The sequence below is a fragment of the Delphinapterus leucas genome, unplaced genomic scaffold (genome assembly GCF_059928025.1).
Source record: "Delphinapterus leucas isolate spDelLeu-1000000601 "Yukka" unplaced genomic scaffold, BTC_Dleu_Yukka2 spDelLeu_asBTCV2_sq25, whole genome shotgun sequence".
NCBI lineage: Eukaryota > Metazoa > Chordata > Mammalia > Artiodactyla > Monodontidae > Delphinapterus > Delphinapterus leucas.
In genome coordinates, this window is record NW_028322234.1 from 4,180,865 (window position 1) to 4,285,643 (window position 104,779).

Here is a 104,779-nt window from a genome sequence, read left to right on the forward strand (position 1 = left end):
GATTCCTTATTTCCATTTTTTTTGCTAGGAATTGGCAATAGGCAGCTCTAGGAACCTTGCAAGAAGACTATTTTTCTCACATTGCTTATTTCACTTTTACTAGTTTTATTTCAGGAACAGTTAGTCTACTCATGTTTTGTAATTATTTTCTCCTTTCCTGAGTTAAGGTCTGTAATGTGAAATTTTGTTACATGTATTATAAGAGAAAAACATTCTATTGTCAACTAGATGTAGAAAATGTGGAATAATAGTAAACTAATCTACCTTCTCTTTCCTTGGCCTTTGTGTATGATAAACAACAAATCAGTTTTACAAGAAGTATTTTCTTTATAAAGCTACTTTAAAAATCACATACATCACTGTTTTGTGAGATATTATTTTTAACCATTTGTTTCCAACATGATTATATCTGATTTATACTAATATATTTATCATAAAGTGGAAAATATCAAATTACAATTGTTAAACAGTACATTTTTTCTTTTTGCAAAATTGTAGTCACTAAAAAAAGTTTTATCCAAAATTGTCTTCAGTCTCCTATTTTTACTAAATATGCAATGCATACTGACTTATAGATAATTTATGTGCTAAGTATTGTTAAAATAAAAAAGAGACCAAACTTGCAAATTCCCTGAAAAGACAAAACCAATTTAGCCATACAAACAAAGCTTAATTACTAGCTTGACCTCACTCATTTCTTGTTTCTGCTTCTGCAAATCATAAGCAAGACTTAAACTTCTTCTCAAGCTTGATAAGAGGTAACAACTAACCAATTCCCTATCACTTAAATTCTAATATTATAACCAATCACTGAAGAATAAGCAGTCACTGTCTTCTCACTAAACTGCTTTATAACAATTGCCTATGAGCCTCTATGTTTTGCTTTGAGTGTGCTTGGTTTGCAAACTATCTTTTTGGTGTGTGCACAACAAACTTTTACTAATTACTACTTCAGTGATTCATTGGTTTTACTTCTGTTATCTCTGAGCTTTTGACAGTATACTTATGAATTATTTTAATTCTCATAGGATCCTCTTGATAAGTCATACAAGGGAGTGTGGCGTTGTTACTCCATAACCAGCTTGTTATTGTTACTTTTAATTTTTAAGGTAAGACCTATTAACAATAATACTAAATCAGGGGTTTGGCATAGAGATATTTAAAAGGTCTACATTGGATAATATTCTTAAACTATATCTCCTTTATAAAGAAACAAAATCTCCTTTATAAAGTAAGAATAAAATAAATTATTGATTAATATGTTAAAATAGTGACTGGTTTCCTTAAATTCTCTTTCTGATCTTTTGTTGTTAGGAATGCAAGAGATTTCTGTGTATGGTTTTTATATCCTGCAACTTTACCAAATTCATTAATGAGCTCTAGTAATTTTCTGGTAGCATCTTCAGGATGTTCTATGGATAGTATTATGTCATCTGCAAAGAGTGACAGTTTTACTACTTCTTTTCCAATTTGGGTCATTTTATTTCTTTTTCTTCTCTGATTGTTGTGGCTAAAACTTCCAAAACTATGTTGAATAATACTGGCAAGAATGGACATCCTTGTCTTGTTCCTGATCTTAGAGGAAATGCTTTCAGCTTTTCACCACAGAGATTGATGTTTGCTCTGGGTTTATCGACTATGGCTTTATTATGCTGTGGTAGGTTCCCTCTATGCCCACTTTCTGGAGAATTTTTATCATAAATGGGTTTTGAATTCTGTCAAAAGCTTTTTCTGTATCTATTGAGATGATCATGTGATTTTTATTCTTCAGATTATTGATGTGATGTATCACACTCGTTGATTTGTGGATAATGAAAAATCATTTCATCCCTGGGCTAAATCCCACCTGATCATAGTGTATGATCCCTTTAATGTGTTGCTGGATTCTGTTTGCTAGTATTTTCTTGAGGATTTTTGTGTCTATGTGCATCAGTGATATTGGCCTGTAATTTTCTTTTTTGTGCTATCTATCTTTGTCTGGTTTTGGTATCAGGGTGATGGTGGCCTCATAGAATGAGCTTGGGAGTCTTCCTTCCTCTGCAACTTTTTGAAAGAGTTCGAGAAGAAAAGGTTTCCTGTAATTGATTTCTAATCTCATAGCATTGTGGTCAGAAAAGATGCTTGATATGATTTCAATTTTCTTAAATTCACCAAAAGAAATTAAGAAAATAATACCATTTACCATTGCATCAAAAAGAATAAAATACCTGGAATAACCCTACCTAAGGAGGCAAAAGGCCTGCACAGAGAAAACTATAAGATACTGAGATACAGATGTAGAGAACAGACTTGTAGACACAGGGGGAGGGAAGGGGAGGGTGGGATGAACTGAGAGAGTAACACTGAAATATATACACTGCCATGTGTAAAAGAGATAGATAGTAGGAAGCTGCTGTATAGCACAGAGAGCTCAGCTCGGTGCTCTGTGATGAACTAGAGGGGTGGGGTGGGGATATATGTATAAATATAGCTGATTCACTTTGTTCTAGAGCAGAAACTAACCCAATATTGTAAAACAATTATACTCCAATAAAAAGAAAAAATATACTGATGGAAAAAATCACAGATGACACAAACAGATGGAGAGATATACCATGTTCTTGGATTGGAAGAATCAATATTGTCCAAATGACTGTACTGCCTAAAGCAATCTACAGATTCAATTCAATCCCTATCAAATTACCAATAGCATTTTTCACAGAATTAGAGCAAAAATTTTTAAAATTTGTACAGAAACACAGAAGACCCCAAATAGATAAAGCAATCTTGAGAAACAAAAACGGAGCTGGAGGAATCAGGCTCCCTGACTTCAAACTATAGCACAAAGCTACAGTCATCAAAACAGTATGGTACTGGCACAAAAAGAGAAATATAGATCAATGGAACAGGATAGCAAGTCCAGAGATATATCCAAGCACGTATGGTCCCCTAATCTACTACAAAGGAGGCAAGAATATGCAATGGAGAAAAGACATCCTCTTTAATAAGTGGTGCTGGGAAAACAGGACAGCTACATGTAAAAGAATGAAATTAGAACACTCCCTAACACCATACACAAAATAAACTCAAAATGGATTAAAGACCTAAATGTAAGGCCGGATACTATAAAACTCTTAGAGGAAAACATAGGCAGAACACTTTATGACATAAATTGCAGCAAGATCTTTTTTGACCCACTTCTTAGAGTAATGAAAATAAAAGCAAAAATAAACAAATGGGACCGAATTAAAAGATTTTGCACGGGGACTTCGCCAGTGGTCCAGTGGTTAAGACTGCACTTCCACTGCAGGAGGCATGAGTTCAAACCATGGTCAGGGAACTAAATTCCTGTATGCTGTGCAGCACAGCCAAAAATCCCAAAACCAAAACAAAAAAACTTTTGCACAGCAATGGAAACCATAAACAAAACGAAAAGACACCAAACTGGAGAAAATATTTGCAAGTGAAGTGACAAAGGACTAATCTCCAAAATATACAAACAAACAAACAGCTCATGCAGCTCAATATATATATATATATATAAAAAAAAACCCAATCAAAAAATGGGTGGAAACTCTAAATAGACATTTCTCCAAAGAAGACAAACAGATGGACAAAAAGCAAATGAAAAGATACTTAACAACACTAATTATTAGAGAAATACAAATCAAAACTACAATGAGGTATCACCTCACACTGGTCAGAATGGCCATCATCAAAATATCTACAAACAATAAATGCTAGGGAGGGTTGCAGAAAAGGAAACCCTCCTCCACTGTTGGTGGGAATGTAAATTGGTACAGCCACTATGGAGGACAGTATGGAGTTTGCTTAAGAAACTAAAAATAGAGATACCATGTGATCCAGCAATCCCACTCCTGGGCATATATCCAGAGAAAACCATAATTCGAAAAGATACATTGCACCCCAATGTTCACTGCAGCCATAAAAGTAGTATGAAATAATATCATTTGCAGTGACATGAATGGGCCTAGAAATTGTCATACTGAGTGAAGACAGAGAAAGACAAATATCATAAGATATCACGTACCTGTGGAATCTAAAAAAATGGTACAAATGAACTTATTTACAAAACAGAGATAGAGTCACAGATGCAGAAAACAAACTTATTGTTACTGGGGTCGGGGGGGATAAATTGGGAGACTGACATATACACACTACTATATATATATATAATAGATAACTAATAAGGACTTACTCTATAGCACAGGGAACTCGTCTTAATACTCTCGAATGACCTGTACAGGAAAAGATTCTAAATAGGAGTGGATATATGTATACGTACAACTGACTCACTCTGCTATACAGCAAAAACTAATACAACATTTTAAATCAACTACACTGCAATAGAAATTTTTTAAAAATCACAAGTATGATAATGGCAAAGTGTTATACTTTTAATAAATGATTAGGAATCATAAAAAATACATTATGGAACACAGTTTGAGGTCAATTTCAGTTAAAATAAACAGGGACAACACACATATTCTACTTGCAGAAAAAGATAGTGAATGGTTACATGAAGTCAAAGCAATGATATTTCCTAATTAATGCAGCTGCAGTTAAGAAATCTCCCAAACCTTCAATTCATTAATTTATTTATTTTTCCAAATAAATTTACTATTTAAAGTTTTACTCCATTTGAGTAAGAAATGGAGGGAGTGGGGGAGAGAGGGAGAGAGACAGAAAGTTCCATTAGCTTTCAAGTCTACCAAATATTGCTTAAAAGAATCATAAAAAGTAGTACTAAAATATCCTATTAATGCATCCCTCTGTTTTCACAACCTTGCAACTTTAGTCTAATCAAATTTTAATGATAAGGTATAAGATATAGCCTGATCTAAGTTCTGCCTTACTTTCCTTGTTTTATTTAGTCCTGGATGAAAATTATTCTCATTTTAAAAATGTTTCTTAGTATTCTGTTTTGAAGATATTTAACCACTTTTCTTCTCATGATGGACTGACAAATAGATTAATGTAGACACTTGGTGCCCAGGGGTCTTGATTTTATATCAATTAAAGGAATTTGGGATAGAGAATCGAAAAGATAGAGGAAACACAAATCAATGGTGAAGATAAAACAGGCTAGTTGGAGGCACAAGGACGTGAGATTTCAGATGTTTCATGTTAAAGTAATAATACTCCTCATATCTTAAGCTGAGTTGTTGTAATTTAAAATGTGTCCTCCCCCCCACAAATGTTGGAGTCCTAATCCCCAGAGCTTCAGAGTGTGACCTTATTTGGAGACAGTTTTTACAGAGGTAATTAAGTTAAAATGTGGTGGATAGGGTAAGCCCTAATCTAATATGAGTGGTATCCTTATGAAAAGGAAAAAAGTTTGGACAGAGAGACAAGTACAGAGAGAAAATAATGTGAAAAGACACAGAGAGACAATGGCTGTCTTTAATGTAAGGAGAGAGGCCCTTAGAAGTTACTAACCCTGTTGACACCTTTATCTTGAACTTCCAGGCTCCAGAACTTTGAGACAATAAACTTCAGTTGTTCAAGCCACCCATACCTGATATTTTGTTACGGCAGCTCTAGCAAACTATTACACAAGTGATCCATCTTTCAGACAGACAAGAAAGAGAATTTCCTTTTGAGCCTACTTTACTTTTTTTCCTTTTTCTAGGGACACAGGGCAAACAAAACACACTTAGCCTCTAAGATCAGCTGATTAGTGACTTACAAGCTCTGTTGTCATTAGAGTCCTTTACAAATTATGTCATAACATCCAACACAGAATTAATTAAACAAAGATAACAGCCAAAGTCATGGTATGAAAAAATTTGAAGCCAAGGAGGATAAGTTTTTATTACCGAATTTCTTCTAATTATTTTTATTGTGAGAACTAAAATGAGTTAATTCATGTAATATGATTAGAATAAGGGGCCAAAACATGGTAAGTGCAATGTAGGCATTTGCTATTATTACCTAATTGGGATCCTGAATTTTCTTACGCTAATGTATTGGTCAGAGCGATTGAACTAAAATTTGAAATTATTGTGGAGATGAAGATGGTAGAGTAGGAAGATGTAAAACTCACCTCCACCTACAAAAACATCAAAAATATATCTACATGTGGGATGATTCTCACTGAAAACTAACTGTAGACTGGCAGAAAGACTCCTGCACAGCCAAGGCTGTAAGAAAGATCCACACAGGATTAGGTAAGGAAGGGAAGAGAACTGATCAGATTTGGACCTGTGCACCTGGGAGGGGACTCAGAAGAGGAGGGAGGTTACACAAGTGGAGATCTCCCATAGAGAGTGATTGGCTCAAGTCACATACTGGGTGCCCCAGGGCTGGGGTCTGACACCTGGAAAACAAGTCCCCTTGGCTGGTTGGAGGACTGGTGGGACTAACAGGAGAGCTGTGGGAAGCCTGGACTCTGCTCATGAGAGTGCACACATGCTTGCTTACTTCTGAAACAGGGTGGAGAGAGTGGATTGAAACTGCACAGGATGCAGGCTGGTTTCCTAAGACCGCCCTGGCGTGCACCCCAGCCTGAGATGAGTGCCCACTCATGCCCCACCTGCTCATGACATAGTTTCACATTGGGGCAAGGGCTGCCACTGCTGCAGGGAAAGCTCAGCTGTGAGGGACAAAGGCAGCTCAGACCAGGAGCTGCATCTGAGCAGGGTAAGGGCAACAATTACTGGTGCTTACTCAGGCAGTGCGTCATAAGTGATCCAGGTCTCTGACTGTGTCTGGGACTGCCCTCAGCCTTCTCAACAATCCATGCTAAGCACCTGCACCAGCCCCACCTACTCCACAGCACAGCTCCACACTAGGGTGAGGGATACAGTGGCCAAGAGGAGAGCTCAGCTGTTAGGGACAAAGGCAGCACAGACCCAGAGAAGAGAGAAAAAAGGGGGTAGAAGATGTATTTGATAAAAATATTGCTGGAAACTTCCCAAACGTGAAGAAGGAAACATATCCAGGTATGGGAAGCACAGAGGATCCCAAACAAGATGAACCCAAACAGATCCTCACCAAGAAATACCATAATTAAAATGGCAAAAGTTAAAGAGAGAATTTTAAAGGCAGCAAGAGAAAAACTGTTATATACAAGGGAGTCCCCCAAAGTTATCAGCTGACTTCTCTGCAGAAACTTCTCAGGCCAGAATGGAGTGGCTTGATATAGTCAAAGAGCTTAAAGGTAAAAACCTGCAACCTAGGATACTACACCCAGCAAGATTATCGTTTAGAATTGAAGGAGAGAGAAAGAAATTCTGAGACAAGCAAAAGCTAAAAGAGTTCATGTATACTAAACCTACCCTAAAAGAAATGTTACAGGGTTTTCTCTGACTGGAAATGAAAAGGCTATAATAAGAAGTAAGTATATATAGGAAATGAAAAATCCCACCAGCAAAGGTAAATATATAGTAAAGGCTGAGGATCAGCCAGTTAAATTGCGCAAAGAATAAAATGCAAAAATTTGTAAAATCATCTACAATAATCAGTAAAGAGATGAAGATGTGACATTAAAAGCACAAAATGTGGAGGATGGGAGTTAAAAATGTAAATCTTTTAGAATGTTTTTGAACTGAAATGATTACCTGATTAAAACATATAGTTATAGATCAACATATATGAATCCCATGGTAACCACAAATCAAAAACCTACAATAGATACACAAAAACTAGAGAGTAAGGAACACAAATATACTACTTAAAATTATCAAACCAAAAGGAAGAAACTAGAAAAAGAATTAAAAAACAGAACTACAAAAAAGAACCAGAAAACAAGTTTTTAAAAAAATGACAATAAATACACACCTATCAATAATCACTTTAAATATCAGTGGGCTAAATTTTTTTCAATGGACAAAAGGTGGTTATTGGAAAAAAAAATAGGACCCATCTATAATGCTGCTTACAAGAGACTTACTTCAGAGCTAAAGATACACACAGACTGAAAGTTGAGGGGATGGAAAAAGGTATTTCATGTAAACGGAAACAACAAAAAGCATGGTAGCAGTGCTCATATCAGACAAAGTAGACTTTAAAACAGAGGCTATAACAAAAGACAGAGAAGGATATTACATAATGATAAAAGGATCAATAAAAGAAGAGGGTATAACACTCGTTATATATGAACCTAATACAGGAACACCTAACTAAAAGCAAATATTAACAGACATAAAGGGAGAAATTGACAATAATATTAGCAGGGGACTTCAGTACACCACATACATCAATGGACAGATCATCCAGATAGAAAATCAATAAGGAAAGAGTGGTCTTAAATGACACGTTAGACCAGTTGGATTTAATACATACCTATAGGAAATTCCATACAAAAACAGCAGAATAAACATTCTTTTCAAGCATGCATGGAATGTTCTCCATGATAGACAACATGTTGGCCAAAAACCAAGTCTTAACAAATTTAAGTGGATAGAAATTATATCAAAGCATCCTTTCTGACCAAAATGATATAAAAATGGAAATCAGTTACAGGAAGAAAAATGGGAAAAGAACATACACATGGAGACTAAAAAGTATGCTACTAAAAAACCAATGGGTCAATGAAGAATTCATTGAGGAAATCAGAAAATACCTTGAGACAAATGAGAATGGAAATACAACTTTCCAAAATTCATGTGATGCAGCAAAAGCAGTTCTAAGATGGAAGTTTATAGTGACACAGGCCTACCTCAAGAAACAAGAAAACACGTCATAAAAACAGGATGAAGTACCATCTAAATGAATCAGAAAAAGAAGAACAAAGTCCAAAGTCAGTAGAGAAAAGGAAATAATAAAGATCAGAAGGGAAATGAATAAAATAGAGACAAAAAAAAAGAAATGATCAGTAAAACAAAGAGCTGATTTTTTTTTAAGATAAAATTGAGAAAAATTTAGCCAGACTCATCAGGAAAAAAGAGGATTCACATAAACAAAATAAGAAATGAAAGAGGAGAAATAACAACCAACATCACAGAGATACAAAATAAAATCATGGGAGAATACTATGAACAGCTATATGCCAACAAATTGGACAAACTAGAAGAAATGGACAAATTTCTAGAAAGATACAATCTTCCAAGACTGTATCAGGAAGAAATAGACAATGTAAACAGACCGATCACTAGTAGTGAAATTGAATTTGTAATAAAAAAACAAAAACAAAACTTCCCAGTAAACAGAAGTCCAGGACTGGACATCTTCACAGGGGACTTCTACCAAATATATAAAGAAAAGCTAATGCCTATCTGTCTCAAACTATTCTAAAAAATTTAAAAAGGATGGAATACTCCCAAATTCATTCTACAAGGTCACCGTCACTCTGATATCAAAACCAAAGAAAGACACTACAAAAAAGAAAATTATAGGCAAATATATCTGATGAATATAAATGCAGAAATTCTCAACACAATATTAGAAAAACAAATTCAATAATATATAAAAAGGATATATATGCCATGATGAAGTGGAGTTTATTCTAGGGTCACAAAGATGGTTCAACACTTGCAAATCAATTAATGTGATATACCACATTAACAAAAGGAAGGAGAATATTCACATGATCATCTCAATAGACAAAGGAAAAGCATGTGAGAAAATTCAACATCCATTCATGATAAAAACTCTCATCATAATTGGTATAGAGGAAACACGTCTGAACATAATAGAGACTATTTACAACAAACTCACGACTAACATATTGAATGGTGAAAAGCTGAAAACTTTTCCCCTAAAATCAGGAACAAGACAAGGATGCCCACTCTTGCCACTTCTATTTAACATACATAGTACTGGTAGTCCTAGCCATAGCAATCAGACAATAAAAAGAAATAAAAGGCATCCAAACTGGAAAGAAAGAAGTAAAATCCTATTTGCAGGTAGCATTATACCAATGTGGAAAACCCTAAAGTCTCTATCCAAAAACTATTAGAACTAATAAAGGAATTCAGTAAAGTTGCAGAATACAAAATTAATATACAGAAATCTGTTGCTTTTTTATACACTAATAATGAACTATCAAAAAGAGAAAGCAGAACAAAATCATGTTTAGAATTGGATCAGAAAGAATAAAATACCTAGGAATAAACTTAACCAAGGAGGAGAAAAACCTAAACTCTGAAAATTATGAAACACTGATGAAGGAAATTGAAGATGATACAAAGAAATGGAAAGATATCCTGTGTTCTTAGATTGGAAGAATTAATAGTTAAATGTGTCCATACTACACAAAGCAATCTACACATTTGATGGAATCCCTGACAAAATAACCATGACACTTTTCACCAAATTAGACCAAATAATCCTAAAATTTATATGGAACTAACCACAAAAGACCTCAAGTTGCCACAGCAATCTTGAGAAAAAAAGTAGATAGCTCAAATTATCATGCTCCCTGATTTCAGACTATACTACAAGTCTACAGTAATCAAAACAGCATGGCACTGGCACAAAAACAGACACACAGATCAATGGAAGAGAACTGAGACCCAGAAATAAACCCACACATCTATGGTCAATTAATCTACAAAAGGAGCCAAGAATATACGGCAGGAAAAGAAAGTCTCTTCAATAAGTAGTGCTGGGAAAACTGGTCAGTTACATGAAAAAGAATGAAATCAGAACATTTTCTCACACCACATACAAAAATAAAACGGATTAAAGACCTACCTAAATATAAGACCAGAAACTATAAAACTCCTAGGAGAGAACAAAGGCAGAACACTCTTTCACATAGATCCAAAAAATATATATTGCAATGATTTATCTCCTAAGGCAAAAGAAACAAGAGCAAAAATAAACAAATGGGGACTAATTAAACTTAAAAGTTTTTGCACAACAAAGGAAGACATTGACAAAATATCTGAATGGAAGAAAATATCTGCATATGATATGACCAATAAGGGATTAATATCTAAAATATATAAACAACTCATACAACTCCATATCAAAAAAACAACCAGAGGGCTCCAATCAAGACGGAAGAATAGAAGGATGTGGAGCTCACCTCTTCCCACAAATACTTCAAAAATACATCTACATGCAGAACAATTCTCACAGAATACCTACTGAATCCTGGCAGCTATCAGACACACAAAAGTGAAAGAAAGATCTCCATGTATCCAGGTGGGATGAAAGAAAATAAAAGGAAGCAGGACAGGACCTGAACCCCTGGAAGGGAGCTGTGAAACAGGAAAGATTCCTGCAACCTGGGAAGCCCCCTCACTGGCAGCAAGATCAGCTGGGACAGAAAGAGAACTTCAGAAGCTCAGAGGAAAGTACAGCAACCAGTTTCGGCAGGCAGAACAGAGAGAGACCTGCACAGATGGTCCGTGCCACCACCCTGCACTCCCTACCCCGATAAGTGCCTCCACTGGTGTGGGTGGGGGCTGGGGGCTGAAACTCGTGTATTAGAGGACAGACCTGGGGACAGGACTGGGATTGGCTGCACAGAGACAGCCTGAAGGGGCTGGAGTTTGGTACAGGCTGTAATCACGGGTGTATGCAGAAGAAGCCTGGGCCTGCCATAGAAGTGAAATACCATTTTTAAGCGGCCTGTGAAGGGAGGGGCAGGGCCTGCCAAAACAGCCTCTTTCTCAGTGAGCTCTCAGCCAGCTTGGTCCCACCTCTACAAGCTCTGGGAGCACACAGGTGCAAGTGCCAGCATGTTGCCCACAGGCAGAGGTGGGCTGAAATCAGAGCTTATCTCCAGGGGCCATTCAACTTAGGAAGCAGGGCTGAAATCTGAGCCCTTTCCCCATGGCTATGCAATCCACAGATTTAAACTGCCACCACCAGCTTTGTAAAATCTGCACCTGCAGGACATCCAAGTGGACAGTGGGTACTCCCACAGCTGGGACAGGTCTGGCCTTAGAATCTGTGGGCTTATAGGGCGTGCATATGTGGAGGCATGGCCAGGGTCTGGGCTGTTTCCATAGCTCCCATGGTGGGTCCAAGTGTGCAACAACTGTGGCCCTGTTACCTGATTTCAGTGGATCTGTGCCTATGGATCTGCACTGATAGTTTTGTGAAAGCAACACCTGAGGGACACCAGGGCCGATTTCTGGCATTCTCACAGTTGAGGCAGGTCTGAGGGAAGTGCCAACAACAGTGTACTTTGTGAGATGGGTGATAGGTGACACCACGGAGCACACTCCCCAGTGGACAGCTCCAGCAGAGGAATACTTAGTGGCTTCTCTCTCAGTGGGAGTGCTCTAATCCTGCCTACCTCAAACCACAGCTCACAAACAGATATGGGGGCTTCTAGTCCAACAACTACGGAGCAGATCCTGCCCCCAACAGGGCTGTGACAACCATAGAGCAAAGAGGAGGCCCCATTCAACATTCAGTGCAAGCTCCAGCTAGACACCACAACAGTCACATCCCCGAATGAGGGGATAACAGCCAGCACACACTGAGAAAAGAGGTCACAGGCATCCATACTAAAAACAGCCCTCACACCAAAAAACATTAAACCCATGCAGGCTACACAGGGATGTTCCCATGCAAAAATAGCCCTCCAAGACCACAGTAGATAGCTGTTTCTCCTAAACTCATAGAGTAAGAGAAATAAAAGTAAAGTGAAGAAGATGAGGAACCACTCCCAATGAAAAGATCAAGAGAATTCCCCTGAAAGAACAAACAAACAGACCTCTTCAGTCTAATAGAAACTGAGTTCAAAAAGGAGATAATGAAAATATTGAAGGAATTAAGAGAAGCTATTGACAGAAATGTGGATTACTATAAAAAGGAACTAGAAACTATAAGGAGGAGCCAAGAAAAATTAGAAAATTCATTTGCAGAGATGAAATCTGAACTAAAGGCAATGAATAGCAGAATGAGTAATGCAGAAGAAGGAATAAGTGATCTGGAAGATAGAATAATGGAAATCAGCCAATCAGAACAGCAGACAGAAAGCCAAATTTAAAAAAAAAATGAAAGCAATATAAGAGACCTATGGGATAATATAAAGCATGCCAGTCTATGCATAATAGGGATTCCAGAAGGAGAAGAAAGGTGAAAGGGGATCAAAAATGTAGTTGAAGAAATTATGGCTGAAAACTTCCCAAACCTAAAGAAGGAAACAGATATCCAGGTACAGGAAACACAGAGGGACCCATACAAGATAAACCCAAACAGACCTACACCAAGACATATTATAATTAAAATGGCAAAAGTTAAAGAGAGGATTCAAAAAACAGCAAGAGAAAAACAAAGAGTTTATTACAAGGAAACCCCCACAAGGCTATCAGCCGATTTCTCTACAGAAATGTTGCATGCCAGAAGGGAGGGGGAAAATATATCCAAAGTCTTGAAAGGGAAAATTCTGCAATCTAAAATACTCTACCCAGGAAGATTAACATTCAGAATAGAAGGAGAGATAAAGAATTTCTCAAACAAAAGCTAAAGGAATACAGCAATACTAAACCTGTCCTTAAAAGAAATATTGAAATGTCTTTTCTAAATAGAAAAGAAGCAAGAACCTATAGGAATGAGAAAATCACAATTGGAAAGTATATCACTTAAATTAAGCTAGTATACAGATTAAAAAAAGAAAAAAATCAAAAAAAAATTTGTGAAAGCAATGGTAACCACAATGAACAGCAAGATGATAAACATGAAGATTTAAAAGAGGACATCAAACTCATAAAATGTTGGGGAGGAGAGTAAGAAAATGTAGGGGTTTTTTTCAAAATGTGTTGGAGCCTATATGACTATCAGTCTAAAGCAAGTAGATATAGCAAGGGGTTAACATTTTTGAAAAACAGTGTAGCCACAAATCAAAAACATGCAATAGGTTCACAGAAACCAAAAAAGAACACAAACATAATACAAAAGGAAGGCATCAAAGTACAAAAGAAAAAACAAAAAGAAACAAAGAAATACAGAATCAACTGGAAAGCAAGGTTTAAAATGGCAATAAATACATATCTATCAATAATCACCTTAGATGTCAATGGACTAAGCACTCCAATCAAAAGACATAGAGTAACAGATTGCATTAAAAAAAATAAGAGCCTACAATAGTCTCCCTACAAGAGATCCACTTTAGGTCAAAGATCACACATAGATTGAAAGTGAGGGGATGGAAAAAGATACTTCATGCAAATGGAAACGATAAATTGCGGGTTGAAATACTCATATGATACAAAATAAACTTCGAAGCAAAGGCCATTAAGAAAGAAAAAGAAGGACACTATATAGTGATAAAAGGATCAGTACAAGAAGAGGATATTACACTTGTCAACATATATATATATATGCACCCAATATAGGAGCACCCAAATACATAAAACAAATACTAGCTGATATAAAGGGAGAAATTGATGGAAATACAATAATAGTAGGAGACTTTAACACCCCACTCACATCAGTGGCAGAACTTCTAGACAGAAAATCAATATGGCAACAGAAATCCTAAATGATGCAATAGAACAATTAGACTTAACTGATATTTTTGGAACATTACATCCAAAAAAAAGCAGAATACACATTGTTTTCAAGTGCACATGGAACATTTTCTAGGACTGACCACATACTAGGGCACAGAAAAAACCTCAGCCAATTTAAGAGTATAGAAATTATTTCAAGCATTTTTTTTTACCACAGTGACATGAAGCTAGAAATCAACCACAGAAAAGTAAATGAGAAAACAAAACAAAACAAAATGATTACATGGGAACTAAACAACATGCTACTAAAAGACCAAAGGGCCGACGATGAAACCAAAGAATAAATTTAACAATACCTTGAGATAAATGACAGTGAATACACAACCATACAAAAATTTACGGAATGCAGCAAACGCAGTTCTTAGATGGATGTTCATAGTGGTACAGGTCTTCCTCAGAAAACAAGCAAAATCTCAAATAAACAACCTAACCTACCTCCTAAAATAATTAGAAAAAGAAGAACAAACAAAACTTAAACTTAGCAGAAAGAAGGAAATAATAAAAATCAGAGGAAATAAAAGATATTTAAAAAACAATAGAAAAAGAAATCAATAAAACCAATAGCTGTTTCTTTGAAAGGGTAAACAAAATTGACCAACTTCTGGGCAGGCTCACCAAGAAGAAAGATAAATAATCCAAATAAACAAAATAAAAAATGAAAAAGGAGAAACAATAACCAATACCACAGAACTACATAAACCATAAGAGAATACTATGAACAATTGTATGCCAACAATTGGAGAGCCTCGAAGAAATGGACAAAATTCTAAACATTTACAGTCCACCAAAACTGAATCAGGAAGAAATAGATTATTTGAACAGACTGATCACTCACATATATACACACATATATGTATATATGTGTCTATAAACACACAGAGTATATATGTAAGTAATTGTATATATACATATGCACATAATATTTTCAGCTATTTTAGGGTGAGTTACACATGTATAATAGTTTGACCCTTTATCGCTAAATATGTCAGTGTGTGTTTCCTAAGAATAGGGTTATCCTCTTACATTTTCACATCATAGTACAGTTATCAACTTTAAAAATTTACATGAATATAATCCTTTAATCTACAGTGCATCTTTCAATTTTGTCAGTTTCTTAATAATGTCTTTATAGAATAACCCCGACCAACTCCTCCAGGAGGCAGTCAACTGGGTCTGTGACTAAGCTCCAGTTAAAACTCTAGAAACCAAAGCTTAGGTGAGCTTTCCTGAATGCAAATTCTTCATGTCTATTAGCACACGTCATTGATGAGAGGAGTTAACACTGTCCATGACTTCACCAGGAAAGGACAGCTGGATGATCCATGTTTGGAGACCTTCTAAAGTCTACCAACTGCATTTTTTCCTTTGTCTGATTTTAATTGGTATTCTTTCATTGTAATAGGCTATAGCCATGAGTATAATAGCTTTCAGTGATATTTGTCCATTTTTCTAGAAAATTATTGAACTTGCGGGTGGTCTTGGGGATCTCTGAACTTGTAATTTGTGTCAAAAGTGAGGGTGATTAGGGAAATGCCCAGACTATTTAGATGGTGTCAGAAGAAAGGGCGGTATTGTGGACAGTTCTCTAGCATCACAGTATTACATTGACCTGCCCCTGCCCCCTGCCCCAGCTATCAGAAGTGCCCTGTGGTACCTCAGACACCTGGAAAAGGTCACCAAACTTAAGTTTGCTTACACTGAAATTGCCTTTACTGGGTGGGTTCTGTAATTTAATCTCAAACAAAAGATTGCTCTCAAAACACAAGCCTATTTCTTTTGTTCTGAGGGTATTTTAATAGTTGTCTCCAAAAGATGTGAGGACATGTACCATATGACCTGCTCTACTAGATAGCCTAATGACAGTTTTGGGAGAAAGCTTTCTGGGTGCAGCTCTTATTACCTCATTGCTGACTTTATGAGTTAGCGGGAGGTAAGGAAGAACAATTCGATAGGATAAGACATGCTGGGTTTAAACCAATTTCTACCCCCCAAAACACCTTTGGAGACTTTTCATGCTATAATATAGCACATACTTGAGAAATAGTTAATATTTTTCCATAGTGAATCTTGCTAGTGAGGGAGGGAAATACTACTAAAAGGAACAGCAGTCTAAAAATTGATTCAAACAAATGTGCCATTAGAAGCATGCAGTTAAAGTAGTGAGTAAAGATGTGATGCTTTATTTCTTACAATTCTTTCTATGAACATCCATACTTTAGGACCCATAAAAAGGATCAATGGATGTTCTTTCTTTTTTATTAAATTTGTAAGTCATTGGAAAATATACAGGCCCACACTTCTTTGCTCATATCCCGTTCATCTGTGAGAGAGGGTGAAAATAATGGCTCAAAATGTTTCCCATCTTTGTCAGAGTCATATATCCTATTGATTGCTTGTTTCCAACAAATGGTGATGAGCCATAAACTCTAAAGCCCTCCATGCCCCATCTCCTTAACATTCTCCTCATAACAACCAGAATCAGGTCCATTCTATCTGCTTTTGTGATTTTAATCATTAGTTTGTAACTTTAATACCATCCATTTTGCTATCAACACGGTATGTAAGGGTTTTTTTGGATGAAGAAAAATGAACATTTTGCATTTTAAAATTGCATTTAATAATTTAGAACCACCATGGGTTTCTGTTCTTAGAAACTGCAACCAGATCTCATATCAGCAGATTTGATTATTGAAAGCACAGAGTAAAAGCTGCATTATAATGTATAAAGATGCTGATGAAGAGCAATGGAGTGCTGTGTGGTACAGCTTTGATTTACAGATCAACTAGGGTGGCCAGTTATTGATCATTACCTGTGAATTATTGATACCCTGAGATCAGTGAAATAGTTTCTTTTCAGCTTGTCTCAATTTACACTTCCTTCAAAGAATGCAGGTTTTGTTTGTAGGACTGTCTTTGTTTGACTTCCCTGAAACCTAATGGTTCACAGTACTTGTTAGAAGAGGATTCTATTGCATCTTGATATTTTAGGGGAATAAAAGTGTCTCCTTGGAAGTAAGGTCTTTCCGTTCAGTGTAGTAGTATTACCCCTTTGTATCAGATTCTTGTAGGGTCCTGGTTCTTTTAATATGAATTTGCCTTAATCATGTAACGACCTTTCCCACTTTTCTTGACCAAGTGACATTAGAGGTATTCTTTTCTTTCCTTCCTTCCTTCCTTCCTTCCTCCCTCCCTCCCTCCCTCCTTTCTTTCTTTCTTTCTTTCTTTCTTTCTTTCTTTCTTTCTTTCTTTCTTTCTTTCCCTTTCTTCCTCCCTCCCTTCCTTCCTCCTTCCCTCCCTCCCTTCCTCCCACCCTTCCTTCCTTTTCCTGTCTCTCTGTCTTTCTTTCTATCTTCTTTCTGATGTGAAAAAGTTGTCAAGTGACAATTAAAACCATCATTATTTCACCCCAAATCAGAACCTTGAAACCACTTTTAAGTATACACTCCCCTTTACTCTTCTTGTGCAATTAGTTATCAAGCTGTATTGATAGTTTTCCTTGATATCTCATCAGTCTTTTCCCCCTTATTCTAATTGTTGCTACCATAATTAAGCACTTGCAATAATCAGCTATTTTCACTATCTGGAGTCCTGGCTCTATATAATACATGATGTTCTCCACTTATAAATTTCAAAGGTTCAGACCCTGACGTTGAATGCAAAATACTACAATCAGATTTTGATCTGATTTTTAGAGGAAATCTATGATTAGAAAAAAGTTAAAGATTTCTTCTGTAAATCATCTTCTGGCACATTGCTTTAAATTTTTAACATTATTCTATACAAGTCTGTATGGATGTTCAGAGTGGACAGCTCATCTGTGCAATAGGATGTTTTATTCTAGATCAAAGAACAATTACCACTCTTAGTATGTGAGATATTTTAATGGTTATATTTAAACAGTTTCTTTTCTTTAAAGTTTTTGTTGTCTATTCAAAATCATCAGTGAACTCAAATGCCAATCAACAGGGGCTTGGTTGAATCAATAATGCTGTATCTGCAAAGTAGAATACTATGTAACTATTAAAAGAGATAAATCTACCTGGCTTAACATAGAAAAATCCCCAAGATGGATTGTCAAATAAGAAAGCAAGCTATAAGGGATTTTAGAGTAGATACACAATTTAGTTGAGAAAATAAGTATGTGTTTACATATGTACATGTGTATGTACAGACAAAGTTTGGAAGGCTATACCCTATTTTATTAGAACAGTTACCTCTTAGAAATAAAAGTAAATAGATTTTTAAAAATGTATACATTTAATTACTGATTGAAATTTTCATTAGGAGCTTGTATCACTTTTATATGCAACATTGAAAGAAAAAATTGACATATACCATGAGCGTTTGTAACTATATAAGCAAGTCTAAAGTTAATATTCAAAGCTCCTCATAATTTAGCCTCTGCTGATATTTCCACCATTACTGTTCACTTTGTTAGGATCAGTTGCAGTTTGCTTCTGGTTTACTAACTCTGTTTTGGCCAAAGCAATCTCCCTTTTCCTGAATATGCCTCATGTGAGTGTATAGTAATGTCTCTGAACACCTCCATTCACAGGGAGGAATCCTGGCCTCCTTTACATGCTAGCATGTGTTCTTCCATCATGTTTTCACATACCTAACACTCCTGCCTACCGATACCAAGAGCAGAATTGTCTGAACGACAGGGATTGTGTACCACTGCCATTGTTTTCTCCAAATCCCTGTGCAACATGTAATTTACATAATTTATTTAGATTGCCCCATATTTTCTTTTTTTTTCACATGTTTATTGGAGTATAAATGCTTTACAATGTTGTGTTAGTTTCTGCTGTACAACAAAGTGAATCAGCTATATGTATACATATATCCCCATATCCCCTCCGTCTTGAGCCTCCCTCCCACCCTCCCTATCCCACCCCTCTAGGTCGTCACAAAGCACCAAGCTGACCTCCTTGTGCTATGCAGCAGCTTCCTACTAGCCATCCATTTTACGTTTGGTAGTGTATATATGTCAGTGCTACTCTTTCACTTCATCCCAGCATCGCCTGCCCCCTCCCCTGTGCCCTCAGATCCATTCTCTACGTCTACATCTTTATTCCTGCCCTGCCACTAGGTTCATCAGTACGGCTTTTTAAAATTCCATATATATGTGTTAGCGTACAGTATTTGTTTTTCTCTTTCTGACTTGCTTCACTCTGCATGACGGATTCTAGGTCCATCCACCTCACTACAAATAACTCAATTTCATTCCTTTTTATGGTGGAGTAATAGTCCATGTATATATATATGCGCCACATCTTCTTTATCCATTCATCTGTTGATGGACACTTAGGTTGCTTCCATATCCTCACTATTGTAAATAGAGCTGCAATGAACATTTTGGTACATGACTCTTTTTGAATTATGGTTTTCTCAGGGTATATGCCCAGTAGTGGGATTGCTGGGTTGTATGGTAGTTCTATTTTTAGTTTTTTAAGGAACCTCCATACTGTTCTCCACAGTGGCTGTATCAATTTACATTCCCACCAACAGTACAAGAGGATTCCCTTTTCTGCACACCCTCTCCAGCATTTATTGTTTGTAGATTTTTTGATGATGGCCATTCTGACCAGTGTCATGTGATACCTCCTTGTGGTTTTGATTTGCATTTCTCTAATGATTAGTGATTTGCATTTCTCTAATGATTAGTGATGTTGAGCATCCTTTCATGTGTTTGTTGTCAATCTGTATATCTTCTTTGGAGAAATGTCTATTTAGGTCTTCTGCCTATTTTTGGATTGGGTTGCTTGTTTTTTTGATATTGAGCTGCATGAGTTGTTTGTATGATTTGGAGATTAATCCTTTGTCAGTTGCTTCATTTGCAAATATTTTCTCCCATTCTGAGGGTTGTCTTTTCGTCTTGTTTATGTTTCCCTTTGCTGTGCAAAAGCTTTGAAGTTTCATTAGGTCCCATTGGTTTATTTTCATTTTTATTTCCATTTCTCTAGGAGGTGGGTCAAAAGGGATCTTGCTGTGATTTATGTCATAGAGTGTTCTGCCTATGTTTTCCTCTAAGAGTTTGATGGTGTCTGGTCTTACACTTAGGTCTTTCATCCATTTTGAGTTTATTTTTGTGTATGGTTTTAGGGAGTGTTCTAATTTCATTCATTTACATGTAGGTTGTTTATTTGAGATGTTTCTTGTTTTTTAAGGTAGGATTGTATTGATAGAAACTTCGCTCTTAGAACTGATTTTGCTGCATCCCATAGGTTTTTGTGTCATCATGTTTTCATTGTCATTTGTTTCAAGGTATTTTTTTATTTCCTCTTTGATTTCTTCAGTGATATCTTGGTTATTTAGTAGTGTATTGTTTAGCGTCCATGTGTCTGTATTTTTTGCACATTTTTCCTGCAATTGATATTTAGTCTCATAGCGTTGTAGTTGGAAAAGATACTTGATACAATTTGAATGTTCTTAAATTTACCAAGGCTCGATTTGTGACCCAAGATATGATCTATCCTGGAGAATGTTCCATGAGCACTTGAGAAGAATGTTTATTCTCTTGTTTTTGAATGGAATGTCCTATAAATATCAATTAAGTCCATCTTGTTTAATGTATCATTTAAAGCTTGTGTTTCGTTATTTATTTTCATTTTGGATGATCTGTCCATTGGTGAAAGTGGAGTGTTAAAGTCCCCTCCTATGATTGTGTTACTGTCGATTTCCCCTTTTATGGCTGTTAGTATTTGCTTTATGTATTGAGGTGCTCCTTTGTTGGGTGCATAAATATTTACAATTGTTATATATTTTACTTGGGTTGATCCCTTGATCATCATGTAGTGTCCTTCTTTGTCTCTTGTCTTTGTTTTAAAGTCTCTTTTGTCTGATATGAGAATTGCTACTCCAGCTTTCTTTTGATTTCCATTTGCATGGAATATCTTTTTCCATTCCCTCACTTTCAGTCAGTATGTGTCCCTAGGTCTGAAGTGGGTCTCTTGTAGACAGCATAAATATGGGTCTTGTTTTTTTAACCATTCAGCCAGTCTGTGTCTTTTTGTTGGAGCATTTAATCCATTTACATTTATGGTAATTATTGATATGTATGTTCCTATTACCATTTTCTTAATTGTTTTGGGTTTATTATTGTAGGTCTTTTCCTTCTCTTGTGTTTCCTGCCTAGAGAAGTTCCTTTATCATTTGTTGTAAAGCTGGTTTGATGGTGCTAAATTCTCTTAGCTTTTGCATGTCTGTAAAGGTTTTAATTTCTCTGTCAAATCTGAATGAGATCCTTGCTGGGTAGAGTCATGTTGGTTGTAGGTTTTTCCCTTTCATCACTTTAAATATGTCCTGCCATTCGCTTCTGGCTTGCAGAGTTTCTGTTGAAAGATCAGCTGTTAACCTTATGGGGATTCCCTTGTGTGATATTTGTTGCTTTTCCATTACTGCTTTTAATATTTTTCTTTGTATTTAATTTTTGATAGTTTGATTAATATGTGTCTTGGTGTGTTTCTCTTTGGGTTTTTCCTGTATGGAACTCTCTGCACTTCCTGGACTTGATTGACTATTTCCTTTCCCTTGTTAGGGAAGTTTTTGACTCTAATCTCTTCAAATATTTTCTCAGACCCTTTCTTTTTCTCTTTTTCTTCTGGGACCACTATAATTCGAATGTTGGTGTGTTTAATGTTGTCCCAGAAGTCTCTGAGACTGTTCTCAGTTCTTTTCATTTTTTTTTTCTTTACTCTGCTCCCTGGCAGTTGTTTTCACCATTTTATCTTCCAGCTCATTCATCCATTCTTCTGCCTCAGTTATTCTGCTATTGATTCCTTCTATAGTATTTTTAATATCAGTTATTACATTGTTCATCACTGTTTGTTTCCTCTTCAGTTCCTTTAGATCCTTGTTAAATGTTTGTGTTTTTCTCCATTCTGTTTCTGAGATTTTGGATCATCTTTACTGTCCTTACTCTGAATTCCTTTTCAGGTAGGTTGCATATTTTGTCTTCATTTATTTGGTCTTGTAGGATTTTACCTTGCTCCTTCATCTGTAACATAATTTTTGTTGTTTCATTTTTTTTTTGATGGGAGGGGCTGTATTCCTGTCTTACTGGTTGTTTGGCCTGAGGCTTCCTTCAATGGAGTTTGCAGGAAGTTAGGTAGAGCCGGACCTTGGTGCCGAGATGAGGACCTCCAGGAGGCCTCACCTCAATTAATATTTCCTGGCATCTGAGGTTCTTTGTTAGTCCAGCAGCTTGGACTTGGTGCTCCCACCACAGGAGCTCGGGCCTGACCTCTGGCCTGGGAACCAAGAACCTGCAAGCTGCATAGCATCATTAAAAAAAAAGAATAAAAAAGAATAAAAGGAGCAGTACAATAACAAAGAATAAATATAAAATTAGAACAATAAAAAATGTATTAGGAAAAATAAAAATATAATTGAAACAACTGCAACTGCAACAAGGGAAAACAAAACCACACCAGAAACAAGAAAAAAAAGTGGTGGGGGGGAACAACCCAAAAGGAGCAGAACAATAACAAAGTATAGAGAATAAAATAAAATTAGAAAAATAAAAGGTTTATTAGAAAAAATTAATTATATTAATGAATTATCAAGAAGAAGGTAAAACAGCACCCCGACCTAAAAGAAGAGAAAAGGAAAAAAAAAAAAAAAGGCCTTGGCTCTTGGGGGTGGAGTTTAGGTGGGGGGGTGGAACTTAGGCAGGGGCAGGGTTTAGGGTTGGGCGGGGCCTAGCCAGGGTGGTGACGTTTGAGTGTGGGGCGGGGCCTAGACTCAGGACCCACACAGCCAGAAAAGGCCTTGGGTGTGGGGACTAGGCTGGGCAACATTCAAGTGTGTGGTGGGGCCTCTGCCTAGGACCTACACAGAATGGGAGAGGCAGCACATCCAAAGGGGTTCTCTGGAGTGTGGATTTCGGGAGTTTGGAGGTAGGGCCATGGGTGAGGGTGTGTGTGCGGGGTTTAGGCCCAGGGTGTTTGGAGGGGGTCTCAGAAGGGGTCTCCGAGTGTAGAGGTGGGGCCCTGGGTGGGGGTGTAGGGGCAGGGCTTGGGCTCTACCTGGTAGGAGGGAGGCTCCCAGGGCAGAGGATTAGGCCTGGGAGCCCAACAGGCTCCCCGGTGCCTAAGTGGGCAGCGAAAGCGCTGGCCGTGTTCCTTTCTGTTCCTCCACGCCCTCCCCCATGGTCTCCCCCAGGGTCTCCACAGTCGCCGCTGGACCCTAACTGTGGGCTGGTCCCACTGAGTGTAGGAACTCCTACCCCCACCCATTTGCCCCTCAGGGGTGCAGGTCCCAGAGGTCTGGCCTTTACTTTTGCTCCCCCTTTCCTCCCTCCCACTCCGTCAGGACCCACGCAGCTGGAGGGGTTTAGGTGGGCAGAGGATCAGGTCCGGGATTTCATCAGGCTTCTGGGGCCCAAGAGAGTAGGGGAAACCTAGCCACCCTCCCTTTTGATCCTCTGCCCTCCCAGTGGTCCCCCAATTTCCCCCTCCAGGTGTGGGATCTCTTCCTCTCCCCCAGCTGCCCCTCAGGGGCGCCAGTCCAGTCCCACCTCCACTTCTCCTCCCCACTCACTCTCCCCATGTCCCATGTCGTACTTGGTTGCTGGGAGTTCCTCCCGTCCCCTTAGGCGTCTGTGGTCCCCTACCGGTGCCTGGTAGGTGCCCTAGTTGTGCCAAGATGCGAATTTCATGCCCTCCTAGTCTGCCATCTTGACTCCCCCATATTTTCTTTAGTGCTTTATAAGGGTAACTGGGTAATTAAGTATGAAAAGTGAAACCACTGATATAAGTCAGTTCTATATTCACTTTAATAACTGTTAGAACAAAATAGCTGTTAAAATATCTTACACACTGAAAGTGGTAATTGTTTTTTGATCTATGATTATGTATCTTTTGGCACAGAGAAGCTGTCCACTCTGGCCATTCATGTAGCCCTGTTTGGAATCACTTTAAAATGCTTATCTTAGATTTCTAAGTGCTTAAGGCCAATGTCCCGTTTAAAAAACATTCTTCCATACAGGTCCAGTGACCCCTTTTCAGCACCTTACTTATCTTTCTATACCTTAGTTCTTCATTTGGTGATAACAGTAGTTCCTACCTGATAGAGTTGTTATGTGATTATATGAGGTAATGATATTTCGAATGTGCTTAAAATAGTTGTTTGGCATGTATTAGTGATGTTTCATTTAATCCTCACTTGGGACTTATCTTGAGAGCTTAGTAAAACACCATTCAAATATAGCACTTAAAACAGTGCCTGGCACACAGTAAGTATTCAGAATAATTTATGGAAATAATTCTTCTTAATTTTTTTCTCCTCGTCTGAATCCTCCCCAGCCACATTTCACAAAAGTATCTTAGCACCTTTTATGCTCTTTTGTCTCAGGGCAGGCTTGTATTTCAGTGCTAACTTGCAGAAATTTCCTGGAAGATATATTCCTCTCCTGGGTTTTGATCTTTAAAGGCTGAGCATCCTGGAAAGATGATACTAAGTGCCTATGTTTAGGATTGGAATTTTGGAGGATGCACATTGATGGTGACAGGATTTTGGAAGGAATGGGAAGCAGTTTGAAGGTGAGATTCTAGAGGCTCCTAGTCTCAGCGTACATCCCCAGGTACATACATGGCGTAAAATCAAATAGCTTTTAGATTATAGACTTGCATAATGAGGATTTCTGCTGTGGCCACAGAAGACTGCAAGATGAAGCTCTTTCTCTAGAATGTCCTAAATTATGGGTGAACCCTGAAGGTGATACAGCCAGCAATGGCAGAGATCAGAATCTCCTAGCAGCCCATTAGGCTTTTGAGGCTGAATATAATTTGATTAAATGAAAATAAAATCATTGATCATTCTTGCATACCCTATAAAATGAGATTCACAGCCCTTAACCAGAGAAATTGGGTCCTTTTATAGGCTAACTTTGTCCCTGTCAAACTGGGATATGCACCTCCTGATGATCCAGAAGGACAGTTGAATATTTAATAATCTGAGCTCCAGGATCCATTACCCATCTAATAGCTGTTCTTTGGAGGAAACGCAAATGACTTTTTCCTAATCTTTATTCAAGGATGAGTCTTAAAAAGCTCTGGAAACATAAACAGCATGAGCTCCATCGAGAATAGTGCAGAGCAAGCACACATTAAATAGTAAACTAGAAGGAATCTGAAAGAGTGAATGGTGGTCATTTTGAAGTAAAAATTCTAAACCCAGTGGTGGATGATAGGACAGATAATGACACATCTAGTCACCACAGACTCCCTAATAAAGCATAAACCTTAGCTTTGTTGCAAGGATGAAAGTAATGGTGCTGCTTAATGGGAGCAGCAGACCAGAGGTGTTTAATCACCTAAAATCACTGATGGTAAAATCACCTCATCGTGCTTATGGAGGCAAGGATCATTTACACACACTTCAAGTCACCCTTGACAAACAGGCTCTTTGTTGATTTCATTAAGTGCCGAAATTTTCTCACCCAGCTCGCCTCAGGATGCACACATTTCATTTCCATGCGTGTTCTGGGAGGACAGTCCATGTCATTTGCCAGCATTTCGGCCAACATATACATAATCAAATGCAGCCACCATGGAACATGGGCTGAGAAACAATCCATCCAGTGTTTAATGAGTAACATTAGCATGCTCTTAAAAGCACTAATAGCAAGTTTCATTACTGTTCATTTTAGTGTGGATGGCAGCTATCCAAAACCTAACCATGTACTAAATTCATTTTAGTAAAAGCAGAAAATAATAAATAAAATAAATGATTGTAATTACAAGTTACTTCTAGAAGTTAGACTTATATTAACATGACATTAACTCAGAAAAGAAACACTTTCTTTTTTTTTTTTTCCAGATTACAATTTTCTTTTAGGAAACCCTTTCTCTCCTACAGTGACTTTCAATCTAATATTGTCTTCAAATTAATTTTCATTATTTTATTATAAAAGTGATGTTATTATACTTTTTGGGATTTTGATCCTGAGGATCAGAAATTGTTCAGAAGGCATTTGGAGTTTTCTATAAATTTGTTTATATTGACTTTTGCAGTATCCACTCCCACTGCTTTCTTGTGTGCCTTCCTATACTTCTTCCCTTTCCAGTCTCTTCAGGATGTTCCCCAGCTCCTTTACAGCTATGGTTCTGGATGTGATTTTAGTTCTGCAAGTCACACATTCTCACGGGGTCATGGATTTGGAATTTTCTTGTGCAGATGGTGGCAGAGGTTCTCAGTTGCTGGAGTCATCAGCTTCAGCGGTGTTTCCTGATTTGAGAATCTGCTTCCTCACCATTGCAGAGGCAGTAGCTGCTGTGGCAGCCTGGTGTGGCCAGAACCTCAGTCTAGGGTCTGTTGCTTCCCTTCTCTCTAATTATAAGCTTTTCTACTTCAGGTATCTAGGAAAGATTCTATGCTCTACAGCTGAACCCTGAGTAAGACTGCCTTGGTGCCTACTTCATAGATTGCAAACATTTTGGTGATTAAATGGGATACTTGCATACAGTTTCCTTAGCCAAATGCCTGGCACAGAGTGGATAATAAATATTAGCTTCTATTTTTCCCCTCATAATGCCTAGGGTGGTTCAATGTGAACCTACCTGATAGAAAAATTAAATCCTCAGTATACTTTTTAGTTACATGGTGACTACATATGACACAGTAGAGAAAGACATAGAGACAGTGTGTTATAATGGTAGGGCCAGAGAGTGGTGAACAGTATTTAGAGTAAAATGATCTAGGTTCAACTCTCAGACCTACTTATTGTTTGGCCTTGAGCAAAGTTTTCTGGGGTTTATTTGTTCCAGCTACAGTGGGAGATGAACTGCGTTTTCTTTAATGTTTCTCAAGTTTTTAAAATTCTGAGACTTATATTCTAGCTTCATTTGCTTCTAATTTTCAGTAATGATTTGAAATAACAAGAATGTTCACTTCTTTAGATGACTCATTGTTTAAGGCGTATGATAGCAAACGATGAAGTTGTTTTTTTTTTTTTTAAGACCTGCCTGATGCTTGCCATCATAAAAGGTGAATTAAGCAATGCAAGGAAGAAAAAAAATAGAGGTGAGGATAGTACATTTAACGCATTTGGGAGGATAAAGAAAAAAGTCCTCTTAGTTTAGTTTGTCTTATCAGTGACAAACTGAAACTGGTTTTTCATAGTAACACCTGGTCATTGTTCTAAAAATATGAAACTTGAGGCCTGTTTGTTGTTGTTGTGTTTTTGTTTTTTTACAGTTAGAAACCTTGATTACAGTGCTACATTTAGAAAATTTAGACAAGGCACTCTGAGGAACTGAAAATTGTAGAAGAAAATAGAATCTCTTAAGGGTGTAGGAAGTAGATACAATCTCTGGCAGAGAAAAGCAGTTTTCACAAAAATATAATAGAGAAAGATAACTGAACTTATTATAAAGGCACCTAACTAAAAGGGAAAAATCAGTAGAGGAAAGGAAGTTATCTCCTAGTCTTAAGCTGTTTAAGGTCTTGGGATGCCAGGAAAGATGCAAAATGCCATTTATTCTTTTTCTTTCTGTCTCAAAACTGCTTTAAAAATCCACGAAAAAGGGCTTCCCTGGTGGCGCAGTGGTTGGGAGTCTGCCTCCCGATGCAGGGGACGCGGGTTCGTGCCCCGGTCCGGGAAGATCCCACATGCCGCGGAGCGGCTGGGCTCGTGAGCTGTGGCCACTGAGCCTGCGCGTCCGGAGCCTGTGCTCTGCAACGGGAGAGGCCACAGCAGTGAGAGGCCCACGTACTACAAAAAAAAAAAAAAATCCACGAAAAAATCAAGCCTGCCTTTTAGCTATTAAAATTGAATTTTTAAAAAAATGACATGGGTTCAGATTTGGATTGACATTATTGACTAGTTACTCTTCTTTTCATACAAATGATAGCAGTATCAGTGTTTGAATCTGGCTCATTTGGTTACGAGGAAGAATTCAGTCAGATTATTGCAGTGGACCAATGGTTGTTATAATTACATATGGACTCTGACTGGACCTGGAAGCTTAGGCGTAGAGAGAAATATTTTGCTCCCTCTCTGAGTCTTTGGTGCTCTGTGTCCATCTGCTGTATTCCCCATTCCAACCTCTGGAACTTATCTGCTGACGCTGGTTTTCTACATCTTCATTGTCCAGCTTGCCTATTTGCGTAGGTTACTTCTCCTAGATTATCTTTGTCCCCTTTCTACAGCACACATTTTTTTCTCTAACTTGTATTTTAATCTCATGTATAACATAGGAAGCCTTGCCTCTGTTGGGGTAAGGAAAGCATTTTCCTCTTTTCTCCTCAGAGCAACTCCTTCATTTGGGAATATGTAACTAATATGATTGAGGGAATTGGGACCTGGGCTGCCAAGAATTTACCACTCGTTCTTATTCTCATTCTCTTGTTCTTTCTGTTTCTCACTAGTTTCACTTCAGAGGGAAAGAAAGAAATCCTTTTTTTTTCTTTTTTGGCCACACCACGCAGCATGGGGAATCTTAGTTCCTCAACCAGGGATTGAACCCGCAGTGGAAGTGCATAGTCTTAACTGCTGGACCACCAGGAAAGTCCTGAAAGAAGTCTTGATTTTAAATTCCAAGCTGTATTCTGGCTTTACCAGAATGACAGCTGTTAAATTTCCCCTTTTGATTTCTATGTATATTGATCTACTGGTTCAAGATCCATAAGGCAGTGATTCTCAACTGGAAGTGATTTTGATAGGGGACATTTGACAATGTCAGAAAACATTTGTGATTGTCAGGACTGAAGAAGGAGATTCTACTGGCTTCTGGTCATTAGAGTTCAAGGATGCTGCCAAACATCATTCAATGCACCAGGTAACAACCCGCGTAAAAATAACAATAATAATACTGCTATATTTAAAATAGATAACCAACAAGGAGCTACTGTATAGCACCAGGAACTCTGCTCAATACTCTGTAATAACTTATATGGGAAAAAAAATTCGATAAAGAGTAGATACATGTATACGTACAACTGAGTCACTTTGCTGTACACCTGAAGCTAACACAGCATTGTTAATCAACTATACTCCAATATAAAGTAAAAATTAAAAAATTTTTTTCTAGCCCCAAATATCAGTAGTGCCAAAGTTGAAAAATTCTGCCATACGAGAAGTAAAGGGTTTGAGATTAATTATTGCCTTTTTATTCAAAAACTATTTTATTACCGTTTCTAACTATCTAATCTCTCAATTACACCCTTCCAGATTCCCAGGGAAAGATATGAATGGTGAAACCTATTTTTGAACTAGGCTCCACAAAGCACAGCCTTCTGCCAGTCCAAGGGTTCAAGTTCCTTAGTCCAACCCGAACAACTATGACTCACAAGGTATCAGCTATGATTATAAAATAAAACATGGACATGTTAGCTCTTGTCTCTAAAAAAGGTAGATAATTTTTTTAGAAGGAGATGTGATTAGGTAGGAATCATAAAACATGTTCAGACCAAAAAAATAAAATATAATTTCCTTAATACTTAATAACTTTTAATTGATGACAAAAATCAAGTGAGTCTTCTATCATGTACATTTTAAGCCAATATGATTCAGTAATATTGTTTTGGATATTCAGTTACTATATTTGTGAGAACACTTAATTTTTATTATCTCTGAGAAAAAGGAAAAAACTAATTACATATTGGATTAATTTGTGAGTTTCCTATCCTTAGGTACCCTGGGGGTCTATAATTCTTACTTCCAGAAACTCTTTGTAAGCCTTTTTTCCAGAAAAGAGTTTCAGACCAGGAATGCAGAGGCAAAACAGAACACATTGCAGATGCTAATATTCACTAGAAGAGGAGCAAGGGAGCTGTTTTCGAAGGAGTGTTGTGCACAGATTCTGTTATGACTTTAATGGAAACAGTGCATGTCATTCCCACACAGCTTGCTGAGTACTTGCCCCTGAGAATATAGTGATTAGAATGAATGATGTGCTGGGATTAAAACACTTTACTGTTTAGTTCTATTTGTTGGGAAACATTTACTGTTTCTAGCCCTGGTTTCCCTTATGATATGATTAGGCAGAGAGGAGTCACTTTCCTGAGGAAACTGAGGTCACAGTGTTCTCTCACGATATAAAGCTCGTGAGGCATGTGGAAGAGCTGAGATCATGGATTTGGAAAGGATCGCTGTAGAGTTGTTAAAGTAAAATTTTCTACAGATAACTTACTGATCTAGTTGACTTCTATTCAGTGATTCATGACTTGGGTACTGTTTAATCTAACAGGTAGAAAGGAGCTCTGAAGAGCAGTACAAGGTGAGAGCTTTTTATAGACCAAAGTGAGCAGGGTCAAGGACGATGTACTGGTCATTTGCTAATGGGTTAATGAGAGTTCCTTTCCTTATATGGAACAAGGAGCTGGATAAGGGTTTGGTAAGCAGGCAAGCATGATTGGTTGGTTGACCTGGGCCTTCCTTTGCTTGGAGAGCCCAGGTAGGGAAACTTAGATAAATTTTGGTTTGCTGATGTGGGGCTTAGCATGAGTGATTCCATCTTGGACCTAATCTGGTTACTTTGACAGAGTCCTTGGCCTATCACATAGTCTTTACTATGCAAATAGGGCCAGTCACTTCAGAATTTTGAGAATTGATCTCAGTATCTTTCTACTGAAGACAATAACTGCTTTCCAGCATTGTGGCAAGACATTTAAGAGCTTCCATCACAGCTCCAGCGCAACTTAACCACGTAACCAGTTCTGTGAATGCTGTCATGTTCTGGAATATTATCGTGCCTCACTTTTCTGTTTTGTAAATTTGGGAAGATTGTATCTGCTTCACAGGGTTTTTTGAGAAAGAAATGAGTTACTAATAATGACTGCAAAGCACTTGTGACAGTGTCTGTCTCAAATGTTATTATCATTGTTAATGCACGTTGAGCTTTTAGCTCAGTGCTTGAAAACCTGGCAATCATTCAGTCAATGGTAGCTAGTTTTTACACAGTGCCCGGTATTATTATTGCTAGAAACAAAGAAAAATAACAATTTACGGCAAGGGAGAATCCAGTAAATGATCTATGAAGGTCTGTTATTGCCTAAACCAACATATGCTTTGTGATAGTGATTAGGCTGGGTGGGAGCCATCAGTCAAGCCAGAAGGATGAGGCAAATGAGGAAACCTTTTCAGAAGACATGTGGATGATTCTAGGGAACTGGATGACGTTTTGGTTGGGGGCATAACTTCACAGTAATTGAACACTCCCCAAATATCATTTTTAAAGTAAACTTACCTTATTACTGTTAGTTGGAGGCATAAATTTCCACTCTGTGAATGCCCTGTGCATTTGTGGATCCGATTGCAGGGTTAAACAAAATCAACAGAGTCCTTCCATCCCATTCATTTCTAATGCAACCTGTATTGCTACCATCAGCAGCAAAATAAAATCTTTTCCATTTACCTCTGACTCAAAAAGCAGAGGGAGAGGCATTTTGAGATAGTTTAAATAGGGAAATGGAGATTTAGAGGTTAAGTGATGGGTTTAATGACAGTGGTGCTTCATGTTAGTACTGTATTTCATTTTTCAAAGTATATCCTCATAAATAATCTCCTTGGATCTATACAACTAAATAGAATAGAAACAAGAATATAAGACTGTTATCTCCGTATAACAAATCAGAAAGCTGATGTTTCTCTATCAGATGTATACTCAGGCTAAACTGGAGACATTGATTCCAGCTCTCACTGTTACGTAGGGGAGCTTCTCTTGCTATCATTGTAAAGCCTACAGCATTTCCCCAGCATTGACTTTATTCTGATTTCTTTAAAAATAAACTCCTGGGCTTCCCTGGTGGCTCAGTGGTTGAGAGTCCGCCTGCTGATGCGGGGAACATGGGTTCGTGCCCAGGTCCGGGAAGATCCCACATGCCGCGGAGCAGCTGGGTCCGTGAGCCACGGCCACTGAGCCTGCGCGTCCGGAGCCTGTGCTCTGCAACAGGAGAGGCCACAACAGTGAGAGGCCCGCGTATCACAAAAAATAAATAAATAAATAAACTCCTGCTAGTCTTTCTTGAATTAGATGCTGATAGACCTAAGAAAATGAGTCTAATTCCTCTTCCCCATTAGCCCTAAAGCTAACATACCTGCAGATCTAAGTTACTCTTTTCTCTAAATCAGACTTCCCTCAGTAGTCTGAACTTATCTATCACAAATTCTAGAACTTTCATCATACGTCAGAAAAATGTACTTTATCCACTTCCCTGAAGAAAGAAAACAAGTATAATTCACTCAGCTAATATTGACTGATGGCCAACAGTATTAGAATCTTATTGTGTGTTTATGTACAGTCATGAACAAAAAAGATACAGTCCTTGAAATTAGGTAATTTGCTTATTAGGGCAGGGACATAGGTGATATTCATGAAATAATTTAAAATTTTATTCAGCAGTAAGTTGCCATGAAAAAAATAAAATAAAAAACAGTGTTCTTGAGCATTATATTATATTGAATGGAGCAAGAAGTTATCCCTGAGGAAATTGCCTTTGAAAGACAAAAAAGGAGCCAGGCATTCAAAAATCTGGGACAAGAGAGAGCCAAATAAAGGAAAATGTTAGTGCAAAGATGGGAGCCAGGCTGGTGTGATCAAAGGATCAAGAGGATTCCAATAAATAAGGACTAAGTTGAATAAGGGGGCAAATGAGAAGAATTGAAGTTAGGGACATAGGCAGGGACAGATATTCTGGGGCCTTAGGATGCCCCATAAAAGGGATTTGGATTTTATTCTAAATCCTAGTGCTATCTATTGGTTTTGAGTGTGGAGAGACTTGATCTGATCTCATTTTTAAAAGAATACGCTGGCTGTTTTAAGAAAAATGAATTGTGGGGAGGCAAGAGTAGAGTCTGGGGACTAGTGAGAGGCCTCCAGTAAACCAAAAGAGATTATCATGTTCAAACAAGGACTTGATGATGCATTGTCTTGCCTTAGAGTTGGGGTGGATGGTGATTGAAAGGGAAGAATTGGACACTTCCTAGCTGGGGATTTGAGTAGCTGGGTGGACAACGCTGTCCTCACTTGAAGTAGGAAAGACTTAGGGTGAGAGAAAAGGTCTTGGGGCTGGGGACAAATGGGTAGTTCTGGTTTTAAAAAAATTATGTCTGGAATTTATATTTTGTTTTAGATGTGTTCTCACTTATATGCAGTACAGGGTAACAGTAGTTTCCCTTGAATTTGAGCCGTTATTTCTATTATATCAGCCTCAGGTTGTAGTTGTTTATTAAGCAGTCATGTGTAGAAAAAAATGTATTCAGTGAAAAACTATGCATCCTTTCTCTCTCTCTCTCTCTCTCTCTCTCTCTCTCTCTCTCTCTCTCTCTCTCTCTCTCTCTCTCTCTCTCTATATATATATATATATATATATATATATACACACACACACACAGACACGTACTTTTTTTTAATGCAGGCTTCTTAGATTTCCCTTCTTGGTTATCAGATTCTAGCTCTGTTTCTTGTCTCTGAGCTATTTTGCAACTCTTTGTAAGTTGCAGGTAACTAATAGATATATAAACTCTTCTCTGTGCAGTAGTGATTTTAATTGAGTACCTTTTTTCTGTGGAAAACTGGTTTTGTCCACATTTGCAATTAATTTCAACATTCCTTTACTCCATATGAATTTTTCTTCCTTTTCCCTTCATTCAGTTACAACATCTGCTTGATTTCCTCATCTAAGTAAAGTAAAATCTTTAATGTGCATTCCTTTTTATATCTGTATGAGAATCATAGCTTTACTTTTTCCTAAAAATGATCTTTTAGCACAGTTCTCACCAATGGCTCATATTGCTCTCCTGGGCAGATGAACACCCATACATTTTCACACAAACTACTGTAAAGTTGTGCTCCCGAATTCTGTATTTAATAATGGGACATTAACACATTTCATTTCATATGATGCCAATTTCCCAGAAAAATTCTGGACTCTCATGTGAAATACCCAGAATCAATTTTGCCAGTACAATTATGAATTCAAATGTCAAATGATTCATTTCATACCTCAGCCCCAAGAACATTGCATCCTCCTAGTGGAAGGGAGAATTTCTAATGATCAGTCTTTGAGCTTCCACAAGCCATTTAGTAAAATTTTAGACACTTTGTGTACAACAGAATTAGTTTGTCAATAATGAAAGATATCATTGAGTGTTTCTAAGCAAATTCATACATTGCCTCTATTCTCAGAAGTGTATACTTCAGTGACTAAGGTTCTGAGAGATTGTAATTCATTAATTCTTAGAGGAAACTTACTTGAAGTTATATTCTAAAACTGTCTTTTAAAAAAGATTAGCTCATGACTCATAAATTGGAGTGGTTCATTTTTTGTCTTGTCAAGGAAGAAGAAAACGTACTTCACTGACAAGGAAAAAGAAACATTGCATCTTTGGCAAAGGTGCAGTTTAAATATTTAGAAAATTGTGATTCATAAGTCAAAAAAGGTAACGATATAATATCATTTCCAGAGCTGTATCTGTGCAAGCACTTTTTGTACTCATATAACATTAATTGATTTTAAGGTATCATTTGTATAAGTTATTATTAACATTGAAAATATAAATCATGAAGATTAAATGACACAATTAATTTACAAAAAATAAGTTCACCTAACGTTTATTTTGTAAGACTTTTTAAAAAATATTATGCCAGGCCTGGCAAACTTTAACAAATATTTTAATTTCTTATAAATCATTTTTTGAATGTGACTATTTTAGAGGAATTATAGATGAAAACAGAGTTTTGGTTGACAAATTGAAAACTTCACAAAGAAAGAAGCATAGATTTATTGATTGATATAGCTAATATGTTTATGGCATCTGTGAGAGCCACGTATACAGGTAGATTGTGAGATGGGTTGATGATTACCAATTTTGTTCTGACGTTATGAAAATAAAAACTCAAATGTTACACAAAACTTATTCTTTGAGTTGGGGTGGATGGTTATTGAAAAAGAATAATGAGATGCTTTCTATTTTGGGGATTTCAGTAGCTGGGTGGACACTGTTGTCCTGACCTGAAATAGGAAAGACTTATGGTGAGGGGGAAGGTCTTGGGGCTGGGGTAAGAATGGATAGTTCTGTTTGTAACAAACTTACTTCTAGAATTCACATTTTATTGTAGATGTGTTTTTACTTGCATGCAGTAGAGGGTGACTGTAGTCTTCCTGGGACTTGAGCCTTTATTTCTGTTATATCAGTCTCAGGTTCAGTTGTTTGTTTAGCAGTCATGTGTGGAAAAGAAAGATGTATTGCATGGAAAACTATGCATCTTCCTTAGATTACCATCTGTAAAATGCTTACTTTAAAAACCTTAGTTGAACTTACTTTTATCCATACTGGGTTGACATTTTTGGTATATTTTTAACAGTTCTAAGACAAAATATTTCACTTGTCATTGAGAGATTATACACTAGACTTGGGGAAACGTGGGGGCTATCCTGATGAGGCCTCTCATTTACATTTCCTCATTTGTGAAAGAGAAAGTATTTAGTTTCTGGAAACTTGGGGTTGCCTCCCCCCTCTTTATGTTAGACTACATTTTGAATTGGCCTTAGAGTTCCTTCAAATAAAGCAACAAGCAATAAATGGATATTTTCATACTTCTATAAGCTCTCTTCTTGAAGGAGAGATCCCTTGTAGTATTCACCATTTTAGCTCCAGAACCTACATTGTTGATGGTTGAGGGTAGATCTCATAGAGGTGTCTTTGCCTTACTGGGGAGTCTTTGTATGGCTTATAGGGTACAATTCTAAGGTCAAAAGGAAAGTGATTGACTCTATCCCTAACATTTCTCAAGGACCCGTGATGATAGAGAATCACAACTCTCTTCCCACATTTGGTACCCTAAGAGGTAGATTTCTGTTTATTCTGTATAAGAAATATTTTTATTTATTACTTTATTTTATTTTATTTTTTTTTTGCGGTACACGGCCTCTCACTGTTGTGGCCTCTCCCGTTGCGGAGCACAGGCTCTGGACGCGCAGGCCCAGTGGCCATGGCTCACGGGCCCAGCTGCTCCGCGGCGTATGGGATCCTCCTGGACCGGAGCACGAACCCGTGTCTCCTGCATCGGCAGGCGGACTCTCATCCACTGCAGCACCAGGGAAGCCCAAGAAATATTTTGAAAAGAAGCAAACATCATTTCTAATCAAAGAGATGTTTTTCAAAGGAGTTCTTCAAAATGTACATGTTCTTTTCCTTTGGGATAGTACATAAGACCTACCTTCTGGAAAGGTACACACATATCAAATCATGTGCTTCTTCCTTAAAAGGAAAAATTCATGTTTGGTCAACCCTCTTTACTTCCCATAAGGAAAAATTAACTCATTTCTTAGAGTGTCCAGAGAGTCTCAAGCTCATAATGAGTATTTTATGGAAATTTTCTCATAATTGAAGATTAATGTTTAGTTTATGATTTTATTTCAATAATCTCTACCATATTTATTTTTAACCCATTGCACAAATAGGGGTAACATAAGTTGACTAAAGCAGTATAACAAAGATTTTATGTTTGATGGACTTGGGAAGAGGGAGGAATAAGAAGTTTTTACACCCTTTTTCTCACTTGTTCCCAGCAGTGATCTCAAGTTTCAGGACAGTCTGGATGGCAAATAGGCAAATAGAGAAAAGTATGCTTTGTTTCTGTGGCAGTCTCAGAGCCAATGACTTCTCTGGGAGAGAGGTAGCTTATCCAGCCTAAAATTTTGAGACTGAAAACTTGGAGGGAAGCTGGTCCAAGATTTCTGCAGGATAAAACCCTTGGTGCTACTGCCAGAATAGAATAGATGTCTGGTTTGTGATATTAGTTATCTATTACATTCTTGGAAAGGCTAAATATCAGCTTCCCTGGTACCCAGCAAATGGCGATAGGTCAATTACTGCTGCTCTAAATGAATATTTTTAAGCAACTTTTTTCCCTTGGCATTATTTAAAGCATAAGTGTTTAGATTTATTTATTTATTTTTCGCCAGCGTATACATGTCAATCCCAGTCGCCCAATTCATCACACCACCACCCCCACACCCCCGCTGCTTTCCCCCCTTGATGTCCATACGTTTGTTCTCTACATCTTTGTCTCAGCTTCTGCCCTGCAAACCAGTTCAAGTCTACCATTTTTCTAGGTTCCACATATATGCATTAATATACGATATTTGTTTTTCTCTTTCTGACTTACGTCACTCTGTATGACACTCTCTAGATCATCCATGTCTCAACAAATGACCCAATTACGTTCCATTTTATGGCTGAGTAATATATATGTGCCACATCTTCTTTATCCATTCGTCTGTCGATGGGCATTTAGGTTGCTTCCATGACCTGCCTATTGTAAATAGAGCTGCAATGAACATTGGGGTACATGTGTCTTTTTGAATAATGGTTTTCTCTGGGTATATGCCCGGTAGTGGGACTGCTGCATCATATGGTAATTCTATTTTTAGTTTTTTAAGGAACCTCCATACTGTCCTCCATAGTGGCTGTATCAATTTACATTCCCACCAAAAGTGCAAGAGGGTTCCCTTTTCTCCACACCCTCTCCAGCATTTGTCGTTTGTAGATTTTCTGATGCTGCCCATTCTAACTGGTGTGAGGTGATACCTCATTGTAGTTTTAATTTGCATTTCTCTAATAATTAGTGATGTTGAGAAGCTTTTCATGTGCTTCTTAGCCATGTGTATGTCTTCTTTAGAGAAATGTCTATTTAGGTCTTCTGCCCATTTTTGGATTGGGTTGTTTGTTTTTTTAATATTGAGCTGCATGAGCTGTTTATATATTTTGGAGATTAATCCTTTGTCCGTTGATTTGTTTGCAAATATTTTCTCCCGTTCTGACGGTTGTCTTTTCGTCTTGTTTATGGTTTCCTTTGCTGGGCAAAAGCATTTAAGTTTCATTAGGTCCCATTTGTTTATTTATTTTTTTAATTTCCATTACTCTAGGAGGTGGATCAAAAAAGATCTTGCTGTCAAAGAATGTTCTTCCTATGTTTTCCTCTAAGAGTTTTATAGTGTGTAGTCTTACATTTAGGTCTCTAATCCATTTTGAGTTTTTTTGTGTGTATGGTGTTAGGGAGTGTTCTAATTTCATTCTTTTACATGTAGCGGTCCAGTTTCCCCAGCACCGCTTATTGAAGAGACTGTCTTTTCTCCATTGTATATCCTTGTCTCCTTTGTCATAGATTAGTTTACCAATCTAGGAACATGGGTTTATCTCTGGGCTTTCTATCCTGTTCCATTGATCTATATTTCTGTTTTTGTGCCAGTACCATATTGTCTTGATTACTGTAGGTTTGTAGTATTGTCTGAAGTCAGGGAGTCTGTTTCTTCCAGCTCCGTTTTTTTCCCTCAAGACTGCTTTGGCTATTCGGGGTTCTTTGTGTCTCCATACAAATTTTAAGATTTTTTGTTCTAGTTCTGTAAAAAATGCCATTGGTAATTTGATAGGGATTGCATTGAATCTGTAGATTGCTTTGGGTAGATAGTCATTTTCACAATATTGATTCTTCCAATCCAAGTACAGGGTATATCTCTCCATCTGTTGGTATCATCTTTAATTTCTTTCATCAGTGTCTTATAGTTTTCTGCATACAGGTCTTTCCTCTCCCTAAGTAGGTTTATTCCTAGATATTTTATTCTTTTTGTTGCAATGGTAAATGGGAGTGTTTCCTTAATTTCTCTTTCAGATTTTTCATCATTAGTATATAGGAATGCAAGAGATTTCTGTGCATTAATTTTGTATCCTGCGACTTTACCAAATTCATTGATTACCTCTAGTAGTTTTCTGGTGGCATCTTTAGGATTCTCTATGTATAGTATCATGTCGTCTGTAAACAGTGACAGTGTTACTTCTTCTTTTCCAATTTGTATTCCTTTTATTTCTTTTTCTTCTCTGATTGCTGTGGCTAAAACTTCCAAAACTATGTTGAATAATAGTGGTGAGAGTGGACACCATTGGCTTGTTCCTGATCTTACTGGAAATGCTTTCAGTTTTTCACCATTGAGAATGATGTTTGCTGTGGGTTTGCCATATACGGCCTTTATTATGTTGAGGTAGGTTCCCTCTATGCCCACTTTCTGGAGAGTTTTTATCATAAATGGGTGTTGAATTTTGTCAAAAGATTTTTCTGCATCTATTGAGATGATCATATGGTTTTTCTTCTCAGTGTGTTAATATGGTGTATCACATTGATTTATTTGCGTATATTGAAGTATCCTTGCATCCCTGAGATAAATCCCACTTGGTCATGGTGTATGATCCTTTTAATGTGTTGTTGGATTCTGTTTGCTAGTATTTTGTTGAGGAGTTTTGCATCTATATTCATCAGTGATATTGGTCTGTAATTTTCTTTGTTTGTAGTATCTTTGTCCGGTTTTGGTATCAGGGTGATGGTGGCCTCATAGAATGAGTTTGGGAGTATTCCTTCCTCCACAATTTTTTGCAAGAGTTTGAGAAGGACGGGTGTTAGCTCTTCTCTAAATGTTTGATAGAATTCACCTGTGAAGCCATCTGGTCCTGGACTTTTGTTTTTTGGAAGATTTTTAATCACAGTTTCAATTTCATTACTTGTGATTGGTCTGTTCATATTTTCTATATGGTTCAGTCTTGGAAGCTTATACCTTTCTAAGAATTTGTCCATTTCTTCCAGGTTGCCCATTTTATTGGCATAGAGTTGCTTGTAGTAGTCTCTTAGGATGCTTTGTATTTCTGCAGTGTCTGTTGTAACTTCTCCTTTTTCATTTCTAATTTTATTGATCTGAGTCCTCTCCCTCTTTTTCTTGATGAGTCTGGCTAATGGTTTATCAATTTTGTTTATCTTCTCAAAGAACCAGCTTTTAGTTTTATTGATCTTTGCTATTGTTTTGTCTCTATTTCATTTATTTCTGCTCTGATCTTTATGATTTCTTTCCTTCTGCTAACTTTGGGTTTTGTTTGTTCTTCTTTCTGTAGTTCCTTTAGGTGTAAGGTTAGATTGTTTATTTGAGATTTTTCTTGTTACTTGAGGTAGGCTTGTATAGATATAAACTTCACTTTTAGAACTGCTTTTGCTGCATCCGATAGGTTTTGGATCATCTCGTTTTCATTGTCATTTGTGTCTAGGTATTTTTTGATTTCCTCTTTGATTTCTTCAGTGATCTCTTATTTAGTAACGTATTGTTTAACTTCCATGTGTCTGTTTTTCCCTGGAATTCATTTCTAATCTCATAGCATTGTGGTTAGAAAAGATGCTTGATATGATTTCAATTTTCTTCACTTTACTGAGACTTGATATGTGACCCAAGATGTGATCTATCCTGGAGAAGGTTCCATGTGCACTTGAGAAGAAAGTGTAATCTGCTGTTTTTGGATGGAACATCCTATAAATATCAATTAAATCTATCTTGTCTATTGTGTCATTTAAAGCTTCTGTTTCCTTATTTATTTTCATTTTGGATGATCTGTCCATTGGTGTAAGTGAGGTGTTAAAGTCCCCCACTAGTGTGTTACTGTTGATTTCCTCTTTTATGGCTGTTAGCAGTTGCCTTATGTATTGCGGTGCTCCTTTGTTGGGTGCATATATATTTATAATTGTTGTATCTTCCTCTTAGATTGATCCCTTGATCATTAGGTAGTGTCCTTCCTTGTCTCTTGTAACATTCTCTATTTTAAAGTCTATTTTATCTGATATGAGTATTGCTACTCCAGCTTTCTTTTGATTTCCATTTGCATGGAATATCTTTTCCATCCCCTCACTTTCAGTCTGTATGTGTCCCTATGTCTGAGTGGGTCTCTTGTAGACAACATATGTATGGGTCTTGTTTTTGTATCCATTCAGCAAGCCTGTGTGTTTCAGTTGGAGCATTTAATCCATTCACGTTTAAGGTAATTATCAATATGTATGTTCCTATGACCATTTTCTTAATTGTTTTAGGTTTGTTTTTGTAGGTCCTTTTCTTCTCTTGTGTTTCCCACTTAGAGAAGTTCCTGTAGCATTTGTTGGAGAGCTGGTTTTGTGGTGCTGAATTCTCTTGGCTTTTGCTTGTCTGTAAAGCTTTTGATTTCTCCATTGAATCTGAATTAGATCCTTGCCGGGTAGAGTAATCTTGGTTGTAGGTTCTTCCCTTTCATCACTTTAAGTATATCATGTCATTCCCTTGTGGCTTGTAGAGTTTCTGATGAGAAATCAGATGTTCACCTTATGGGAGTTCCCTTGTATGTTATTTGTTGTTTTTCCCTTGTTGCTTTCAGTAAGTTTTCTATGTCTTTAATTTTTGCCAATTTGATTACTATGTGTCTCAGCGTGTTTCTCCTTGGGTTTATCCTGTATGGGACTCTCTGCTCTTCCTGGACTTGGGTGGCTATTTCCTTTCCTATGTTAGGGAAGTGTTCGACTATAATCTCTTCAAATATTTTCTCGGGTCCTTTCTGTCTCTCTTCTCCTTCTGGGACCCCTATAATGCGAGTGTTGTTGCATTTAATGTTGTCCCAGAGGTATCTTAGGCTGTCTTCATTTCTTTTCATTCTTTTTTCTTTATTCTGTTCCGCAGCAGTGAATTCCACCATTCGGTCTTCCAGGTCACTTATCCATTCTTCTGCCTCGGTTATTCTGCTATTGATTCCTTCTAGTGTAGTTTGCATTTCAGTTATTGTATTGTTCATCTCTGTTTGTTTGTTCTTTAATTCTTTTAGGTTTTTGTTAAACATTTCTTGCATCTTCTCAATCTTTGCCTCCATTTTCTTTCCAAGGTCCTGGATCATCTTCACTATCATTATTCTGAATTCTTTTTGTGGAAGGTTGCCTATCTCTACTTCATTTAGTTTTTTTTTCTGGGGTTTTAACTTGTTCCTTCATCTGGTACATAGCCCTCTGCCTTTTCATCTTGTCTCTCTTTCTGTGAATGTGGTTTTTTTCCCATAGGCTGCAGGATTGTAGTTCTTGCTTCTGCTGTGTGCCCTCTGGTGGGTGAGGCTATCTGAGTGGCTTGTGCTAGTTTCCTGATGGGAGGGACTGGTGGTGGGTAGAGCTGGCTGTTGCTCTGGTGGGCAGAGCTCAGTAAAACTTTAATCTGCTTTTCTGCTGATGGGTGTGGCTGGGTTCCCTCCCTGTTGGTTGTTTGGCCTGAGGCAACCCAACACTGGAGCCCACCTGGACTCTTTGGTGGGGCTAATGGCAGACTCTGGGAGGGCTCACGCCAAGGAGTACTTCTGCTGCCAGTGTCCTTCTCCTCACGGTGAGCCGCAGCCACCCCATGCCTCTGCAGGAGAGCCCCCAACACTAGCAGGTAGGTCTGGTTCAGTCTCCTCTGGGGTCACTGCTCCTTCCCCTGGGTCCCGATGTGCACACTACTTTGTGTGTGCCCTCCAAGAGTGGAGCCTCTGTTTCCCCCAGTCCTGTCGAAGTCCTCTAATCAAATCCCGCTAGCCTTCAAAATCTGATTCTCTAGGAATTTCTCCTCCCATTGCTGGACCCCCAGGTTGGGAAGCCTGACATGGGGCTCAGAACCTTCACTCCATTGGGTGGACTTTTGTGGTATAGTTCTCCAGTTTGTGAGTCATCCACCCATCAGTTATGGGGTTTGATTTTATTGTGATTGCACCCCTCCTACCATCTCATTGTGGTTTCTCCTTTATCTGTGGTAGTGGCGTATCCTTTTTGGTCAGTTCCAGTGTCTTCCTGTCGACGATTGTTCAGCAATTAGTTGTGATTCTGGTGTTCTGGCAAGAGGGAGTCCTGATCCCTTACTTGAAACACCTATCTTTCCAAAGATTATGACAAGAAGAAGGTTCAAATAAATAATAACGTTTCTTCACTTTAATGATAACTTAGAAACTCCACTTCCTTTTGCACCACCCTGGTCTCGCAGCTCCCGCCCCTGCTCCTCGGACCAGGTCCCCTATTTATTTTTTTAATACATCTTATTTGGAGTATAATTGCTTTACAATGCTATGTTAGTTTCTGTTGTACAACAAAGTGAATCAGCCATATGCATACATATATCCCCACATCCCCTCCCTCTTGAGTCTCCCTCCCACCCTCCCTGTCCCACCCCTCTAGGTCTTCGAAAAGCACTGAGCTGATCTCCCTGTGCTATGTGGCTGCTTCCCACTAGCTATCTATTTTACATTTGGTAGTGTATATATGTCCATGCCACGCTCTCACTTCATCCCAGCTTACCCTTCTCCCTCCCCATGTCCTCAAGTCCATTCACTATGTCTGCATTTTTACTCCTGCCCAGCCACTAGGTTCATCAGTACCATTTTTTTTTTTAGATTCCATATATATGTGTTAGCATACGATATTTGTTTTTCTCTTTCTGACTTACTTCACTCTGTATGACAGACTCTAGGTCTATCCTCCTCAATACAAATAACTCAATTTCATTTCTTTTCATGGCTGAGTAATATTCCATTGAATATATGTGCCACATCTTCTTTATCCATTCATCTGTCAGTGGACATTTAGGTTGCTTACATGTCCTGGCTATTATAAATAGTGCTGCAATGAATATTGTGGTACATATCTCCTTTTGAATTATGGTTTTCTCAGGGTATATGCCCAATAGTGGGATTGCTGGGTCATATGGTAGTTCTAATTTTAGTTTTTTAAGGAAACTCCATACTCTTGTCCATAGTGGTTGTATCAATTTATATTCCCACCAACAGTGTAGGAGGGTTCCCTTTGCACCGCACCCTTTCCAGCATTTATTGTTTCTAGATACTTTGATGGTGGCCATTCTGACTGGTGTGAGGTGATACCTCATTGTAGTTTTGATTTGCATTTCTCTAATAATTAGTGATATTGAGCATCTTTTCATGTGCCTCTTGGCTATCTGTATGTCTTCTTTGGTGAAATGTCTATTTAGGTCTTCCACCCATTTTTTAATTGAGTTGTTTGTTTTTCGATATTGATCTCCATGAGCTGTTTGTATATTTTGGAGATTAATCATTTAGATTTATAACTAGAACCAAATATATACTTAAGGACAACTTGTAAATATGAAAAATAATGATTTTGACTATGTATCCTAAATATAGAAATTACCTAATGAATATATTTAAAAGTAATTTTAATCTTCATAACAGTGATGTGGCCCAGGGTTATTTTTGGCAAGGAGAAAATTAGACAACGAGTTGTATACAAAGAGTATTGAAGAAATTGTAGAATATCAGTTTTTCCTTTAAGATCGGTATACTTTTAATCAGCTTGTGTTAGCATAGGAGAGAGAGACCCCCAAAAAAGTAAAGAATAATTATCAAAAGTATATATACCTAGTCTTCAAATTTCAACTGGATTGAGAAAACTTATATTCTTCTAATAATTTCCCAAATGGCAACTCCAAAAGTTTTTGGAAAATCCCAGTGTATTATAGGCACAATTATTTTTCAGAGTAAATTAAATCTAGAAACCTTGGCTTATTAAACCCAGACTTTTCAGATTTTGTAACCTGTTATTTTACTGATTTTTTGGAGCAGGGGAAATAGAAAGACTCTCATACCAAAATTCACCAAAATTTCTTGACCAGCTAAACTGGTATTGAAAGTAAAATCATGCATTTTTAGAAGTATTTTTTTAATCTTTAAAAAACAGTTTCAATGGAACTTCACTATTATTTAAAGAAGAAAAACATCAGTATGATTTTTGGCATTATTTTCAAATTTGGATTTATGAAACTGTTTAGCAATGCTGTGAAACAAATTCTTTTTACTCTATTTTTTTGAAAAATATCTTTTAAATAACAAATCGAAAATTTTTTGGCTGGAATTTGTTGCTATAATTCCATAAAAGGACATCAGTTGATCATGCTTTTCTTCTGAGGTTGGGGAAATTTTACCTCTTCTACTTTATACTCCTGCGATAGGAGCATTTAACATTTAAATGCTCTTTTAACTGATCTGGCATATTACAGGTTACAGGGTATGAGAGGAAAATTAAGTTTACATATATACCATATATAAAGCAGATTTTCATTAATAATACATATTTATTTCAAAAGTAATAGTAATGGTAATAGTAAGTAATAATAAAGAATGGATGATCAGACAAGAGTATGATAACCATGAAGCAATCTCAAAATGATTTTCTGGTAAATAATATGGTTTGACGTATGAGAAGTGGTATGTGTTGAAACATGAAATTCTTCAAGCATTCTTTGATGATGATAGCATTCCTTAGGAATTTTTAAAAAATATTTTATGTACACCAAAAATACCAGTTTCATATTTTATCACTGTTAGAAAAAAAGGCTTTCCAGTAGTTTTCCTTTGGGTTGTAATTTTTTCCAGGGGCAGAAACTATGACAGATTATCCATTTCCACAAAAGTGAAGCTAGTCCACCATTCTGTGTTCAATCAAAGATACAGTTCATCTATAAATTGTTGTCATTGTGTGTTTCATGTAGAGAAAGAAACTAGTATGTCATAAATGCGCTGCAGTTATTTTCCATTTCTTGTTTCAGCAGCAATAAAAGGAGAGAGAGAGTTACACATTTATTTACTTGTCAGACTGGACAAAGTTCTTCAGAAAGAAAAATCGTATGCTACCTTAACCACTTTAGCAATTTTTGCAATCCAAAAGGAAAAAAAAAAGATTGATTTCTGTTTAACCTGTTTTTTTTTTTTATTCTGTGGGTAACACTATTTTTTTTTTCCTAGACATTTCTCTCCCTCAAAATTAAGGGGCTATTTTAGAACCATTTTACAGTGTTTCTTGAAAAACTAAAGTTCTCTAGGAGACTGTCTGTTCTGTACTTGAATATGTAAGTACTAACCATGTCTGAAGGTATTGAGATAATAGATACATTCTGTTTACGTGCTTTGTAGTGAGTTATTGTTCTTAAGCCTGTAAGATGCAGCTACAAAGAAGATGTAAATGGAGAATTCACTCAATAAGCCAGAAAGAGTGTTACCAAACTAGACCTTTGGGTCCACTTGCCCACACACAGTAAAGCCAAGCTCTTGTGAAGGAAAGTGCAGTCTTTATTGAAAGGCCAAGTAAGGACCTGAACTCTCCCATGGATTTCAGGGAACGGTTTTTAAAGGCAAGATGAGGGAGATAGTTGCAGGGTGCCTGGTAAGCTCCTGCATAATTCTCTGATTGGTTGATGGTGAGATAACAGGATGGCGACAAGGGATTAACATCATCAGTCCTCAGGCCCCAGCTGGTCTGGGACCTACGTGCTTATAGTCATCATGCAGTTAGCTTCTTCTGTCTAGTGGGGGTTTTAGTATATGCAAAACAACTCAAGAGTATGTGTCAGATGCTGTTATCTATGTCCTTCAGGGAGGAACTAAAGATTCTGTGACTGTAAATTGTTACCATTTCTCCTGGTCCAACTACTATTTTTTGTTACTACGTGTTCACATTCTTTCAATCATTAATTCTTGAGCCAGCCTTTTATGACTCAGTGGAGGCCTGGGGGAATAAATATTTTCTAAAAACAAGAGGCAGGCGGAGGACATGTGGCCGGGGTGGGGGTGGTGGGGACGTTTGTCCTGGGAAGGCCCCACAAGGTCCTGCTCAGTTATAAGAAGAGAGAGAATTCTCTTTTTAGGCATTTATTAAGTATAACACTGTGTTCACTTTTTTAAATCTAATAATTGGCATCATTTGGAGAATAATACACTAATTCTAGAGGCAGAACAAAGAAAAGGTACATTGCCTCCCTTTTAAAATATTTACTTCTCTGATTAAGTAAAATCCAAAGAAAAACACAATGTAGATATGGGATACAATATCTTTCATAACCAGCAATGGTGATAAGACTTTCCAAAGAAGGATTCATCTACTTCAGTGAAGCTCCATGAGCCTATTGGGAAGAGCCCTTTTCTGCAACTTGCATTTTTAGATATTTTTAACATCCTATGGAGTGTGGGTTCCTGGTGTTATCATATGTCAGGCCTTATTAATCAGACCATTTTATACAGATTGCCATCTGCAAACACATCTGTAACTGGGTCAACGTTGTTCTGATTAAATTACCATGACTATTTTTCTTTCTTTGTCTTTCCTTTTTAAACACGGGATGTGAAGCCTCAGATTCATACTAACGTAACATTTATCATCCATATGTGCCAATTTTCTTCTTTGAGGCAAAGCATGACAAATCATTTAAGTGTTCACATTAGGAGTGCTAATCCTCTATGTCAGGAGTAGTCAAACTATAATCTGTCAGCCAAATGAAGGCTGCAGTTTATTTTTCTATAACCTGTAGGCTAAGAATTGTTTTTACATTTTTACAAGGTCGTTACCCCCCAAAAAAAAGAATCTGTGATGGCGACCTTGTGCCATGCAAAGTGTAAAATATTTACTATCTGGCCATTTAAGAAAAAAAAATTGGCAGATCCCTGTTATATCTGACGGCATTTATATATGCAAACATACAAAATGTTCCTCTTTTGTTAAATCTCTCATTTTCAGCTCTGACATTTTTTCCTTAGGCTTGCAGCCTATTACCCTTCTCTTGTTTCATATGCCATAAGCACTAGAGAAGAGTGTGTTGTTGCTCATGTGTGTAATCAAATGAATTTAAATACAATTAACAGGGCTTGCCTCGTGGCACAGTGGTTGAGAGTCTGCCTGTTGATGCAGAGGACACGGGTTCATGCCCCGGTCTGGGAAGATCCCACATGCCACGGAGTGGCTGGGCCCGTGAGCCATGGCCACTGAGCCTGTGCGTCTGGAGCCTGTGCTCCGCAACGGGAGAGGCCACAACAGTGAGAGGCCCGTGTACCGCAAAACAAAATAATAATAATACAATTAACATATGTCCTTTGTTTTTCACCCCTCTAGTGATGTAGTTAATTTAGTAATATTTGATTTATTTCATTCATTTTACCCAGAAAATATTAATAAACTATATATGTGTACAGCAAATAAGGTACAACCCCTGACCTCACATGCTTATAGTTTGTGAAGACAGAAAATTAAATAGGCATCACAATCCCTTATCAAAATATTCAGTACTACTATATAACGTAGAGCAGGTCATAGTAGAGAGACAAAATCAAATGGTGAATATTATGGAAGGCATTTGGAGAACTTGAACTCTGCATTCAGAAGGCCTACTTGAAATTGTCCAAATGTAGGAGAAATATAGGGAGAGGAAGTTTATGTAAGGTTCCAGGGTTGTAGAGAAATGGTCCATTCTAGAGTGAAAACGACACAGTGCATGATTGGAAAGCTGGACATTTATAACCAAATTTCTAGCTTCATAGAGCCATAAACAGGGACAATGTGATTTTCCCAATATTTTCAAGAAAAAGTAAATAATTTTCTAGTAGTTGTAGCTTCTTATTGACTTAAAAAATAAAGAAAAGAGAAAGATGGTGATAAAACATATATTTTCATGACAGCAAATCCTTAGACCTTTTGAGAAACCCGTTTAACTAGAAAGCAATTGTTCCATTAGAAAATAAAGCTCACTGGCAGTGTCATTTGGAACGTATAAGCAGTGTCAGTTTTCTTCTCTTAGGGAGTAAATGGTCAGCCATGCAGGTGTTATCAGCAGTAACGAGGCACTTCAGACTAGGGGATGTAGAGACTGAAGAGTGTGGTTTCATTTTATTTTCTCCAGTACATACAATCTTATTAACTTGAAAATTAAAGCTAAATAGTTGGTTTCCCATTGCTTACTCTTAGCTGTGCTGTAGCCACTAGCCAAATATGACTATTAAAATTCAATTAACTTAAATTGATTTGAAAACTCAGTTTCTTAGTCACACCAGCCACACTTCAGATGCTCAACAGCTACATGTGGCTAGTGGCTACTGTATTGGGCAATGGAGATTTGGACATTTCCATCATCATAGAGTGTTATCTTGGAAAGGACTGGCAGTTGCATTAATTAGAGTAAAGTCATTTCTGTTAAGTTCTCTAAATAGATGTTATTTGTCATATACCCATTCAGACAAGTTTTTCTTTTGTTATTGTACTTAAAGGGTTCAATCTTTGAATTTCAGTTCTTTTTGTCTTAGCTAGATATGAATTCCTTCAAAGTTTTCTTCTTCACATGGGATCCACAACATACAAAGCATTTGCAACCATATTTACTTCTCAATACTTAGATATTAAATGTTTTCATTGGAAGTTAACATAAGAAAAGAAAACATATGAAGTTAACATAAAGAAAACATATGAAGTTAACATAAAGAAAACATATGAAGTTAACATAAACAAAAGCGCCTATAGCTCAGTAAATCATCTCAAAGTGAACCCATACATGGACCCTAACTAAAGTCAAGAAACAGAATATCCTTTGCTATAATTGTATTTATTGAGTAATTAATGTTTTTGAAAGAGTAGATTTTTAGGTTCTTTCTGTTTTTTTAATGTGATTAAATTTAAAGCTTCACTGAGTAAATTTTGGTTTATTCAAGAAATAGACAGTTTTTTAATTATCAGTTTTTCTCTTATTTTCTTCCTTCATGATGCTCATAATGTTGGCCTCCTTTGTTAATTATATTAATTCTCACCTCCTTAGCCATAGTTTAGAGATGTATATGGAGCTGAGGGGAGTGTAGACAAAGGCCAAATAATAAAATATTGAAGTTATCATATTCTACAGTTTAATTCTTTGACTGTTGGTTTTTACTAGCATTCCATATTCTGAAAATCTGAAAAACACATATTCTGAAAAACACATCTAAATGATACAACCACATACTAAGTGAGAATGGCCAGATATATTATTAATTTTTTTAGAGTAACCTTTTCTTTGAAGTATAACAGTCATGCAGAAATGTAATCCAACATCAGAGACGTTGAATGTCATTAAAAATATTCTTCCACAATTTAAAAAGCTGCAAGGTACTCCATCCCACAGATGTACCATGATTTAGCTTTCTAACTCCTGTTGCAGTTTTCTGGCTTTTTACCTAGTCGTCTTACCCCTCTTTCCATAATTCTGCAAAAATGAATTCATCTGTGTTTCATATCTTTGTGCCAATTTCCAATTTTTCCTTAGAATAAAATTCCTAGAGGCGGAATTTCTGAGTCAAAAGGCATGTGCATTTTTTGTTTGTTTGTTTGTTTCTTGCGATACACAGGCCTCTCAATGTTGTGGCCTCTCCTGTTGCAGAGCACAGGCTCTGGACGTGCAGGCTCAGCAGCCATGGCTCACGGGCCCAGCCGCTCCGCGGCATGTGGGATCTTCCCGAACTGGGGCACGAACCCGTGTCCCCTGCGTCGGCAGGCGGACTCTCAACCACTGTGCCACCAGGGAAGCCCCCTAATAAACCATATCTAAAATAAAATTTCACTGAATCAGTTTGAGAAGTAGGCCAGTCTTCATTGTAGGTGTTTAACAGCAATGGTAGTTTGATAGTTTGAAGTGAAAATTAATTTCCACAGGTATTCATCACAGTTTTACTTATTATAGATGAAGCATTCTTAATTGAGTATTCATAGACACTTAGGATGAGCTTTAAATTATTTGACTCCCTGAAATAGTATGCAAATCCTGAGGTTGTGTGTATATTGGGATGGTCCATACCTTGATCATATAGATTAATCTACTTAATTTCTAAATTTGTTCTTCCTTCTCTATCCCTGTCACCACTTCCCTAATTCAAGGCATGTCTTACACAAATTGGTTTGTTGTACTTGGGCAGGGGAACATGGCTTGTCCCACTAAAGCCATCTTTTATATAACCATTGGAGAGCTCTAGCAGCTATGGAAAATACATGGTAAAGATGAATATAAGCATTAATTTGATTATCTTGTCAATTCCCTGTAGTGGTTCACATCTGAACTATAACTGGTGAACAAGTTTTGCTGTCATCTGCTCCAGGTGGAAAAGTTCATCCTTTGTCTCTCTTTACTTTGAACTCAGTGTTTTCCAGCTCTTTGGCATGTTCTTTCTTATCCCTGTCCCCCTAGATATCTCTATTAATACTATATAATTTGACTAAGGCATTCCCTTCTTTTCTTCAGGAATCCTTCACAGGCTGTTACTTTTCTTCATGCCTCTCTAACTCATACCTGGGACTATCCCTATCATTATAATTACCATAGCATGTGTGTGCAACTTTAGTGTGTGTGTATATCATGTTTCACTTGACATTGATCTTCTTGAAAGTAGGGCCTATGTTATTAATTTTTATATTCCTGGAGTCAGGCACAAGACCTGGGACACCAAAGGTGCTCAATAAATATATGGCAAATGAGTGAATGAATGAAAATGGATTTTCAGGTCTGCTCATTAATTTAAAATAATTCATTTCAACTAGAACTTGTTTTTATAATATACACACTAAAGACCTGATAATTTTAATTCTAATAATATGACTTCTGAAATTATAATACGTTTAACTTGGTGAACTTTTTATGGTAAGAACATGTAAGTCTCACAGTCATATGTGTCTGGACCCCTTTACACCAGCATTTGAAGAGATCAGAAACGTCATCATTTCACAACTGAGGAATGGGTGGGGGGTGTTAAATTCAGTGGGTAGGTGTGAAGCAGCATGGTATTATATCACCCCAATTTACCAGTACTGTACACCAGGGTCAAAGACATTGGACCGCTTTGATCCTTACATTTCCCCTCTTTAAAGTGAAATAATGATGACCAGTTCACAGAGAGCTCCTTTCATCGTTTTGGTATATTCCCTACCACACTATCTCCAATGTAGTTTTTTGTTTGAATTAATGGGGAAGAAAAGGAAAGGAAAGGAAGAGAGAGAAAAAAAGGAGAGAATGAGTTAAAACTACAAAACTTATAAAAGTAGTAGAATCTAATATTTATTGTTATCTTTTACTGTTTGTGCTTTTTAAGTGTGGTCTTTGGTGACCACATAGTATTCCTTAACGAGAATGCACCATATGTGTTTAACAGCGTCCCCATTTTGGGACAGTAGGAAAGTTTCCATTTTTAGCCACGTACGTGTAATACGGCCTTGAGGGTGGAGCTTTGCCTGTATGTTTGGAATCACTGCCATACTGTTGGCTCTGAGGGATGGAAGGCTCTCCTGTAGATACTCCAAAACTCTGCACCTGTGTGCCTTGCCGCAGCAGTGTGTCGGTCCCTCTTCACCAGCAACTCTCTGACCATCCATTACAGTTGAGAGTAGCCATCTTTCAAGAGAATGGAAACTGTCTCATCCCCCTTCATACACTACTTGGACCTTCTTCTTGTGCTCATGAGGCACTTTTGAGAACTTGACTCTCTCTTGATCCCTTCAAGGGGATCCAGTATGTGTGGTGGCATTTCTGACCTCTGAGAGGGAAACAGCTGTATTTGAAAATATGAAGTTAGTAGATGAGCAAGATGCTCTTTGGGAAAGAAGAAGAACGAACGTTTTCTTTGAGAAGTTGAGCAGTCACTGTAACGTACAGTAGACGATTCATGTCTCTGTGTAAATTGAATTGTGATTATCTTTCCCATACACTCAAAGCCTTATTTATTTTGAGTATATTATATAGATGCTGCTATCCACAGGATGCAGAGAGGATCCTATGTAATGTGTCAGCCTCGACACTGCAATAGAAAGAACTCATTTGCTTACCATGTTATACGTACTGGTCTGCATTTCCCCAGGCTGTGAATTACTCCCTTCCAGGGAATTTCTGCCTTGGAAGGATCATTAACTCTTTGAGGGTACCAGCAAACCAGGTAGCAGATTCACCTTTTGTGAACTAAAATTCTAAATCCAGAAAAGACGATGAGAGTTCTGAAGTCCATCTCCCTATCTTTGTAAGAGGATCATCTCAGTAAGGAATGATTAAGGTTGTGATTTTTAAGGAGGCATTCCTAGATTCAATTCCTTCCTCCATAAGGTTTAAAATTCCTCTATGCCTCAGTTTTCTCATAGGTAAATAATATCTACCATATAGTTTATTATGAGGATTAAATGATAAATAGAACTTAGATACTAATAAGAACTCAATAGGGAATTCCCTGGCAGTCCAATGGTTAGGACTCTGTGCTTCTACTGCAAGGGCCACAGGTTCAATCCCTGGTCTGGGAACTAAGATCCCGCATGCTGTGTGGTGTGGCCAAAAAAAACCAAAAAAACAAAAGAAACCCACAAACTCAATAAAAGCTAGCTATCATATTATTAGTCTTATTATTATTGTCATTATTAATTTGATGAGCTTCAGAAAAAATTGTGCACCTTTCTTCATGCCGTTGAGACCTGACTGTCCCTTTAAAACCTGCTACTCTGAAATAATAACCAACCCCAAGTAAACCTAGTCAGTGGAGAAGAATTACGGCCATTTTCTTTCCTTTTTTTTTTTTAACTTTAACTTTAAAAAAAGAACATTACAGATAACCCCAGTTATACAGATTTTTTCTTGTGTCATTCCATTTAAGCTCTTAGGAGCACAAAGTTTTAGGCCTCTAGTCTCTTAAAGTAGTAAATTGTTTAAGCAAGAAAATAGCTGCATTGATAGGATCCTGATTAGCTTATTGGCATTTGGCTTTGTGGATGCAAATGCTGAGGGAAGATCTAGGATGCAAAGATTTAGGAAAGCGGTGTTTAAGACCAGCTCTGCCTCTTAGCGTTGCGACTGTGGACTACTCAGTGCCTCTCCTTTGCAGATTCTTATCCAAGTTATGGGACTTGGTAATCTCTGAGATACCTAGAAGAGCTAATATCCTGTGATTGATTCAGAAAGTAATCATGCTTTAAAGAATGGGGAATGAATTCTGCTCCCAGTTCCTCAGGTAAACTATTACTATGGTACAATAAATTGTTGGGAAAATTATTCTAATTTTCCTTGCCATTGGATAGATACAGCCATTGAAGCATTTCAGGTGAGAATAGCTTGTCTGGACAGCACCACAAAACCACTGCTGGGCTGGATTAAGTTCCTGACATAACAAGCTGATATAAAAGGTTATCAGAAGTGAGTTAGCCACACAGAGAATTGGCAGGTGTAGCCACTATCAGCAAAGCTTTGTTTGTCAACAGTGTTCCTAAGGGAATCACCTTCTCAGCAATGCCACTGTCCCTGCAAAGTCATTCTCTCTGTAGCTTTGAGAAACTCGCTTCTTGGTACAGCCAAACCCTTTTCTATTCAATGTGTCTGCCATCTTTTGAGAAGAGCTTCCACCATAACGTGTCATGTTCATTTCTGTGACTTCATAGTATTTGGCACTTTCTGGGTCTTGAAACAAACACAGTGTCAGCAAACTCATTTCTTCTTCCAGGAGGAAAGGGCCAAGTTGTTGTTGCCCAGTTGTTGCTGGTGGACAGAGGCTCTGTTTCCAGGTTTTCAGGGTCCTGGTATACCTGTGTTTACCTTGGAAACTAAGACATGCTGGGGTTTTTTGTTTTTATTTTTGTTTTTTAATCAGGGGTATAGTTGCTTTACAATGCTGTGCTAGCTCCTGCGGCACAGTGAAGTGAACCCGCCATATGTATACACATATTCCCCTCCCTTTTGGATTTCCCTCCCATCCAGGTCACCACAGAGCACCAAGTAGAGTTCCCCTTGCTATACAGCACATCCTCACTAGTTTTCTATTTCATGCTGGCTTTATCTCAGAAATCACTCTTATCCCTGCACCTCTTGGTTCACCTGTGAGTGAAGACTAGAAACTTCTCTTTTTATCTGACCTCTTGTTTAAAGAAGAAGAGTATTTTGATGTTCTGTTGACACACTGATTACGGTGGAGTAGTGTCTGCCTCAGCAATTAGGGTTTAGTCAGCACTTAGGGCAGAAACTATGTATAGTAAAAAAATGCCTTTAGAAATCCGTTAAGTTTGACATAAAGTGCAGCGTAAGTAGATTTGTGTACAATTCTATGAAGTAAAATACGTATATGAAAAATACATATCTTCAAACTAGAACCACACTGCACACACTGCAAGCTGATTACTCTGAGAGAGGTTCCAGGGACCGACATACCTTGTAGGCACAGTTAATTTGTGTCTCCCTGTTCACTACCCTCCTGGTTATATTTAGTGCATGGAAGGGCAGGCAGACTCACTCAGGCTACTTAAATTCTTGTTTCTCTCCTTCTCTCTTTATCTCCCTAGATGTGTACAATTAGAATATTATAAGCTAAATACCCAAATGATGTGGCTCCTCTATAGCTAGGGTTAGCTCTGTATTCATAGAGGGGAAAGATGATTTAAAAGATGTTTCAGTAATAGGCTGCTGCAGAGAATCAGTTTAAATTACTTTTTTTTTTTTTGCGGTACTAGGGCCTCTCACTGTTGTGGCCTGTCCCGTTGTGGAGCACAGGCTCCGGATGCGCAAGCTCAGCGGCCATGGCTCACGGGCCCAGCCGCTCCGCGGCATGTGGGATCTTCCCGGACCAGGGCACGAACTCGTGTCCCCTGCATCAGCAGGCGGACTCTCAACCACTGAGCCACCAAGGAAGCCCTAAATTACTTTTTGATGCATCAAAGAGCACTTATTGAGCACCTATGTTACAGACTCAGTGTTTTGTGTGCTCCCTCGAAATGCATATATTGAAACCCTAACCCCCAGTGTGATGGTTGGAGGGCCTTTGGGATGTAGTTAGGTTTAGGGTGATGCCCTCATGATGAGATTCGTGTCCTCATAAGAAGAAGAGACAGGAGAGTCAACTCCCTCCCCACAAGCACACATGGAGGAAAGGCTACCCACAAGCTGGAAGGAGGCCCTCTGTAGCCAGGAATCAGCTCTCACCAGACACTGAATCTGTTGGCACTTTGATCTTGGACTTCCCAGCCTTCAGAACTGTGAGAAATAAATGTCTGTTGTTTAAGACACCTGGCCTGTGGCATTTTGTTATGGCAGGCTGAGCTGACTAAAACAACTTACTGTCCTCTTGATCTAGATTTTTTAAGCCAGGGAAAGAATGCTGTTGCCTGCATGTGAATGTAAACGTGATACATAATAGAGATGACATTACAGATCACTGAAGAAAAAAATGGACTGGTAAATAACTAACCTGGAAGTACTATGTTATCCATATAGAAAAAAAAATCTATACCATTCAAATATAAAAATATCTGTTGCATTTAGGTTAAATACCTAATTATGTAAATAAAATATTAAAATTTTAAAAATAAAATGTAAGATGATTTCTTATAAACTTAAAATAAGAATGAGGTTGTTTAATGAAATATAAAATTCAAACCTTGAATAAAAGAGTTGACACATTGATCCACATAAAAATATCCTGTTCAATAAAAATCACTATAAACAGCCAAGTCACAAACTGGGAGTAGATGTTTGCAACACATGTAAACAATGTAGGATCAATATTTCATATTTATAAAGAATTTCTATAAATTAGCAGGACAGTAACTAATAGGAAAATGGACAAATGAGGATCGAAGCAGGCAATTTCTAGAAGGGACCATACTGGACTGATGGATAAAGAATGGATAAGATGTTCAACTTCACTAGAAATTGGTGAAATATATGAGAAACAAGGAGATCTAGGAAATCGGTAAAATATTTTAAATTCTTACAATACCAAATGTTGGTAAGGGTGTTTAGAAAGGGACATTTTTAGACCCTGTTGTCTTTTGCATAGCTTGATAAGCCTAATTTGCAGAACAATTGTGTAGTATCTAGTAAGTAAAATTGTACCCATTTTTAACCTAGCAGTTCTGTTACTAGCTGTGATTTTAGAAAAACTCCCTAGTATGTGAGCAGGGAAACATATACAGACTTAATTATGGAATCATTTGCATTAAAACATTAAATACAGTACATAATGTTTATTACAAGGTCTTTCTTTTACTTGTTTTTTCATGTATTTATTTATTCAGTTTACATGGTCTATACATAAAATCACTTTAAAACCTCTAAATTATCTCATGTCCATTAAATGGAAACAGTAATGCTAGGCCTGTTTAAATTACAAGAAAAAATCACTCTATACCAACAAAGTGTTTTAAAAAACCAAGGTCAAAGGAAGTAGTCTTGGGAGAGAGGCATTCCTGAGCTGGTGGCTGGATCCCAGGAGCTGCTGGGCGAAAGAAAGAAAAAGATGCTTTCAGACAGGAGTGGTTTGATTAGAGCCCAGTGACACAGCTAAAGGGAATTAATCATAATTACATGTCTCAACATAGTAAACCTCAAATGCAGTGTCAAGAGACAAAAAAAAAAGCATATGCCATGGCAAAAAGACAAAAAGACTAACAGCATTTATCGGGTGTTATTCTATGTTGAGCATATTGTAAATACAGTTTATATAAAGTTTAAAGTAACAGGGAAAATATTGCAAATATTGTTTAGGGAGAAATATTTTGTAAAAGAATAATATGGACAGTAATGATAATCACCAAAGTCATTCGAGGGAGTGCCTGGGAAAGGGCAGGTGGGGGAGGATGTGGGAGATTGAGCAGCAGTTCACAGAAAGCTTTAGCTATATCTCTATATCTGTGAATACCTAGTCCATTAAAAACAAAAAGTTTTGAGGCAAATTTGGCAAACTGAATCTGTGGTGTGGTGAATATATGAATATACATTACTTTTTCCCCTAGGTAAGTTTTAGTCTATTTGAAATATTCTAAATGTTTAGAAATTTTAAAATTGCCCTTGCAGTTATTTTTGCAATGTGTTTAACTTAGCAGCTTTGTGAAATGTATGGCGACACAGGGTAAATTGCCCTATACTTAATATCTCCAGTGGTAACAAGGCATGATTTAGAAATTTCACCCAGAATTCACCTCTGTAAACTCTGCAGTAACGAAGTAGTTAAGTTCAGGACTTCTATATTGATCAGGATTGCTTTGAATATAATTCAAAGATTAGTGCTAGAGGAATACACACCTGTGGGAAGGCAGAGTGAACTAAGAGGACTCAGATCATCTATGGATTCACTGCATATTTACATTTTTATATGTTTACAGTGGAAAAAAGTTAAGTTGCACAATGAAAGCATTAAGAAATATGCTTAAAACTTCCTGCTCAACAAAAAATGCTATAAACAAATTTAGTCAACTCACACACTGATTTTAAAATCATTAAATCTGAAGACATTGCCTCCATTTTCTTGAGTTTAGTTAGGACGCTTCTGGCTGCTTAATATGAATTTTCAGATTTAAATTGGAGTAAAGAGAATGAATGAAGAATATGTATAAAAAATTTATAGGTATCTTTAAAATTTTTTCTATTAGCTTTCTTTGGTTACATTTAGATATCATGCCAAAAAAAAAGCAAGTACTAAGAATGGAAAACAAAGATTTTTCAGCTGAGAGGATTTATGACTTTATTATCAAATATGTAGTCAGTCATTCAAGCAACAGTTAGTTATTGAGTATCTGCTCTGTGCCAGGTACAGTTCGAAGTGCTGAGGAAGGAGCAGAGAACAAAGTAAATGAGAAACCCCTGCCCTCATTTTATTTATGCTCGAAGGAGGAAGGGGTAGAACTTACTTTCTCATCGTCTAGTGCCCATATACAAGGAAACCTACTAAATGGTAATTGAGAATCTTTGTGGTTTTGGGAAGGAAAGGGGTGGGGGGAGTGCACTGAATGGGATTTCTTGGATAACCGTAATTACAGAAGGAAAACACGCACTGGCTTCTCCTATTATATAAATGAGAACGTTTATAGTAATTTTCTGAGAATGGCATTCTCAAATGTTTTAAGTGCAGAAGAAGAATAAATGGTCGAGTCTGCTTTTCAGCTCTGCTATGATTGCCTGTTTTACTCTTTTTCCTTCCCAACTCTACTGAGCTTATTACTTAATTGATGGGTTTTTCGTTTTCTTTTTTTTCCCCTGAAGAGTAAATCATTGTCTTTATTCAGTAAGGAGTTCAAGTGAAATGTAAAGTCCTCTTTTATTCAACTAACTCTTTACTTTCTTGTTAAGACCTCCTGTGTGTGTCAGGCACGGTCCCAGGCTCTGTGTGTTCAGAAATGCACAGCTCCTCCTCCAGGGGGTCTGTGGTCTAACAGGCCAAATGCCAGTGCCAGTTGTCGTGCAGCATGGCAGGTGATCTTAAGGAGGGATAGACATAGTTCTGAGTGAGCAGTCCTGCCTGAGGTTCAGAAGCTGTGTAGCTGGAAGATTTTTTTCATTGTTGGGGCTTCAAAAATGAGTGATGGTTTGCCAGATGTGAAGTGTGAGGTGGACTTCCCAGCAACCTCACAACCCCATGACTCCCGTCAGTCACTCAGTGCATTCATTGCCTCAACGTGCCGTAGCTTCTGTATGTCATTCATTCGGTCATTCATTTATCCGTTGATTTATGCCATCAAATTTAGTATATGTATTATACTCCTTTTGTGGGCCATTTGCTAAGCAGTAGTGAAATGTGTAAGAAAGATGCTGCATTTACCTTCATTTTATATGTCAACACCAATGGCTAGAGTTATTGGCACGTAGGCATTCTAATCCAAAGATTTTTCAATTCAAAATATTGGGTTGGCCAGAAAGTTCCTTTGGGTTTTTTGTAACATCCACGGAAAAACCCGAAGGAACTTTTGGCCAACCCAGTGTGTGAGTTATTATAGTCAGATGGGTAACATGACTTGGTTTTGAATAGAAGTACTTAGTTATATTCTACAGTGGACAAGAGCATTTAGAGGTTATATAATGCATCTGATCATAGTATCGAACCTGATCAGAAAAACAAAGAAAACAGAATTCTTCTGGAGCTTGCTTTATATACTTGTTTCCACACAATCCAAATAATTCCCATTCACTACAATTCTGGGAGAACATAAGAGCACACAGCAATTTTAGGTAGGTTATCTTGTTGGTTCTGACAGCGTCCCTATGGATCATGAATATAGACTCCATGACTTTTCCAGAAACATAGGAATAGTATGTGGTAGAACTCTAACTTGATTGTAGTGTTCACTTCACCATGCCCATGAGAGAACTCTGAAATTCCTAGATGCCTCTCATACTTCTTTTTCTTCTGATATATCTTTTTATAGTTTTAAAGTAACGTTTTTTTCCTTACATAGCTTTCCTTTAACAAGAAGGCAAATATTTTCTTTTTTTTTTTAAGTAAAATAAGTAAAACAGTGGGGTAATGTAGCTACCAATATAAAAATGTTTACATTTCTAAAATATGGTAGATTTAGGGAACTGTGAACATAGCCATTTGTGTGTGTGTGTGTGTGTGTGTGTGTGTGTGTGTGTATAGAAATATAACTTTAATAAATTAGATTTCGTCACAAATGCAAAATTATATTTTTTAACATATTGATATTTCACTTCATCATATGATATAACCACGTGCTGAAAATGAAGATGAATTTGGAATTTCAAAGACACACGCAAAAGTATAATCCATCAATGGTCCTCATTCTTCTTGGTGAATCCTTCCCTTTTAGGATATTTCCTTTCACTGAAATGACTGGACATAAGGCATGTCAATGCAAAACATAAGTGAACAATTTAGAGAAGCTAAATTTTACCAGGGGAATAGATGGGAAGTAGAGATTAAGGAAGCAGGGAGCCATTGAAAAATGTTGGGTGGAATTGAGAGGGGCTTAATGTAGCTTAAGGGAGATGGGCTTTCAAGAGAGCTCCGAAGTCGGACGAGTGGAAACAAGAAAGTGATAGAGAGCTATAAGGAAGGGTCAGCAACTGTTTAGTAACTGTGCGCCTCTGCAAGACCCCAGTGCCTGGTGTTGTGGACTCAGTGGAGTTCTCAAGATTCTTGAGGTCTGGAAAAACATGTTCTCATCAGATGAGAAGAAAAGATCTAAAAAAGATAAAGCAAGTCTGAGAGGTGGAGTAGAAATTGAAATTTAGGACTATTGTTGTCAGTGGCACACTATGAGCAACTTTTAAAAGGCTTGTTAGGGTAAAAATGCACTTTTTGGCTTTTTAAGAAAGCATACTATGAAGAAAGAAATAATTGATCATATACTCAGAGCTAAGCATAACTATTGGCTTGCTGTCCCTCCCATAACAACCAAAAATTGAGGGGAAGGGAGAGCAAAGATGCTGATCTTGTGAGCTTCAGATTGCCACAGCAGCCAGCAAACAACGATTGGACCATGGATCAGTATTTCAAGCAAACAGTCTTGACTGTTTTACCAGCATAATCCCAGGATCTTCACTTTAAGCCAATGTTCTTTGCCCTAAGAGAGCGTCACGCAAAGCATTTGTTTCGTTGTGACTGAAGAACAATTAATTTAGTTCAACTCACTTTGTTGAGCATGTACTATGTGAAAAAACCATACCTAGTCCATAAATCGTAGTTCTCCATGACCATAACCACTGGAGGCTGCTGTTTCAACATTCCAACAGAGGCAGTGAATCTTTAGAAGCAAAACAATCTAGGCCAAAACAAATTAGTAAAGGATGTCTGAGGGTAAGTGGTTTTTTAAATTGATATAAAATTTATATCCAGTGAAATGCACAGTTGAGTACTCTCTTCTACATGATTTTTTTTCCACCTTGAATTCTGTGAAACCAGTTTGCCCTGGTCTTTCTCCTACACCTTTGGCTATTCCACCCCTCTCTCATCATAGTTACCTATCGCTTCACTAAATGTTGATATTCCAATGTCTGACTCCTTCTCTTCTCAGGTTACGTATTCTCTTTATACTGTGTTGCTTTCAATAACCTCATCAGCATCACATCTACAAATCTAGACCCTATTTCCCATCTGCTCCATTCGTATATATCCAGCAAGCAATGGGACCTCTTTGCTTAGTGGTCCCATAAGAACTTTAAATTTGTCATGTGCAAGAATGAACTTATTGCCTCTCACTACAAACATGCTTTTAATTATGTTTTCATTATTAGCACTAATGAAAACATACTATTCAAAACAATTCAAGCAATCGAGCACTTTTGTGTGATAAGGGATGTGTCAAACATTATAAATCAGGTAACCCTCTTTTGGGAGAACTGATAGTTTAGCCATTTATTCACGCCAAACCTGGCCATCATTCTGGAACTTTCCTCCTTCCTCATTGCACCCACCCAGAATCCCCCCAAAATTTCACCTCCCCCTCATCATCGTGGTCCTTGCTTCTTTCTCTGGAATCTCTCAAATCTGTTTCTTTGTCCTTGTCAAAAATCTTTCTACTTTCTTTCCAGACTTCCACACAGGGAGTATTGTTACAACAGATTCAGACTCTGTTCCTTAGGCATAGAGGTAATGGAGGGATGAATTCTGATTGGAGATTTACTCATCAACCATGTATTGAGTTTCTGTTAGGCATAAAATAAGTCTATTAAAGTAGCAGAACAGAATTAGTCCGAGTGGAGCAAGCGAGCTGAGTGCTTGAGTAGTCGAGTCCCGGAGACCGGTAGCGCTTGCAGCATGGCTGACCAGCTGACTGAAGAGCAGATTGCAGAATTCAAAGAAGCTTTCTCACTATTTGACAAGGATGGTGATGGAACTATAACAACAAAGGAGTTGGGAACTGTAATGAGGTCTGTTGCGCAGAATCCCACAGAAGAAGTTACAGGACATGATTAATGAGGTGGATGCTGATGGTAACGGCACAATTGACTTCCCGGAATTTCTGACAATGATGGCAAGAAAAATGAAGGACACAGACAGTGAAGAAGAACTTAGAGAAGCATTCCTTGTGTTTGATGAGGATGGTAATGGCTATATTAGTGCAGCAGAGCTCCGCCATGTGATGACAAACCTTGGAGAGAAGTTAACAGATGAAGAGGTTGATGAAATGTCAGGGAAGCAGATATTGACGGTGATGGCCAAGTAAACTAAGAAGAGTTTGTACAGATGACAGCAAAGTGAACACATTGTACAGAACGTGTTAAATTTCTTGTACAAAATCGTTTATTTGACTTTTCTTTGTTTGTAACTTATCTGTAAAAGGTTTCCCCCTATTGTCAAAAAATATGCGTGTATAGTAATTAGGACTTCATTCCTCCATGTTTTCTTCCCTTATCTTACTGTCATTGTCCTGAAACCTTATTTTAGAAAAATTGATCAAGTAACATGCTGCATGTGGCTTACTCTGGATATATCTAATAAGCCCTTCTGCACATCTAAACTTAGATGGAGTTGGTCAAATGAGGGAACATCTGGGTTATGCCTTTTTTTTTAAGTAGTTTTCTTTAGGAACTGTCAACATGTTGTTGTTGAAGAGTGGAGTTGTAACTCTGCATGGACTGTGGACAGTCAACAATATGTACTTAAAAGTTGCACTATTGCAAAACGGGTGTTTTATCCAGGTACTCGTACACTATTTTTTTGTACTGCTGGTCCTGTACCGGAAACATTTTCTTTTATTGTTACTTGCTTTTTAAACTTTGTTTTAGCCACTTAAAGAAAATCTGCTTCTGGCACAATTTGCCTCAAATCCATTCCAAGTTGTATATTGCTTTATTATCTTCACGGTGCTATGTCCCTCTCTAAATCATCTAGTTTATTATCTGGTTTCCTACTTTATAGTCTTTCTCCACTCTCGTATGTAAGCTTGCTAAGGACAGGGGTGTGTTCTAACTTGTTCATTACTCCATCCTTATTGTGTAGATACAGTGGTAAACACACAGTAGGTGCTCAGGAAATATTTGTTGCATGTTAACAAGTAATCTTCCCTCCAGCCTTAAATGAGAGTTTTTGACTGGCGCAGCGATTCATATTCACCTCTGCGGATTTGTATAATACCATTATGAAATGTTGCTGGGTGTGTTATCTGCCTCATAGGGATATAAGGATGTTATAAGGATTAAATGAGATAATGTATATGAAAGTTACTTTGTTAGAGAAACAAAAACTTATAATAGTATTTATGATCACTCTCCTGATTTCACAGATGAGCAGATGAGAAACCTGGAGCCCCAGTGGGTACATAATCACCCAAGGGCATAGATATCAGCTCTTACATCTTCTGCCAACCATCACAAAGATGCTTTTACATATTTTTTCCCCTTTATGCTGAATGTCCCTCACTGAAAGGTCATAAGGATGACAAAGATGTTTCTGAAAATTAGAAAGGGAGGAGTAAAGCCACTTTTTGTTGAGAAAGAGCGTGCAGATCAGTAATAACAGCCACAGGGAACATAGGAATGAAAAATTCAGGGTAGAATTTGGCCTACTGGCCCAGATGGGAATAAACTAGTTGCGATGTTTAATGTGAAGCTATAGGAAAGTTAATAGGTTTGTGAACAAATGTTCCAAACTCTCAGCTCAGGGTATGATTTCCCAATTGAAGAAACTTTTCTACCCTGAGGGTAACAAGTTTTACTCAGCTTTTGTGCAAAGAAACTGCCACTATTTCATATTTTCTTTTCTTTTTCTGTTTCCCTAATAAAAGTATTCAGTATTACTTGGTGGAGTTCTGCCCTATTGTTTGATATCATGACACTTTCTTCCAGGCAGTGCGGTGTCCTGTCATTGGGAGCCATTGGTGCTAACCAGAATGGTGTACAGTACCAGGGAGTATGCTAGTATATTGAGTTATATCTCATATTCTTATGTAATTCACAAACCAGCCCTTGAAAAGAACTCAATTTCGGACCTGTGTGATGTCATTTGTGGTATACTTAAGCCACACTTTATTTTTAATTTGATATATGCTCATTAAAAAACATTATCTTACTTGCTTTAGGGTCACACAACTAGTAAGTGAAGGAACCAGTCTTCCAAACTCCATTATTTGCATTTTTAAAAATTGTTTAGCATTTATATGAAGGCAAAAATTAACCTTCCAGCTCTGTTATCAATTTCTGTATCCCAGTGGATATACCAATGTCCTCTGAAGTTGCATAGCTCTGATTTGTCATGAGGTGGCAATGTGACAACACCTTGAATTGGATCTATGATGAATTCCCCCACCTTGGTGAATTTCTGAGGGAGCTGTCCAGAGCTGAGTTTGCTATGGAATGGCCACTGAGTGAGGAGGCATGAGAACAGACTTCTAGGGCTTGAATATATGATTTTATGCATATCCAGTCTTAGCTTCTAGCTGAAGAATCCTAATGTGGAACCCTAGGAGAATTTGCTTTCTGGATTTCAAATACAAAAGTTCAAAGCGGTCAGGTTCTATTTAAAAAGCCCACATGCAAAAGTAAGTGAAGTACCTTGAAATTGCCAGTGAAGAGGTCATCCTGAAATCTACAGAGTAAAAAAATGAGTTTTAGAGGAGGAAAATATGTTTTCAAATAAGGGAATGTATATTATAGCTTTTCAAATTCCATTCATTCAGAGAAAGTGAATAAACAGGGATAAAAGACCTTGAACAAGACTCTTTTTCATGTCTATTTAAATAAGAACTTTATTCAATTTGTGGTACTATTAAATAGGAATACAATATTAAATAGCTTAAAACTTATAGTGGTATTTCTTATATCCAAATATGTGAAAAGAATTTTATATAATTTATTATGGCTCATTCTGAGGTGGCTCTGAAATTATGAATTGTGAACACTGTCTAATACTTTTCCCTAAAATATTAATAAATTTATACTTATGTATTCTTAAAACTTCAAATATTATATTAAAATAATGTTCATATTATCATTTAAAGATCTAGAATGTAATTTCCCAGTCTTGATTTTAATTCGATTATATGAAAGCTGAAAATATAAGATTGTAACACTTTTTTTTAGATTGTGGTTATTTTTTAAAAAGTCATTCACCTGTTGAATCATTCAGTAGATATATAGTGGCACATTCCAAGCTGTGGTCACGTGGTTCCAGCCTCCATTAGACTTATAGTCTAGTGCAGGAAAGGTTAAGTAAACTGAAGCTTAAAATGCACGATAATAAGTGCTATGATGGGGTTGGTACAGCGTATTATAATCACACACTGCAGGATCCTCTTATTTGAATTTGGTGGGGGGGCTGGTCAGAGAGAGTTCCCAGGGAAAGTGATATGGAAGGTGATACCTGAAGTATTAGTAGAATTCAGCCAAGCAAAGAGATGGAGAAGAATCTTTCAGTCACAGTGAGCATAATATGTGAAAGTATGGAGACAAAAGAAGATGTGGTGTTCTTCGAAGAGAAGTTAAATTTAACTAAAAGTTAGAATTCTTAAAAGATAAAACAGGGACTGGGGATAATAAATAAGACTGAGGCAGTAAGCTGAGGTTGTACCATGGAAGCATGAACATCCTTCTAAGACCATCGGGATTCTGTAGTAAGGTTTTAAATAAGGAAGCTGCCTGGTCAGGTTCACATTTTAGAAAAGTCATTTCAGTGTAAAGAAAAGATCACGGTTAGGTGAGAGCCTAAGTCTAGAGGCCGAGGGACTCTTTTGGAATCTGCTACAGTGGTTCCAGATGATACATGATGCTGGCCTCAACTAGAATAGCACTAAGTGTTGATGGAGAGAAGTAGCTGGAATCATCATTTTTTAGAAGATTAAATTGAGAGAGCTTCACAGCTGTTTGGAAGTAGAGGAGGGTGAGAATATGAGGTCAGGGAAGCTAATTAGATTTCTGGAATCTGCAGCAGTGGTGGCTGGTTCCACTTCCAAAGATAGAAAACACAGAAGTTTGCAAGTGAAGGTAGTGAGATCATTTGGGGGCATAGAAAGTTTTATGTTTCTGTAGGACTCTAAATGAAATGGCTAGCAGAAATTTGGGCCTGTGGATTTTGAAGCTCAGGAATGAGATGTGACCTAGAGATATAAAGTTTAGAACTTTTATCAGGTGGATGGTAATTGAGCATTTAGGAATGGATGATATTACCCAAGGAAGATGTTGAAGAGATTCTCAAACTTTGGGGTCAGATGAATTACCCAGGAGGTGTGATAAAATTCAGAATCCTGGGCACCAACTCCAGAGTCTTACTGAGTAGTTATAGGATGTAGCTCACAAATCTACACGCTTGACAAATAGAGTTCCATGATTTTGATGCAGATGATCCTCTGACCCCACTTTCAAGTAAAAGGAAAAGTGGATCTTGCATAGGAGCCTAAGTAGTATCAGCACATAAAAGATGGACAGAGGAGGAGGAACCCGGAAAGAAGGCTGGTGAAGAAGTAACCATAGGTGTGGAAGGAAAATTAAAAGTATAAAATATCACTAATTACATGGAAAGAGAATCAGTATAAGAGAAGGAATCATCGACAGGGCCAGAAGTGTTGAGACAGGAAGTAAAGATAAAGGCTGGAATACACCTACTACATGTAACAAAAAGGAGGTCATAACAAGGTTGGCAAGAATAGTTTCAGTAGAATAATGTGGGCTGAAGCCAGATTGCAGTGGGTTGAGGGTTGAATATGATATGAGGATGAAGAGACATGAAGCAGAGACAAAATCTTTTACAAGTAGTTAGAAGGGATGGAGGAGGTTGCTACAGCAGGATATGGGTAGGGGTGAATGTTTTAGGAAGGAAACAGCGTGAGTCAAAGTCTTATCTCACCCTTGGCCTGCTCTTATCTCTAATTTTTTTGGAGCTTTTCATCTTATCAACTTATGAATGGATATATTATACAATTCAGCAATAAAAAGAATGGGTTGTGTGTTAAGTTTATGTCGAAATTTCTAAGAAACTACCAAATACTTTTCCACAGAGCTGTTCTGTTTTACATTTGGATATTGGGGAGCAAATTAAGGTGCTGCTTTGTGTTTTGTGCATTATGGTTATGCCAAAAAATACTGAAATATGCCTGAATATTAGCCTGACCCCTAGTGGTGGTCCACATCCATGGGGCTAAACGTGGAACTGAGTTTTTTCTACGCTTTCCATCACATGAGCTGCCACTCCACCTCCATCGTTTCTTGCAAACACATAACAGTAGAGAGATGGTGTAAATATGCCCAAACAAATTTAGATGGTGTACTGCGGGGTCCAGTGGGGCAGAAGGAGGGAAGTCCTTACACCCTGCTACCTGCTTGAGATCAATACCTGCTGTCCTAGCTTCAGCATCACCACCATCCGGGGGACTTTGAGAAAAATACTGAACTTCATTTAAGCTCAATTTCCTCATATTTACAACGACGATTATAGTAATACCTACCTTAGAGTGATTAAGTGAGGTTAAATGAGATTGTGTATGTAAAGCGCCTAACACAGTTCAGCCCAGAGTTGACATTCACGAAAGAGCAGGTGTTCATATTTCATAATGATAAAAACAATCAATAATGTAGTCAAATCCTACAATGAAATTTTATTCATGATATTTTTTTTTCTGGTTCTCATTTGCTTGCATTCCATGTTAATGTTCTCTATTTCAATTGGAACCTCTTTAAATTTAGGACCGGGTTTTATTTGATAAAGATAAAAGCCACAACCATACCAACAGTAACATCCTCTATTATTTTAGAGTAACTATATATCAAGACATTGCTAAAATATTTCTTATGTAAAATTTAATGCTGAAACAGTTTTATGAGGTAGGCAAAGATCTCAGATGGTCTATGTTAAAGATTTTCATCTGTATCTTTTTCACCCAGACCCCACATCTTGACTCCTTGATGTGCTGACCCTGCCAGTGGCAATGATAATATCAGTTACAGATGGTTGATACAAGAAATACAAAGAGTATGTACAAAGTATTGATATTGATACTGATATTGATAAAGCTAGCTTTCTTCTCTTTGAGCTTTTCCATTCTAGAAAGCTAGCTCTCACCGAGAAAAAAAGCTACCTCTTATTTAACCCTTGAGAAACAAAAACAGAATGAATAAAAATCTATTTGCTTCTTTTATTACCCCAACGATACTAGGGCTGACTGTTGTTATTTTTAATTATTATGTTTCCAGGTATTTTTCCCCCGCACTCAACCGACTGATTAATAACCACATAATTTCTCTTTAACAATGACTTCTTCAGCTTATGTCAGAACAAATAATGAACATCCAGAACTATAAAGGACAAACCAGAACATTAATCCTTATGTCCCTTATTCATTGGCCAACAAACTTACTAGGCCTCTTACTGAACTCATTTGCGCCCCTACGCAACTTTCAATAACCTTAGGCACAGTGGTCCCTTTATGAGAAGGCACTGTGATCACTGGCTTCTGCCATAAAGCAAAAGCATCTGTAGGCCGCTTTCTATCACCCGGGGCACCAATCCCTCTTATCCCTATGCTAGTAATTATTGAAACTATTAGCTTATTTATCCAACCAATAGCCCTAGCCCTATGACTAACAGACAGTATCACAGACGGTCACCTGTTAATTCACCTAATCAGAGGAGCATCCCTTTCCCTATTAAGCATGAATCCTCCCACAGCCCTCATTATATTTATTAGTCTTGTTCTTCTCACTTTTCTCGAATATGCAGTAGCCCTTATTCAAGCTTACGTGCTCACCCTGTGAATGAGCCTCTACCTACACAATGACACCTAATGACTCACCAAACCCATGCGTATCATATAGTAAATCCTCGTCCCTGACCTCTTACAGGAGCCCTCTTAGCCCTTCTCTTAGCATCCCATCTAGTCATATGATTCCATTTTAACTCAACTTTTTTATTATCCTCGGGCTGATTAACTAGTATGTTAACAATATGTCAATGATGATGAGACATCACCAGGGAAAGCACTTTTCAAGGCCATCACACACCAGTTTCATTCAAAAAGGATGTTGATATGGCATAATTCTGTTTATTATTTCAGAGGTTCTCTTTTTTATAGGCTTCTTCTGAGGTTTTCATCACTCAAGTCTTGCCCTTACACTTGAACTAGGTGGTTGCTAACCACCAACAGGCATTCACCCCCTAAATCCATTAGAAGTACCACTTTTCAACACCTGTCTTACTGGCCTCTGGAGTACCTATTACCCAAGCTCACGACAGCTTGATAGAAGGAAATTGTAAGCATATTCCTCAAGCTCTTTTGATTACAATCTCCCTAGTTTACTTTACACTACTGCAAGCCTCAGAATATTATGAAACAGCTTTTACAATCTCAGATGGAGTACACAGGTCAACAGTCTTCATAACCAAAGGTTTCCATGGCCTACACATGATCATTGGCTCTACTTTTCCTCATTGTCTGCTGCCTGTGCCAACTACAGTTTCAAATCATTTCAGATTTGAAGCCACTGCCTGATACACTTTGTAGACATAGTATGGCTGTTTCTATACATCCCCATTTATTGATGAGGGTCTATTCTGTTTTTTCTTTTATTGGGGTAGAGTTGTTTTACAATGTTGTGTTAGTTTCTACCGTACAGTGAAATGGAGTTGAGGGTGTGTTCTTTTAGTATCAATTAGTTGTCTTCCAGTCAATTAGTACAATCTGAAAAGAATAATAAACCTTATAGCATTAACCACAAACATAGTACTAGCTTCACTACTTGTACTTAGCGAATTCTGACTTCCCCTACTAAAGACAGATACAGAAGAATCAAGTCCTTACAAACGCGGATTTGACCCCATAGGATTTTCCATAAAGATTTTCCTGGTAGCCGTTACATTTCTCCCCTTGATCGAGAGAAATTGCCCCCCTTCGGCCCCTGCCCTGAGCAGTCCAAACTAGCAACCTAAAAACAATACTCATCATAGCACTAATCCTGATCTCACTACTAGCAGTAAGTATAGCCTGTGAGTGAACTCAAAAGGGATCAGAATGACACAAATATGATAATTAGTTTAAATGAAAACAAATGATTTTGTCTCGTTAAACTATGATTAAACTCATAATTACTGAGTATCTTTTGTCTACATAAATATTATTCCAGCATTCACAGTTTCCCTTATAGGGCTATTAATTTATTGATCTCACTTAATATCTTCTCTGCTATGTCAGGAAGAAATAATATTATCATTATTCATTATAGCAACCCTAATAATTCTAAATATCCATTTCACTCTAGCTAGCATAATACTCGTCATCTGACTAATATTCATAACCTGAAAAGCTGCGCTAGGTTATCCCTGCTAGGAATATTATCAAACACCTATGGCACTGATTGCATCGAAATACAAACCTTCTCCAGTGTTAAAATTACTGTTCTAACTATTATATTCATGCCACTAACACGTTTATCGAAAAGCAATATAATTTGAATTCACACCACAACCTACAGCATACTAATTAGTTTTGTTAGTCTTTACCTTTCTAACAGCAGCCTTAACTTTAATCTTCTCTGACCCTCTGTCAGCACCTTTACCAACTCGAACGGCATGACCCTTACCACTAACACTCAGAGCTAGGCAATTCCAGCTACCTAAAGAATCACTGGCTTGGGAAAAAAGCAAACAAACTGTCTATTACTATATTAATCATACTACATATATTCTTAATCTTAACATTCAAGGCCATGGAAATGATTCCATTCTACAGCTGATTTGAAGCAACACAAGTCCCAACATTAGTTATTATTACTTGATGAGGAAACCAAACAGAACGGCTTAATGCAGGACTCTACTTTTTTATTTTACTCACTAGTGGCATCCCTTCCACTTCTAGTTGCACTAATGTCTATCCAAAATACTACAGGCTCGCTAAACTTTTTAACAATGCAGTACTGAGCCCAAACAATATCTAACTTTTGATCCCATATTTTCACACGATTAGTGTGTAAAGTGGCTTTTATAGTAAAAATACCCCTTTATGGGTTACACCTATGATGCCAAAAATGCACGTAGAAGCCCTTATCGCCTGATCTATGATTCTTGCAGCCCTACAACGCAAACATGGTGGCTACGAATCACAATAATCCTGAAACCCCTAGCAAAGTATGTAGGGTACCCATTCCTTATATTGTCCTTCTAAGGACTAATTATAATGAGCTCAATCTGCTTGCACAAAACAGACTTAAACTAGCTCATCACATGCGCCTCCGTTAAGCACGTGTCACTTGTCATAGTAGCTCTTCTTACCCAAACACCTTCCAGTTCCATAGGAACTAGGGCCCTAATAATCACCCACAGCCTCACATCGTCTATATTATGTTGCCTGGCAAATTCAAATTATCAGCGTGTTCATAGCTGAAACATAATTTTAGTCCGTGGTCTACAAACATTTCTTCCACTAATGGCAACATGATGACTACTAGTAAATCTTACAGACCTAGCCCTGCCCCCAACAATCAACTTAATCAGAGAACTATTTGTAGTAATATCTTTCTTCTAGTCCAATATCACTATTATCCTCACAGGGGCTAAGACAGTATTACCGCCCTATACACTCTCTCTGTATTAATCATAACACAACGAGGTAAATATATGTATCATACCAACAATATCAAACCACCATTTACATGAGAAAACACCCTCATAACTCTTGACCTATTACCCCTTCTGCTCCTATAACTCAACCCAAAATTATTTGGGGACCTAGGTACTGTAATAGACTTTAACAAAAACATTAGGCTGTGAAGTAAAAGAAGCTTAAATCTCCTTTTTACTGAAAAGCTTAGCCTTTTCTCGGGTGAGCCTCCTCACTCTGGAAAGCTAGCTCTTACCCAAAGCCAGCTACCGCTTATTTACCCCTGAGAAACAAAAACAGAATGAGCGAAAATCTGTTTGCCTCTTTCATTTCCGCAAAGATAATAGGGCACCTGTTGTTATTTTATTTTATTTTTTAAAATTAATTAATTTAGCTATTTATCTTTGGCTGCGTTGGGTCTGAGTTGCTGCACGCAGGCTTTCTCTAGTTGTGGCGAGCCAGGGTTACTCTTCGTTGCGGTGCGTGGGCTTCTCATTGCGGTGGCTTCTCTTGTTGTGGAGCACGGGCTTCATGCTTGTGGGCTTCAGTAGTTGTGGCTCGCGGGCTCTAGAGCGCAGGCTCAGTAGTTGTGGTGTACGGGCTTAGTTGCTCTGCGACATGTGGGATCTTCCCGGACCAGGGCTCGAACCCCTGTCCCCTGCATTGGCAGGTGGATTCTTAACCACTGCACCACCAGGGAAGTCTTGTTATTGTTTTAATTATTCTGTTTCTGAGCATTTTATTCACATCCAACCAACTCAGCTACCTCCTCAATGAGGAGAAATGTGGGCATCTGTGACCTCCTCAGACTCAGTATCTCACGAGCGTTTGTTACTCTGGAGAAGAGAAGACACAACACCAGGAATGGCCAGTACCTGATGATTATTCCAATCAGCCATTTGGCAATTTAAGATAGTTGCATTCTTTTTCTCACCCCACCCTAAGCACATTTATTTCCTTTTTTTTTCACTGTAATAGCTGAGTTTCACCCTAAAATAGTCAAAGGATTCTATTCACATTTTGTCCTTGTAGATTAATGATAGTGTTAAGACACACAGTTCCTTCATGGAAAATAAGAAAGCGTCTTCTTGGCCACATGTGATTAGCACCATCCAGACTTCTGCCTCACATGCCTGGTGAGGCGTGCATTCTCTTCAGTATCCAGTTGTTTTTCAAGAGAGATGTGTAAATTAAAGTAGTGACAATGATGTTAACATATGTGTTAGGCAACAAAATAGATGGCACTGATGCAGATGGTGTTACAAGTTGTATTTTCAACTTGGGTCTGCATTTGGAAAATATTTCTACTATTTCCTTCCTTCAATGTCATCAATTTTAATGGCTTCTATTCCATCTAATTTTTAAGCTGTAAATATATTCTAGTATTTGAAAAGGAAATCAAAACGATCCTTTGTAACAGAGGCTGAACCTAGTTTGTTTTCTCAGCAAAATTAGCCTTCAGTTTATATGTATCTAAATGCTGGATTATGAGTTCCCAAATCCATAATTTATCCTAGAATTCTTCAGTTAATAAAAACCGATGTGAGAATAAGTTTGTCTCATATGATTATTAAAAAACCTCTGAGCAAGCATTTAAATATTAGGAGATTTCATATAAAAAATCTTCCTTTGGGCTTCTCTGACAAATCAATGGTTTCGAAATGCTTTCAGAGACCTGAGTACGACCTGGACAAGTCATACGCACTAACACTCTCCTATCAGCCTGAGAGCCCCTGGACAGTTTTGACTTTTGCTTAATATCAGTGGATATTTAGTCTACTGAAATATTTTAATCCATCTTTCCCTGTAGAAATTTGAACCTAAATTTAAAGGGGCTTTTCTAATGCAGTTCAAGCCAACAGGTATAATTCATTTTAAAGGTAATTTTTAGGACTAGCTTCAAAGTGTCTAGGCAAACATTTATTTAATTTCCTATGTTTCTGTAGAAATGATAATACCTAACAAATATTACTTACTCTTTGTCACATGCTGTGGTTTACATATCTCATATTTTAATTCTTACAACAAGCCATAAGGTAGGTGCTAAATGCTATTATTAGTTTAACAAGGACAACCTGAACCTTCAAGAGGTATGTACGTTGCCCAAGGTCGCAAAGCTTGCAAGAGGTTGAGCTGGGAAAATCTTTTCTCTAAAATTCATGTTCTTAACCACTCACTGTCTTACTCTGACATATATGTTCTAAACTAGTTTCAAATGTATCTTTAAAAAATAATTTAAATATGGATACTTTAAAACACATAAATATATAAATAGGGATATTTATATAAAGAAACATTTATCCTCGTTCTGAAGTAAAGGCTCCAGATACTCTCTGCTCCCTATGCCCCCTTTTAGGTCACAAAGGGACCTCTTTTTATGCATTGTCCACCAAAGGGGTCAGGGTTTGAATTCTCCCCTAGTCTTTTCCTTTTTTCCCTGTTGTAAATGAATTATGTATATGCCCTGAAGTAATTAGCAAAGACGCTGTTGTTCAGGTGAATTTTAAACTAATTAATCTGACCCAATTCCTGTCAAGAATAATTAGGAGAAAATATGTCCTCCCTGAGCAGCTCTTTCAAGCTAAGATGCTAAAGCAAAATGTCTCCTGTGTGTGCACTGCATGTGCACTGCGTGTGCACTGTGCTAAAAGTGAGAGGGCTATTTACTTAATGGTTTTAGAGGAAATGCTAAAATGATACCTCTTCAATTGCCACCTGGGCATCAGCTCTTCAGTTTCTATATCTGAATAAATACAAGAAGCTGAACTAACGACAGGGATTCTGACATGAGTGATATCAGTGACTCCTTAAGGCATTAGTGGTTTGCAATTAAAACTTAAAAACTAATCCCTCCTCTTCCAAAAGGCTTTTGAATGAAGTCGCATGCCCCATTTCACAGCCTGTTAATTTTCTTATCATAAGAGCTATTCAACTGTCTTCTAACCCTCTCTCCCATCCCCTACCTGTCCTTTTTTAAATGTTTAGCATCCTTAGTAATCTAATTAACTGGTGAAATTTCTCATGTAATAACCAAGTCCTAAGCGGTATGTTTCGAGAAAGATATTTTAGGAAAAATCAATAAGCAAGCTTTACCCACAGATGCAGTTTGTCAAGAAGGGGAGATAATCTCTGGTTGCAATGACGGCAGGTTTGAATATGATGACGTTTGCTGTCCATGATTGTCTGGAGCCCTAACCACTGCTCTGTCACTGTATAGCAGCCTCTCTGCATGCCCTCTAACCTTGCCTTCTAATATATTAAGGGGCTTGTGGAAGAGGAGACCACTGGAGAACTTATATCTCACATCGCCACGCAGTTCAGAGTTAATAATTTCCTTATTAAACCTATGAACCCTTCACGTTTTGTAGTCCTGCCTGCCCAACCCCCTTCTAAGTTAGTTTCTAGGCAAACCAATAAACATGGAATTACATTAAGCTCCTTATTTCAAGGCTGCAGTTCAGGATTTTGCTGCATATTTGTTGGCTCATCTATGGAGACTGCAGCATAATATTCATTAATTCTGTTTAATCTTCAGTACTTCAGTGATTTGATTCTCAACCACATTACCTATGCCAGTTTGTCCATGTTTAAACCACCCCAGTGCTGTGATGCTGTTCTATATGTTGATTACCCAAAGGTTCTGTGAGCTCTAGTCTGGAATCACAGAGGCAGATTATCCACCATTTCCAGTTCTTGGTGATCACTCAGCACTTGAAGGTAACCTATTAGAAAATTTAAAATGTCAGCATCTGTCTTGAATGGCCAACATATCTGTAGCTGAATTTTAATAAGAAAGAACGTGCAGTTTAGGAATAGTCTGAAAAGGTAATAAGCATTTGCAAAAAGAAGGACATTGTTTGCTTTGACAAATTAAGGTTTTGATGTGAAAAAGAGGTTCTTGGAAATATCCCTTTATTGATATGAATCAAGGAATTGAGGTTTTAATTTCAAACTTACCCAGCACTATGTGAGAATGAATATTAATCTTCCAGCAGAACTGTTCTCTGTTTTGAATGTTGAATGTTTTGAGACATTCTCTAAAACACTCTTGCAAGTACTCTCTCGCTCTCTCTTTCTCTTTCTCTTTGTGTGTGTGTATGTGTGTGTGTGTACATCTACGTCTTCACAACCAAACAAAAACATAAATTAAATGTTTACTCTCTAGTTTCATAACATAAAGTAATCACTGATATTGGTCACACTGAAGGGTGGCTTGGAAAGGAGAGAAGTGAAATCCTTTCAAATGCCGATTCAATATCTTTCCTTCACCTGCTTTCTGGTGGGGAAGGGTGTATAAGGCTGGGTGAAAAAAGTCAATTGAGTAGTTTTTGCAGGCTCAACCAAACTGTAATAGTTAATAATAGTTTTACTGGCAGGGTCTGGAATGGTGGTGCTCCTGTGTGTCGCTGGTGATGGAGGCTCTGCCAGGATTTCTCATTGTGCCCCCATCACTAGTGACACAGGAGCACCACTGTTCCAGACCCTGCCAGTAAAGCTACTATCCATCACTGAGAATTTGTGTGCATCTGTTCTAACAGCTAGTATTACTTTTCACTTCTAAAAGTACCGTGAGCCCTGTGATAGGATAACTTGAATCAGTAGAACCACAGAACACTCTTCACTGCCCGCTGTGTGCCACATAGTACTGCAGATTCCAAGGATTCTACAGTCATTAAAATAAGAAAGGGCCCTACCTCCATTCAGTTGTTAAAGTAGCAGGGAAAACAGACAAAAACTATTGCAATGAGTCTATTAGTTATGCACATGTAAAGAAAGGCAAAATAGAAATTCAATGGCTATGGAACACACAGTAAGATCTAAATTACCCTAGCAATGATGAATATATTTTTTTATTTATTAATGCTTATTTCCAAATGTTAGTTTGTACAAACATAAATCTGGATTTCATGTTACACCGAGGGAACTGTGTACAGAGTAGGCTAGTAGACTCAGTAGGTTAAACTGTTTCTTTCTTTTATATATATATAAATATATATATATGTATATTTATGTATTTATGTATGTATCTGTGGCTGCGTTGGGTCTTCCTTGCTACGCACAGGCTTTCTCTAGTTGCAGCGAGCAGGGGCTACTCTTCATTGCGGTGTGCGTGCTTCTCATTGCGGTGGCTTCTCTTGTTGTGCAGCACGGGCTCTAGGTGCACGGGCTTCAGTAGTTGTGGCTCACGGGCTCTAGGGCGCAGGCTCGGTAGTTGTGGTGCATGGGCTTAGTTGCTCCGCGGCATGTGGGATCTTCCTGGACCAGGGATGGAACCCATGTCCCCTGCATTAGCAGGCACATTCTTAACTGCTATGCCACCAGGGAAGTCCCTAAACTGTTTCTTAAAATAGGTGGTTTGTTTTTTTTTTCCTTTGAGCTATGAGGGTATTTAGAAAACTTTTCACCTAATCCTTCTCCAGGTAAGGAGAAATGTCTTATCTAAACTAATAATACCATCTTTTTAAATGAATGGAATATTTAGTGTATGCTAGGAACTATGTTATTCTCTACTTTTAACCAATTTTTATTGTGAAATTTATTATCCTTAAGGATGAGTCTATAATAAAAGATATGTAGGTCACTGATTTATCAAAAAGAAAAAAGACACGTATGTAATGCCACTCAGGTCAAGAAATGGATAATTGCTTGCTTCCCAGATTTGCTGAGCAGCCCAGCCCACTTCTGACTCCATTCCTTCCCCCCTCCCTACTGCCCTTCTTCTGAGGGTCATGATTATAATTTAGCTTTTCTTTATAGTTTTACACATTCACATGCATTCAAAAATGATGTTTTTAGGGCTTCCCTGGTGGCCCAGTGGTTGGGGGTCCGTCTGCTGATGCGGGGGGCGCAGGTTCGTGCCCCGGTCCGGGGGGATCCCGTGTGCCGCAGAGCGGCTGGGCCCGTGAGCCATGGCCGCTGAGCCTGCGCGTCCAGAGCCTGTGCTCCGTGGCGGGAGAGGCCGCGGCGGTGAGAGGCCCGCGTACCGCAAAAACAAACAAACAAAAATGATGTTTTTAAATGTACTTTTAACTTCAGATAAACTGATTTGTAGTAGTGTGTATGCCTTGATGTCTATCTTCTTTCACACAACTCAACATTTGTGATAGTAATTCATGTTCTTTTTTGTAGCATTACCTTGGTCATTTTCATTCTATTGTATGAATGTATCACAATTTATTCTACTGTAAGTATTCTAAAATTAATCCATTTTAGAATAAATGGCATTTGTTCGTCTGACTGATATGAATAGCATAACTCTAAATAGTCTTGTGCTTGTTTCTTGGAACACATGTGCATATATTTCTATCTCCTAATTCTCAAAATTTGGTGTTATGCTATATCCCACACTCATGTTTCTGTAGAATTCAAAGATATATTCTTATGAAAGAAAGTTGGAAAGGAAGGACAGGCTGAGGTAACATAATAGAACCAGATGTACTGAATTGGTTGCCTGATTGCAGTCTCACAGATTTTTGGTTCAGTATCTAATGGGTTAAGCTGGCTTCCTTCACGTGTCACTGAAACAAATGAATAGAAGAAGTAAATGATCAGTGTCATCTTTATGGTTACTAATTCTTTGTTTAACCTTTGGTAATATGGGTGAGATGCAATGCCTTCCTGCTCTTATGCTTGGTTCAACCATTTTTATTGCATTATTTCTGTTCTTTTGTCTAGCTAAGTTTTTCCCATCACAGAATATGCTGTTCCCTTTGCCTGAAATATGTTCTTATTGTAAAACTTTGGTCGCATGACTAACTCCTTTTGTTATTGAGGTAAAGCTGACGTACAGTGTTAGTTGCAAGTGTATGACCTAGTAGTTCAGTATTTGTATACACCTCTAAGTGATCACTATAATAAGTCTAGTTACCCTCTGTCACCTTACACAGTTACAAACAATTTTTTTTTCTTGTGATAAGAACTTCTAAGATTTACTATCTTAGCTTCTTTCAAATATGGAACTCCTCCCTTCCTTCTCAGGATCATTTCATCTGAACTCGGAAATCTTCTTTGATAGTGCTATTGCCCCCAGTCACTCTCTATTACATTTACCCCTTATAATTGCTGTTAGTTAATTCATCTCTTTAATGGTTATCTTGTTTATAGTTTATTCTTTTTTCTGGTCCCTCCTTTCCCTGCCTTCCAGAAATATAAGCACCAGGAATCTCATTTCTTTTGTAGAACAAGTTAGCTACAGTATGTGGAACAATACCAGTTCATAATAGGTGCTCAATAAATGTCTAATGAATAAATGGAAGAAAGGAAGGTAGAGGTTTGGAAGGAGGCCAAGCAGTAAAGAGACTATTTGCATGTTTCAAAAATGCTGTAATTCTTCATGACAGGTGTAAAAGAGGAGATTTGTGGATTCAGGTCTTATAAGGAGACTAAGCAATCAAAGATACCAAACCATTGAAGGTTAGAAAGAAACAGGGAGCTCAGTGTTTCCACACAGTGAGGCAGACTGAAAGCAATAAGGGAAACCAAAAGCCCAGGACGGTGTGTGACTGTCATTCCAATGTTCTATATATCTCTTTGCCAAGCTATACATACATGAATTCCTAACAGTCTGACTAATGTTCATCTCAAAGAAAGAATCTGAGTCAAAGTGACCTCAGGGTTACTAGCCATGGAAACAGAGGAGGGAGAGTGTGGTCATTAGATGCTGTTGTCAAAGAACAAAGGAGGGACAAAAAATAGAAGTTTGGTGCTCTCCCACATTGATTTGGAGGAAATTGGCCAACATCCAATGTGAGCAAGGCAGTTGGGTAACCCTGGGAGAATGAGTCGTCTTGGCAGGCTCTGCAGAAGTGCCTGCTTGTGTCGATCATCACTGTAATGACAGATACCAAGGGTCAATATTTACAAGGGTCCACTAGGATGAGTAGTAAGATGAGTCTAGGAGTGGTCCCCAGGAAATCACAGAGCAGTGAGGCTCATAGAAGAGATATAAATTCCAGGAGTTGACCAAACTGTTAGCTATAAAGGAAATGTATATTTAACACATGAAGAAAAGAGAGCCAAGTACTACTGTAGGCAGATCCAATAGGAATGTAATATAATACTTGTGGTTACAGACAGGGAAAATGTTTAAATATCTGTAGTGTCAAACTGCCATATATTAACGCTTTAGTCAAACACGGTTTCTACCCATTTAGGCTATCTTCCTTCCCTGCCAAAGATGGCAACTTTCATTTTACCATGTTAGTGAGTAAGGGAAATGACTCATTTTACAGACAACTTGGCAAGACTATAAGTAAGAAAAGGAGGGCATGAACTGTGTCCTGTAGGTAACAAAATGCTTTTCTAAAGTCATTGCTAGGGAAATAGTAAAACATTACAACCCAGGAAGTCCAGGTAAATTATATGAGAGAGTAGTCAGTAGATGTCACAGGGGAAAAATACAAGCATTTCTGAGAGGAAAAGTAAAAGGCTTTGATGTGATGTCTCTGACACCTAAGTGGAGCAGAGAATCTGAGGCAGAGATCCATGCCTCTCATTTGTGAGAGCTCAAATAGGGAGGGTTGTGCTGAGTAATTTTGCTTGGCAATGAACTTAATACCTCCCTCCTCTTCCCCTCCCCCCACAAAAAGCAAAATTAAACTAGGTAGCAGAGGTAGATCATCTCCCTCCTAAAGCCGACTCAGCATTCCACAGCATTTATACATCAAATTCCAAGAACTAGGCTATAAAATGTGGAGTTCATTTTGCCACCTTGCAAAAGGAGCTTCAGCTTCTCATTTCTCTTACCTTGTGATGAGGAGGCCTTGAATGGGTCGTTCCTGAGGACCAAAGAGACCCAAAGAGTGATAATGGCATCCCAACCTTGATCTCTGTCTCCCCTAAGAACTGCCAAGCCCTGTGGGCCTTGAGGAATTTTCTGTTTCTCCCCCAATCTCTAGGAACAAAGGTGTGACTGACTCTTTCAACTGAGTGACTCTCAAGGATCTGTAGAGAATGAACTCTTTCATTAAAGTAGCACAGGAAATCCCAATGCTAAGAGGAGAAGCCAGTCTCAGTACAACCCTATGAAACATCTTATTTTCTAGTCTAGGGGTAAGGCAATGAAAATTCTCAGTTCCTGCCTCACTTAGAGGTAGTACAGGTCAGAACTTCCCTGGTGGTGCAGTGGTTAAGAATCCGCCTACCCATGCAGGGGACATGGATTCGATCCCTGGTCCGGGAAGATCCCACGTGTCGCAGAGCAACTAAGCCCGTGCACCACAACTATGGAGCCTGTGCTCTAGAGCCCGTGAGCCACAACTACTGAGCCCACGTGCCACAACTGCTGAAGCCCACATACCTACAGCCCATGCTTCTCAACAAGAGAAGCCACTGCAATGAGGAGCCCATGCACTGCAAGGCAGAGTAACTCCCACTCGCCCCAACTAGGGAAAGCCCGCCCGCAGCAACGAAGACCCAACACAGCCAAAAATAAATAAAATAAATTTCAAAAAATGTTAAGGCTGAAGGGATTTTTCTTTTTTTTAAAAAAAAGGTAGTAGAGGTCAGAGAATAATTGAATTTCAGAGCTGAAACGGATATTTCTGACTACCTACTGTAATCACCTCACCTTCCTGTTAAGGATATTACCAGGAAGGAGAAGTGACTTATACAGTTCATCCCATCATGGGTTTATGTAATGTCTATTTACATAGCACCAAACATACTTTTACCAGGCACTTCATTATTGGTTATACAGATAAAATATGACTAAGACTTGATTCTTGCCCTCAGGAACTTGCTATCAATTGGGCAGTTAAGATGAGTAAACCGAGAAAGGCATTGCCGTAGTACAAAAGAGGACAGTGTACACAGTGGTTAAGAGTACAGGCTGTGGGTTGAAGCTATCTGAGTTCAAACACAATACCACTGCTCACACGTTGGGTGGCCTTGGGCAACTGAGTTCACTTTACTATGCTTCAATTTCCTTTTCCATGAAACGTTGATAACATTAGCATTTATCTTATAGGGTTACTTGCTGATTAAGTGAGAAAATGTATACTCAATGCTTAGTAAAATATTTAGTAGTAGTAATCGATCAATAAATGTATTATTATCAGTAGTAGGTGCAATAGAGTAGGAACATCATCATTATCATTAGATTCCAGGTGTGGTAGTTTAAAAAGAAAGCTTCCCAGCAGTGGGATTAATAGTCCATGATTATATTAAGGTTTAGGAAGAGTGTTCTGGCAAAAGGGGTTAAATTATTTTCTGGTTTCCTGGACTTTGACTTTGTGGAGCCTTCTGAATGTCAAGGTTTTGGCTAGAGCTGTAACTGAATTGCAAACATAACTCTCATGCTCGTGATGATCCTGGGTTTATATGCCATGTGTTCCAGAAAATGGCAGTGAAGTTTATGAGGAAGAAACAGCTCTTTCTCTTTCACACAAAGGTGAAGTTTCAGTTGGAAGTGTGGCTTCCTAGGGTGTTTGTTCTTACCCCACTGACCCAAACAGAGTGAACTATATGACAACAGGGTGTATATCACAGTATGTCATAGAGATGTAAGTTGGTAACATTTTGTATCTTCCACTGTAGGCTGTAAGTATTCTGAGGTCTGGGATGTAGCAGTTATCTATTGCTGAGTAACAAACCACTCCAAAACTTAGTGACTGTTTTTAGTGACTGAAACAACAGTAGTTATGGAATTTGCATTTCGGGCAGGGCTCTGTGGGGATGACTTGTTCTGCTCTATGCTTGACTTGAGGCTGAGATCCACTTTCTAGATGGCTCACTCATGTGGCTGGCAAGGTGGTGATGGCTTTTGGTAGTGAACTCAATCAAAACTGGAGTACTCATTTCTTGCTGGCTGCTTATTTGTGTTTCCTTACGGCATGGCTACCACCTCAGAGCAGTCAGACTACTTACATAGTAACTTATTGCCACTCGTGAGTGTCACAGAAGTACCAGGCAGAGACTGTGTGGCTTTGTAAATCTAGCTTCAGGAGTCAAATAACGTTACTTCTGCCATAGTTGCAAGTGCATCCACATTCAGGGGGAAAGAACATAGGCCCTCATCCCTCTATGGTGGAAATGTCAAAGTTACATGATGAGAGGGACATGTGGGTATGACTCTGTTGAGAAACACAATCTGCCAAAAATGCCACTTCGGTTTTGCCCACCAGAGTGTCCAGAACAGTGGTGACACAACACGGGTACTTAATCAATATAGCTCTGAATGAATTATAGCACTGAATACATTGAGTGAATGAAAATAAATGAATAGATTACTATTGCTACCCCAGTTCCTGACCCTTTCTGAATGACACGGATATTAGTATCAAACTTGGCTCCTGGCTTGAAATTTTGCTCTTTAATCTGGGCACTTACTTATGTATGTCTGTAGTTGATGTTGGAGTCTTAAACTCCTTTGGGGAATAAGGAAATGATTACAAAGACAGAGCGGTAGTGCCTTTGAAGAAAAGTAATTTGAATAAGTGAGGCAGAATTTGGTTGTAAAGATTTATCAAGTCGTCAAAGAGAGGAAAATAGTTCTGAAGGAGGAAAATAATTGATGATGAACCAGCGTGGTTGCGATGAAGGAAACAATATGATGACAAGAGATCGGGCAGCTTCTAGGGGAACAGCAGCCAAAAGAATCATCGGCAAAACTCTGTTTAATTAATGAACGGCAGCAGAAGAGGGTGCTCTAAAAAGATTAGAGATGGCACTTGAGGCTGTGCCTCCTGGAAAATATTGGATGACTGAAGTACTTCTGTGTGTGATGTGATTAAAATAATCAACTAGATTATTAGAACATTGAATCATGAATTAAAAGATTTTGTCTGCCTGTGTAAAGCAAACATAAGACAGTCATTTTGGATTAATCTTGGGGAATAGGGAAGACCACCAATATAATGGTTGTTTCCAGAAGCCATAGTGGAAATGTCTTATTCTTTGTCCATAGCAACCTGATATATTATTGTCCATCAAGATTTTAACTCTGTGCCCTTATTATAAAATATATTTGGAGCTGACAGTTGCAACTTGAACTGTGTAACTTAGGATAAAAGGCACAGATTGTAAATTTCTCCTCTGTATCATCCATGATTATTTTTATTTTTTTAATGAAAACGAAAGAGTGTGTAATCTTGTTAGTAAGTGCAACTCCTCAAACTTCAGAACAGAAAAAAAAATAGAATTTTGTTGATTATGTCACTCTTGATCATTTTGCCATTGTCAAGTTTCTTGGATTCTTCCAGAATGTTGACATTTACCCAACTTTGATTGAAGTTAAGGGAAAACTGTATTCCCTTTTTATTTGCTTTTTATCATCCTTTTCTAAAATTTTGTTATAGGAAAAGAGGCACACAGGGATTTAGCTATAAGGCTTCTGAGTGTTATGAATTAACAAGAGAGCAGTATTATTCCCATATCTCTGATTCCTACTGTCGTGGTGGGAATGACCAATAATTACGTTTTTTTTCTTATTTCACTGTACTACAATAAATGCATGTTGCAGCTGAACGGGTTTGACAGAAAACATACTTCAAGTACGTGACTACATTTACAGTTATTTACATATTAATGGTATAGGATTTGGACATCATAGTGTCATCACTGGCTTTAAAAAACACTTAGAATATTCTTTTAATTAAGTTTAGATTTGCTATGAGAGTTTGAAAATATAATTTGTGCCGAATTCTAAAGCTGAGTAGTCAAGGACATTATTTAAAAGTTCTCATAAACTTTAAATTATGCTTCAGTTGATGTTTCTTGCTAAGCAGAACATTAATTTGGTTTTGCTGTATATAAATATATCAAAATTAAGAAGTAAATATTTTCATCGGCTCTTTAGACACTCGGATTAAGGTATCTGAAGCAGGCTGGTCAGGAACCTTTGACCTGGTAGTGGAGATTACAGATATGGCAAACTCCTACGGCAGATTAAAACATTGCATACAAAGACACCAGCTATGTCTTCAAAACACACCAAACGTCACTGCATAGTTTGTTAAGGTGATCATATAAGAGCGCGAAAAAATTCAGGTGGGGCTTTGGCTACAGAGTGAGACACTGCCGCCCCAAGCTACAGTACTTCCACTTCTTTGTTCTCACTAGCTCCTCACTTCCCACCAGCACCTTTCAGTAGAGTCCTAATCGCCACCTATAATTAGATTTTTATTTGTGCCTTAACATGCTTAACGTCCGCCTCCCTCAGACAGGGGATACCCTTGATGGAAAGACTATGGGTAATTTGTGTTTCCCTCTGAATCCCTGATACTTAGTATAGGACATCACATATGGTAGGCACTTCAGTTAATTTTTATTAAAAGTTAAAAGATGCCATTTTGGGAAAGAGATTTCTCATTTAACCTTAATCAGAGCAGCACCAGGACTGGTCCCAGGCATAGACTTTAGAGTCTCAGTTTACATTCATATATATGTAAAATCATCAGCACTGCCTTCTCTCAGGCAACAAAGTCACATGCGTTTAATTCAGGATCTGTTTTCTTTTTTTTTTTTTTTTAACATCTTTATTGGAGCATAATTGCTTTACAATGGTGTGTTAGTTTCCGCTTTACAACAAAATGAATCAGTTATATATATACATATGTTCCCATATCTCTTCCCTCTTGCGTCTCCCTCCCTCCCACCCTCCCTGTCCCACCACTCCAGGAGGTCACAAAGCACCAAGCTGATCTCCCTGTGCTATGCGGCTGCTTCCCACTAGCTATCTACCTTACGTTTGGTAGTGTATATATGTCCATGCCCCTCTCTCAGTTTGTCACAGCTTACCCTTCCCCCTCCCCATATCCTCAAGTCCATTCTCTAGTAGGTCTGTGTCTTTATTCCTGTCTTACCCCTAGGTTCTTCATGACATTTTTTTTTTCTTAAATTCCATATATATGTGTTAGCATACAGTATTTGTCTCTCTCTTTCTGACTGACTTCACTCTGTATGACAGACTCTAGGTCTATCCACCTCATTACAAATAGCTCAATTTTGTTTCTTTTTATGGCTGAGTAATATTCCATTGTATATATGTGCCACATCTTCTTTATCCATTCATCCGATGATGGACACTTAGGTTGTTTCCATCTCCGGGCTATTGTAAATAGAGCTGCAATGAACATTTTGGTATGTGACTCTTTTTGAATTATGGTTTTCTCAGGGTATATGCCCAGTAGTGGGATTGCTGGGTCATATGGTAGTTCTATTTGTAGTTTTTTAAGGAACCTCCATACTGTTCTCCACAGTGGCTGTATCAATTTACATTCCCACTAACAGTGCAAGATGGTTCCCTTTTCTCTACACCCTCTCCAGGTAATCTAGAAAATTATTGTTTGTAGATTTTTTGATGATGGCCATTCTGACTGGTGTGAGATGATATCTCATTGTAGTTTTGATTTGCATTTCTCTAATGATTAGTGATGTTGAGCATTCTTTCATGTGTTTGTTGGCAGTCTGTATATTTTCTTTGGAGAAATGTCTATTTAGGTCTTCTGCCCATTTTTGGATTGGGTTGTTTGTTTTTTTGTTATTGAGCTGCATGAGCTGCTTATAAATTTTGGAGATGAATTCTTTGTCAGTTGCTTCATTTGCAAATGTTTTCTCCCATTCTGAGGGTTGTCTTTTGGTCTTGTTTATGGTTTCCTTTGCTGTGCAAAAGCTTTTAAGTTTCATTAGGCCCCATTTGGTTGTTTTTATTTCCATTTCTCTAGGAGGTGGGTCAAAAAGGATCTTGCTGTGATTTATGTCATGGAGTGTTCTGCCTATATTTTCCTCTAAGAGTTTTATAGTGTCTGGTCTTACATTTAGGTCTTTAATCCATTTTGAGTTTATTTTTGTGTATGGTGTTAAGGAGTGCTCTAATTTCATTCTTTTACGTGTAGCTGTTCAGTTTTCCCAGCAGCACTTATTGAAGAGGCTGTCTTTTCTCCATTGTATATTCTCACCTCCTTTATCAAAGATAAGGTGACCATATGTGGGTGGGTTTATCTCTGGGCTTTCTGTCCTGTTCCATTGATCTATATTCCTGTTTTTGTGCCAGTACCATACTGTCTTGATTACTGTAGCTTTGTAGTATAGTCTGAAGGAAAATATTTTTGTTGTTTTTCTCTTAGTGATTATGAGCCCTCTTAACTCAAATACACTTGAATTTATACTTTTTGATCGAAATTATCATTACTTTTGGATCACCCCAGGTAGAAGTTCCAATGATATTGTCCAAGTTAATTTATCTTATAGAAAATTTAGGATGGCTGCCCATTTCTGGTGTAGTGAATTTTCCAGTTCCTAACAGAATATCACCCACAGAGACTTGGCTGCTCCTTTCAACAAATGAAAGGGAACACACTAATTTCTTAGCTCATCCCAGGATACAAGACAGCACCATGAATCAAAGATCAGAGTTTTGCTTGATTCAGCCACCAAATGCCACTTTCTTCTCAGTGTCATCTAGCGATGACACTTGGATCTCTGCTCATCCTGACTCTAGCCAAGAGATAATTGCTTGGACTGAAGCCTAGGCATGCAGTACACATTGGCTTCCTGTTGGGAACCACACTCAGAGAGAGAGAGTGTGTGTCAACCTTCGGTTCTTACGTAGCTTTTTCAAAGAATTCTTGACATCGATGATTCCTCCTTGCAATTTTTGGAATACTAAGACTATATAACAATTTATTAGGAGCCTCTTTAGCGACACCTAAAGACTGTGGGAAAGATGAAAAGAATGCACACAAAGGACAGGTGGACTTGCTGGGGCTCAGCGTGCTGTTTGCTCTGTTTGTATGTCATTTACTGCTGCTGGCAATTTTAAGAATATATTCTTCATTGGATATCTGAAATGAAATACGTTTGTCTCAACTTACCCTAATTCAGCCTTTGAAAAAGTTTATCTTACTTTGGAAAAATAGTTTAAGCAAAGCACTTGAGGGAAAACGGGTTAGAGAAAATGTCTCCAAAAACTCAATGTCTTCATTAGTAGAAGTTACAGCTACCCCACTCATCTTTTAGATACTGAAATCTGACCTAACAAAATGAAAAATAAATAATCTAATTAAATATCAGGGAACTCCAGTGGTTATTAAGTATAAATACAATTAATGAATACAAAAGGACTTTCATAGTACATTATATTTTACAATTATTTATAATAGAAATAAAATAAAGATAATAAAAACCTTGGAAACTTTATTAATTCTAAGAGTTTATCGTGTTTGCAGTTACTGTGTTTTGTTTTGTTTTATTTTCCTCAGAAAACAGGTTGAAACCTCTGAAACCTCTAATTTATTTTATGAACTGCCAAATTTTGCAAAAGAGTCTAGGAACTCATCATGATTTGCCCCCTTCCAGAAATTCGTGTATTCCTCAGAAATCAATTCTACTTAAAACTTTCTGATTAATTCAGTCATTTCTGACTGTTCTGGGAAATAATTTATTTAATAATCTCTGCTTTGGAAAAGATATTTGGAAAAATGAAAAAAGAAAGAATCATTAATAGAGTATGAAATAGGTTTGTTAGTTGACTCCAAGGAGGGTGGGGATTAGACTGTGGACGCAGAGTTTATAAGAGAAGAGGAAGAAATATGGAAGCAGTCATTATAAATACAGGAGGAAATCACATCTGTTAGAACTCATGGCCTGTGGCTATTCTGGACCACAGTTAGGAAAATGGTAAAGTAGATCTAGGTGGTAGACCAGGCGTATGACCCAAAGTAAATCCGTTGAACTGTGTGTGCCTAGACTCTTGAGCCTCAAAACATTCTCGTTCCTATTGGAAAAAAAAAAACACTATTATTTTCTGAAACCACACACACACACACACACACACACTCTACAGTGCTCGTACACTGGGCATCTTTGCATTATTAGGAATTGATGGTAGGAAGAGCATCATAGCTCGACAGAGTGGAGAAGTGTTTGTGAGAAGTGTTTGTGATAGAAAGGATTTTCGTACTTTAGAAGGCAAGTGTGATCACAGAATTCTTAAATCATGGCAAAGAACTCATTTCTTTTTGCCCTGTCAGACATTTGGTATTTCAAAAATGAACAGCTCTTACATTTTTGCAGTTACAGCAAGGCCTTCTCATGACTGCCATGTCCTGGCTGCTGACCTTTGCTCCAGTGTCATCTGGTGTCACTTTCCACCTTGCTCGTCTCACTGCAGCTACTCTGTTCTTATTTTAGTTCTGTGCTCCGATCTCTTTTCCAACACCTAGCCTCACACTTTCCCCCAGAGGAAGGATCTTTCTCTTTCTTTCTTTCCCTTTCTTTCCTTCCTTTCCTTTCTTTAACCTGAATGCCTTCCTATCAGCCTTTCTGTCTTCCTTTCTCTTTTCTTTTTCTTTATTCTATCTCTCAGCTCCTTTTGTAATTAGTCCCTTCTCATGTTTCTGTCCTGCCTGACATGTTTCTTACTTGGAGATACTTTTCCTGTGCACCTCATCTAAGATGGGTTCCCCCGTCTTACCCTCAGCTGTTAACTGCCTCAATATCCCATTTTCACTTAAGAAGTAAGAATTTTTTATTCTGCACTTCTTTGATATTGATATTTACATCTATCAGAATAATTTAACTCTGGGACATGAATTCTTATGACTGTCTGAAAACATTCTGAGGGTGTATACCAAAGAGCTTCTGTTTTTCAAAACTGTTCATGAATCATTTTAATAAGTAAAACGAAGACGAGAGCTACACATTTTCATTCATTCCAATTTCCATAGAATCAATCGAACAAATATTTTTTTCTCTGCAGAGAGATCAAGATGGTTTTCCTCCCAGATACTTTAGTTTTCTATTCTTAGATTTGTATGTATATATCTTTGAGTGTGTATGTGTGTGTGTATATATATATACATATATATATATATATGTAAAAACTGTATTTGCTCCCACTCAAATGTGGAAAGAATAAAATATGATGCTTTATTCCTCCATAAGTGTACTTCAGAAAAACTTAAACTTCCTAAGGGAATGTAATTCATTATGAGGTGAATACTCAGTGAAGTCATAGTTCACACTTACTATCAAGGTTATTCATCCCATCTCAAAGGGTGTTCCATCGTTTCCTTCCCAATGCAGGCCCGCTCTAGGTGCACGGGGATACCTACCTGTGCCCAGAGATTTGACAGAGGGGCCTATGGTCTGCATGTTCTTCTCTTCCTGACTTATAATAAATTCTAGATTACCATAAGTGATCTTAACTAGACTCTGAGTCATGGTTTCACATCTTGCTCTACCTGCTGCTGAAGTAGCTTAAAGCTGGTATAACTCATGGTCTTTTCAGAGTACAGTGGTTCCCTTTCTGCAGTAACTTGGCTCCATCTTGATTTTCTTTGCTTCAGATGCTCTGAGAGCATCTGAAATGCCTGCTTTCCAGGTCCTGGCATAGACTCTTCATGTCAAGGCATCCATCCCATGGCTACCTATTCCCTTACCATGGTGGTCTCAGCCTCCCCAGGAAGTTTAGCTCTCAATCCTCAGCAATTCCACTGGGGGTGTACCAGGCCTTCTAGATCCCTCTCCAATCCTGTGCAGACCTGACAGTATCTCATGCCTACTCTCTTCTTAAACATATCAAGCCACTCTCTTTCCTTAGCTATGAACAACAGCTAGCAAATCCTTTTCAGAGGGAAGAACTTTCAGGGTACTTAGCAAGTGAAGAGGCATCACCATGCAATTTAAAAAGCAGACCTTCAAAGCAAAATAATTTTCTAGGTACCTCTCTTGCAAGAAGAGGTTTTTTTAAAAGTTATATATAAATGACTGAGACCACTAACTAAAATACACATCTAATTAATATATATTTTTTAATCCAACACTGCCTTCTACCTTGTTAGGTACAAGATCCCTTGGAATTTTGAGATTCTGATATTGTTGTTGACATAGGGTATTAGATAAGTTTTTTCTAATAGGAAAAAAAATAAGTCAGCATTGAGACTTGAAGCTGAATAGTGACTGTGTTATTCTGTGCTGAACTTGCTCTATTTTTACCTGAGGTAACAAACTTCATGGCCAAGCCTTCATGGTAGAATGGGCACAAAGAAAGAAATTGGCTTACCAGTAAGAAGAGGTACTAGGAAAGTGTTTTAAATTTTGACATCTGGTATCATATATTATGTTTAGTTTGGACAGAGTAGTCTTTTTTTATTCACTATGACTGGCCTCACCGGTCAATTAATGACAGAAATAATTTAAAGAGGGGAGTCATTTAAAAATGTTTGATATAGATGTACTATTTTAACTGTCATTCACTTTATAATAATTTGAAGCAGGGCTACATTTACTGTTATTTGGTTTTTGTTTTTGTTTTATTTTGTATCTTAACATGAATTTACTTATCTTGTATAAACTGTATTTATAATGCATTGTCTTTTATTTCCATGTTGTTTGTCTTTTTTAAGTGAAATGAGAACGTAAATGTATTTGTAAAATGATCCAAGACTATAATCCTCATAGATTTTATATTCCTCTGCCTAATTTTTTAAATTTATGTTTTTCTATACATAATTCAAGACTTTGTTTGTAACCTGCCTAAGTATTTTGAAACCATTAAGCACAGACTTCAAAAGAACTGCTCTTTCCATGCTCATATTCCATTAGGTTATATAAATAACAAAGAAGTAATAAAAAGGACACCTGGGGGAAACAAATTGAGAAAAAGCACAAATTATTCTTGATAAACATGCAGCTTATGTGGTGGTGGCAGAAATGGGAGAGTATTAGACCATAATTTAGTATCCTGGTGCAGTCCTTGGTTGATGAACATAAGTTTTAAGTCTTGCAAAGAAAATTGGTATTCTTAGTTAACCCAATAGGTTAGTTAAATTGAGACCAGTTGAAAGGGCTTCTCCCATGTTTACACACATTTTATATAATCATATCAATCATGCATGTATTTTGTATTTCTTTTCTTTTGTCTTTTAGCTTGGTTGAATTCAGTAGCCTTCTGGAGCCCCTTCTCCTGGACACCTACTCAACTATGTGTTGGGAAGACCAAGGCGAATAAGGACTGGACTCTGAATGCAGTGAGGGTCTAAAAGGGAGATAACAAACACTCATCCATGTTTTATGTAGTAAATCCCACCAAGCACAAAAACTAAAAGTACATCGTTTCACATATTAAAAATAGGCCCCTATGTCACTTATTCTTATGCCAGTTTTTCTTCAGTATTTTATGTAAAATTTTACTTGATAATTTAGATCAAGTTTTAAAGATGTAAAAATATCTGGATAAAAGTATGTGCCCTTATCACTAATTGTCAGTCTACATCAGCTACTATTTATTTTAAAGTACTTCATTCCAGTGTGAGGAGGGTTACATTTAAATATTTCTCAGTCTCCTGAGACTTCTGATTCATATATGTAGCTCTGAAATACTGTGAGCAGGGTGCCATTCAATGCTTTTATGGAGTTTGTTTTTTTTTTTGCTGCTCATGAACTGCTATGTGCCAGATGCCCCATTCATAACATCTCTTAACTCTGATAATGAGTAGATGTCATTATTTTGCCTTCCAGCACTTCTGATCAATATCAGGCTAATATTATTTTCTCTCTGATTTTCCTTTATATTTTCAAAATTTATAGCAAACACAAAATGAAGTAATTATTTAATGTTTAACACAGTACAGTTTTTTTTTTGACTGCCCTCTAAGCCCTTGCAACTAGGATCGACTTTATTACAAGTTTAAAAAATTATGAAAATATTTTAGCATAAATATTTATTTAGTGGTACCCTTAACAGTGAATTTATGAGTTTTTTAGGCCACTTTTCAAACTCATTTTAGTTTCAATTAAGATTTGGTGGAATATTTTTTAAACTCATATAAGAAAATATAAGACCTAAAAAGGAAATGTAAGTCACATTCTTTAGAATTATCTTTCTGTTTATACCCAGTATTTCTTAGTTATCGGAATAAAATTGTGAGCCCAGTGCCTGACACATATTTGGCACTCAGAAAAGTGTATTAAATGAATGCATTCAAACTGAAATAACGTAACTGCTTAGTTAAGGCTTCTCTTGTTTTAGGTGTTTTTTTACAAGATTCTTTTCATTTTAAAAGAGATAATAGAGACTTTAGAAACTGAAAGGTAATGTTAATAGGAATCATAGCAATTATCTCGTCTATCTTCTCCAATTTTCAGATGGAGCTGACAAAGAAATTAAGTGATTTAACCAATGGCAAGTTAAATAGACTTCAAACTTTCAGATGTATTATTAAGCCATGTAGTTAATTTGGTTCAAAGTTTTGATTTAACCAACATGTATTAAGTATGTGTAATGATGAAGGCACTCTAATGAGCGCCAAGCTTAAAAAAAAAAAAGAAACAAGAAATTCCTACCCAAAGTTTGTAAACTACGGACTAGTATTTGGGAACCACTGAAATTTGATTCTTAGGCTCAGGACTGGAGTCTGGGCGGGCGATACCGATTTGAGAGTCATTAGTATACACTTGTAATTGAACGGATGCAGTGAATGAGATCACACAAGAAGAGGAAATAAAACGAAAGAAAGAGTAGAACTAGTGGATTCCTGGTGAAGACGTATTTATAAGATGATACAAAGAGAATCAAGGGAGAAAAGAGACATATAAAAGGAGTGAGAATCAGATGATAAATAGTTCCTTGAAAATCAAGGGACAAAGAGAACCAGGTAGTAAATGATGGGAGGTTTCTTGTACCTTGCAGAAAACTCAATTATGATGAAGACTTAAAAGACACTATTAAAATCAGACATTCAGCATCACTGGGGATTCTTGCAAAAGTGCTTTGCTACAAAGGGAGTAACATATGAGCCACAATGAAGATTGCAAATTCTTGGAAAGAAGGAAAGAGGAGGAAAGAAATAATACAAATAAAAGACCAGCATTTTCCAGAATGAGTTCTGCTATCTTCACAGGTTTTAGTAGCTATTACTTGAAAAATATAAAGGAGAGCGTTGGGGTAGAGAGTTCACTTGTGAGATATCTTGAGGAAACAATTTAAAAAGTTAATTTTGCTGCAGGACTTCAGAAAATTTATTTGGCAAATGGGAATGGAGAATATCCAAAAGAGGGTATATTTGGTCATCTATTTTCTTTAAAAAAAAAACAAAACAGTTTTTGGGATTACTATTCTATATTAGTCACTTGGGAAATTTTGCTTTGGAATAAAAAGAAAAAGCCAAGATATTTAACACTAATAGAAAAAGAAAGAAGAGAAAGAAACAACAGGAATTCAAAAAAAATTCTCCAGCTTTATTAAGATATAATTGACATATAACATTGTGTAAGTTTAAGGTATACAATATGTTGATATGATACATTTATATATTGCAAAATGATCACTACCATAGTACTAGCTGACACCTCCATCATGTCACGTAACTACCATTTCTTTTTTGTGGTGAGAACATTTAAGGTCTACTCTTAGCAACTTTCAAGTATATTAAACAGTTTTATTAGCTAAAATCACCGTAACGTAATTAGACCCAGAGAACTTATTCATCTTAAAACTGGAAGTTTGTACTCTTTGGCTGACATCTCCTGATTACCCCCAACCCCCTGCCTCTAGTAACCACCATTCTAGTCTCTGTTTCTATGAATTTGACTTCTTAAAAATTCCACATATAAGTGATATCCTACAGTATTTGTCTTTCTCCAACTTACTTCAGTTAGCATCGCGCCCTCAAAGTCCACCCATGTGATAGGTTGAAAGAAACCTTGTTTGTGTTGAGGTGTGAATCCCTTCTACTCCAGAATAAGTTTGATTAGATTTGAAAGCCCAAACATTGGAATTTCAATATGTTTAAAGGTTCAGTGCAAATAAAGACCTTCTGAAGTCAAGTGTACACTCAGATAGTGACAGAGCCATGCAACAGAATTTCTATTCATTTGTGTTTTCTTCACAAAGACATCCAGGAAAGATGCATCAAAGGGGAAACCTAGCAGAAAATCTTAAACCAAAATAATTGGTAAGGCTGATTAAGAGAGGAGAAAGCATGAAGCAAGGAAACTTAGTAAGTACTTTTTTCCAGCTTTATTTCGATATAAATGATATATAACATTGGGTATATTTAAGGTGTACAACATGTTGATTTGATACACGTATATATTGCGAAGTGATTACTACCATAACATTAGCTAATACCTGAATCATGTAGCATAATTTCCATTTATATTTTGTGGTGAGAATATTTAAGATATACTCTCTTAGCAACTTTCAAGTGTATAATACAGTATTATTAACGTAAATTACTATACTGTACATTAGATTCCCCAGAACTTATTTATCTTATAACTAGAAGTTTATAACCTTTGACCAACATATCACTTCTCTGCCACCTCCCAGCTCCTGGTAACCACCCTTTTTTTCTCTGTTTCTACAAGTTTTATGAATTTTGGGTTTTGTTTGTTTGGTTTTTTTAGATTCCATATGTAAATGAGATCATACAATATTTGTCTTTCAGTGTCAGGCTTATTTCATTTAGCATAGAGCCCTCAAGCTCTATCTATGTTGTCACAAATGGCAAGGTGTCTTTCTCATGGCTGAATAATATGTACATATGTATATACACCCCCCACCCCATCTTTATTCATTCATCTGCTGAGGAACACTTAGGTTGTTTCCATATCTTGGTTATTGTGAATAATGCTGCAATGAACATGAGAGTGCAGATATCTCTCCCAAGATCCTGTTCTCATTTCCTTTGTATATATACCCAGAAATGGGATTGCTGGATCATGTAGTAGTTTTATTTTTAATGTTTTGATGAACCCTCTTAGTTTTCCATAGTGGCTGCACCAAGTTACACTCTCACCAATGGTGCAGGAGAGTTCCTTTTCTCTACATCTTCGCCAACACTTGTTGTTTCTCGTCTTTCTGATAATAGTCATTTTGACAGGTATGAGATGGTATCTCATTGTGGTTTTGCATTTTTCTGGTGATTACTGATGTTGAGGACTTTTTCATGTACCTGTTTGACTGTCTTCTTTGAAAAAAATAAAGAAGATTGAAATCATATCAAAAGCCTTTTTGTACCACAGTTGCATAAAACTAAAAGTTTTCCTAGTTTCCTAGTTTCTCCTAGTTTACCAGGAGAAAACTGAAAAATTAACCAATATGTGGAGATTAAACAGCATGCTACTGAACAACCAGTGGGTCAAGGAAGAAATCAACAGAGAAATCAAAACCACTTCTTGAGACAAATAAAAATGAAAATACAATATACCAAAACTTATGGAATGCATCTAAAGCAGTTCTAAGAGGGAAGTTTTTAGTGATAAATACCTACATGAAGAAAAAAGAAAGATCTCAAATAAACGACCTAATTTTACAACTCAAAGAACTAGAAAAAGAAGAACAAACTATGACCAAAGTTAGTGGGAGGAAAGAAATAAAGATCAGTGCAGAAATGAATGAATGAGAGACTAAAAAGAAAATAGAAAAGATCCCTGAAACTTGAGTTTTTTTGAAAAGATAAACAAAACACACAGACCTTTAGCTAGACTTATCAAGAAAATAAAAGAGGATTCAAATAAACAAAATTATAAATGAAAGAGGGTACATTACACCTAGATACCACACAAATGGAAAGGAATATGGGAAACTACTATGAACAATTATGCACCAACAAATGGACAAACTAGAAGAGATGAACACATTCTTAGTAAGTACTTCTACTGGTCTTACATTCCTGCTCATTTTCTGGCATTCCAAAATCTTATTTGAAATTTTGGACATAAACATTCTTAGAAGAATCCACTGGTTAACAAAGAACATTTTGTTTCATACTTAAAATTTTCTTTTCAATTCCTAACTGGTTTTCTGTATGTGAGACATATTGTTTTCTTATATCAAGTGAATGCTGTCGGGAGTGATCTTCCATCACTTGTTCCTGTTTCTGGAACATGGCTTGCTCTGTGGCTTGGCATTTTGGGGCTGTCCCTTTTAGACAAGTCTTGAATAAACCATCTTCTCACATAATTTGGCAGAAGCAAAATGGCATCCTCATGTAAAATGTCACCTGCTCTAGACTGGCATTATTCTTGAGATTATAAGTATTCGAATAATGCTCTAAGATTCCTCTCTGTTTATCTCAGAAATATTACTCCCTGATGGTTTCTAAGAGGATAGATTTGGTTATTTTATTAGGTCAAACTTTAATCCTTGATAGAGAGCAAAATATTTTAAAAACGGAGCCTAGGACAGATAAAGTTTGATTTAGTAATTAAACATTAGAGCTGGAAAGGAAAATAGAGTTCATTGAATTCAGTGATTAGTGAGATGACTCTAGAAGAATTTCTGTTTCAGTACCATTGTGGAGAAAGAAGGTAAGCTAAATTAGGGTTTTTGGTTCCTTGGTTTTCTCCCCTCATAGCATTTCTTTGGGTTTCTTTTTACATTGTGTTTTTCTTTAGTAGATTAACATTTTATTTTAAAACAATAATTTAATATAAATATTTCATATTGAAAAGTTGGAAAATTAGTTTTTAAGGGATTAAATGATTTTCCCAAGTCATAACTCTACTAAAAGATACAATGGGAACTAGGAACATGGTTTCTTGTGTTTTAGTGCTTTTTGATTTTTATTTCATGTTTTTGTTCTATTAAAGATCTAAGAACCCAATTGGAATTCCATAATAGGACATGATGGCTTAAAAAAAAAATAGAAAGAATGAAAGAAAAGAGTTATAAAGAGAATTAAAATCATCAATAATTATTCTTGCCTACTGCATTTTTCCTTCAAATAATTATTTCTTCACCTGTTTATATTCTTCATACTGTATGTGATAAAGAATTTAAATAATAAAATAAAAATTTCCCCAAAATGTATTCATCTCGATCAGGGTTTCTCAACCTCAGCACTAAAACTTTGGAGTGACACATTTTTTTGTTGTTTGCTGTCCTATGCATTGTATAATGTTTAGCAGCATCCTTGGCCTCAACCCACCAGATACATGGAGATATGACAGTCTTTTACTCAGTCACGATAATCAGAAATGTCTCAGAGAATGCCAGATATCCACCAGAGACAATACTACCCCTGGTTGAGAACGATTGATCTAAATAATGTACAGTCTAGATCCAAACTGAGACACCAAACTGAAGATAATCTTACCATATGTTAGCTATTGTGAGTAGACACTTGTTCCAAGATTTTAAGCAGTCCATTGTGATATTTTAGAAATTCTAAGGAAAACAGTCGTGGCTGTAAGAAGTGAGGCAGGTGTGGGAGTCAAGCCTTAATGCAAGCAGGTGAAGTGGGCTGCATGAGTGTTGACTATGTGCTTGGTGGGTGTGGAGAGTCCACAAAAATATTTAATATTCTAATTTAATTGAACTCAGTTCTTGTTAACTTTTTGTATTATGTGACCCTACATGTAATAGGCCAAAAGAGTTAAATATTTGTCTTTGACGGCTGGACAAGGCAGTCAGACTCTAGAGTAGAGTATGGTGATGGTGATGGGGATTTTAAGCTTGCCACTTTGATGTCCAGATGTGTCTTAGAATGAAAGACGGAAAAAGTCATGAAGAAAGGGCTATCTTGAGGACTAGCTTTCCCTAGTTACAATAAAAGGGAATTATTTTTTGTTTTTTGTTGGTTTTTTTTACTTTGTATTAGTGAACAGCTATTAATCCCAGTGTGGAATTGTTCCTCTATCACCCACATAGTTCTCTTGAGTCTCTCAGCCACAGTGTCTGATCACTTCCTGGTGTAAAGCATGACTCAGCTTTGCCCAACTAGATTACTTTCATGCTATTTTCTGTACTTGTTCTATGGTCATTGGCATAGAGGTAACTATTACTTTAGCATTTTGACCTGTAATGATTTTATAAAGTAGCTGGGACAGTGATTATCTTACCTGTCAATGCAAAGAGCCTAGCCACAACAGGAGAGAACTAAGCCACCAAGCAAAAAGATACAAAGGCAAACAGACCCTGAACGATAAAGCACCTCAAGACTTCTTTAATCACCTGGATCCAGCTGTATCTGAAGCTCAGGTTGCCCCTTGGACATCCAGCTACATGAGTCAACAAAGTAACCTTTTTTTTTTTTTTTTTTTTTGCTTCATCTAGTTTGTGTTAGGTTTGCATCACTTACAATTGAAAGAGGTCTGCTGAGTATGGAGAATATTCCCATTGAGCAAATGTGAGCAAGGAATTGCAAATGCATAGAAATAAAATGACAGCTATACAGATGAAAGACTAACATGAAACAACAAGAAAAGCCCCTTGAACTTTAATGCAGGAATAATGAACAAATAAAGAGTATGTGTGAGCTATCTCACAAAAACCTGTTCTTCAAGGAGAAGCAAGGCATCAGAGAAAAATGACCTCATAACAGATTGAAATAGAGACGATAATGGAGGAGGAAAATGTCCAGAATCAAACCAGAGAGTGTGTCCTTCTATTCACATACTGTTTGCAAATTCTAATGATGGAGGACCAGTAATTGAGTTCACCTGTGTAAGAACTGTATAATTCATTTATTCAGCCAACATTTACAAATTATCAACCAAGAGGGAAGGATTCCAAGTTGTTAAACACCAAGTCTCTGAACTTCAGTCTTTATCCAAGATGTAAGTCCAGGGAGGGGAAAAGAAATTCAAGAAACCATGAATAGTATAAAAGCTATTGTAGGCAAGTGCAGAGTGAGACAGACAATTCACTCTATTACTTATGGCTTCTTCAATTGTAAGTGACAGAAAAAGGAATTCAAACTAGCTTAAGTAGGAAAAAAAATTTGCATGAGGTTGCATTCAGGTTTGAACTCCTGAGTCCATGCACAGCTGGTCTCCTGGTTTGAACTCCTGAGTGCATGCACAGCTGGACTCAGGAGTTCAAACCATGGCACCTGAATTCTATCTCCTTCTCTACCTCTTAATTTTGTTTGCTTCTGAGTTGTCTTTCCACATTGTTGCAAAGAAGACAATTAGCAGATCTGGGTTAATGTCATTAGAGGTCATGACTCCAAAGGTAAAGTTACCTCTTTTCCTCACATGACATTTATTGACTCTGCTTTAGTCTTAGGCCCATTTCTGGAGCAATCTCTGTATCTAAGAGGATGTGCCTCAGCCTTGTCCATGTACCACTTCTGCAGCTGGGTGCTGGGACCATGATACTGACAGACCCACCAAGATAAGGTGAAGTGAGAGTTACTGAAAGGAAAAGAAGCTATGTAGTCAGTATCATTTATGATGATGATGGTTATGATGATAACCTTCATCATCATTATTCTAGACGACATTCAGTCTCCTAACACATCCTGGGTGGGACCTAGAAGTTGTCATGTCACATCTGAGCTAACTATTAAAGAGTAAGTATTTGTATGACTACTGTTGGTTAGGGTGAAAAACAAGAGGATACATTAGTGTAGAGGATTCAGTGTAATTATGCAGGCATGCTTTAGCAAAATTCGCTAATGTCCAAATATACACAAATTGTCATCTACCATTTATTGAGTACTGATTATGTGCCAGGCATTTGCTAAGTAAGCTCTTTAATTTGATCATCTCATTTAATTCTCCCAAATTTTACAAGGTAAGTATTACTCTCTTTCTCAAATTGCAAATAATGCTCAGTGAGGTGAAATAATTTACTTAATTAGCAAGTGGTAGAGTTTGGATTGAGACACAGGAAGTGTGAAACAAGAGCTTGGATATTTAATATGACTTTGTACTTAGGGGGACCATACATCTCAGTTTATGCCTCTTGTCCTGATACAATTATTAATTGCATCCCCTTCTACTTCAAAACATGTTCAGATTTTGACAATAAATTATATAACATGAACACTGCCTCCTTCATGGATATGTTTGAGCTCCCTTGTATTGTATATTCTTGTCTTTCATTGAGAATGATTTTAATAATCTTTTGTTTTAGGAGAAGAGCTTCATATTTACAAAGAAGGTGCAAAGATGGTACAGAGAGTTCTGATATCCCCACACCCACTTTCCCTTATTATTAGCACCTTATATTAATTTGTCACAATTAATGACAATATTGATACATTATTATTAACTAAAGTTCATACTTTATTCATATTTCCTTAGTTTTCACTTAGTGTATTTTTTCTGTTACAGGATCCCATCCAGGATATCACATTATGTTTAGTCATCATGTCTCCTTAGGCTCCTCTTAACTGTGACAGTTTCTCAGGCTTTCCTTGTTTTTGATGACATTGGCCCTTTTGCGAAGTACTGGCCAGGTGTTTTGTAGAATGTCTCCCAACTGGGATTTCTCTGATGTTTTCCTCACAATTATAATGGGGTTATGGGTTTGGGGGAGGAGATCACAGAGGTAAAGTGCCAATTTTATCACATAACATCAAGGGTGTATACTATCAATGTGGCTTATCATTGTTGATATTAACCTTGATCACCTGGCTGAGGTAGTGTTTGACGTGTTTCTCCATTGTAAAGTTACTCTTGTAAAATGGTTGTTAACCTTTTCAAGTTATGTTTATACAGAGAACATGCACACATTTTAAGTGTGTGAATCCATGACTTTTGACAGATATATTTACCCATGTAACCACTATCCCTTTCAAGATGTAGAACATTTCTGTCAGCCTTCTAAGGTTGTTTTAACTTGTCTTAATTTAATCTTTTGATTTCATAGAGTCCCTAAAGAATCCTTTCAGTTATGATTGAGTCAGAAGTGCCCCAACTCTTAGCAGACATATCACAATTTTGAGCTGCTCTCGAAATAAATAACCAGATTCTTAACTATGTTTGACTCTATCAGGTTACCTTTTATAGACTGGCCATCTCTCCATATATCTTTCCTGACTGGAATAACTAGGTAATGCAGACTTACCATCCCATGGACTTGAAACCTTGTCCTATAGGTAAGAACACCAGGATGAACAAGCCTCAGAAAGGGAGACTTAACGAAAAATCACAAGGAACCAATCTTTATAACTGCTAAAGTGTGACAGGATGTGAAGAAGGCTGACATGACTGTGACAAATCTGGCTTAGAGAAGACTATTGTGGATAATATCATGGGATACCACCGCATTTTATATTCAGAGATTTCTAAGAGTGGACCTGAAGTAGGAGCAAGACAGGTATGGTCTTAACATCCTAAGTAAGACATTATCAGTATTCGAAAGAGGTTTCTAAAGCACTTTTATCAATTCCTTTTTTAAAGTATTAATTATAATATTAATCACTGTTGGATTTATAGGGAAATAATGTTTTACAAGAAGCAACATAAATATAAGTGTAAAAGTTCATGAGGCGGCATCATGCAAGTTATTTTATCAAAACTTATATAAAAATCATGGCATATAATTAGAGCTGAAAGAAATGTTAAATCTCAGAGAGCCACAAAAAAAAAAAACTCTTCAGTTTATAGATAATAAAAATGGATGAGTTGAAAAATTTGCCCAGATAATTGGATCTTAACCTTATATATAAACTTTATTGTGGTATAGTTTACATAAACAAAAGTATATGCATATTAAATATATGATTGATGAGCTTATAAAATATAAACTAAGCATAAAACTTTATATACTAAAAACCACCACAAATTAGATATATAACATTTTCATCACCCTGGAAAGGTACCTTATACCCCTGTTTACTCAATCCATCCCCTATTCTCAGACCCAGGCTGATCTGCTCTCACTACATATTAACTTTGACTTTTCTAGAATTTCATATAAAAGATGTCATATTGCATACACTGTCTTTTGTCTTTCTTCCTTTACTTCCTATAACATTTTTGAGATATATCTGTTTAGTGTATAGTAGTTGTTCCCTTTTATAGCTGAGTAGTATTCCATTGTATGGATATACCACTTGTATTTATCCTTTTGATGGGCATTTGTGTTGTTTCCATTTTATAGTTATTTTGAATAACACCACTATAAACATTTATACAGAAATACCTGTGGATTGTTCTTTCCTTGGGTAGAAGTGGAAATGTTGGGTTGAATGGTAAGTGTATGTTTACCTTTATGAGAGACTGAGAAAGACTTTTCTAAAGTGGTTGCACCATTTTGCATTCTGACCAGCAGTGTATAAAAGTACTAGTTCTGCTGTATCCTTCCTAACACTCACAATGGTCAGTCTTTTTCATTTTAACCTTTGTAATAGGTAGTGGGATCTCATTTTGGTTTTAATTTGCTTATCCCTGAAAACTAATGGTGCTGAACATCTCTTCATGTGCCTACTGCCTTTTGTGTATCTTCTTTAGTGAACATATATTTTTTCTGTGTGTGTGTGTAGTATATAACCTTCCTTATGTACAAGTTCTTTGTAAAATATATGTTTTGTGAAATTTTCACCATTTCTGCTTCCTTCTCCCCTATTTTCTGAACGAGTCTCTGTAAGATTGACATTTTTCCTTAGATTGTTGATCACATTCACCAAGGAATGCCATCTGGACCTAGAATTTTCTTTGTGGGAATGATTTTTTATAGTTACTTTGTTTATCTTATTCAAACAGCTTTGTTGAGATGAATTTTACTTATAAAATCCACTAATTTCAAGGATACAATTTAGTCATTTTTAGTAACTACCAAATTATACAACCATCAACATGAATCAGTTTTAGAATATTTTTATTACCCTAATAAGATCTCTCATGCCCATTTCCAGTTTATCGCCATTCCCACCACCAGCCCCAGGCACGGGAAGGTTTTTCACTGTAAAGGAAATGTAACAAACATAAAGTTTTTAGATTTTTTTCTTTCTTTTTGAGTCAATTTTGGTAAGTTGTGCCTTTCAATGAATTTGTCCATTTCACTTAGTTATCAATTTTTTGATATAAAATTTTCATGACATTTCCTTATTTTCCTTTCCATGAGTCTAGGGTCTAGAGTGATGGTTTTTCTTTTTATATTGGTCATTTCTCTCTTCTTTCTTTTTTTCTTAATCTGTCCAGCTTAGACATTTTCAGTTTTACTGGTCTTTACAAGGAACAGCTTTTGGTATTATTGGGTTTTATCTCTTTTTGCTCTTTTCTATTTTATTGATTTATACTTTTTATTCTTTCTTTTTACTTTGAGTTTAATTTATTTTACTCTTTTAGTTTCGAATGCGAAGTTTAGATGATTGAATTAAATGTATATTTTCTTTTCTACTATATGGCTTTAAGCTATAAATCTCTCCCTAAGAACTGCTTTAGATAGAGTCAACAGATTTTGACAGGCTGTTATTGTTATCAGTCATTAAAGATATATTCTAATTTATCTGGATTTTTTTTTTTTTTTTTTTTTTGCGGTACACGGGCCTCTCACTGTTGTGGCCTCTCCCGTTGCGGAGCACAGGCTCCGGACGCGCAGGCTCAGGGGCCATGGCTCATGGGTCTAGCCACTCCGTGGCATGTGGGATCTTCCTGGACCGGGGCACGAACCCGTGTCCCCTGCATTGGCAGGTGGACTCTCAACCACCGCGCCGCCAGGGAAGCCCCTACCTGGATTTTTAAAAAAATTGTGAGTTAAGTGTGTTTAAATATCAAATATTAGGGGATTTTCTAGATATTTTGTTATTGATTTTCAAGTTAATACCGTTGTTATCAGAATGAGTTCAATAATTTTAAGTGTACTGAAAC

General features: G+C 37.3%; 1 long non-coding RNA gene and 1 pseudogene across 4 annotated transcripts; both read left to right on the forward strand.

Annotated features, from left to right (window-relative positions):
* The first annotated feature begins 19,836 nt into the window (after positions 1-19,836).
* Positions 19,837-99,267, forward strand: LOC149744048 (uncharacterized). 4 transcript variants are annotated; one of them, XR_016391595.1, is made up of 6 exons: positions 19,837-23,320; positions 24,777-24,964; positions 27,383-27,446; positions 29,128-29,203; positions 29,596-29,717; positions 92,159-99,266. It is a non-coding gene; the product is annotated as an uncharacterized LOC149744048 (long non-coding RNA). The 4 variants fall into 4 exon arrangements; XR_016391593.1 differs by lacking the exon at positions 27,383-27,446 and having other exon boundaries at positions 28,794-29,203; positions 92,159-99,267; XR_016391594.1 differs by lacking the exon at positions 27,383-27,446.
* On the forward strand, positions 61,570-68,423 carry LOC149744049 (calmodulin pseudogene; annotated as a pseudogene).
* Positions 99,268-104,779: the final 5,512 nt, after the last annotated feature.